Source organism: Dendrobates tinctorius, unplaced genomic scaffold (assembly GCF_039654945.1).
Source record: "Dendrobates tinctorius isolate UK_male_01 unplaced genomic scaffold, ASM3965494v1 ptg000127l, whole genome shotgun sequence".
Taxonomy (NCBI): Eukaryota; Metazoa; Chordata; class Amphibia; order Anura; family Dendrobatidae; genus Dendrobates; species Dendrobates tinctorius.
Window position 1 is genome coordinate 9,239,940 of NW_027361795.1, and position 144,179 is coordinate 9,384,118.

The 144,179-nt window shown below is 45.8% G+C and overlaps 1 long non-coding RNA gene across 1 annotated transcript; it reads left to right on the forward strand.

The window, feature by feature from the left end:
- Positions 1-42,441: 42,441 nt before the first annotated feature.
- Positions 42,442-115,717, forward strand: LOC141047485 (uncharacterized). Its single transcript, XR_012219815.1, has 2 exons — positions 42,442-42,525; positions 113,806-115,717. It is a non-coding gene; the product is annotated as an uncharacterized lncRNA (long non-coding RNA).
- Positions 115,718-144,179: the final 28,462 nt, after the last annotated feature.

Here is a 144,179-nt window from a genome sequence, read left to right on the forward strand (position 1 = left end):
TTATCACGGCCAAATTGAAGCTATCTACGTGTGTGACTCTGTAAGGAAAAGTCGAGGAGTTTGTCCGTTCTTACAGACCTACACCTTATAGTTTTGTCCGTTTTTCAAACAGTTTAGTATATTTGCTGTTTGATTACATTCAAAACTAGAGAGAGACAGCGTGTGTCAGTCCGTATACAAAAACACGGAGCTTGACAATTTTACATACACCGTACAGCGGTGTACGTGCACGCTCCTCTCTCAGTACCGTGAAACGGCTGTTATCACGGCCAAATTGAAGCTATCTACGTGTGTGACTCTGTAAGGAAAAGTCGAGGAGTTTGTCCATTCTTACAGACCTACACCTTATAGTTTTGTCCGTTTTTCAAACAGTTTAGCATATTTGCTGTTTGATTATATTCAAAACTAGAGAGAGACAGCGTGTGTTAGTCCGTATACAAAAACATGGAGCTTGACAATTTTACATACACCGTACAGCGGTGTACGTGCACGCTCCTCTCTCAGTACCGTGTAACAGCTGTTATCACGGCCAAATTGAAGCTAAGTGTGTGACTCTGTAAGGAAAAGACGAGGAGTTTGTCCGTTCTTACAGACCTACACTCTAGGGAGATTCCAAATCTGCCTAATTCTATATACACCTTGTAGTTTGTCATACACTAGGCAATTTCTGCCGGTCACATTGCGGTGTTATAGACACAGGGCCTGACAGAATCCAACTGTGTCCTGAAGTGTAGAGAGATTCCAATTCTCCACAGTCCTCTATCCACCTTTCTTACAACATCCAGAATCTACCTGTCACATTGCGGTGTAAAATAAACAGGGCCTGACAGAATCCAACTGTGTCCTGAAGTCTACAGAGATTCCAATTCTCCACAGTCCTCTATCCACCTTTATTACACCATCCAGAATCTGCCTGTCACATTGCGGTGTAAAATAAACAGGGCCTGACAGAATCCAACTGTGTCCTGAAGTCTACATAGATTCCAATTCTCCCCACTACTATATACACCTTGTACCTTGTTTTACAGTACCATATAGTTGGTGGTTTTTTGGGTACATTTTCCCCAAAAAAGAGGAAGTGTGGTGGAAGAGTCCGTGGAAGTGGGCAGGGGTTGGCAGCTGGTAATGATGGTGTTGGTGTTGGTGGTGGATCTGCTGGTAGTGGCAAAAGCAAAATAGCACCTAATGCAGGAGGTGTTGATCCTGCATCATTGTCTGGCTCCACAAGGCCTCGAAGGCTCCCTTTTCTGGGAGTATGTAAACCGCTTTTAAAGCCGGAGCTTCGAGAACAAGTTTTGGCTTAAATTGCTGACTCCAGCTCTATCGCCTCCTCTTCTGAAGTTTTAAAAAATAAAAGCACTGAGTCATCATTGGAGGCTCATGTTCATGAACCACACCTTTCCTTGTGTCCTTTACCCCAACCAAAATTGAAGGATGTGGCAGGCCACACTACAGATTACTCCATGGAGCTGTTTTCACATACCATGCCTGGGTTATCAAGTCAAATCGTGAATTACCCAGGCAAAGATGAATCTGACATGGAGTGTACTGATGCACAGCCACTGATAGATGATTCTGCTGGTACATTCACTCAGAGCACTACATTGTCCTCGCAGTGTACTGAGCCAGAATCTGACCCAGATGAAACTCAGGTGCCCCTTCCTGCATACTATACCACCATACACGGTGACACAGAGGAAGGTGCACATGACATTGAAGAGGAGGTGATGGATGACGCAGTTGTTGACCCAGATTGGCATCCATTGGGGGTAGAGGGTGCCGCTGCCAATAGCTCAGAAGAGGAGGAGCATCCTCAGTGGCCATCGACATCGCAACAGCTGTTACCTGGCAGGCCCGAAGCAGTCCAAAAACGGGTTACAAAAACCAAAAGAGTTGCAGGACAGCTTGGTCAGACGGTCAAAATAGCACAGCGTGCAAGGCCTCAAAATGTCTTCCATAGTAGGAAGAATGCAGTGTGACACTTTTCTGAACAAAATCCTAATCATCAGGCAAAGGTTATCTGTAAGAAGTGCGCAAAGACCTTTAGCCAAGGGAAAAATCTGAGAAATTTGAATACCAGTTGCATGCTAAGACATTTAACCACGATGCACTTGCAAGTGTGGATGGACAACCAAAACTCACGTACCACATGTGCTACTGCTCCCAAAGAAGGTAGTCAGCAAAGCTACATTGTTTCCCCCACTCTAAGTCCACCGGTTAGCACACCACCAGCAGCAAATGTTGAGCTGTCGTTGCAAAGGCAAATCAGTCAGGGAATCACACTGTTATTGCAACGAAAGACTGAATCTAGGCCATCAGAAAGAACACCAAATCCATCACCATCATCAACCCTCTCTCAGTCCGCCATGTCCACCGCTAGTTCCACAATATGCAGCTCTCAAGTCCAGCTCACCCTACCAGAGACTATGAGTAGGACAAGAAAGTACTCATCCTCTCATCCGCGTACACTTGGTTTGAATGCCCAAATTGCCAAACTAATCTCGTTAGAGATGATGCCCTATTGCTTGGTTGAAAGCGCAGCTTTCTGCCAACTCATGGCCTACGCAGTACCACGCTATGACCTACCCAGTCGCCACTTCTTTTCTCGCAAAGCCATCCCAGCCCTCCACCTTCATGTGAAAGACCGCATTGTCCATGCACTCAAGCAATCAGTGAGTGGAAAGGTGCACCTCACAACTGATGCATGGTCCAGTAGGCATAGCCAGGGCCTTTACGTGTCCATCACTGCGCACTGGGTTAATGTGGTGGATGCAGGGTCCACAGGGGACAGCTGTGATGGCACAGTGCTGCCTAGCCCACGGTATAGGAAATAGTTGGCTGTAGGCGTTCAACCCTCCTCCTCCTAGTCCAGAAGCGAAAGCTCGTCCACAGAGCGCAGTCACACGAGCACTGCACCCGCAGCTGACAGTGGTGCACACGATGTGTCCCACTATCGATCAGCTAGTGGAAAGCATCAGCAGGCTGTGTTGCAGATGATGTGTTTGGACGACAGACATACGGCGGAGGTACTGACCGACTACTTTCAGCGACAAACTGAGTCATGGCTGGGCAGTCTACATCTTGAGGCAGGCAAGGTAGTTAGTGATAACGGCCAGAATTTTGTGGCAGCCATAGCCCTTTCAAAACTCAGACACATACCTTGCTTGGCTCACACCTTGAACCAGGTGGTGCAGTGCTTCCTCACTAATTATTTGGAGTTAACAGGCCTGCTCCATAAGGTTCGAAGACTGTGCTCGCACATCCGCGGGTCGCCAGTACTCTCCAGTCGTATGCAGAAGCTGCAGTGATTTCTCCACCTTCCCAAGCACCGCCTAATTATCGACGTTGCAACAAGGTGGAACTCCACCCTGCACATGGTTGAGCGGCAGTGCGAACAGAGGCAGGCCGTAATGCATTTGTGGGAGGATACACGGGCAGGCACTTTGAGGGCAGACATGGAGTTGACAAGTGTGCAGTGGTAGAAGCTGAAAGACCTCTGTAAAGTCCTTAATGTTTTGAGGAATGCACACGGCTGGTAAACGCAGACGACGCCATCATAAGCATGAGCATCCCACTTATGTGTGTGCTCATGCAAACTTTGACGCACATCAAGGATCAGGCGTCTGCAGCCGAGGATGATGAGGAAGAGGAGGAGGGAAGCCTTGATGACAGTCAGCCATTGTCTGGTCAGGAAACTGTCGTGGATGAGGTGGAGGATGATGATAGGGATGATTATTTAGGGGAGGAGGATGCTTCTCGTGGGGCAAGAGAAAATGTTGGCGTGGCAAGCTCTGGTACTGGGTTTGTGTGTGACTGGAGGGATGTGGATTTGCTTGAAAGTGCTCCTCCACCCAGCACTCGCAGTGCATCATTGACACTGGGAACATTGGCCCACATGTGTGATTATGCCTTGCAGATCCTAAAAAGGGACCCCCGCATTGCCAAAATGATGAACGATGATGACTACTGGTTGGCCAGCATCCTGGATCCACGGTATAAAGGCAAATTCCAAAACATCATGCCACAGGAGAACCTTCACCTAATATTGGCTAACAAACAAGCAACTCTGGTAAACCGGTTGGTTGAGGCATTCCCAGCACACAGCAGCGGTGATGGTTGTCACACGAGCCGTAGGGGCCGAGGGCAACTTGGAAGAGGTGTTGGTGGTGCACACATCAGAAGTGGCGTTGGAGACAGGGGTTTCATGACCATGTTGTGGACTGATTTTTCAAGTCCCGCTCACACGACTGGTAATACTGCATCAATTGAAAGTGACAGGAGACAGCACTTGTCAACTATGGTTACAAACTACTTTTCCTCCCATATCGATGTTCTCCCTCACAGGTCATTCCCCTTTGACTCTTGGGCCTGTAAACTGGACACCTGGCCTGAATTGGCACAATATGCCTAACAGGAGCTCGCTTGCCCAGCTGCAAGTGTGCTATCGGAAAGAGTCTTCAGTGCTGCTGGATCAATCCTGACAGAAAAAAGGACCCGTCTGTCGACCCAAAATGTGGATGATCTAACCTTCATTAAAATGAACCATGCATGGGTTTCCAACGATTTTGTCACACCTTAGCCTGATGACACATAGGTTGACAGAAACATGGCTTTCTTTGGTCCGCCTCTTCCTGGGACTTGACCAATTTCGCCTTTAGCAGCAGGTGAATGTCCAACATCAACATATGCCATTTTGTAAACCTCCCTAACTGGGCTGCCTCCTCCCCCCATGGCCGGGGTCACCACCTAGCGCACGCAACCGTGCGAGTGCCGTTGCCCTGGACAGGTGGGTGGGCCGACTCTTGGGTGCGGGCACTGGCACAGGGTCCCTCATAGTGCAATCAAGTGTCTCTGACGGTGGGGGTGCACACCCGCCATCAGACACACCGCAGTACTATGAGGGGACCAGTGCCAGTACCGACACCCACAAGTGGGCCCCCCTTGCTTGGGCAGGGCCCCAGCATTTGCAATGTTTACCTCTCCCTGCTCCTCCGCTGTGTAGTCTGGGCTGTCAAATCCTTCACTGGGACTGCCACTACAAATTTGGTGAACTGATAGAAGATGATGGTTAAGACATAGCTATGCTCTGTCCTGCTGGCCGGAATCTAGCTTCACATGATCAATGGCTTCCATTTCTTATGGACGTCGACTCACAATGAGATGCAGTGGTGGCTTCTCATCAGCTTTCACAGGTTTCCTACCCACAGACGTGTGACATTCCAGCGCACATTTTTAAATATGCCCTCTCATGCCAATCCAAATGAATCGCCTACGGCCTGTGGCTTCTGTCTTTTGCACTCCAAAGTTACGTGACAGCGCATGATAGGCAGTGAGCACCATGTTTACATCTCTCCCTGTGATCAAAATTATATGGATATGAGTAATGGCGATGGGATCAACGGTACTGCGATACAGCAACACTTTCTTCGCAAAGAAAGATTTTCGCTGTCTCCACACACTAATTAATTGAGGGTCTGCATCGCCTCTGAGAATTGTGACGGAAGTTTATCCCGTGAATAGGAATTCCTAGATTTCTGCAATCACTAGAATTTATGTCAGTAATTGTATGCATCTCATTTCCTATTGCGGAGAGTCTGGACTGTCTTACTAAGACAGAAATATATATGAAGATTTAAAAATACCACCAAAAGTGTATACTGTGTACGCTTCAAATACATTTCCTTTTTTCTACTTTTTAGATTGTTGTCTAATCCATACTGAGAACATGGAGATTTTAAATATTTAAACTATGCTATATATACCTGCTATCCAGTGATAATGTACCCTTTCTCAACTTTGTACATGCTGGTCAAATCCATACTGGGCCTGAGACCGTCTGAGCCTGCCTCCTGATCTATAGACATAGGTTTTTAATGTGTAAACTATGCTATACATACCTGTAATCTGGTGATACGCTACCCTTTCTCACCTTTGTCCAATCACGTCTAATCCATACAGGGCCTGAGACGGTCTGAGCCTGCCTCCTGTTATTTAGACATAGGTTTTTAATGTGTAAACTATGCTATACATACCTGTTATCCAGTGATACGGTACCATTTCTCACCTTTGTCCAATCACGTGTAATCCATATTGGGCCTGAGACCGTCTGAGCCTGCCTCCTGTTATATAGACCTACGTTTTTAATGTGTAAACTATGCTATACATACCTGTTATCCAGTGATACGGTACCCTTTCTCACCTTTGTCCAATCATGTCTAATCCATACTGGGCCTGAGACCGTCTGAGCCTGTCTCATGATATATAGACATGGGCTTTTAATGTGTAAACTATGCTACATATATACGTGTTAGGCTAGTTTCACACTAGCGTTTATTCCACGCAGCACACGGCGCCGCTAAGCCCCGCCCCCTGCCGGCTCCCTGCCCGCCCCATCCGGTCATCGCCGCCTACTATCGCACATGGACGCTTGCGATCTGCGCACCCTATCTTTAGCATAGGGTCCGCAGTTCGTGCTCTGGCCGTGCGCTAGTAGGATTTTGGCGTGCGCTGCCCACTTTTGAAGGTGCGCCGAGCGCGCCGAAATGCAACAGGCTTCTCCTAACACTGGTCCTGGATGCTGATAGATTTTAGCTAGTTAGCTAGGCATTTTTTTCTAAGTCAGATAGTTTAGGTAGCTAGTGTCCTGTGTGGCTGGGATATCAACTTTCCAGCAGATTTTTTTGTGCCATTATTGAGGTCCACAGACAAAGACATCCAGTTGAAATGGTGAGTGCTGCATTTTTTCTTCTTTGACTATACATTGGATGATTCATGTTTGTTCATGCAAGCACCTCCGTTTTTTGACTGAACTGCATACCGCAATACTTCAGATAAATAGCTCCGTCTGTTAATGTGGTGATTTGCGTGCCCTAGTTTGCTGTTCATCTGTTTGCTTTTCTGATGGGACCCCAGGCAAAGACAGCAGGGTACATTTCATAGAAGTGTGTTGTGCACTGCTTCTATTGTGCTCCATGCACGAGACCTTTCAAAATTAATCAATTTCAGATGCTAAACGTGAGTCAACAAGGGATATGTCACCTTGTCATTTAGTGCTGCAGAGTTTAATATGTGTGCAGAGGTATTGCACAGTAAAAAAAAAAAAATTTTCAGTTGCTAGTAGAGATGAGCGACTTTGCCTTTTTTTGGGTCGAGTCGGGTTTCACGAAACCTGACTTTTGCAAAAGTCAGGTCGAACGAAATCGGCCGACTATTGTGAAAAGTTGAAGTCCGACTGAAACACGAAACCCAATGTAAGTCAATGGGGAAGAAAAGTTGGCAGTGAGTGGAGGACAGGAAACACACCTAGAATGCCCATTTTAATGCCAAAAACATCAATTCTTATTCCTTAAGCTTGTCTACCTTAATTTACTTTATAATAATAGTTAGGCATTGAAAACTGGGGGTTATTTGGCTAAAGTTGTGGGGGGGGAGTAGTGCTGGCTCCAGATTTTCGTGGGCCCAGGGCCAAAGAGTGTCACTGGGCTCCTTTTACATATGCCACAATTCATGATCCTCTGATACGGCAGAGAAATAGCGGTATAGTACAATGAAAAATACTTCACTTCTTACATCACATGACTGATATCCATTTTAAATTCTCCAATAGCTCCAAAAACAGACAGTATATTCCTCCATACAGTATTATGGCCACCACATAGTGCGCCATACAGAGTAATGAGACCCATATATTTCTCCATACAGAATCATTGGTCCCATATAATGTTCCATACAGTATATGATGAGCTCCACATAATGCTACAGTAAATGTTGTTCACCATGGATGAAGCTCCAGTGTTTTATGGGCCCAAATAATGCTCCATATATAATGGGCCCCTTTTCTAATGCTCCAGTATATGATGGGCCCTGTAAATGCTGCTCCAGTGACTGATGTCCACCTTTGGAATGCTCCAGTGTATGGTGGGCCTCAGATATCATTCTCCAGAGTATCATGCTCCCCAAAAATTGCTCCCAACCTTTAAAACAATTAAATAAGTCTCCTCGCTAGGGAATCCCTGTACTCTGGACTCCTCGTTGTCCCCATCTTCCATCTCTCTGCACTTGGACTGTTTAGACAGAGGGCGTACAGACGTAATGTCATCGCGCTCTTTGACCAGAATGTCACTGTCAGGAAAAGTGTTTGGTTTCCAGGGGCAGTATGGTTGCAAAGCTGAACCTTAAAGGAATGTCCAGAAGGGCACCACCAGGAGTGGAGCCTGCGGCTTAATTGGACTCAACACGGGCAACCTCAACCATGCCATCCACAAAAAAGCTGCACAGATTGCAAGCTTAATTCCGTTAACAAACGAGACTCAGGCATGCCCCCGCGTCCAGCTTACTAGAGGGACACGCGAGGCTCTGGCACGCGAGATCGGCCAATAACAGGTCTGTCATGCCCTTACATGTCCGGGGCTGCACACGTGCTACAATGAAAGGACCAGCGTGTGTCAAAATATATCCATAGGTCTATAATAAATAATGCCCCCCAAGGAAGCTAAAGAGCGAAACGTGCGTTGGGGTCCCGGTTTCCACTAATAGTAAGTCTGGGTCTTGGCTTATTGTAATTTTTTGTTTAACAATTTTTTGCACTTTTTTTTTTTTTGACTTTAGTATATCTGGCAGCGTTATCTATCACCATTGACATGTGATTAAACCCTCTATTTCCTTATGTATAAATGGCAGATCCGTTTTTTAGGATTGCTTTAACATTACTTATTATAGACCTATGGATATATTTTGACATAAGCACCTGTACACTTTAATATCTAATTGGTGACATAAACTGCCTTGTTTTTCATATATACATATTTGAAAAAACTTGCAGCTATGCATTATACTATATATATCTACTATATGAAACCAATTTTTGTGCATTCTATTTTTACTTGCCTATTTAGACACCCTTTCTAATCTATATGTGGATACTAAGTGTCGCTGATTCCTTTATATATTGTGATTCTTGATTGACTCATTACTTGTATTCTATTACTCCTTTTTTGGAAGAAAATAATAAAAATATACATTTTTTACTTTATTGCTCTTTAATCCATTTTTTCTTTGGGTATCACAAATGCATTACAGCCTGCCTCTGTTCGCACAGCCTCTCAACCATGTGCAGGGTGGAGTTCCACCTTGTTGCAACGTTGATAATTAGTTGGTGCTTGGGAAGTTGGAGCTATCTCTGCAGCTTCTGCATGCGACTGGAGTGTACGGGCGACCGGCGGATGTGCGAGCACAGTCTTCGGAACTTCTGGGGCAGGCCTGTTAACTCCGGATAATTATTGAGGAAGCACTGCACCACCAGGTTCAAGGTATGTGTCGGAGTTTTGAAAGGGCTATGGCTGCCAGAAAATTCCAGCCGTTATCACTAACTACCTTGCCTGCCTCAAGATGTAGACTGCCCAGCCATGACTCAGTTTGTCGCTGCAAGTAGTCGGTCAGTACCTCCGCGGTGTGTTTGTTGTCGCCCAAACACATCATCTTCAACACAGCCTGCTGACGCTTACCACTAGCTGTTCGATAGTGGGACACCTCATGTGCAACACTGGCAGCTGCGGATGGAGTGCTCGTGCGACTGCGCTCTGTGGACGAGCTTTCGCTTCTGGAGGAGGAGGAGGAGGCGAGTCGAACGCCTACAGCCAACTGTTTCCTATACCGTGGGCTAGGCAGCACTGTCCCACTGCCGCTGTCCCCTGTGAATCCTGCATCCACCACATTAACCCAGTGCGCAGTGATGGACACGTAACGGCCCTGGCCATGCCTACAGGACCATGCATCTGTTCTGAGGTGCACCTTTCCACTCACTGATTGCTTGAGTGTATGGACAATGCGGTCTTTCACATGAAGGTGGAGGGCTGGGATGGCTTTGCGAGAAAAGAAGTGCTGACTGGGTAGGTCATAGCGTGGTACTGCGTAGGCCATAAGTTCGCGGAAAACTTTGCTTTCAACCAACCGGTAGGGCATCATCTCTAACGAGATTAGTTTGGCAATGTGGGCGTTCAAACCCAGTGTACGCGGATGAGAGGATGAGTACTTTCTTGTCCTACTCATAGTCTCTGGTAGGGTGAGCTGGACTTGAGAGCTGCATATGGTGGAACTAGCGGTGGACATGGCGGACTGAGAGAGGGTTGATGATGGTGATGGAGTTGGTGTTCTTTCTGATGGCCTAGATTCAGTCTTTCGTAGCAATAACATTGTGACTCCCTGACTGCTTTGGCCTTGCAACGACACCTCAATATTTGCTGCTGGTGGTGTGCTAACCGGTGGGCTTACAGTGGGGGAAACAATGTAGCGTTGCTGACTACCTTCATTGGGAGCAGTTGCACATGTGGTACGTGAGGTTTGGTAGTCCGTCCATGCTTGCAAGTGCATGGTGGCTAAATGTCTTCGCATGCAACTGGTATTCAAATTTCTCAGATTTTTCCCTCGGCTAAAGGTCTTTGCGCACTTCTTACAGATAACCTTTGCCTGATCATTAGGATTTTGTTCAAAAACGTGCCACACTGCACTCTTCCTACTAAGAAAGACATTTTGAGGACTTGCACGCTGTGCTAATTTGACCATCTGGCCTAGCTGTCCTGCAACTCTTTTGGTTTTTGTAACCCGTTTTTGGACTGCTCTGGGCCTGCCAGATACCAGCTGTTGCGATGTCAATGCCTGCTGCGGATGCTCCTCCTCCTCCTCTTCTGAGCTATTGGCAGCGGCACCCTCTTCCCCCAATGGATGCCAATCTGGGTCAACAACTGGGTCATCCATCATCTCCTCTTCAATGTCATGTGCACCTTCTTCTGTGTCACCATGTAAGGTGTTATAGTATGCGGGAAGGGGCACCTGAGTTTCATCAGATTCTGGCTCAGTACACTGCGAGGACAATGTAGTGCTCTGAGTGAATGTACCAGCAGATAAATCTAGCAGTGGCTGTGCATCAGTGCTCTCCATGTCAGATTCTTCTTGGACTGGGTAATTCACGATTTGACTTGATAACCCAGGCATGGTATGTGAAAAGAGCTCCATGGAGTAATCTGAAGTGTGGCCTGCCACATCCTTTACTTTTGTTAGGGGTGAAGGACACAAGGAAAGGAGTGGTTCCTGACCATGAACCTCCAATGACGACTCAGTGCTTTTATTTTTTGAAATTTCAGAAGAGGAGACAATTGAACTGGAGGCTGTGTCAGCAATGTAAGCCAAAACTTGTTCCTGAAGCTCCGGCTTTAAAAGCGGTTTACCTACTCCCAGAAAAGAGAGCCTTCGAGGCCTTGTGGAGCCAGACGATGATGCAGGCTCAACGCCTCCTGCATTAGGTGCTATTTTGCTTTTGCCACTACCAGCAGATCCCCCACCAACATCATCATTACCAGCTGGCAACCCCCGCCCACTTCCACGGCCTCTTCCAACACACTTCCCCATTTTTGGGAAAATGTACCCAAAATACCACCAGCAATATGGTACTGTAAAACAAGGTACAAGGTGTACATAGTATTCATGAGAATTTGAATCGAGCTACAGACTTGAGGACACTGAACTATTATCTCAGGCCCAGTGTAGATTGCACCTCAATATAACAGGCTGAAATTGGATGGTGTATAAAATGTCTATATAGGACTGGGGAGAATTTGAATCTCGCTACAGACTTGAGGATGCTGAACTAATATCTCAGGCCCAGTGTAGATTACACCTCAATATAATGTGGCGCCCCCAGGCGTATGGCCGCCACAGTGGCTTTGCCTTCCTCCAGGGAGGGTAATGCCAGGCTTGGAGGCAGTGAGGGGTCTCTCTCGCAGTTAACCTATACATGCAACACAGTTCCACTCCAGGCCAGCAGGGGGGACTCTGAACTGGATTTGAAGGGAGGAGTGATCTCTGAGGGCCAAGAGGAAGGAGTGGTCAGTTAGTGTGAGCAGGTCCACGTGTGCAGATGTGTGGAGAGAAACTTGTGGTTGAGCTGAGGAAAGAGCTCCCTCCCAGTGAGAGCGCATGAACTGGAGCCTGGTCTCCACGGTTGTACGGATACTAATGGTCCTGCAACAGACACCAGAGGAGTAGGAGGCTGTAAATGCCCTACTCCCATCTAAGACTTGGAGGCACAACAGCATGGAGTGAGCCAACAGAGGAATAGCGGCTGCAGCTGTCTGCCATACGAGGAGTGCTAGTAGAAGAGAATTAGGAGGAACTTCAGTGTAACTCAGTACTAGGAGTACTTCACTCAAACAAGTGCTAAGAAGGAGACTGCACAGCCCATCTGCTGAGAGAGAACCCTGAGCTGCTTCCAGGCTAGCCTGCTCCGGTATCATCTGTAATCAGGACCCTGGACTGCATTTATCAAGTAAAGGTACAAAACTTGCACCCTGCTGTGTCTTTGTCTGCTTCCTACCCTTCCGGCACTGCTACATCCCCGTGCCAACCCCATCTACACTGCCCTGGGACTACAGCTTCACCTGTGGGGAGCTTTTACATCTTTGCTGCACCATACCATCAGTCCCAGTGGATCTGAATGCAGCGTCGGCTTAACATCTCACTTGCCGAACACCACAGGCCGCGTCACAAACTATTCCATTAACTACATTCCACCATTCAAACTTCCCCTATTAATTGGACGCCCAGGGCCATGGACCGGGTCACCGCTGCTGTGACACATCCCGCTGACACCAGCCTGGTACCGAGTACCCCACAGCCCTGGGAGGGCGACCCAATAACAGGCTGAAATTGGATGGTGTATAAAATGTCTATATAGGACTGTGGAGAATTTGAATCTCCCTACAGACTTGAGGACACTTAACTAATATCTCAGGCCCAGTGTAGATTACACCTCAATATAACAGGCTGAAATTGGATGGTGTATAAAATGTCTATATAGGACTGGGGAGAATTTGAATCTCCCTACAGATTTGAGGACACTGAACTAATATCTCAGGCCCAGTGTAGATTACACCTCAATGTAACAGGCTGAAATTGGATGGTGTATAAAATGTCTATATAGGACTGGGGAGAATTTGAATCTCCCTACAGACTTGAGGACACTGAACTAATATCTCAGGCCCAGTGTAGATTACACCTCAATATATTGTGGTGCCCCCAGGCGTATGGCCGCCACAGTGGCTTTGCCTTCCTCCAGGGAGGGTAATGCCAGGCTTGGAGGCAGTGAGGGTCTCTCTCGCAGTTAACCTATACATGCAACACAGTTCCACTCCAGGCCAGCAGGGGGGACTCTGAACTGGATTTGAAGGGAGGAGTGCTCTCTGAGGGCCAAGAGGAAGGAGTGGTCAGTTAGTGTGAGGAGGTCCACGTGTGCAGACGTGTGGAGAGAAACTGGTGGTTGAGCTGAGGAAAGAGAGCTCCTTCCCAGTGAGAGCGCATGAACTGGAGCCTGGTCTCCACGGTTGTACGGATACTAATGGTCCTGCAACAGACACCAGAGGAGTAGGAGGCTGTAAATGCCCTACTCCCATCTAAGACTTGGAGGCACAACAGCACGGAGTGAGCCAAGAGAGGAATAGCGGCTACAGCTGTCTGCCATACGAGGAGTGCTAGTAGAAGAGAATTAGGAGGAACTTCAGTGTAACACAGTACTAGGAGTACTTCACTCAAACAATTGCTAAGAAGGAGACTGCACAGCCCATCTGCTGAGAGAGAACCCTGAGCTGCTTCCAGGCTAGCCTGCTCCGGTATCATCTGTAATCGGGACCCTGGACTGCATTTATCAAGTAAAGGTACAAAAATTGCACCCTGCTGTGTCTTTGTCTGCTTCCTACCCTTCCGGCACTGCTACATCCCCGTGCCAATCCCATCTACACTGCCCTGGGACTACAGCTTCACCTGTGGGGAGCTTTTACATCTTTGCTGCACCATACCATCAGTCCCAGTGGATCTGCATGCAGCGTCGGCTTAACATCTCACTTGCCGAACACCACAGGCCGCGTCACGAACTATTCCATTAACTACATTCCACCATTCAAACTTCCCCTATTAAATGAGTGCCCAGGGCCACGGACCTGGTCACCGCTGCTGTGACACATCCCGCTGACACCGGCCCGGTACCGAGTACCCCACAGCCCTGGGAGGGCGACCCAATAACAGGCTGAAATTGGATGGTGTATAAAATGTCTATATAGGACTAGGGAGAATTTGAATCTCCCTACAGACTTGAGGACACTTAACTAATATCTCAGGCCCAGTGTAGATTACACCTCAATATAACAGGCTGAAATTGGATGGTGTATAAAATGTCTATATAGGACTGGGGAGAATTTGAATCTCCCTAGAGATTTTAGCAAACTGACAATGATGTTCTCAGTCCAAGTATGGACACAGGCAGCCTAATAAGCAGGACTGCTGCACACAAAAGGGTGGAAAAATGAACGCTTGGTAACTTGGCAAAAAATCGGATGAAAAGTATTTTTGCTTTTAAAAAAGCAGCTTGCACAGCAGTGTGAAAACAGCAATGCAGCTATCAGGGAGCCTTATAAGGCAGCCTAATAACCAACAGAGCTGATGCACCAAAATATAGCCTCCCCTTGCACTGCACACTAACTGGTGTGTTGTACAGGCAAAATCGCTAGCAGCAGAAGCAGTTTTTTGTATCTTCTTCCCTGCCTAACGCTCTCCCTACAGAATCAGCAGCAGCAGCTCTCCCTATTCTGAGATCAGCAGAAGTAAAATGGCGGTCGTCGTGCACGCCCTTTTATAACCCCTGTGACGCCACACAAAGCAAGCCAATCATTTGCATGCCCTTCTCAAAGATGGTGGTGACCGCTGCCTATGTCATCACGTTGCCCACAGTGTGCGTCCTCGATCATTGGCTGAAAAAGGGCGCTGAAGCATCATTTGAAACGCGACTTTGGCACCATGGTCGCCGACCTCGTGGCTGACCTCACGCTATGGTTGGGTTTCGTTTCATTGACCGACCCATTTTGCTCAACTCTAGTTACTAGCATGATGCAGCACACCATATCCCAACTTCTCATTTTGTAGCAAGTGAAATTCATCTGTGTGCACAGCTGTTGAAGAGTAAAACAAAACTATTTTTTTCAGTTGCTAACGTAATTCAGCAAGCCATATCTCACCTTACCATTTAGTGGCAGTGAAATTCATGTTTGTGCAGAGCTGTTGCATAGTAAAAAAAACTCTATTTTTTTCTTTTACAAACATGATACAGCTCGCCATATCCAACCCCATTTTGTCGTGGTGAAAGAGCTGTTGCAGAGTAAAAAAACAATTTTTTCCAGCTTCAACTCTTAGTCCAGCAGCCAAATTGAATGTATCATTAACAGCAATTTTTGATGCTGTATGTTTCTGTGGTAATGGTACTTTTATTCCAAACTTCCATGCTCTTCTGGACTCTCTGCCTTGCTCTGGTCTAATCAGTTCATAGGGTTAACTCAATTTCTGCTTTCATTGCTTTCTCACTGCATCCTTGTCTTTCCAGGAACTTGTTCCTGCACGTTCTCATATTTATTTTGTTGCTGACTTCTGATCCTGACCTCTGATTGCATTTTTGAACTTGTCTTCAATACCCGTTAGAGGCTATCTTAAAGGGCTTGTCCACTACTAGGAAGACCCCTTCTCACACTGAATATTTGCCAACGTTAAAATTAGCGTTGGTGCCTCTTCACAACTTTCAAACGTCAAAGAAATCAAGAGGAAGTGAGCAACCAGACGCAGCTCTGCTCTCACATTCTTTTGATTGCTTATAGTTCCGAAGGCAGGGAAAGTAACACTGATTGGGCACAGGGCTCACATGACATAACACCTCCCCAGTAGAGATAGACAAGAAAAGGATACTGCGGCTTTGGACAGAAGCAAAGTGCACCAGTAGCACAGAACAGCGCTTATTGTAAAAGTGTATGCTGTTCACACTACCTTAAAATTCATGTTCTTAAATTTTTCCCCCTGCTCTTCCTCACACCAGAGTTTGACTTCCCTCTTGCTTTTATCACATGCTTGTTCATAACAAAGAGCATGAAGGAGACTGTCAGCAGCCACTGCCTCCTAATAGATGTCCATACATAGAAAAAGGTGGCACTCACTGTTTCTTTTTAAAAAAAAGTTCCTTTTATTGGTTCATCTTGTAAAAACATACCAACAGGAAGGTAGTCATGTGAAACACACTAGATGATGACTGTTTTGCGCCTCCTTCGGGTCCTGTATGCTGCCTCCCAATAGAAGTGCCATTTGATTCAGGCTGGGTTTAGATAACCATATATATCTAATATATAAAGCTCAATGTGGGTGTGTATGTATGTATGTATGTGTGTGTGTATGTCCGGGATAGGCATCCGCACCGTCGCAGTCACAAAATTTGGCACAGTCACACGTCTGGACCCCGAGAGTGTCCTAAGCTATGTTGTAAGGTGAAATTTTAACCCCGCACATTCCAATTCACCAAACAATTTTGCCCCTATCTACATAATGGGGAAAAAGTGTGTGTGCATCAAGCCCCGCCCCTCATTTTGATGTCATAATGGTTGCCATGGCGACGCTGATGTCATCATAGGTTGCAAGCCCCGCCGCTCACTATGATGTCATAATGGTTGACTATGGGATGGAGGATGTGTGATGGGTATATGGGAACTGGACTATGGGATGGAGGATATGTATGATGGGTATTTGGGCACGGGACTATGGGATGGAGGATGTGTGATAAGTATATGGGCACTGGACTATGGGATGGAGGATATGTATGACGGGTATATGGGCACGGGACTATGGGATGGAGGATATGTATGATGGGTATATGGGCATGGGACTATGAGATGAAGGATGTGTGATGGGTATAAGGGCACTCGACTATGGGATGACGAATATGTATGACTAGATGGTGGCCCAATTCTATCGCATCGGGTATTCTAGAGTCTCTGTTAAAATAAAAAATAGTTATATACTCACCTTCCGACGGCCCCCGGACTCTTTCTCTCCTCTCCACACTCCCGGCATCTTCCGGTTCCAGTAATGATTTGCGCGAAACACCGCTGATGACGTCGCGCTCTCGCAAGAGTGACGTCATCATCAGCCCTTCTCGCTAAGCGTTACTGGAACCGGAAGAAGCCGGGCACATGGTGAGAGGAGAGACAGAGTCCGGGGGCCGTCGGAAGGTGAGTATATAACTATTTTTTATTTTAACAGAGACTCTAAAATACCCGATGCGATAGAATCGGGCCTCCATCTAGTGTATTATACTCCTGTTACACCCAGAGCTGCTGTCACTGTTCTGCTGTTACCTAATGTATTGTACTCCAGTTACAGCCAGAGCTGCTGTCACTGTTCTGCTGTTATCTAATGTATTGTACTCCAGTTACTCCCAGAGCTGCAGTCACTGTTCTGCTTTTACCTAATGTATTGTAGTCCAGGTACACCCAGAGCTGCAGTCACCATTTTTCTCTTACCTAATGTATATACTCCTGTTACAGCCAGAGCTGCAGTCACTGTTCAGATCTTACCAAATGTATTGTACTCAAGTTACACCCAGAGCTGCAGTCACTGTTTGGCTGTTACCTATTGTATTGTAGTCCAGTTACACCCAGATCTGCAGTCACTGTTCTCCTGTTACCTAATGTACTCCAGTTACACCCAGATCTGCAGTCACTGTTCTGCTGTTACCTAATGTACTCCTGTTACACCCAGAGCTGCAGTCTCTGTTCTTCTGTTACCTAATGTAGTGTACTCCAGCTACACCCAGATATGCAGTCACTGTTCTGCTGTTACCTAATATACTCCTGTTACACCCAGAGCTGCAGTCACTGTTCTGCTCTTACCTAATGTATTGTACTCCATTTACACCAAGAGCTGCAGTCACTGTTCTGCTGTTACCTAATATACTCCTGTTACACCCAGAGCTGCAGTCACTGTTCTGCTCTTACCTAATGTATTGTATATGTATAGGACTGTGCCTGTGTAATGAGCGACGCAGCAGTGATGCCTTTAACGGCTGTAATGTGCCTGTACAATAAGCGATGCGGCCGTGTTGCCGCGATGACTAAGCGACTGTCACTGATTGGTCACGGCCTAACTACCGCGACCAATCAGCGATGCAGGATTTCGGTTACAGACAGACATGATAAGACAATTATATATATAGATGGGTATATGGGCATGGGATGGAGAATATGTGTGATGGGTATATGGGCACTCGACTATGGGATGGAGGATATGTATGATGGGTATATGGGCACGGGCCTATGGGATGGTGGATATGTACGATAGGTATATGGGCACAGGACTATGGGATGGAGGATAATTATAATTTGTTATAACTAAACACAGTTAGTTACTATGCCTGGGCAGCGCCGGGCTCTTCAGCTAGTTTATCCATAAAAATCAGATGTCTTTTATCCATATTGTCATCAATGTGCCATTTGTATGACCGGTTGTTAGGCGTCGGGTTCCTGTCGCTGAACAGCAGGAATCCCAAGCCTTGCCTTCGGCGGTCTCCCATTCCTCTTCGGCAGCAGAGGAGGCTCCTCAGCAGACTCGTTGATCCCGGCGCTCTGCTCAGACTAGCACTTTGGCTTTGGCTGCTGCTGCCACCTAAGGTCCAGCTATAGCAACGCATGCGGGGCAGCAGCGAGCTATTCCAGGGACTAAGTCCTCTTTTCGGTCTACTGAGCATGCCTGTAGGACGATCTCTCATTGGAGATCAGAGGTCACATGCTCAAGTCCTTCTCCAGCTCAGACTGGACCATCAGGAAGGTCCCGGAAGGACACTGCTATAAAAGGCTTCCATGGCCGCTCGGCCATGCGCTAGTATAGACAGTATTTTGTAGTTGTGTGTGTGAAGATGGATGTATGTGTTCTGGTCACTGACTCATTAAGACTCCTTCCCTCTGGTTGTGCATGTGTATAGGGCAGTGATTTTCAACCTTTTTTGAGCCGCGGCACACTTTTTATACGCAAAAAATCCCGGGGCACACCACCAACCAAAATGGCACAAAATGACACTAAAACAGTACAATTCAATACAATTCAAGCAGGACATGACTGCTGAAGACCGGCAAAATATCATTTATTATTCCACACATACAGCTCTCACGGAGTTCACTCTTGGGGGTTTTAAATCAGCTTCTTATCACCACAAGAGCTGCTTTTTAAGCCCTCAAGAGTGAAATATGCCTGGCAGAGGTCCTTTCAATAAATTATTTATTTTAAAAAAGTTAAATAAAAAAGGATAACCCCCTCATATATACAATCCCATGTAACCTCATACATACAGTCCCATGTATTCCCATATATATATACAGTCCCATGTAAAGTCATACATACAGTCCCACGTATATGAGCCACATAATTATCAGCATATACCATATATATATATATAGTATATGAGCTGGCGCTTGTACTCCAGCCTCATGGCCATAGTATTTCTCATTGTACCCCTTTATATTGCAGTATATGAGCCACATAATTATCCCTTTCTTTTAGTAATATGCCCCATCATTATCCCCTTCTTTTAGTAATATGCCCCATCATTATCACCTTCTTGTAGTAATATACCCCATCATAATCCCCTTCATGTAGAAATTGCCCATTCCACTACCTCCATCATTTCCTTCTCCCCACCACCCCATTATTGCCCTTTTGACAACCCCATCATTGCCCTCACCCCACCACCGCCTTCTTATCACCCCCATCACCGCCTTCTCCATTGCCCTCTCCCCATCACCGCCTTCTCCATGACTCCCATCATTGCTTCTCATCACATCCATCAACTCACCTACACACGCACACAAACACACACCTCTCACCTAGACACACACACACACACACACCCCTCACCTCTCCTCACCGGCAGCTTCCTCTCACTGGCACAGCAGCCGCGGGGCTGAATGATGATGTCATCCAGCCGCGCCGCTGACTGCTGTGTCAGGAAGGAAGCGACACAGGAACACGGGACTGCTGCCTCTCCGACCCGCCGCCCTGCTTGCCTCCACATGGCTGATTTGCATCGCATGTAAATTAGCCATGCGGACACGCGGCACACCCGACCATGTGTCGCGGCACACTAGTGTGCCGCGGAACACTGGTTGAAAACCACTGGTATAGGGTATTGGAGCTAAGTCAGCGCCTACAGGTGGCATTGCCTATGTGCCACGGTGCATCCAGTCCTCTGCACACACTTAGCGCCTAACTGTGCCATCCAGCACAAGGCACTACTATACTGCATCAAAGCAGCAACCGCCAGTGCGGCGCCGCGTGCAAACATTGTACATTCCAGCCATAAGGTTAGGCTGGTTAGTGGCGTCCGCCAGTGCAGCGCCGAACGCTAGTGGGTCTAGAGGGACTCTAACCCCGTGTCCTTGGGGCAGAGTCCTGTGACCACAATACTAGCGCTCACTCAGCGGTATCGTGGTCCTGTGAAGCAACAGGGTCCGCTTCCTATTAACCGGGTGAAGTTAACCTGTGCGTACTAGTTATACTGCCAGTTATTGTCCGCCATTACCGAGCAGCAGTTGTCATCTCTGCACGGTGGACCCCAGGCTGCGAACACACCTCTTACCATCTCTTTATTATTTGGTGCGTTCCGTCAGCCCTAACACCGGTTTTTACATACATGTGACATCCTGTAATAAATATGAAGGTATTATGGAATCTGATTGCGTGGGATAAATGAATCTGAGACCAAAATTGAGACAAACAAACTGTATTAACAAAGTAAAAGTAAGCATAAACTAACAGGAATTACTGAAATTACAACAAAGTGCAAAACAGCACAAAATGAAAATATTCAGAAGCTATGCTAGTGGACCACGACCGCTAATGCAGGCAAATCCAGAAATTTTTGCAGTAAGAGTGCGACCTGCACTTATATTGGTAGTCCAGAAATACGCAAACATTGATGCTGACACCTTTCTTGGAAGTCCAGTAATATGAAGACGGTGAACCACAAGGAGAAGGTTTTTCACTGTACTTCCTTTAGGGTGAAAAAGTCCCACTAAAGTCCAGCACCGCAGCCACATAGACACAGTCCAAGAGCTAAGTTCAGAACATAATAATATCAAAAAAAATCTTACAGACCACAGCAGTTGCAGAGATGTGTAACTCCACTCTTTAGAATATATCCAAAATATCAAGCCTACCAATAATGGCACTTTAAAGCATCAAGAAATATCCAAAGTGACAAGAAAAGCATTGTCATAAAAAGTATAATTTTTATTAAAGCATGATAGCTGGACAATAAAAGCACATAAAAAGAGATTCCAGTCCAAAAACCCAAACGGTCAGTATATATACGTGTGAGAACAATTCTAGCAAAGGGAGATACAAAATTTCCAATCTCTCAATTTCATGTCATAATGACTGCTGGAAAGCCTCCCACCATGGTTCACACTCTCCTCTCTGCACAAACTAGCGTGAATGTGACATTACTACATACATGTACTGCTGCAACTGCACCTATTCATTGTTGTGCACAGTGCTATATCTCCTGTGCACTAGCCATAACCCCTATAATAGTACCAATAAAAATATATAGCCAACATGCAATAGTATGTGGATACATTATACACATAGGGGGTGTGTACTGAGGTCACATTGTAGGGACTCACAGAGTTTGAGTACACCTATGGCAAAATGTAAAATATAGGTCCATAGTGCTATCAGCAGTGCCAGCAGCAACTAACATAGACGCTGCACAAAATCACATTCATCTATACATAGCTCAGTAGAGTGCTATAATACTATGAGTAACAAGCTAGGAACAAAAAAGTACAGAATAGAGTGCATGAGAGAAATATACAACCTTGTTGGTCACTATCTTTGACGCGCGTTTCGCCACAGCTTCATCCAAGGGGGTAAAGTATGTGGTTGTCATGAAATTGTGTCCTTAAATAGCCCCATACCTCTTTATCAATTACCTCACATATGCGCTGAGAGCCACCTATAGAACTGCCACCTAGTGCTATGAAAGGCCACATTAAATTCAACTAAACGCACAGTTACTTAAAGGAAATGTGAACCTAGTCTAAGACGCCACGTGGCGTGTTGAAATCGCCATGGCTGATACAGGGCTGTCAGCATTGTGAGTTTGGCGTGTGTCGTCATGGCCTGGCAAGCCCACCCGGCTCCGTCACTCCCCCGCCCGACACGTCAGGGCTGGGGGAGGAGCTGAAGACACCCGGGGTGACATTACCACACCACAGCCAACCGCACAGCGAGGTCACGCTGCCCGTCACATAGCCACGCCCCCACTCGGCGTGTCAGAGCAGGGGAGCCGCACATGATGACAGACGGACGTGTACACGCTGCGCGAGCCTCAGTGTGAACAGATTTCAACCATGTTACCCGAACCGGGGGGGGAGGGCTAAAAAAGGACACAAATATCGCGAGCCTGTGTAAACATGTACATCAAAAGAAACCCATATACTAAGCGTGACATAGTGTTACTTCAAAAGATCAGTTGATCTCCAAGGGACACCAAGATATGCATATGTATAGATATATACTGGCGTCGCTCAATACTATAGTGAGCCATTCGGTGAGATACACTAATGCCATCATCAGTTGCTCAGCCTATTATAAACAGATATTAATATCAAAGGGACACATATACTTGTATCACCACATGAACCCTAGTACTGTATCAGAGTTATTTCTACAATGTTGGAATATTTACATGTATGTGTGCATTATACTCATAACTACCAAACACACAGATGTTATAATATTTTCACTACATTGAGATGATTATATAAAACCACACATATTATGGCACCTCTTTAAGGTTTTTTAATTCCCTAAGTGCCTTCCTTTGGACAAAGGTGAGATTGCCATGTTCCACATGTCCCGCAATGTTCTCAAACTCCCTAGTGACCAAGTTTACAAAGAGCTCCACATTTGGATAGAGGTTCAATGGAGGAAATTTATTTGGCACTGGTGGCATAAACTTACCCCTATTACTAGGCACATCATTTTCCTCACTCAGTTCCTCCAGTGTCGCAATGGCTTCAAGTTCCTTTGTGCTCCATTCGTCCCGGTTAGGCCTCTTTCACACTTCAGTTTTTTGCATCAGTTCAAATCCGCCAAAAAGCCAGACAAGCGGATCCGTTCTGAACTGATGTGAATGGATGTCACAGGATCCGTTTTCAGACGGATCCTGAAAATGAGGAAATTTAAAGGAAACGCTGGCCGGGAAAAGAGAGAAAGAGAGAGAGAGAGAGAGAGAGAGAGAATTTTTTTTTTTGTCCAGCAGCCAGAAAGAATTTGGGGTTAAAACAGTGTCTGGAGGATCCGCCAGAAAAAAAAAACGTTGCAAGCTCCGTTTTGAAATCTTTGAGGATGGTAACGGACAGCAACTTTTGGCGGATCCGCAAAAAAAACGGATGCAACGGACGGCAATCCGTCACAATCCGCCCATAATGCAAGTCAATGGGGAAAAAAAACGGATCCTCAAAAAAAAATTGCGGATCCGTTTTTTTCAAAACCTGGCGGATTGTGACTGATTGTAAAAAACTGAAGTGTGAAAGAGGCCTTATCATGTTTATCGGGCAATTTTTTAAGAACAAGTTTTCATGTGAACAGATGTAAACCTTTTATCGCTGTAAAAGAGTCAAATGGAGCAGTGGGTGAGAACGAGAGCCCAAGACTGAGTACCTCCAATTGGGGTTGTGTCAGGACCACGTCTGATAGATTTATTACCTGTAATCTAGATGTTGTAGGGGTGTCAGTCCTCTTATCCTTTTTCCTGTAATATTCATTCCTCCTCCTATTTAGGTTTTTCCTGAGATTGTATATTCTATTGCCAGGGGTGCTGTCGTCTTCTCTGGACGACACAGAGGACACCGAGGAGGATCTACCCATGTCATGATGGTCCCTTCTCTCTGATTGCCATTTATATACCAGGCCACTCTTATAGTCATTTAGGTCTCTTTGAAATTTTTTTGATTTAGTGTCCTTCACCTCCTTTTCCCATATGTTAATCTGGGCCTCCATCTCTTTGTTAAAGGATTCTGCCTCAGATCCTGACAATTTCTCCAAAATTTGTGTTCTTGTCGATTCAATATCAGACTCCAACTTATCTAAGTTTTTTGTCCTCTACTGGATATGAGGGCATGATTCTGATTGTGAGACCTCTGGGAATAAGGCTTTTTCCTAAATAATTCTCCAAAGAGGCCTTTGTCCACCACATCATGGTTCTCCTTTTGATAAGTATTTTCATACTCTGTTTGAGATCTGCCTTTTGCCCACCGTCCATACCGGTATCTCCATTAAAAACAGTATCAATACTTGTGATCCAGCTTGAATTCCTGGCCCTAACATCCATAGTGGCTATAAACCTCTGTAACAAAGTACAGGAAAAAGTCAAAATATATCCAAAATATCAAGCCTACCAATAATGTATCCGCATACTATTGCATGTTGGTTATATATTTTTATTGGTACTATTATAGGGGTTATGGCTAGTGCACAGGAGATATAGCACTGTACACACAATGAATAGGTGCAGTTGCAGCAGTACATGTATGTAGTACTGTCACATTCACGCTAGTTTGTGCAGAGAGGAGAGTGTGAACCATGGTGGGAGGCTTTCCAGCAGTCATTATGACATGAAATTGAGAGATTGGAAATTTTGTATCTCCCTTTGGTGCAATTGTTCTCACATGTATATACTCACCCTGTTTGGTTTTTTGGACTGGAATCTTTTTTTATGTGCTTTTATTGTTCAGCTATCATGCTTTAAGAAAAATTATACTTTTTATGGAAATTAGAAGTCTAGTCAGTAGGTAAGCACAGCCAGGATCAGGAAGCAGCACAGGGGACTGAAGGTACCTGGAAATGATGAGGCAGAACACAGAGTAAACGAGCAACAGTAGGAACTCTAGAAGCAAGTCAGGAGGAAGCTCAGAAGCCACCAGCAACAAAATACTCAGGCAAGAAGTCTTTCCTGACCCGGACTTAAATAACAGGACTAATATAGAGGAAAAAATCTGGCACACCCAAATGCAGAAAAATAGAAGATTATTTTTATTCACAGCTTAGTAATCCTCATGATGTACATTCAATATATGCGTAACGTTACGGTCACTATAATGGACCTTCTTCAGACTGAATGTAATACAACAGAAAGAAAAAATAAAATAAAAATTATATAAACATCAACTGAAAATATGACATATAATGTAATGCATAACCGGTTCCAAAATGACCTATAAAGAACAGGTATAGGCAATGAAGACCAGAGCTGCATAGAAAGACAGGTTCTACATGAATGAATCCTATGTACATCAGATTATATAGTAGGTACAAAAAATAGCAAATGCAAAACATATCATCATCATATAGACAATTTAAAGATATAAAGTGTCCCTAGTGGAATAGTGAAAAGACGTCATATAAATCGGTATAAGGGGATACAAATATAAATGGAACAACCAATGCACGGGTTGGTAAAGAGATACTTAAATGTAGCTATTATATAGTCATTTAGTTAATCTCAAAAAAGACAGGAGATTAGATAAACCAAGGATTGACATCAGAGATCTATAATAAAAAATATCGGAACAAAATACAGGAAAAAAGGAACAAAGAGGGGGGAAGGTATGAAAATGCTCAAAATCCAATTACTTGTTGAGGTATTTTCAAAGGAGGGGAAGAAAAAAATAGAAAAAATTTAAATAAATGAAAAAATAAAATAAAAATAGAGTTGCATAATAAAGCAGCATAATAAAGCAAAAAGAGTTGATGAAATTTCAATAACTGTTTTTGCTTTATTATGCAGCTTTATTATGCAACTCTATTTTTATTATTTTATTTTTTTAGTTTTTTATTTATTTAAATTTTTTCTATTCAATAAAAGTTATTGTGCAATTTGTCTTGAGTACGCTGATACCCCAAATGTGGGGGTAAACCACTATATGGGCGCGTGGCAGAACTCGGAAGGGAAGAAGCGCCATTTGACTTTTTTGGCTGGAATTGGGAATGGACGCCATGCCGCATTTGGAAAGCCCCTGATGTGCCTAAACAGTGGAAACCCCCACAAATTACACCATTTTGGAAACTAGACCCCCAAGGAACTTATCTAGATGTATGGTGAGCACTTGGAACCCCCAAGGGCTTCACAGAAGTTTATAACGCTAGGGCGTGAAAATAAAAAAATCATACTTTTTCCACAAACAAGATCTTTTAGTACCCAATTTTTTGATTTTCCTAAGGGTAACAGGAGAAATTGGGCGACAAAAGTTGTTGTCCAATTTATCCTGAGTATGCTGATACCCCATATGTGGGAGAAAACTATTGTATGGGCACACATCGGGGCTGGGAAGGGAAGTAGTGACGTTTTGAAATGCAGACTTTGATGGAATGGTCTGCGGGTGTCATGTTGCCTTTGGAGAGCCCCTGATGCACCTAAACAGTGGAAACCCCCACAAGTGACCCCATTTTGTAAACTAGACCCCCTCAGGAACTTATCTAGATGTGTGGTGAGAACTTTGAACCCCCCAGTGCTTCACAGAAGTTTATAACGCCCGGACGTGAAAATAAAAAAATCATATTTTTTCCACAAACATGTTCTTTTAGTCCCCAATTTTTTTATTTTATCAGGGCTAACAGGAGAAATTGGACCCCAAAAGTTGTTGCCCAATTTGTCCTGAGTTCGCTGATACCCCATATGTGGGAGAAAATTACTGTATGTGGACACGTCGTGGCTTGGAAGGGAAGTAGTGACGTTTTGAAATGCAGACTTTGATGGAATGGTCTGCGCCTGCGGGTGTCATGTCGCATTTGGAGAGCCTCTGATGTGCATAAACTGTTGAAACTCCCCACAAGTGACCCCATTTTGGAAAGTAGACCCCCCACGGAACTTATCTAGATGTGTGGTGAGCACTTTGAATCCCCAAGTGCTTCACAAAAATATTACTTTTGTCCCCAATTTTTTATTTTCCTAAGGGTAACAAGAGAAATTGGACCCCAAAAGTTGTTTTGCAATTTGTCCTGAGTAGGCTGATACCCCATATGTGGGGGTAAAACACTGTTTGGGCGCATGGCAGAGTTTGGAAGGGAAAGAGCACTGTTTGACTTTTTCAACGCAGAATTGGCAGGAACAGACGCCATGTCACGTTTAGAGAGCACCTGATGTGCCCACACAGTGGAACCCCCCCAATTCTAACTCCAACCCTAACCCTAGCACACCCCTAACCCTAATCTCAGTCCTAACCCTAGCCCTAGCCCTAACCCTAACCCTAGCCCTAACTCTAGCCCTAGCTCTAACCCTAACCCTAATGGGAAAATGGAAATAAGTACATTTTTTTATTTTATTATTTTTCCCTAACTAAGTGGGTGATAAAGGGGGGTTTGATTTACTATTTATGGTGGGTTTTTATGTTTGTCAGCTGTCATATGCTAAGACGCTTTTCATTGTAAAAATAGTTTTTGCATCACCAGATTTTGAGAGCTATAATTTTTCCATATTTTGACCCACCGAGTCATGTGAGGTCTTATTTTTTGCAGGATGAATTGACGTTTTTATTGGTACCATTTTCGGGCATTTGACATTTTTTGATCGCTTTTTATTTTGATTTTTGGGACGCAATATGAACAAAAACCAGCATTTCAAGAATTTCCTTTGGGGGGTGCGTTTACACCGTTCCGCGTGCGGTAAAATTGACAATTCGGTTTGATTCTTCAGGTCAGTATGATTACAGTGATACCTCATTTATGTCTTTTTTTATGTTTTGGCACTTTTATGCAATGAAAACAATTTTATATAAAAAATTATTTTTGCATCACTTTATTCTGCGAGCTATAACTTTTTCATTTTTTCGCTGATGATGCTGTGTGGTGGCTCGTTTTTTGCGGGACAAGATGATGTTTTCAGCGGTACTATGGTTATTTATATTCGTCTTTTTGATCACGCGTTATTGCACTTTTTGTTCGGTGGTATGATAATAAAGCATTATTTTTTGCTTTGTTTATTTTCATTTTTTAAGGGGTTTGCTAAAGGGGTTAACTAATGGGACAGTTTTATAGGGCGGGTCATTATGGACGCGGCGATACTAAATATGTGTACTTTTATTGTTTGTTTTTTTTATTTCCAAAAAATGAATTTATTAGGGAATATTTTTTTTTTTAATTTAGTTAGCGATTTTTTTATAAATTATTTTTACTCTTTTTTTACTTTATTACACTGTCCCGGGGGGGACATCATGGTCATGTGTGAGATCGCTGATCTGACACATCACAGATCGCTGTAACAGATCAGCGATCTGACACAGGCACTGCAGAAGGCTTCCTCATGCCTGCGCTTTGCAGGCACTGAGGAAGCCGGCTCCCTGCAGGTCCCCGAAAGTCCCCACCGCTATATTGGATCCGGGGACCTGCAGGGAAGGAGGCCCCTGCAGCAGCGCTGCACATCGTGCTGCTGCAGGGGTCTCAGGGAAGCACGGAGGGAGCCCCCTTCCTGCCGATGCTTCCCTTAACCCCCTGTACACTGCGATTGTGTTTGATCGCAGTGTGCCAGGGGTTAATGTGCCGGGGGAGGTCCGTGACCACCCCTGACACATCGTGCCGGGTGTCAGCTGTGATAATCAGCTGACACCCGGCCGCCATTAGTGGCGCTCACCCCGTGAGCACCGCTGATCGCTATGACGTACTATCCCGTCCATGAGCATAGGGGCCCGGGTCCTATGGACGGGATAGTACGTTAGATGTCAGAAAGGGGTTAATATTCTTCCACAAGTCCTTATTCTGCATAACTCCGACAAAGCTGGCATCTGACAAAATGGTCTTGGACGGGATCCCAGGTACAGAATCCGTGTCATAGATTCGGGACAAGACTTCCGCTTTCCGATTACATGAACCTGTGCAGTACAAAATGACAAAATTAAATTGATTCAAAAATAAACTCCAACAAGCCTGATGTAGAGAAAGACATGTAGCAAATTTAAGAAATTCCAGATTGCGATGATCCGTGAGTAGAATGACTTGACTTGTTGTGCTGCCCCCTGCAGATGGTGCCTCCATTCCTTAATCCCTTTACCCCCAAAAGGTGGTTTGCATGTTAAAGACCAGGCCAATTTTTACAATTCTTTCCACTGTCCATTTTTGAGGTAATAACTCTGGAACGCTTCCATGGATCACTGTGATTCTGACATATTGTACTTCATGATAGTGGTAAAATTTCTTTGCTATGACTTGCATTTATTTGTTAAAAAATGGACATTTGGCGAAATTTTTAATATTCCGCAATTTTCCAACATTGAATTTTTATGCCCTTACATTACAGAGATATGCCACACAAAATACTTAATAACTAACATTTCCCACATGTTTACTTTACATCAGCACAATCAATACCATTTTTTGGAGAGACCACATCACATTTGAAGTCACTTTGAAGGGTCTATATGATAGAAAAAACCCAAATTTGACACCATTTTAAAAACTGCACTCCTGAAGGTGCTCAAACCCACATTCAAGAAGTTTATTAACCCTTCAGGTGCTTCACAGGAATCTTTGGAATGTTTAAAAAAAATCAACATTTAACTTTTTTTCACAAAAAATTTACTTTAGATCCAATTTTTGTTATTTTACCAAAGGTAACTAGAGAAATTGGAACCCAAAACTTGTTGTACAATTTGTCCTGAGTACGATGATACCCAATATATGCAGGTAAACGACTGTTTGGGCACATGGCAGAGCTTGGAAGGGAAGGAGCGCTGTTTGACTTTTCAATGCAAAATTGGCTGGAATTGAGATTGGACGCCATGACGCGTTTGGAGAGTCCCTGATGTGCCTAAAGAGTGGAAATCCCCCACTATTGACACCATTATGGAAACTAGACCCCCTAAGATACTTATCTAGATGTGTGTTGAGCACTTTGAACCCCCAAGTGCTTCACAGAAGTTCATAATGTTCAGCTGATCTTTTCGCCCCCAATTTTTTACTTTCAAAAGGGTAAAAGGTGAAATTGGACCCCAAAAGTTGTTGTGCAATTTGTCATGAGTATGCTGATGCCCCGTATGTGGGGAGTAAACCACTGCTTGTGTGCATGGCAGAGCTCGGAAGGGAAGGAACACTGTTTTACTTTTTCAATGCAAAATTGGCTGGAATTGAGATCGGACGCCATGTCGCGTTTCGAGATCCCCTGATGTGCCTAAACGGTGGAAACCCCCACAAGTGACACCATTTTGGAAACTAGACCTCACAAGTAACTTATCTAGATGTGTGGTGAGAACTTTGAATCCCCAGGTGTTTCACTAAAGTTTATAACGCCGGGGTGTGAAAATAAAAAATCATAATTTTTCCACAAACATGATCTTTCAGTCCTCAATTTTTTATTTTCCCAAAAGTTGTTGTTCAATTTGTCTTGGACACACGGCAGAGCTTGGAAGGGAAGGAGCGTCGTTTGACTTTTTCAAAGCAAAATTGTCTGAAATTGAGATTGGACACCATGTTGCGTTTTGAGAGCCCTTGATGTGCCTAAATGGTGGAAACCCCCCACAAGTGACCCTGTTTTAGAAACTAGACCCCTTTCAACACAGAATTTGACTGGAATTAAGAACGGACACCATGTCACGTTTGGAGAGCTCCTGATGTGCCTAAACAGTGGCAACCCCCCAATTCTAACTCCAACCTTAACCCCAACACACCCCTAGCCCTAATCCCTGTAATAACCATAACCCTAACCACAAATCTAACCCTAACACAATCCTAACCCTAATCCCAACCCTAACCTTATTCCAAATCCTAAACCCAACTCCATCCCTAACCCTACCATTAGCCCCAACCCTAACCCTAACTTTAGCCGCAACCCTATCCCTAACCCTAACTTTAGCCCCATTTCTACCCCTAACTTTAGTCCCAACCCTAACCCTAACTTTAGCCCAACTCACTTTAGCCCAATTCTTACCCTAATGGAGAAATGAAATAAATACTTTTTTACTTTATAATTTTTCCCTAACTAAGGGGGTGATAAAGGGGGTTTGATTTACTTTTTTTTATTTTGATCACTGTGATAGGGTCTCTCATAGTGATCAAAATGAACCAATAGGAAAATTTTTATTGTTGCTGGGTGCCGGCTGGAAGATCTCGGCGGGCGCACTGCGCATGCACCCGCCATTTTCTCCTGGAAGAAGCTGGTGGCCTGCGGGACTTCAAGGGGGCCTGCAGGGACAACGGTGGTACTGGGGGTGATCTGGGAACCCTATTTCTCTCTCCTCTGATGTGCGATCAGAGAAATTATTTGGAAAATCAGACTTTTTTTTGCTGTCACCGTTATGCTGTTAATAACGGCAATCGTAACACTGGGGTCGGTAAAAAAATGACCTTAATCTTGTTCTCTGGGGTCTCAGCTACCCTGCAACTGAGACCCCGGAGTTATTCCAACGCTGGGGGGTGCTATAACCTTAAACATTAACGCCGTTAAAAAGCAGCGCTGTGGTTTAAGCACCCTTTACTTCCGCCGTTAAAAGGTATCAGCAGTCGCTAAGGGGTTAAATATAACTCTCATCATTCTTCCCTGCTCGCGCCGATTGCCGGCAGAGCAGGGGAGAATGACGAGAGCCGTGCTCACCACCCAGCACCGGGAACAGCGCTTACTGCAACACTTCTTCCCTGGCGCCCATCCATGTGGTACTGATGCGGCACACACATACCACACATGTGCCACAAGTATTACACACGGACACTGACATCTCCAGTACTGGAAATATCACGATGTGTGAAAGAGGTGTTATATCAGGTTTTTATGTTTGGTAGCTGGCACACACTAAGGCTGTGTGCCCACGATACGATTTTTAAGCGTTTTTGCCGAGAGTTTTGGCACGAAAATGCTGCAAAAACGTTTAAAAATCTTGTACAGAGCGCTCCCCATGCATTCCTATGGCATTCCGCACATGCTGTGCTAATGCTGCGCTTTTTTCCGCGGCGGAATCGCATCGCGGAAAAAATCGCAGCATGCTCATTCTTTTGTGCGGAATCGCAAACAATTGCCGCAATTCTGCACCCATAGGAATGCATGAGAATCACTTACTTCCCGCATGTGGCTATGCCCACCATGCGCGAAGTTAAGCATCTCATGTGCAGTTGGTACCCACGGTATGGAGGAGAGGAGATTGTCCTCCAGGCCCTGGGTACCATACCCCTGTAAAGAAAAGAATAAAAAATAAAAAATCAGGGTATATTTACCTTCCGACGTCCTGCGCTGCCATCCCGGGCTTCAACGTTCCCAGTAATGCCTTGCGGCAAGGTCCTGTGATGATGTAGTCCCGCGTGACTATAGCGGTCTTGTGAGATCGCTATAGCAACGCGAGACCAACGTCATCACAGGTCTCGCAAGGCATTACTGGGAATGCTGAGGCCCGGGATGGCAGCGCGGGACGTCAGAAGGTAAATATACCCCGATTTTTTATTTTTTTATCATTTTTTACATTCTTTCTTTTACTATTGAGGCCGCATAGGCGGCCTCAATAGTAAAAACCTGGTCACACTTGTCAAACACTATGTTTGACGAGTGTGACCAACCTGTCAATCACTTTCCAAGCGATGCTTCAAATCGCTTGGAAAGTGCTTGAATATCGCACGTGAAAATCGCGAACATAATCGCGGTAAAATTGCGCGGAAAAAAATGCGCGATTTCTGGGAAGGAGTCCGGTTTTCAGTGTCCGGATTTAAACGCTACGCGGGCACATAGATTAAAAGATGCTTTTTATTGCAAAAAATAGTTTTTGCATCAACACATTTTGAGAGCTATAATTTTTCCATACTTTGGCCCATAGAGTCATATGAGGTCTTGTTTTTTGGGGGAGGAGTTAACGTTTTCATTGGTACTATTTTCGGGCACATGACATTTTTGATTGCTTTTTATTATGATTTTTGGGAGGCAGAATGAACAGAAACCAGCAATTCATGAATTTCTTGTGGGGGGAAGTTTATACTGTTCCATAGGTGGTAAAATTGATAAAGTGGTTTTATTCTTCGAGTTAGTACGATTACAGTGATTCCTCATTTATATCTTTTTCATGTTTTGACGCTTTTATACAATAAAACTATTTTATACAACCCCTGGCAAAAATGATGAAATCACCAGCCTTGGATGATGTTCATTCAGTTGTTTAATTTTGTAGAAAAAAAGCAGATGACAGACATGGCACAAAACTAAAGTAATTTCAAATGGCAAATTTCTGGCTTTATGAAAGACTAACAGAAATCAAGAACAAAAATTGTGGTAGTCAGTGATGGTTATATTTTTAAACCAAGCATAGGGGAAAAATTATGGAGTCAATCAATTCTGAGGAAAACATTATGGAATCATGAAAAACAAACAAACAAAAAAATACTCCAACACATCACTACAGTAGTATTTTGTTGCACCACCTCTGGCTTTTATAACAGCTTGCAGTCTCTGAGGCATGGACTTTATGAGTGTCAAACAGTACTCTTCATCAGTCTGGCTCCACCTTTCTCTGATTGCTGTTGCCAGATCAGCTTTGCAGGTTGGAGCCTTGCATTGGACCATTTTCTTCAACTTCCACCAAATATTTTCAATTGGATTGAGATCCGGACTATTTGCAAGCCATGGCATTGACCACAGTTTTTGCTCTATGGCAGGATGCATTATCATCTTGAAAAATGATTTTATCATCCCCAAACATCCTTTCAATTGATGGGCTAAGAAAAGTGTGCAAAATATCAACATAAACTTGTGCATTTATTGAAGATGTAATGACAGCCATCTCCCCAGTGCCTTTACCTGGCAAGCAGCCCCATATCATCAATGACTGTGGAGATTTGCATGTTCTCTTCAGGCAGTCATCTTTATAAATCTCATTGGAACAGCAGCAAACAAAAGTTTCAGCATCATCACCTTGCCCTATTCAGATTCGCGATTCATCACTGAATATGACTTTCATCCAGTCATCCACAGTCCACGATTGCTTTTTCTTAGCCCATTGTAACCTTATTTTTTTCTGTTTAGGAGTTAATGATGGCTTTTGTTTAGCTTTTCTGTATTTAAATCCCATTTCCTTTAGGCGGTTTCTTACAGTTCGGTCACAGACGTGGACTTCAGTTTCCTCCCATTTGTTCCTCATTTGTTTTATTGTGCATTTCCTGTTTTGGAGACACATTGCTTTAAGTTGATGCCTTGATGTCTTCCTTGGTCTACCAGTATGTTTGCCTTAAACAACCTTCCCATGTTGTTTGTATTTGGCCCAGATTTTAGACCCAGACTGTGAACAGCCAACATCTTTTGCAAGATTGTGTGATGATTTACCCTCTTTTAAGAGTTTGATAATCCTCTCCTTTGTTTCAATTGACATCTCTCATGTTGGAACCATGATTCATGTCAGTCCACTTGGTGCAACAGCTCTCCAAGATGTGACCACTCCTTTTTAGATGCAGACTAACAAGCAGATCTAATTTGATGCAGGTGTTAGTTTTGGGAATAAAAATTTCCAGGTGATTCCATAATTTTTTCCCTCAGAATTGAGTGACTCCATTATTTTTTTACCTATGCGTGGTTTAAAAAGTAACCATTACTGACTACCACATTTTTTGTTCTTGATTTCTGTTAGTGTTTCTTAAAGTCAGAAAGTTGCCATTTGAAATGACTTTAGTTTTGTTCCATGTCTGTGATCTGCTTTTTTTCTAATTAAACAACTGAATGAACATCCTCCAAGGCCAGTGATTCCATAATTTTGCCAGGGGTTGTATAAAAAAATAATAATTTTTGCATCGCTTTATTCTGAGAGCTATAACTTTTTTATTTTTTTGTTGATGATGCTGTATGGCAGCTCGTTTTTTACTGGACAAGATAACGTTTTCAGCGGTACCATGTTTATTTATATCCGTGTTTTTGATCGTGTGTTATTCCACTTTTTGTTCGGCGGCATGATGATAAAGCATTGTTTTCTTGCCTTGTTTTTTCTTTTTATGGGGTTCATTAAAGGGGTTAACTAGTGGGACAGTTTTATAGGTTGGGTCGCTACAGATGCAGCAATACCAAATATGTGTACTTTTATTGTTTAGATTTTTTTAATTCAAACATTTATTTACTGATATAATAAATATTGATTTTTTAATTATTATTTTGTTTTTATATATTTGTATAATTATTTAAAAAAAAATAATTTCATTCTTACTTTTACACTTTGTTGCACTATGGGACACTCATTTTGTGCAGGCTGATCACTTCTATAGCATGCATTTGCATTCTACAGAAGCTGTCAGCGCTGCACTCTGTGCACACTGACCTGAGAGACTTCCTGACATGCACTGTGCATGACAGGAAGTTTCTCAGCTCTCGTAACCCGGATGTCATCATGATGACATTGGATTACGATAGCAGCAATTGGGACCCCGCGTCATGCCGCAGGGTCTCCGATCCAAGGCAGAAGAGCTGTTAGCTCCTCTGCCGGCATCTTAATGCTGCAATCTTGTTTGATCGCAGAGTTCCAGGGGTTAAAGTGCCGTGAGCGGTACATGACCGCTCCTGGCACTCAGTGCCGGGTGTCAGCTGTGAGAATTAGCTGACACCAGGCCGCGGTCGGCCACGCTCCCCCTGTGAGTGCGGCCGATTGCCATGATGTACTATCCCGTCCATGGTCTAGTATGTCAGATGGCAGAAAGAGGTTAAATGCAGCGATAATGGCTAGAAGCTCTTTATCTCCCACATAATAATTCTTCTCCATAGCAGAAAGTCTAAAAGAGAAAAAAGAACACGGATGTAACAGACCTTTCTCTCCTGCTCTCTGCAACAGGTTGGCCCCCAGAGCACAATCCGAAGCATCCACTTCCACGATGAAAAGATGTGCTGGATTAGGATGAATCAACACCGGTGCAGAAGTGAAATGGGACTTAAGACAATCAAAAGCCTCTTGAGCTTGTGAAGACCACAATAAAGTATTTTCCTTCTTAGCTGAGTAATAGGTCAAACTATCTCAGAGAAATTATGATTAAACAGTCTATAAAAGTTAGCGAATTTTATAAAGCGTTGCACCTCTTTGACATTCTTAGGTGCGGGCCAATCAAGAATAGCTTGGATCTTACTTGCCTCCATGTTAAGTCCCTGTGGTGAGATGACATAACCCAGTAAATTGAATATCTGTGTGAGGGTTTTCACATTTCTCAGGCTTGATATAGAGATGATTCTCTTTCAGGCATCTTAAAACAGTCTTAACATGCTCTTGATGTTCCTACAATTAATCGGAAAAAATCAAAACATCGTTAAGATAAATTACAACAAAATGATCTAACAGATCTTTAAAAATGTCATTAACCAAGTGTTGAAAGGTTGCCGGGGCATTGCAGAGACCAAAAAATGAATTACAAGGCACTCAAAGTGCCCAAAACAACATCTAAATGCCGTTTTCTATTCATCCCCAGAGCGGATCCAAATCAGGTTAGAAGCTCCTCGAAGATCCAACTTAGAGAAGATCTTAGCATTTTGTACTCTTTCAAGCAGTTCAAGAATTAATGGCAAAGGATGATGGTTCTGAATGGTTACCTTGTTGAGCTCCCAATAATCAATACAGGGTCTAAGAGTTCCATCCTTCTTTTTTACTAAAAAGATGGATGCTCCTGCCGGTGATGAGGACAGATGAATGAAACCCTTCACCAGATTCTCATCAATGCATTCCTTTAAGGCCTACAGCTCCAGAGCTGCTAGTGGGTAGACATTCTTGAATGGAATAGCCGCCCCCAGAAGTAGTTCAAAAGGACAATCATAATGTCTGTGAGGAGGAAGCTGATCTGCCATTTTCTTATCACAAATATCAGAAAATTCATTGTAAATAGATGGTAACATTCCTTAGTGGTACATATCCCGAGAACTTGCCTGACTTGTTACTGGTGTGTCCTTAGGTGGAAAAGTGATCTCCTTGGTCTCCCTGTTGATGATTGGATTTTGCCGATTGCAGACAGGGAATTCCTAGATTTAAAGGGAAATGTGGTGAAGAAATTAACAAAGGAAAGCACTTCCTGATGTTAGGGTTCTATGAAAATATCCAGAGGTACTGTCTCATGATCCACCGGTCCTGAAACTAGAGGGGAACCATCCACTGTTTCCATGGTTACTGGGGAGGCTCTCTGTTGAATCTGTATGCCATGTTCTTTGGCAAAGGTTAGGTCCATAAAGTTATCTCCCACCCCAGAGTCTACCATGGCTGCACAGGAGATCCATTTTCCCGACAACAAGATCTTAACGGGGAGGTGCAATGCATATCTTTATCCTTCCATAGTTTAGGAGGGGCAGTCACCAACAGCGAATGAAAGACAGCATTCAAAGAAGGACTGGGCCTAGAAACAACAGATTCAGCATCGTGATCCTCATACTCCTCTACCGCGGCTAGTACCTTGCAAGGCCACTTGGGACAGTTAATCAGGAAATGGTCTGATTGACTGCAGTAGAAACACAAACTCTCATGAAACCGATGCTCCCTGCGCTCATTACTCTAACGCTGCTGTAAAGCATCCCCTTGCATGGGAACCGGTTCCACTTCCCATGAGGATTTGCCTGCAGGTTCTTTAGGAGAAAGGGGAGAGTTAGTGACATGATTAGAGACTGCAAATTTCTCCTGTCTATGTTCAGTAATATGTATGTCAATGCGCACACAATGCTGTATGAATGCCTCTAACTCTTGAGCAGCCTCTGCATGGGCTAACTCGTCCTTAATAGTGATGAGCGAGTATACTCGTTACTTGGGTTTTTCCGAACATGCTCGGGTGTCCTCCGAGTATTTTAGCGTGCTCGGAGATTTAGTTTTCGTTGTCTTATCTGCATGATTTGCGACTTGTAGACAGGCTGAATACGTGTGTGTGTGTGTGTGTGTGTGTGTGTGTGTGTGGAATGCCTTTTGTTAGGGAATTCCCACATGTATTCAGCCTGTCTACAAGTCACAAATCTTGCAGATGAGACAACGAAAACTAAATCTCCAAGCATGCCAAAATACTCGGAGGACACACGAGCATGCTCGGAAAAACCTGAGCAACGAGTATACTCATTCATTACTAGTCCTTAACCATACTAGAAAGTCCTCTCCTAAAAATAGATTATTGAGCATAACAGTCCCAAACCGTATCCACACCAGCCATCTAAATTCCATAGTGTATTTGATAACAGAGCACTTACCCTGACATATCAATAACAATGAAGTTTCAGCAGTAGTGCGACGATTAGGATCATCAAACATCAAAGATATTGCAGCTAGAAAATCATCTAAGTTATTCAGACGAGGGTCACGAGTCTCGATAAGCAGATTAGCCCAAGCGAGTGCTTGTGAGGTAAGTAACATGATTATACATAGGACCTTGGACCGATCTGTACGAAAGTGGGCAACTTGCACATCAAAATACAAAATACATTGATTAATAAACCCACAAAATTTATAGCGGTCTCTACTGAATCTAAACGGCAGTAACTTGGGTGGGCTAGTTGGCAGTGGCTGCCTTGGAGTTATTGGCGCCGGTACAGTTATTTGAAACCTTAAGTCCTCAAGAGCCTGTCCGAAACGGGCCTCCCAGTTAGGATCCTTGCTTTGCAGAGCCTCCATGTCCTCTTGTAAAGAGTTAATCTTGGAGAACAACTGATCCAACTTTGCTTCGGTCATTATCCCAGCAGATTCCTGACATGACCTGAGTATCCTGTAATATATAGTATATGAAGGTACTATGGAATCTGATTGTGTGGGATAAATGAATTTGAGACCAAAGTTGAGACAAACAAACTGTATTAACAAAGCAAAAGTAAACATAAACTAACAGAGGAATTACTGAAATTACAGTGACGTGCAAAACAGCACAAAACGGAAATATTCAGCAGCATTGCTAGTGGAGCGTGACCGCTAATGTAAGCAAGTTCAAAAATTATGTGCAGTAAGAGTGCGACTTGCACTTATACTTGGTAGTCCAGACATACGCAAACATTGAAGCCGACACCTTTCATGGAAGTCCAGTAATATGAAGGCAGTGAACCACAAGGAGAAGGTTTTTCAGTCTACTTCCTTTAGGGTTGAAAAAGTCCCACTAAAGTCCAGCACTGCAACCGCACAGACACAGTCCAAGAGTTAATGTTCAGAACATAATAATATCAAAAAGTCTTACAGACCACAGCAGTTCCAGAGATGTGTAACTCCACTCTTTTGAAGTCTGGTCAGTAGGTTAGCACAGCCAGGATCAGGAAGCAGCACAGAGGACTGCAGGCAGCTGGAAATGATGAGGAAGAGCACAGAGTAAAGGAGCAGCAGTAGGAACTCCAGAAGCAAGTCAGGCGGAAGCTGAGACGCCACCAACAACAAAATACTCAGGCAAAGAGTCTTTCCAGACCTGAACTTAAATAACGGGACTGACAGGAAGTTCAAGGACAGGCGAAGTACCAGACTCCATCTTGGACGAGAGCAAAACAGGCTTCATGGAACTTTCGGAAAACTTACACATCCATATGGTAATAATATTGCATCTATATTTATACATCAAAAATTTTAAAGGTGCATGATCAAATACAGTTTCCTATGTTAACAATTGCAAGGTATTTGTAAAAATTGGATGCTATACAGATCTGTTTTTTTTTGCCACTTCTACGCTGTTAATTTTTTTCACATAGTCATGGGTAAACCCATGGAAGTTTGGGTCTAGAGGGCTCGGCCGAACATTTTAAAAAACAGTACCCTTATTCGAACTCCATTTGAGTGACAGCGCGAGAAACACCGGCTCTGATGGATGGTAAGTTCGTTACCGCCGTTCAGAGCGCTGTGGTTTCCACGCTGTCATACACATGTCACAGATGTCAGTCGAATAGACTACTAGCGTAGATTAAAGTACTAAAGTACAGGATGTGTCACACTCTAATGAAGGACATGTTCCGAATGTCCTTCGGATGTGCGCCGCACTTGGACCATGGACCACACAGGTACTCTTACCCATTGCCCTTATCTGCCTGTCTCTATTGCACATTGCTTCGTATGACCTGCCCTATTTGTATAATAAAGAAAACTTGGCACTCAACTTCTAGAATTTTTTTTGGATATTTTAATGCAGCCAGAAAATAATAGACATTTCGGCCTCACTGGCCTTCATCAGTAACTATAAGTGAAAAAAATATATCCAACATATAATTGACAATGAAAATATATCAATGAAAATTACAGCAAAAACATAAATAAAATGAAGTATATACAGGATTGGGTAATCTAGAATGACAAAGTAATATCTAGACATAAGGTCATGTCAGAATTGAACAGTCAGATTCGCTTAATGTGGCATGAAACTACCATTACATTGAACAAAAAATAAATAAAATACCAGACTGCAGTATAGTAGTTAATCGCATTCCGTGTGATAGTAGAAGTGACACCATAGTCTAAAGAGGTAAATAAGCGGAGGTAAGGACACCAGACTAAATATACATAAATTGGAGGGCATAGTGAAAAAGATAAAAAAGGAGGCCTACCACTTTAAATGTGCCTGGTCATGCACTAGGCGCTGGGCTTGGAGCCTTAATCAAATAGTGCCTAGTGAAGGAAATAACTAGCCATAAAAATTGGTCTAAAGCAATGAAAGTACAGATTTCGGTATGGAAGGGGTTACAGGCTCACCTGGGTGGGTGGGGGTGCCGTGCAGACATCAGCGACCCAGAATCCACTGTTGGTCAGCTGCGATTGAACATGTGGGGAGCTCTGCATAAGTGAGGAAGGGGCGGGACTAACAATTTGCTAGGACCAATGGCAGTCAGTAGGAAGTGAGGGCAGTGAAAGCTTGTGTTCCACATGCGTTCCAGCAGCCATATTGGAGCCCAATAATGAATAAGAGGAGGATTTCCTGTATTCAAAGTGAGGTCTGGGAGGCAGAATGTGTTCCAGCGGCTCGAATGTAACCCCCCCGTATGCAAATTGCTATATGGCCGATTTTGAGGCCACTATCATCTATAAGAATACTCTTTTTCTAGAGAATGTTCTTATCTAGAAAAGTTATATTGGTGATATTTTTTGCATATGAGGGGCTCAGCTGATTCCTTCAGGGATTTTCTCACCCTACTTAATCCCTCATGACCCAGTCTTAGTTTTACTGTCACATATGACCTCAATCAGATCATTTTTTGGATACATTGGTCATTAAGGATGACAATGGTCATCTTAGCACGGATCTATACACTTAAAAAAACGACCACAACAGTCTGCTCCACTACAATAGTCTACATCCACCTGCTATGAAAAATTCAGTCCCTAGATTACAATTCCAGAGGATCAAAAGGATTGTAACAGATGAAACTTTACAATCAACACGTCTCAGTGAAATGCGTATCAAATTCAGTGAGAGGGGCTATCCTGAGCATGTATTGATCAAATCCAACCAAGAAACCCCCAGAACCCACAATACTTCCAGTAAACATATAGCATTTGTACATACGTATCACCCCTTTGCATACAAACTACACCGTTCCATCCGTCAACATTGGCATTTATTCAAATATGCGCACCCAGATATTGCTGAATTTAACCAACCTTTTCTCCCTTGTTTTAAAAGGGCGGCCAACTTACGGGATAAATTGGTCAAAGCGAACATACACAGGAATTTGACTCCATCTACCCAACGGTTCTTACATAAACCAAAATCTGGTACCTTCCCATGCCTCAACGGCAACCAATGTAGTAGTGTTATTAAGGGTGACGTAATTCACCACCCACACTCAGGCAAAACCTTCAAAATCAGGGATTTCTCAACCTGCAATACCTCACAGGTTGTTTATTTGATCAAATGTCCATGTGGACTTGGTTATGTAGGTGAAACCACCCAACCTGTGAAAGATCGAATTTCTAAGCACAAGTCCACAATCAGATGCAGAAACTTGTTGTTACCCATTCCTTATCACTTCATTACCCATAATCACAAAATTTCCCAACTTCGTTTCTAGGTAATTGAACAGGTAGCACCACCTAGGAGAGGAGGTGACCGCATAAAAACCCTCACAATGCGTGAAGCGTATTGAATTCACACGTTGGGTACCTTAACACCACGCTGATTAATCCACGATTATGATTTACTAGCATTTGTCTAATGCATAATGTTAATTAATTACCTGTTTTCCATATATTTTCCTGATTTTGCATATTTTCCTGATTTTGCATATTTTCCTGATATTATTCTATTGCATGCCAATTACTAATTGTCTCTTATCATTTTTCAGAGCCGCCTATATTGACTATCTGTTCCGTTTGGATCCTTGTCCTCTGACTCTCCTCTTCATTTATCACCATTCTCCACACTGAATAGTAAATAGTAGCCACCACCTATCCTACTCTAATGGATCGCTGTAATGACCCTCAGAGTACTTCTGCACTTCTAAGATGGCCGCTGGAACACATTCTGCCTCCCAGACCTCACTTTGAATACAGGAAATCCTCCTCTTATTCATTATTGGGCTCCAATATGGCTGCTGGAATGCATGTGGAACACAAGCTTTCACTGCCCTCACTTCCTACTGACTGCCATTGGTCCTAGCAAATTGTTAGTCCCGCCCCTTTCTCACTTATACAGACCTCCCCACATGTTCACTCACAGCTGACCAACAGTGGATTCTGGGTCGCTGATGTCTGCACGGCACCCCCACCCACCCAGGTGAGCCTGTAACCCCTTCCATACCGAAATCTGTACTTTCATTGCTTTAGACCAATTTTTATGGCTAGTTATTTCCTTCACTAGGAACTATTTGATTCAGGCTCCATGCCCAGCGCCTAGTGCATGACCAGGCACATTTAAAGTGGTAGGCCTCCTTTTTCAATTTTTTCACTATGCCCACCAATTTATGTATATTTAGTCTGGTGTCCTTACCTCTGCTTATTTACCTTTTTAGACTATGGTGTCACTTCTACTATCACACTTAATGTGATTAACTACTATACTGCAGTCTGGTATGTCTTTTTTTTTTGTGCAATGTAATGGTAGTTTCATGCCACATTAAGCGAATCTGACTGTTCAATTCTGACATGACCTTATGTCTAGATATTACTTTGTCATTCTAGATTGCCCGATCCTGTATTTACTTCATTTTATTTATGTTTTTGCTGTAATTTTCATTGATATATTTTCATTGTAAATTATCTGCTGTGTATATTTTTTTCACTTATAGTTACTGATGAAGGCCAGTGAGGCCGAAACGTCTATTATTTTCTGGCTGCATTAAAAAATCCCAAAAAATATTCTAGAAGTTGCGTGCCACGTTTTATTTATTATTCATGTATGGTGTGGGGCCCTACTTGAGCACCTTCTGAAGTTGTGCATACGGTGTTTTTCCTCTGCCCTATTTGTACACTTGTCTGCACACATTGTGGCATATATAAACTCTTCCTGCTATCACTATCATTCTTTTGATGTATCAAAATGCTATAAATTTCTTTCTGGTTGGCACCTAATGCTACGATTAAAAACACTTTTCAGGTAGTTTGTGCAGTATATGGGAAATCCCACTTGTGGGATCATTAGCCCCCTTGCCACTTCAGGCAGTGGGGATACACTTTAAATAATTTGTACCTAGTGGCTTTCAGAGCTCATTGTGACTTCTATAATTATACCTATATGGTTATACTTGTTTAAGTTCTTCAGTGGTCCATTACAATTTCTTTATTGTATGCTTTTATCATCGAAATTATTATTGCCTTCTTTTCCAAGTGCGGGCACATTTTTTACATTTTTTTGTTTGTAGTGCTACCGTTTACTATTTTGCTTAATAAAAGTATTTTTATCTTTATACCTATTGTTCCTTATTTCCTTTTAGATCACAAGTTTGGATTTTTTCATTTGGTTTCTCTCAATTTTCCGAATGGTTTACCATTCATCCACCAAGCAACTATATGTAACTAAGGCTAGTTTCACACTAGCGTTTTGGAGCGCAGCGACGGCCTGCGCATGGCCGCCGCTAAGCCCCACCCCCTGCCGCGCCTCCACCGGTAGCTCCGCCTACCGGCGCATGACGCTGCATGCGCCCTGCGTCCCCTTTCTTTATCACTGGGGGCGCAGGCCGTGCGCAGTATGCGTTTGGCGGCGCATGCGTCCTTTTGACGGTGCGCCGACCAGCGCCAAACACAACCTGCTGCAGTTTGGTTGCGCCGGCGCACAGTCAAAAAGGCACATGCGCCGCCAAACGCATACTGCGCACGGCCTGCGCCCCCAGTGATAAAGATAGGGGACGCAGGGCGCATGCAGCGTCATGCGCCGGTAGGCGGAGCTACCGGCGGAGGCGCATCAGGGGGCGGGGCTTAGCGGCGGCCGTGCGCAGGCCGTCGCTGCGCTCCAAAACGCTAGTGTGAAACTAGCCTCATATATTACTTATTTCATATATTGGTTGATCTATTTACTTTTAATTGATGTCTTGTAATTGCTACGTTCCGTATGACTCTATCAGCTAGAGCCTGTGCAATAAATAAAAAAATAAAATAAAAAACTGTTGTGGGGTTCCCTCTATTTTTGCTAACCAGCGCAGGCCAAACTGACAGCTGTGATATCTTGGCTGATTTTCGAAAAAAGAGGGGTCCCCATGCATTTTTTTAACTATTTAAATAAATCATTTTAAAAACACTCGGTCCAATCTAAGTAGCCATGATTCTGGATCACATAATCCTCACCTTGATCTTCCTTCCTTCCCACCTTGCCGAGTACCCGGAGACAAGTGATTCCACACTTTGACACTCGGAAGAGCTGTTTGCATTTCCATTTATAGATTCTGGCCTCTCGCCCTGCCTGTTTCAAGTGGGACAAGAGGAGATCGCATGTAATGAATACTATATCCAAATATTTGAGCAGCCACACTCACAAGAAGGTGATGGTGGGAAAATGCAATTACTATTGCAAGAGCTGGATGATGATGAGACACAATTGCCAACAAGTGGTGTAATGTCAGGCGATGGAATCTGCAACATCACAACAGGCAGGAAGATGCAGTGGGGTGGCAATAAACACAAGGCAAGCAGCTGTTCCCCAGAGCACCAACATGGGTGAAGTTGCCAAGCCAAGGGTTAGGTGCTCCCAAGTCTGGAGCATTTTTAAAGACAGTACAGTTAACCCAAAAAAGGCCATATACAGTGTCTCATGCCAGGATCAGCAGGGGCAGCACAACTACCAGCCTGACCACCATGAGCATACTCAGGCATATGTAAGCAAAGCACCCAACTACTTGGGCCGAACGCTAGGGTTCAGAAACAGTGTGCGCGGGTGACTCCACTGCCTCTTCCCCTCTTTTATGTGCACGTCCATCCCTTATTCATGATGTATGTGAAGATGCTTACCACCCTGCACCTGTCATTACACACTATGCACCTGTTATTGCAACCACATCCACGCCCTTGTCCCAGCGCAGCATTCAGTTGACCCTACCCCAGTCCTTGGAAAGCCAATGTAATAATGCAGCATAAAGCTATAACAGTAAAAGGACACATTTGCAGACTTCATGCCCTTGAAATGTTGCCATTTAGGCTTGTGGAGATGGAACCTTTCCGTAACCTCATGGAGGCAGCTGTCCCTCGGTAATGAGTCCCCAGTTGCCACTGCTTCTCCTGATGTGCCGTCCCGCCTTATACAAGCACGTGTCTCATAACATCAGCCGTGCCCTGATCAATGTTGAGACTGGGAAGGTCCACTTCACCATGGACAGATGGACAAGTGCTTGTGACCAGAGATGCTACAGTTCACTGATGGCACACTGGGTGAACGTTGTGGAAGCCGGGACCCAGTTGGACCCTGGGACAAAACACATGCTACCGACACCAAGGATTGCAGGCCCTGGTTCAATCAGGGTGGCTCTGACCTTCCACAGCAGTTCCTGCACCACCTTTTCCTCCTCACCCTGTAACACAGAAATGTCAACATCAGTCATATGCTGAAACCACTGCAACACTGCCTTAGCCAAACGGCAACAAGCTCTGCTGAAGCTAATCTGCTCAGGTGACAAACCACACACCACCAGAGTTGTTGAAATGTCTAACAGACAAGAATGACCTGGGGCTTTCACCCCTGAAACTACAACCAGGCATGGTCGTGTGTGACAATGACTGTAACCTGGTGGCAGCTCTGAAGCTTTGCAACCTTGTACATGTGCCATGCCTGGCACACGTGCTTAACTTAGTGGTTCAGCAGTATTGCAAAACCTACCCCGATCTGCCTGAGCTACTCGTGAAAGTATGTCGTATGTGTGCCCAATTCCGCAAGTCATCTACAGCTACCGCCACCTTGGCCATGCAGCAGCATTTGCAACTTCCAGCTCACTGACTGGTGTACGATGTCACCACATATTGTAATTCAATGTTACATAAGATGGAAAGGCATTGTGAGCAGCAGAGGGCAGTAGTTGGATACCAGTTACACCAATCTCGTTGGTATTTTGGTCAGCCTCCATACATAAGAGCTATCTAATGTCTGACATCTGTACGGTTCTCCAAAACTTTCAGGACTCGATCAAAATGGTGAATGGCGATGACACCATAATAAGCATCACAATCCTGCTTCAAGATCTACTGAAAGGTTTGCTGCTCACAATGAAGAGGAGGTTTTGTAGGCAGAAAACTTGAGATAGAGCAAGAAACTATACTAGGTGATGCTACACAGCCCGGCATTATCTCATATTCTAAACGTGGATTGGGTAATAATGAGGAGGAGGTGGAGGAGCAGGAGCTGGTTGCATGCATTACAGATGTAGTACCCCCACCACCCTCATCCTGTCTGTTCAGCATGGATGGCATGAAGATGAAGAGGAGAGGGAGTAGGAGGAGGAGTACAACATGGACAGTTGCCCTCTTGATGGGGACAGAAAAGTCTTGACTGTGGGCAGTCTGGCAAACATGGCTGATTTATGTTACGCTGCCTTTCCCGTGACCCTCACGTTGTTTGCATTTTGGCCAACACTAATTATTAGTTTGGTCAACCTTCTAGACTCAAGCTACAAGAACTTTGCATCTCTCCTTCACGTGGCAGAGAGGTCTAATAAAATGTTGCAGTACTAGAAGGCCCTAGCTGAAGAATTATTAAACAAATTCCTATCTGATAACCCAGGATTGGAAACTACAGTATGGAGACACACACCAGATGCAGCAGAGAAGGGAAACATTTTCAAAGATCTTGGACAGTATTATCAGACCCTCCCAGCGCCCATGTCCTAATGTGCAGGGTACTCTGACAAGGAGGGAAAACTTTGGAAGATGCTGAAGGAGTACCTTGCCGACCATACCAATGTCCTACATGATTCCTCTGTGCCTTACAGGTATTGGGTATCCAAGATAGACACATTGCATGAACTGTCTCTCCACGCCTTGGAGGGCCTGGACTGCCCTGCCACTAGCATTTTGTCAGAGAGAGTAAAAAGTGCCGTTAGGGGTATTATAACTGATAGGCACATCTGCCTGTCAACTAAAAATGCTGACAGGCTGACTCTTCTCAAAATGAAAAAGGGCTGGATTGGGCTAGAGTTCTGTACACCACCAGATGACAGCAGCAGAACATTAACTCAAATGCAGTGTTTTTTTTGTTTTTTTTTCTTGTGTTTTCCCATGCACCAGTTCCCACACAACATCGGTGTATGCTTCAGGATTGTTACTTTTTTGTGTCATCCTCCTGCTCCACCACCATATCAACTGGGTGATCATGCTACCCTCGCTATAAATTTGTAAGGGTGTTTATGATGCCCGCATTGACAATTTTTAGACACCTACCTCGAACATTCTTTTATATATGTAAACCCCCCAGGGGTAAATGTTTTTAAGACGATGCACTTAGTGCATGGGCATTTCCAGTCTAGGATACCAACCCCTTAACCCCTTTCCAAGATGCATCCATATGTCCTTGTGACCTGGGTCTTATTGACCTCTGCCATATGGATATGTCTCTGTCAGCTGACCTGACAGCTGACACCCAGCATTAAGTGCCAGGAGAGGTCCTGCCCCAATCCCAGAACTTTAACCCTCTAAATGCTGCAATCGAACTTGATTGCAGCATTTTGGGAGCAGGCAGAGGGATGACAGCCCCTTTGCCCTTGGATCGGAGGCCCCACGGTCTCACTCGGGTCCCGATCGCTGCCATGGTGACCTGATTTCATCATGACGACATCTGGGTCACCAGAGCTGATCATGCTCAGTCCATAACCAGCAACTTTATCTGTCATGCTGCTACATCCCCATGCTATGCAAGTGTTCAGCCTGCAAAATATGATAGTCCCATAGTGGGACAAAGTAAAAAAAAAGTAAATAAAAATTTATAAACAATTAAAGTACACATATTTGCTATTGCCGCGTCCGCAACGACTTGACCTATAAATCTGTCCCACTAGATAACCTCTTTAGTGAACACCGTAAAAATAATAAAAAACAAGGCAAAAAATAATGCTTTATCATCATACCGCCGAACATAAGTAGAACAAAAAGCAATCAAAAAGACGTATATATATAAACATGGTACCGCTGAAAATATCATCTTGTCCCACAAAAAGCAAGCCACCATACAGCTCCATCAGCGGAAAAATAAAAATGTTATAGCTCTCAAAATAAAGCAATGCAAAAATATGATAGTCCCATAGTGGGACAAAGTAAAAAAAAAAAAGCTAAAAAAAGTAAATAAAAATTTATAAACAATTTAAGTACACATATTTGCTATTGCCGCGTCCGCAACGACTCGACCTATAAATCTGTCCCACTAGATAACCTCTTTAGTGAACACCGTAAAAAAAATAAAAAACAAGGCAAAAAACAATGCTTTATCATCATACTGCCGAACATAAGTAGAACAAAAAGACGTATATATAAACATGGTACCGCTGAAAATATCATCTTGTCCCGCAAAAAGCAAGCCACCATAAATGTTGTGAGTTCATTTTCCCCTTCGTCACTGAGGTCTGGTGAACTCCCTATTCTGGTGAGGGAAGGTAGTGAGCCTGATTATCAGGCACCTGAGCCTAAAGATGATGATTGGCTGAGTGGAGTCACTGATTGGATATAAGGCTGCCGACGCCCTTCTGCCCTGCGGGTGATTTCTCTGTGGACTTCTAGGACACCAGTCTGATTCCTGCTCCTCTAAAGCTGTTTGCTGACTTGCCTTTTTGCATTTGTGTTTTGCTTTTTGCCTTGCTTTGCTGTTTCTGCCATTCCCTGCTGGGGTGAGCTGAATATCCTCTTGCCTGTTGCTCTGTCTTCAGAATATTCCTGAGTACTGACATAGTCTTTTTGAAGCCTAGCGTCTTCAGGGCCTTTTTCACTGTCAGTCTGTTGGCTCTTATTTTCATAGGGTTTTTCACAGATTGCAGACAGCAGCCTTCCTGTACTTTCCTATCTAGTTAGCTTGGGCCCCGTCTTTGCTCAGTCTATCTTTCTGTCTGTGTTGTGTTCTTTCTTCTTGCTTCACCGTCATTATATGTGGGGGGCTGCCCTTTGCTTTGGGGTCTGCTCTGGGGCAGTTTAGATTTCCCTTTCTGTCTTTAGGCTATCTAGTTCTCTGGCTGTGATCGAGGGGTCTAGGGCATCGTAGGAACCCCCCACGGCTACTGCTAGTTGTGTTGATAGGTTCAGGGGTCTGCAATCCGATAGCTGCCAACCTCTCTGGTTTTCTGGACTTAGCTTGCATTTCTGTTTTTGCCTCCTGCCGTGACTCAATCATAACAGAATCACCCGCCATACCGCAGATCCTAGGGTACTCAATTGCAGGAAAGAATTGTGTTTTAAAAAAAAAAAAAAAGTGTGTAAATTCTTTCCTCTATATCTCTGAGGCCGCAGGGGGAATTTTTTTTTTTTCTCTCAGTGGAGATAAAGCAATTATCTGATCGTGTGGAGCAGCTCGCTGCGGAAGTGCGGGGAATTTCCGCCTATCTTGCTCGTTCGCATGCTGTTGAACCAAAGATCCCTATAACTGATGTATTTTTTGGGGATCGATCTAAATTTTTGAGTTTCAAAAATAATTGTAAATTATTTTTTACCTTGAAGCCTAACTCGTCAGGGAGCTCCGCGCAGCAGGTTAAAATTGTCATCTCTTTGCTGCGTGGCGATCCCCAGGATTGGGCGTTTTCTTTGAAAGCAGATGATCCTATTCTGACTAATGTGAACGCATTCTTTCAAGCCTTGGGGTTGTTGTATGACGAACTTAATGCTATTGATCAGGCTGAAAAGACCCTGTTGGCATTGAACCAGGGTCGAGATTCTGCAGAGTTGTACTGTCAAAAGTTCCAAAAGTGGGCGGTCCTTACTACCTGGAACGATAATGCCTTGGCTGCTCTCTTTTGGAAGGGTTTGTCAGAAGCTGTAAAAGATACTATGGTCGGATTTCCTGTTCCCACTGGTCTGGACGATTCTATGGCATTAGCCATCCAGGTTGATCGGCGTTTACGTGAACGCAGGATTGCACGAGAGGTGTTGCCACCGGTTGAACTGACGTCTGAACCTATGCAATGTGATAGAGTTTTGTCTGAGGAGCAACGTCAGGAGTTCAGAAGGTGTAATAAGCTGTGTTTTTTCTGTGGAGATGCCTCGCATATTATTTCTGCTTGTCCTAAACGAGAGAAACGCTTTGCACACACGTTTTCTGTTGGTGGTGTTCAACCTAAGTTTCTTCTGGCAATTACTCTGATCTGCTCCCTGTCCACATTTTCCGCCAAGGCTTTTGTGGATTCGGGAGCAGCGCTAAACCTAATGGACTTGGATTTTGCTAAACATTGTGGATTTCCGATGACGCCTCTGCAGATGCCTATCCCTTTGAGGGGGATTGATGCTACTCCTTTGGCGAAAAATAAACCTCAGTTTTGGACCCAGGTGGTCATGCGGGTCGCCCCAGACCATCAAGAAAATTGCAGATTTTTGGTGTTGCATGGTCTGCATGATGCCGTTGTTCTGGGGTTTCCCTGGTTGCAAATTCATAATCCAGTTTTGGATTGGAAATCTGTGTCTGTGGTGAGTTGGGGTTGTCGGTGTGCCTTTAGTGAGGCTCCGGTTTTTTCCACCTCTCCTCAGTCGCATGATGTTCCTGACTATTTGGCGGACTTTTATGATGTATTTAGTGAGAATGAGTCTGCGTCCTTGCCTCCTCATAGGAGTTATGACTGTGCAATTGAACTGAGCCCGGGGTATAAATTTCCCAAGGGTCGGCTCTTCAATTTATCTGTACCCGAGCACGAGGCTATGCGGTCCTATATTAAGGAGGCGTTGGAGAAGGGTCATATCAGACCATCCTCTTCACCCTTAGGTGCCAGGTTTTTTTTTGTGGCCAAAAAGGATGGTTCTTTAAGGCCTTGTATTGATTATCGTGCCCTCAACAAAATTACTATTAAATATCAGTATCCGTTACCCCTGATTTCGGATCTATTCTCTAGAGTTAGAGGTGCTTGCTGGTTTACCAAGCTTGACCTCAGGGGGGCGTATAATCTTATTTGCATTAAGCAGGGGGATGAATGGAAGACGGCGTTTAATACCCCGGAGGGACATTTTGAGTACCTGGTGATGCCTTTTGGGCTCACTAATGCCTTCGGTCTTCCAGTGCTTCATGAACGATATTTTTCGAGACTTTGTCGATAAATTTTTGATTATCTATCTGGATGATATTTTGATCTTCTCCAAGGATTGGGATTCTCATGTGGAACATATTCGGACTGTGTTCCGGATCTTGAGGGAGAATTCCCTGTATGTCAAAGGATCGAAATGCCTTTTTGGAGTACAGAGGATTTCATTTTTGGGATTTATTTTGTCTCCGTCAACTATTGAAATGGACCCGGCCAAAGTACAGGCCATTTATGATTGGGTTCAGCCCACTTCTTTGAAGGCCCTCCAGAAGTTTTTGGGTTTTGCTAATTTTTATCGGAAATTTATAGCAAAATTTTCTAGTATTGCCAAGCCATTGACTGATCTGACTAAGAAGGGTGCTGATGTGTTGAATTGGTCTCCGGAGGCTGTTTCTTCCTTTCAGGAGCTGAAGCGGAGATTTACCTCCGCCCCGGTTTTGCGGCAACCTGATGTCTCACTCCCATTCCAGGTAGAGGTGGATGCTTCTGAGATTGGTGCAGGAGCTGTTTTGTCCCAAAAGGATCCTGTAACATCTAAAATGAACCCCTGTGCTTTCTTTTCCTGAAAGTTCTCTCCATCTGAACGTAACTATGATGTGGGGAATCGGGAACTGTTGGCCATGAAATGGGCATTTGAGGAGTGGAGACATTGGTTGGAGGGAGCTAAACATCAAGTTGTGGTCCTCACTGACCACAAGAATTTGATTTACCTAGAGTCGGCTAAACGCTTGAACCCTAGACAGGCTAGGTGGGCCTTGTTTTTTACACGTTTTGATTTTGTGGTCTCTTTTCTTCCTGGAACTAAGAATGTCAAGGCAGATGCCCTCTCTAGGAGCTTCTTTGCTGATTCTCCTGTGGTGACCAAGCCTGCTACCATCTTAGGCGAAGGGGTAGTTCTTTCTGCCATCTCGCCCGATTTGAGACTTGCTCTGCAAGAGTTCCAGGAGGACAAACCTGAGCATTGTCCCAGTGGAAAGTTGTATGTTCCTGACCAGTGGAAGAAGAGTGATGTCTGAAGTTCATTGCTCTGCATTGGCTGGTCATCCAGGTATTTTTGGTACTAGAGATCTGGTGAGTCCCTCTTTTTGGTGGCCCACCTTGTCTCATGATGTCAGGAATTTTGTGCAGTCCTGTGGGACTTGCTCCCGGTCTAAATCTTGTTCTCGCTCTAGTGGGTTGTTGATGCCTTTGCCGGTCCCCAGGAGGCCATGGACCCATATTTCAATGGATTTCATCTCTGATATGCCGGTCTCTCAAAGAATGACTGTTATTTGGGTGATTTGTGATAGGTTCCCTAAGATGGTTCATCTTGTACCACTCCCTAAGTTACCATCTTCCTCTGAGTTGGTGCCCCTGTTTTTGCAACAGGTGGTTTGCTTGCATGGGATTCCTGAGAACATTGTATCTGACAGAGGAGTTCAGTTTGTGTCTAGATTTTGGAGGACTTTCTGTTCCAAGCTGGGAATTCAGTTGTCCTTCTCCTCTGCTTTTCACCCTCAGACCAATGGGCAGACAGAGAGAACAAACCAGACCTTGGAGTCGTATTTGAGATGTTTTATTTCCGCTGATCAGGATGATTGGGTTTCATTTTTGCCCTTGGCCGAATTTGCTTTAAATAATAGAGCTAGTTCTGCCACTTTGATGTCACCTTTTTTTTGTAACTTTGGGTTTCATCCTCGATTTTCTTCAGGGCAGGTGGAGCCTTCTGCCTGCCCAGGTGTTGACACTGTGGTGGAGAGAATGCACCAGATCTGGGACCAAGTGGTGGATAAGTTATCTCTCTCCCAGGAAAAGGCCCAGCGGTTTTCCAATCGACATAGGACCATTGGTCCCCAGTTTAAGATTGGTGATATGGTGTGGTTATCATCAAAAAATATTGCTACGAAGGTGGCTTCTCCTAAGTTTAAGCCTAGATTTATTGGACCTTACAAGATTTTGGAGATTATTAATCCGGTCTCTTTTCGTTTGGCTCTTCCTGTCACATTTAAAATCCATAATGTGTTCCATAAGTCCTTGTTGAAGAGGTTTGTTGAACCAGTTGTTCCTGGGGTGGCACCTCCGGACCCTGTATTGGTTGAAGGTAACATGGAATATGAGGTAGAGAATATACTGGATTCCCGTCTGGCTAGACGGAGACTCCAGTATTTGGTTAAGTGGAAGGGTTATGGTCAGGAGGACAATTCCTGGGTCTCTGCCTCTGATATTCATGCCAAAAGATTGGTGCGTGCCTTTCATCGGGCTCACCCTGATCGCCCTGGTGGCGTGGTTGAGGGTTCGGTGACCCCTCCTCAAGGGGGAGGTACTGTTGTGAGTTCATTTTCCCCTTCGTCACTGAGGTCTGGTGAACTCCCTATTCTGGTGAGGGAAGGTAGTGAGCCTGATTATCAGGCACCTGAGCCTAAAGATGATGATTGGCTGAGTGGAGTCACTGACTGGATATAAGGCTGCCGACGCCCTTCTGCCCTGCGGGTGATTTCTCTGTGGACTTCTAGGACACCAGTCTGATTCCTGCTCCTCTAAAGCTAAGTGTGCTGCCTTGCCTTTTTGCATTTGTGTTTTGCTTTTTGCCTTGCTTTGCTGTTTCTGCCATTCCCTGCTGGGGTGAGCTGAATCTCCTCTTGCCTGTTGCTCTGTCTTCAGAATATTCCTGAGTACTGACATAGTCTTTTTGAAGCCTAGCGTCTTCAGGGCCTTTTTCACTGTCAGTCTGTTGGCTCTTATTTTCATAGGGTTTTTCATGGATTGCAGACAGCAGCCTTCCTGTCCTTTCCTATCTAGTTAGCTTGGGCCCCGTCTTTGCTCAGTCTATCTTTCTGTCTGTTTTGTGTTCTTTCTTCTTGCTTCACCGTCATTATATGTGGGGGGGCTGCCCTTTGCTTTGGGGTCTGCTCTGGGGCAGTTTAGATTTCCCTTTCTGTCTTTAGGCTATCTAGTTCTCTGGCTGTGATCGAGGGGTCTAGGGCATCGTAGGAACCCCCCACGGCTACTGCTAGTTGTGTTGATAGGTTCAGGGGTCTGCAATCCGATAGCTGCCAACCTCTCTGGTTTTCTGGACTTAGCTTGCATTTCTGTTTTTGCCTCCTGCGGTGACTCAATCATAACACATAAAGCTCCATCAGCGGAAAAATAAAAATGTTATAGCTCTCAAAATAAAGCAATGCAAAAATAATTATTTTTTCTACAAAATAATTTTTATTGTGTAAAAGCGCCAAAACATAAAAAAAATAACTGTGGTATTGCTGTAATTGTACTGACCCAAAGAATAAAGCTGCCTTATCAATTTTACCACATGTGGACAGACATAAAACACAACCCCCCAAAAAATTTCCTGAATTGCTGTTTGTTGTTCATTCTGCCCCCAAAAATCAGAATAGAAAGCAATCAAAAAATGTCGTGTCTGAAAAAGGTACCAATAAAAAGTCAACTCATCCAGAAAAACAAGCCTTCACATTACTCTGTGGGCCAACATATGAAAAAATTATAGCTCTCAAAATATGATGATGCAAAATCTATTTTTTGCAATAAAAAACCTCTGTGTGTGACAGCAGCCAAACATAAAAACATGATATAAATCTCTGATATTGCTGTAATCGCACCAACCCGAAGAATATAAAGTGTAATCACTTATACCGCATACGCAACGGCGTAAAAAATTAAAACAGTCACTTGAGGGAGGATTCTGCTCTTCTAGCAATTAGGGGCTTTGTATATGCATTGCACTCAGGGAGGCAAATAGCGCTCTGTTCCTCCCGATTCTCTCCAGATAGAGTACTGTACAGCCACATATGGGGTATTGCCATGTTCAGTAGAAATTGTGGGACAAATTAAGGTGCGATTTTATCCACTTGTGAAAATATAAAATCTGGGGCTAAAACTAAATTTTGGTGGTAAAAATTGTATTTGTTTTTTTTCTTCACTGCCCGATGGTATAAAATTCTGTGACACACTCGTGGTGTCAATTTGGTCACTGCACCCTTAGATGATTTCATTGAGAGGTGTAGTTTATAAAATGGGGTCACGTATGGGACATTCTGCTATTCTGGCACCTCATGGGCTCTCCCAGTGGGCCTTGGCACCTGCAAACCAGAACAATAAAATCTGCACTATAGTATTGCACGCCTTACTTTCTGCACCTTGAATTGTGCCTCAAAATATTTCGCGATTACATGTAGGGACTTGGTGCACTCAGGAAAAAATGGACCTCAGTATGTTGTAAAAAAATCTTATTAGGCCTTTGAAAAATTAAAAATTTGGGGCTAAAACAACATTTCAGTGGTAAAAATGTAATTTATTCTTTCTTTACCACTCAATGGTATAAAATTCTATGAGGCACAAGTGATGTCAATATGTTCACTCCACCGCTAGATGAATTCATTGTGAGTGTAGTTTGTAAAATGAGTTCACATATGGGGGTTTCTGTTGTTCTGGCACCTCAGGGGCTCTGCCAATGTGACATGGCACTCTCAAAACATTTCAGCAAAATCTGAACTCCAATATGGCACCTCTTCGCCTTCTGAGCTTTGTACTGTTCAGTAGTATTCCCCCCACATATGGGGTATCGTCATACTCAGAAGAAATTGCACAAATTGTATGGTGCAATTTCTCCTGTTACACTTATGAAAGTACAAAATTTGGAGCCAAAATATCATTTTTGTGGGGAAAATGCGTTTTTTTTATTTTCACGGCTCAACGTTATAAACTTCTGTGAAGCACCTGGGAGTTCAAGGTGCTCACTGCAAATTTATATACATTCCTTGAGGGGTCACTTTTGAGGGGTTTCTACTGTTTAGGCACATCAGGGGCTCTCCCAACGGGACATGACGTCCACTAATTATTCCAGGAAATTTTACATTCAAAAAGTTAATTGACGTTCCTTCCCTTCTGAGCCCTGCCGTGAGCCCAAACAGTAGTTTTGTCCCTCATATAGGGTATCAGCGTACCCAGAAGAAATTGTACTACAAGTCGCATGGTGCAATTTCCTCTGTTACCCTTATTAAAATGCAAAGTTTGAAGCTTAAAAAACATTTTTAAGGGAAAAATGTGATTTTTTTTTTTTTTTTTTTTTTTTTTTTTTTTTTTCTCATAACTTTAATGTTATAAAGTTCTGTAAAGCACCTAGATGTTCAAGGTGCTCAATACACATTTAGATCAGTTCCCTGAGGGGAATAGTTTTCAAAATGTTGTCACTTGTGGAGGGTGTTCACTGTTTAGGCATATCAGAGGCTCTCAAAACACTACATGGCATCCGCTAATTGTTCTAGCAAATTTAGAATTCAAAAAGTCAAATGGCGCTACTTTACTTCCGAGCTCTGCCATGCGCCCAAACAGTAGTGGTTTTCTCCCTCATATGGGGCATCGGCATGCTCAGGATAAATTGCAGAACAAATTTTGGGGTCCTTTTTTTCCTGTAACCCTTGTAAAATAAAAAAAATTGGATCAGAAGTAAATTTTTTGTGAAAAAAAGATCATTTTTTTCCACACATTCCTGTGAAGCACCTGAAGAGTTAATAAACTTCTTGAATGTGGTTCAGAGCACCTTGAGAGGTGCTGTTTTAAGAATTCTGTCACTTTTGGATATTTTCTATCATATAGACCCCTCAAAGTCACTTTAAATGTGAGGTGATCCCTAAAAGAAATGGATTCATAAATTTTGTTTGACAAAGAACACTATGGTCAACTTTTAACCCTTATAACTTCCTAACAAAAATTATTTTATTTTCAGAAATTGTGCTGTTGTAATGTAGACATGTGGAAAATGTTACTTATTAACAATTTTGTGTGACACATCTCTCTGATTTAAGGGCATAAGAATTCAAATTTTGAAAATTGTAAAATTCTTAAAATTTTTGCAAAATTTCCATTTTTTCCATAAATAAATGCAAGTTTTTTTTAAGAAATCTTACCACTATCATAAAGTACAATATGTCACGAAAAAACTGTCTCCGAATCAGTGGGATCCATTGAAATGTTCCAGAGATATAACCTCATAAAGTGACACTGGTCAGAATTGTAAAAATTGGTCTGGTCATTAACGTGCAAACCACTTTGGGAGGCCCTCCAATTCATCTCTTCAAAGGGGTATTGGAGTGTCTCCTTCTAATATTTGGTATCTTTTGTGCATAGTGCATACGCTTTACCAGTGTAGGAGACCCACGCCTAAGGCTGGTTTCACATTTGCGTTTTTTTTCGCGGTAATTTAGCGCTAAATAGCGCATGCGTTTTTTTTTCCTATACTTTGCATGGGATGCGCTTATGTGCGCATACACATGCGTTTGTACGCGTTTTACCGCCCATGCGTTTTTTTGCGGTATGCGCTCGGGCGCACAAAATGCAACTTGTTGCATTTTTTGTGCGTCCGATTTGCCTCAAAAAAACGCATGCGCGCGCAATGCGTTTTTTTACAGCAAGACACCCATTATAAGTCTATGGTGAGCATATGTGCGCATTGGCATGCTTATGTATGCGTTTTTTTGCACATGCGTTTTTTTTTTTACCATTAGTTTAGACAATGGAATTTAGGGGTTTGGGTAAAGTTAGGGTTAGTTAAGGGGGTTTAGGGTTAGGGTTAGGGTCAGGGTTAGGGTTAAGTATGGTTTGGTTAAGGGTTAGGGTTAGGGTTAGGGTCAGGGTTAGGGTTAGGGTTAGGGTCAGGGTTAGGGTTAGGGTTAGGGTCAGGGTTAGGGTTAAGTATGGTTTGGTTAAGGGTTAGGGTTAGGGTTAGGGTCAGGGTTAGGGTTAAGTATGGTTTGGTTAAGGGTTAGGGTTAGGGTTAGGGTTAGGGTTAGGGTCAGGGTTAGGGTTAGGGTTAAGTATGGTTTGGTTAAGGGTTAGGGTTAGGGTTAGGGTCAGGGTTAGGGTTAAGTATGGTTTGGTTAAGGGTTAGGGTTAGGGTTAGGGTCAGGGTTAGGGTTAAGTATGGTTTGGTTAAGGGTTAGGGTTAGGGTTAGGGTTAGGGTCAGGGTTAGGGTCAGGGTTAGGGTTAAGTATGGTTTGGTTAAGGGTTAGGGTTAGGGTTAGGGTCAGGGTTAGGGTCAGGGTTAGGGTTAAGTATGGTTTGGTTAAGGGTTAGGGTTAGGGTTAGGGTCAGGGTCAGGGTTAGGGTCAGGGTTAGGGTTAGGGTTAGGGTAAGGGTCAGGGTTAGGGTTAAGTATGGTTTGGTTAAGGGTTAGGGTTAGGGTTAGGGTCAGGGTTAGGGTTAGGGTTAGGGTTAGGGTCAGGGTTAGGGTTAGTAAAGTCATGGTTTGGGTTAGTGTGAGTGGCCACCTAATGTTGGAAAAAAACGCAAACGCGGTAAAAACGCACTAAAAACGCATACAAACGCTTAAAAACGCTGCGTTTTTTTCATGCATGCTCATAAAAATGCTTGAAAAAAACGCAGCAGTTGTATGCTTTTGTATGCGTTTTTCAATGCGTTTTTTTGCGGGAAAAATGCGCTGCAAAAAAAAGCAAGTGTGAAACAGGCCTTAGTAATGGGAAAAATGCTTTTTTGAGGATGCACCTTCAAGTTGAGGAAAACATATTGTAAGCCAAAAGAGCTGATGGTTTCTATTAGTACATGATCCAGTGCATTGTTGTGAGCTGTCAAGTGGTCGTCACATACGTAGTTCTCACACTGTAAACATGTTTTCGCAGCCGGGACAGTAGAATTTGTACAGAAAATCCTGGTCTCCTCCATATCAGGCTGAGTAGATGCAAAATGCTCCACTATATTTCCCAGCAAGGGTCATGAAATAACAGTCCTTGATGCTGCTAAATTAAATTAATAACTTTTTTCAGGGCTAATTCAAATTTCTATTCTCTTAAAACAACACCGCTCTTACCTGCACTTCATCTAAGGTGAAATGTAGCAGCAAGGATAGCATATGACAAGCATCTAGTCAGGGATTATTACTAGTGTTGAGCATTCCGAAACTGAAAATATCGGTATCGGCCGATATTCGCGGTATTGGAATTTCGATACTGAGTTCCAATACTTTTAGCATATCGAATACCGGAATCGGAAGTTCCCATAATGCTATGAGCCAGTTTGATTTGATTCAGCCAATGAGGAATCCTAAGAAGTGTGGGCACATCCTGTTAGGCATGTAGGTATGCTAACTAATGGCATGGCTGTGATTGGCTGCTGAAATGATGTCATGATGCACTATAAAAGCCGCCACCACCATTTTGGTTCACTCTGCTGTGAATTCAGTTAGGGACAGGATGCTGCTCTTCTGACTCTGAGGGACAGTTAGAGATAGCGATTTGCAATATTGTGCTTTACCCAGGCTACATTAGCAACCCCTGTGTGAAGCTTTCTTTTGCCTTGCAGCACTGTTCACAGCTGTCTGCAAGGTCTATGTGTGTGTGAGTGCAGCTCACGGTGTAGTGTGTTCTGCAGACACCTCTGGGTTGTAGGCCGCTCAGCGTGCGTCACTGCCTCATACGTATATTTTTTTTTTTTTTATTGCTGCTCATTTTTACCGATTTCTCCTATTAGTGTGCATCCATCCGTATCCATCTACATTGGTTGCAAACACTATATAGGAGTAGATGGCGGAGCCTTTCTGCAGCCTTTCAGTGCTAGTGCACAGTTCTCTCCACTGTTCACGGCTGTCTGTGAGGTCTCTGTGTGTGAGTGCAGCTCACGATGTAGTGTGTTCTGCAGCCACCTCTGGTTGTAGTCCGCTCAGCGTGCGTCACTGCCTCATGCATTGTCCTTTTTTGCTGTAGTGCTGCTTATTTTTCCTGAATTTCTCCTATTAGTGTGCTTCCATCCGTATCCAGCTAGATTGGTTGCAAACACTATATAGGAGTAGATAGAGGAGCCTTTTTGCTGGCTTGTGCCCTGCAGCCCCAGCCAGATTAGTATTAGCCTATTTTTTGGAGCCTCATCTATTGCATTGTAGGTTACCTTCCTGCATTGTAATAGCTCCAAAAAGTTTGTGATACTATCGCTTTTACATCTTTGGTCACATCCTTTTTGTTTTTTTGAAAAAAACACGTAAATAAAGTTCACCAAACACTCCACTTTACAGTTGTGTAGGCCACATTAGCTCATATTAAAGTGTAGTCCACACACTTTATAAAATTAGTGTTTCTTATATCTGTTAGCAGCTGTTCAGGAATAAGCACACTAAGCCCTTAGAGTACTTTTCTGCCTATCTTTATCAGTCTACCAAGATGAAGAAGGCAGGGAGTAAGGCACATGGTCATGGGCGTGGAGTTTCAGCAGGGAGAGGACGTGGGGATTCTGTGCCTGCTGCGGGCACCAGTGACTCAGCATCCCCCAGTTTTACCAGGGAACAGTCCTTTATGCGCAGCTTTGTAGGAGCTCAACATACCCCACTGCTGCGGGAGGAACAAATTGAAGCCATTGTCGGATGGATGGCAGCTAAAGCATCGACTTCAATTACTTCCACATCCTCTCAGGTCCAGAGCACTGAAGAGCAACCATCTGTCTCTTCACCACCTGCCAAATTGCCCAGGCAGTCAGAGAGCCCTGGACAGGAGCCGTCTCATTCTTTACTTCTGTTCTCTGAATCTGTTGGCTTGGAAAGAGGGGGCCAGCCAAGCAGCATTCTAGAATGTGAAGAAGATGGAGTATGCAGTGATGCGCAACAGCTTTGTCTCTCTGAATCTGAAGAGGGGGATGGGCCAGTGCCTATGGTCAGCACACCTCAGTACGCATCTGATGATAAGACTCAGGTGCCACTTTCTGGTGCGTACTGTGCTGGCGAGACTACCCAGGAGAAGCAGGTGTTTGAAGAGGGTAGTGTAGATGATGAGGTCCTTGACCCATCATGGCATGAGGAACAGGAAGGTGGTGGGAGCAGCTCTGAGGAAGAGATTCCCCGAACGGCCAAGACAGGAGGGAGAGGGAGGGGGCAGACTTGGTTGCCTCTAGCCTCCACTTGGGCACCCATTAGGAGCATTCCTCTTCCAAAACCCAAAACGGGCGCTCCCAGAACTTGCAGTGCGTGGTCCTTTTTTGACACAGTTGCAGATGACATTTGCTTTGTCAAATGCAAGCTGTGTCATCAGAAAGTCAAAAGAGGGAAAAGTGTCAGAAACCTCAATACCACAAATATGTGGAAACATGTGCGGACCAAGCACGTGGTGGAGTTACAAAGACACACTGAAGACGTAGGCCAACCTACAGCACCACCTACCACCTCTTCAGCTCATGTTGTAGCCTCTTCCTCCAGCTCACACACAGCTGGTTCGGCTTCCTCACAGGATCGCCATGGAAGAACCTCTGGCACTGTTGTACAGAGACCCAGTGTAATTCCACCCACAGCACCACGTTCCCTGTCATCCTCACACTCCCAGGCCACTCTACAGCCATCGGTAGCACAGGCATGGGAGAAAATGCGGCCATACTTGGCAAACCATCCCCGAGAACAGGCTCTGAATGCTGGCATTGCAAAACTATTGGCCCTTGAAATGCTCTCATTCAGGCTGGTGGAGACTGACACCTTCCGTAACTTCATGGCATTGGCAGTCCCACAATACAATGTGCCCAGCCGCTTTCATTTCAGCAGGCAAGCCGTCCCTGCCCTGCAAAAGCATGTGGAGGGAAAAATTAAACATGCGCTACTAAACGCCGTCAGTAGCAATGTCCACCTGACCACCGATGCGTGGACCAGTAACCATGGACAGGGACGATACCTTTCCCTCACTGAGCATTGGGTCAATGTTGTGGAGCCATACAGATCTTGAGAGTGGCGCTGTACGTGTTCTGCCAACTCCAAGGATTGCAGGAATCCAGTCTTTACACATTGACTCCTCCTCATACTCCTGTTCCTCAGAATCAGCGCTGCAGGAGCCGTCACGGTCTACCTCCACATGAACCCATGAACGCTTACCTGTTACGACCGATATGAGCACAGTCGTGGCCAAACGTCAACAGGCCACACAGCGCAGGAGCTCTTGAATGCCATCAAGCAGGAGAGCGACGTGTGATTTGTGGCAGCGAATCTCCAGCCAGGCTTGGTAGTGTGTGACAATGGCCGAAATCTGGTGGCAGCTCTGGGCCTAGGCAACCTCTCTCACATCCCATGTCTGGCACATGTGCTCAACTTGGTCATGCGACTGCCGCATCGCCCACATTCTCAACACGGCTGATTATTGGGTGTACACCCTCCTAGATTCTCGCTACCGGGACAACTTACAAAGCCTCATAACACCGTTGAACCGGGAGTGTAAAATGCGGGAGTACCAAGACACACTGGTGCATTCCATCATGTTCTCCATTCCACCCAAGAGCAGTGCTGGTAGTGCTTTACAAAGCAGCTCTGTGCATTGAGGCAGTGGAGGAAGCTCTGCACAAAGAGGGAGCAGAGGCAGCGCCTCAGCACAAGGCAAGACCAGTATGGCCCAAATGTGGCAAAGTTTTGTGTGCCCGCCACAAATGTCTACACCATCACAGATGGCTCCAGTCAGCAGGAGGCAACGTTTCCGTCAGATGGTGACAGACTACATGTCTTGCCCTCTCAGTGTACTCCAAGACGGCTCTTCCTCCTTCAAGTTTTGGGTCTCTAAGCTGGATACATGGTCAGAGCTTAGCCAGTATGCATTGGAGGTGCTGGCTTGCCCTGCTGCTAGTGTATTATCGGAACGCGTCTTTAGTGCCGCAGGTGGTGTACTAACAGACCATCGCACGCGACTATCCTCCGATAATGTTGACCGGCTTACTTTTCTGAAAATGAACAAGGCCTGGATCTTGCCGGAATATGCCAGTCCTCTTCCAGAATAAATAATTGGTTGGCAACAGTGTCCAGGTCTCCTGTTGTGTTCATATTTCTACCACCTGAACTGTAATCCCTGGGCTCCAACACCACCAGTTGATGCTCAGAAGTGCCGTCTGCACAGAGAAAAACACTAGCTCCTGTGTTAGTGGGGTTCAGTAACGCCAGCTGCTCCCCTGCTGTGTGTCCGGCAATATCTCCTGCTCCCTCCACATTCATCCCAACATCAGATATTAAACTTGCTCCAATTAGGCCTTAGCCTACTCCATGAATGACCCTGGGCTCCAACACCGCCAGTTGTGGCTCAGAAGTGCCGTCTGCACAGAGAAAAACACTAGCTCCTGTGTTAGAGGGGGTTCAGTAATGCCAGCTGATCCCCTGCTGTGTGTCTGGCAATACAGTATCTCCTGCTCCCTCCACATTCACACTACAACTGATTTTAAACTTGCTCCAATTAGGCCTCAGCCTACTCCATGAATGACCCTGGGCTCCAACACCGCCAGTTGCTGCTCATAAGTGCTGTCTGCACAGAGAAAAACACATGCTCCAGTGTTAGTGGGGTTCAGTAACGTCAGCTGATCCCCTGCTGTTTGTCCGGCAATTTCGCCTGCAAGGTCCACATTCGCACTACTCCAGATTTTAAACTTGCTCCAATTAGGCCTCTGGCTACACTCTGTTTCTACTGTAATCCCTGGGCTCCAACACAGCCAGTTGCTGCTCAGAAGTGTCTTTGGCACAGGTACTCCCTCCTGCCCAGAGTGGTTCCAGCGCGCCAGCTGTTTCCGGGTAGTGTCAACGTCACTTTGGCACCAATACATTGTCCTGTCGTGTTGCGGTCGGGTTAGCTGACTCTATGGTGCCTGCAGTTTAGGTGCTTCCTATGTGGGCTGCGGGATCTGGCAATAAAGGCTGGTTCCGTAGTGCCAATAAGACAAACACCCCCTGTAGGACTGTGGGTTTTGGTAACTGCGGCCGTCTCGCGGCCTTGCAACGTTGTTTTTCAGGGCTACTTTCTGCTACCTCTCCGGGTTCCAGTAATGTCAGCTGGTTCTCGGCAGTGTCTTTGGCACAGGTACTCCCTCCTGCCCAGCCGGGTTCCAGCATGCCAGCTGTTTCCGGGTAGTGTCAACGTCACTTTGGCACCAATACATTGTCCTGTCGTGTTGCGGTCGGGTTATCCGACTCTATGGTGCCTGCAGTTTAGGTGCTTCCTATGTGGGCTGCGGGATCTGCTTAGTAACCGGGTTCCAGCACCATCAGCTGGTCCTCGGTAGTGCCATTGGCTCTTGTTCGTTCTGCTGCCCCTCCGGGTTCCAGCACCGTCAGCTGGTTCTCGGCAGTGCCTTTGGCTTAGGTGCCTCCATCTTGGTATCCAAGTTCCAGCAACGTCTGCTGGTCCTTGGTAGTGCTTTCTAGCACAGGTATTGTGACGAACAGCCCACGGCCGTTCGTCCACTTACGGGCGACTGACGGGGGTCCCGCTGCCACCAAAACGCGACGGACAGCGGACCCTGTGTCACCACTATGTCACAGTCCCACCACTGACACGGGTGTATCAGCGGACGGAGGGACGAGACACACTGCCGGCACACGGCTATCACAGGCACAGTTGGGCTTATCTTAGTTATCCCACCACTGGCACCATGTGACCAAAATATCCAGCAAGCTACTCTCGCTCTACAATTTGCCGCAGGGGGAGTTTAATTTGGATGCCCCACCACTGCTATCAATCTTCCAAGTACTGCGGGGATTTATGTATATCCCACTTTCTCAGTTCCACTTTGGAACTCGCAGCTCTCCGGCGCCCCCCTTACCCTCAGGTCAGTCAGGGAACTGCACCTAGGATAATTAGTCGCCGGACGGGCTGCCTGTTGTGAACCGGCAATCAGGCTTCTGCAGTAAGGGAATTATCAATGCTGTGGCTGCAGCCCCTCATTCAGCAATATAAGACCCTTCTAAACTGCCAGCAAGCCGCAATAGCCGTACACAACGCGCTGCCACCAGTCACGGTTACTTAATTCACAGTGTTAAATTAAGAGGGTCCGTGGCAAACCCCTTGAATTAGTAGCGATTATCTATCAAAGGCGTATAGTTCGATTCTTAGAGCATGGAGACAGATCTAAATAATTATATCATTTTCCGAAAGATGACAGTGATTACAGATAAAAGTTGCTATAAAATTGAGACATAAAATAGGTACAGTACAGGTATAAAATAAAAGTGGAGAAAACAAAGAGATTACACTCACAGTTCCATATTGTTCCTTAGGCAGACCATGCGGCTTTAAGGGGGGAGGAGCCACACGTCTCCACTCATCTGGAGTTCTTGTCAGCACGGACTCTGCAGCTGTTCTAAGCTGGTTTGCCCAGGAAATGCCTTATAGACTTTCCTATGTGACATCACGGAGAGGTGCATTCTGGGTTGATCCCACCTCTCTTATCCAAGTTATGTTTTGGCTACAAAACTTAGATTAGCTATAACTTTATGGGAGAAGCTGGTATGGACTCATCAGTGGTATCATGTTTCCCAGCGTAATGAGCCCATCAAGAAAACATCAAACATCTATGCGATATGACCGTCCATTTGGGCGCAAATCCTATCTCATGTTCTGGACAGGGTAGAACTTCGAAAGATACGCGGTATCGAAGCTGGGACCGCTCAGGTTACAAAAATATGATTTTCCTATCTCTACTTGGTACGGTTTTCGCAGGGCAGGCTCTTAAAGGTTTACTACTAACCTTTATTTCAAACAAAGACCTTTTTCCCGCTGAGAGAAGGAAACAAATGGTTGTAACAGCAGGGGGGTCTCCTATTACTAGTGCGAACACAGGCTGTAGAGGAGGGGGGTGGCACTGCTCTGTGTGTGTGTGTGAAGGGAGGAGGGGTGAAGCTGCAGAGCTAGCAGCCTGGATTGTCATATGTGCCGGATCTTTCTGGAAAGTTACAACAGAAAACATCATATTTTGTAGACAAAACCCCATACCTCACAGACATTGTACATCACAGGTATCTCCTGCTTAGTAACTGGGTTCCAGTACCATCAGCTGGTCCTCGGTAGTGCCATTGGCTCTTGTTCCTTCTGCTATCCATCCGAGTTCCAGTACCGTCAGCTGGTTCTCGGCAGTTCCTCAGCCTTCTTGTACTTTCTGCTACATTTCCAAGTTCAAGTTTTTTAAATGGTTTTTGGTAATCACTCTGGATCTCCCTGACCACGACCCTGAAGACGACGACTCTGAAGACCACCCCGAAGAAGACGACGACCCCAAAGATGACGACCCTGAAGACCACCCCAAAGAAGACCAAAAAGATGACCCTGAAGAAGATGACCAAGAGGACAAAGAACATGAAGACAACCACCAAGATGCAGAACAACAAGAGACAGAAGACCAAGAAGTAGAAGAACAAAAAGCAGAACATTAAGCATAAGACTAAAAATCAGAGCAAAAGATATTATCTAAATTATAAGCAGAAGAAGACTAAGCAGTGTATGGGGGTGAGTCCGTTCCTCCTCGTGGTGCCCCTGGAAAACGCCTGCTACTACAGGCCAAACTGAACGCGGACAAATCCTGTTGTAAATCTTTTGCGACAGGCAGAACGGAAGGTGTAATCTTCAAACTTTTATAGATAACAACTACAGGAATGCCTATCACAAATAAGAATATGATGAAGAAGAATAGGAAGAAGTTGAAGAAGTAGAATATGAAGAAGAAGAATAATAGTTGAATAAGAAGAATATGAAGAATGTAAAAAAAAAAGAATAATAGGAAGAAGGTGAAGAAGAAGAAGAAGATGAATAAGGTGAAGAAGAAGTTGATGAAAAAGATGCTGCTGCTGAGGATCATGAAGGAGAAAGTGTGGGAGATGTAAAAAAGAAGGTGAAGAGCATGGAAGTAGTGAAACATACATACAGTCATATGTAGAGTTGAGCGATACCAGCCGATACTTGAAAATATCGGATCGGAATGGATCGGCCGATCTTAAAAAAAAAAGTATCGGTATCGCCGATTCCAATACCGGGAACCAATGCAAGTCAATGGGGCCAAAATATCGGAATTAAAAAAAACCCTTTCTTTCCTTGTAGGTTAATTCTACATGAAGAAAAACAACTAAGAATAATGTAGAATGTATTGTGGGAGGTGGAGGAGACATTAAAGCCATAGAGGTTTAGCCCAATCAAATGGAATAGCAGGAAATAAACTTTTTTTTTTTAAAGACGTTAGGAGTTACAAAGATATTGACTATGTTAGCCTCATTTATATTTTGCCAGACATGTATGTCTTCTTCTTCTTTCTTCTTTCTTCTTCTTTCTTATTCTTCTTCCTTTTTTAACCTTCTTCTTCTTATTCCTTTTTTTACATTCTTCTTCTTCTTCTTCTTCCTTTTTTTACATTCTTCTACATCCTTTTTTTTACATTCTTCTTCTTATTCCTTTTTTTACATTCTTCTTCTTCCTTTTTTTAAATTCTTCTACTTCCTTTTTTTACATTCTTCTTCCTTTTCTTACATTCTTCATATTCTTCTTATTCAACAATTATTATTCTACATATTCAACTTCTTCATCTTCTTCCTATTCTTCTTCATCATATTCTTGTTTGTGTCAGGCATTCCTGTAGTTGTTATCTAGAAAAGTTAGAAGTTTACACCTTCCGTTCTGCCTGTCACAAAAGATTTACAACAGGATTTGTCCGCGTTCAGTTTGGCCTGCAGCAGCAGGCCTTTTCCAGGGGCACCACGAGGAGGAACGGACTCACCCCCATACACTGCTTAGTCTTCTTCTGCTGATAAATAAGATAATATCATTTGCTCAGAGTATTAGTCTTATGCTTAATGTTCTTCTGCTTTGTTTTTTTATGCTTCTTTGTCTTCTCTCTCTTGTTGTTCTGCATCTTGGTGGTTGTCTTCCTGTTCTTTGTCCTCTTGAACCAGCTGACGGTACTGGCACCCGGAGGGGCAGCAGAAGGAACAAGAGCCAATGGCACTACCGAGGACCAGCTGACGGTGCTGGAACCCGGTTACTAAGCAGGAGGTACCTGTGCTACAAAGCACTACCAAGGACCAGCAGACGTTGCCGGAACTTGGATACCGAGATGGAGGCACCTAGGCCAAAGGCTCTGACGAGAACCAGCTGACGGTGCTGGAACCCGGAGGGGTAGCAGAAGCTGCAAGAGCAAATGGAAATAGCGAGGACCAGCTGACAGTGCTGGCACCCGGAGGGGCAGCAGAAGGAATAAGAGCCAATGGCACAACCGAGGACCAGCTGACGGTGCTGGAACCCGGTTACTAAGCAGGAGGTACCTGTGCTACAAAGCACTACCAAGGACCAGCAGACGTTGCCGGAACTCGGATACCGAGATGGAGGCACCTAGGCCAAAGGCTCTGATGAGAACCAGCTGACGGTGCTGGAACCCGGAGGGGTAGCAGAAGTTACCCCTGAAAAGCAAAGTTGGCATGCCGCAAGCTGGCCGCAGTTACCGAATCACACAGTCCTACAGGGGCTGCTTGTCCTACTGGCACTACGGAACAAGCCTTTCTTACCAGAACCCGCAGTCCACATAGGAAGCACCTAAACTTCTGGCACCCTAGCCTCGGCTAACCCAACCGCAACACGACATGGCAACTTGGGGTGGCAAACTGACATTGACACTTCCCGGAAACAGCAGGCAGGGCTGGAACCAAGCTGGGCAGGAGGGAGTACCCATGCCAAAGTCAGTTATGAACAGCAACTGGCGATGTTGGAGCCCAGGGACAAGCACTTAGCAGGCTGAGGCCTGATGTGCTGTCAATTGGGAGGCAGCAGGACAGATTGCCATCAAAACAGCAGGGGAACAGCTGACGTTACTGAACCCCACAAACACAGGAGCTAGTGTTTTACTCTGTGAAGACGGCACTTCCGAGCAACAACTGGCTGTGTTCAAGCCCAGGGACAAGCACGGAGCAGGCTGAGGCTGCATTGAAGAAATTTTAAGATCGGTTGTAGACTTCTACTAATTTTAACCAAGCTCCACTTAGGCCTGTGGCTTCACTGATTTTCGTATTTCCCCTGTCCTCCAACCCCGCCAGTTACAGCTCCGAAGTGGCGTCTGCACAATCCACACTTGTTCCTGTGTAACAGGTGTTCAGTCCGGTCAGTTAATCCCCTGATTTGTGTCCGGCAATGTCGCCTGCTCTGTCCACATTCCCATAACTAGTTATGGGAATGTGGACAGAGCAGGCGACATTGCCGGACACACATCAGGGGATTAACTGACCGGACTGAACACCTGTAACACAGGAACAAGTGTGGATTGTGCAGACGCCACTTCGGAGCTGTAACTGGCAGGGTTGGAGGACAGGGGAAATACGAGAGACAGTGGAGCCACAGGCCTAATTGGAGCACGGTTAAAAATCAGAAGTGGTACGACTGTGTAGGCAGCAGGAGACTTTGCCATCCACACAGCAGGGGATCAGCTGACGTTACTGAACCCCACTGAGACACGGGAGCAAGTGTCTCTTTCCGTGTGGACGGCACTTCCGAGCTACAACTGGCTGTGTTGAAGCCCAGGAAATAGGAGGGTGTAGGCAGAGGCCTACTGTCTTTGGAATGTGGTGACAGCAGGAGAGACTGCCATCCACACAGCAGGGGATCAGCTGACGTTACTGAACCCCACTGAGACACGGGAGCAAGTGTCTCTTTCCGTGTGGATGGCACTTCCGAGCTACAACTGGCTGTGTTGAAGCCCAGGAAATAGGAGGGTGTAGGCAGAGGCCTACTGTATTTGGAATGTGGTGACAGCAGGAGAGACTGCCATCCACACAGCAGGGGATCAGCTGACGTTACTGAACCCCACTGAGACACGGGAGCAAGTATCTCTTTCCGTGTGGACGGCACTTCCGAGCTACAACTGGCTGTGTTGAAGCCCAGGAAATAGGAGGGTGTAGGCAGAGGCCTACTGTCTTTGGAATGCAGAGACAGCAGGAGAGACTGCCATCCACACAGCAGGGGATCAGCTAGCGTTACTGAACCCCACTGAGACACGGGAGCAAGTGTCTCTTTCCGTGTGGACGGCACTTCCGAGCTACAACTGGCTGTGTTGAAGCCCAGGAAATAGGAGGGTGTAGGCTGAGGCCTACTGTCTTTGGAATGCAGAGACAGCAGGAGAGACTGCCATCCACACAGCAGGGGATCAGCTAGCGTTACTGAACCCCACTGAGACACGGGAGCAAGTGTCTCTTTCCGTGTGGACGGCACTTCCGAGCTACAACTGGCTGTGTTGAAGCCCAGGAAATAGGAGGGTGTAGGCTGAGGCCTACTGTCTTTGGAATGTGGTGACAGCAGGAGAGACTGCCATCCACACAGCAGGGGATCAGCTGATGTTACTGAACCCCACTGAGACACGGGAGCAAGTGTCTCTTTCCGTGTGGACGGCACTTCCGAGCTACAACTGGCTGTGTTGAAGCCCAGGAAATAGGAGGGTGTAGGCAGAGGCCTACTGTATTTGGAATGTGGTGACAGCAGGAGAGACTGCCATCCACACAGCAGGGGATCAGCTGACGTTACTGAACCCCACTGAGACACGGGAGCAAGTGTCTCTTTCCGTGTGGACGGCACTTCCGAGCTACAACTGGCTGTGTTGAAGCCCAGGAAATAGGAGGGTGTAGGCAGAGGCCTACTGTCTTTGGAATGTGGTGACAGCAGGAGAGACTGCCATCCACACAGCAGGGGATCAGCTGACGTTACTGAACCCCACTGAGACACGGGAGCAAGTATCTCTTTACGTGTGGACGGCACTTCCGAGCTACAACTGGCTGTGTTGAAGCCCAGGAAATAGGAGGGTGTAGGCTGAGGCCTACTGTCTTTGGAATGCAGAGACAGCAGGAGAGACTGCCATCCACACAGCAGGGGATCAGCTAGCGTTACTGAACGCCACTGAGACACGGGAGCAAGTGTCTCTTTCCGTGTGGACGGCACTTCCGAGCTACAACTGGCTGTGTTGAAGCCCAGGAAATAGGAGGGTGTAGGCTGAGGCCTACTGTCTTTGGAATGCAGAGACAGCAGGAGAGACTGCCATCCACACAGCATGGGATCAGTTAGCGTTACTGAACCCCACTGAGACACGGGAGCAAGTGTCTCTTTCCGTGTGGACGGCACTTCCGAGCTACAACTGGCTGTGTTGAAGCCCAGGAAATAGGAGGGTGTAGGCTGAGGCCTACTGTCTTTGGAATGCAGAGACAGCAGGAGAGACTGCTATCCACACAGCAGGGGATCAGCTAGCGTTACTGAACCCCACTGAGACACGGGAGCAAGTGTCTCTTTCCGTGTGGACGGCACTTCCGAGCTACAACTGGCTGTGTTGAAGCCCAGGAAATAGGAGGGTGTAGGCTGAGGCCTACTGTCTTTGGAATGCAGAGACAGCAGGAGAGACTGCCATCCACACAGCAGGGGAACAGCTAGCGTTACTGAACGCCACTGAGACACGGGAGCAAGTGTCTCTTTCCGTGTGGACGGCACTTCCGAGCTACAACTGGCTGTGTTGAAGCCCAGGAAATAGGAGGGTGTAGGCTGAGGCCTACTGTCTTTGGAATGCAGAGACAGCAGGAGAGACTGCCATCCACACAGCAGGGGATCAGCTAGCGTTACTGAACGCCACTGAGACACGGGAGCAAGTGTCTCTTTCCGTGTGGACGGCACTTCCGAGCTACAACTGGCTGTGTTGAAGCCCAGGAAATAGGAGGGTGTAGGCTGAGGCCTACTGTCTTTGGAATGCAGAGACAGCAGGAGAGACTGCCATCCACACAGCAGGGGATCAGCTAGCGTTACTGAACCCCACTGAGACACGGGAGCAAGTGTCTCTTTCCGTGTGGACGGCACTTCCGAGCTACAACTGGCTGTGTTGAAGCCCAGGAAATAGGAGGGTGTAGGCTGAGGCCTACTGTCTTTGGAATGCGGAGACAGCAGGAGAGACTGCCATCCACACAGCAGGGGAACAGCTGACGTTACTGAACCCCACTGAGACACGGGAGCAAGTGTCTCTTTCCGTGTGGACAGCACTTCCGAGCTACAACTGGCTGTGTTGAAGCCCAGGGACAAGCACGGAGCAGGCTGAGGCTGCATTGAAGAAATTTTAAGATCGGTTGTAGAATTCTACTAATTTTAACCGTGCTCCACTTAGGCCTGTGGCTTCACTGATTTTCATATTTCCCCTGTCCTCCAACCCCGCCAGTTATAGCTCCGAAGTGGCGTCTGCACAATCCACACTTGTTCCTGTGTTCCAGGTGTTCAGTCCGGTCAGTTAATCCCCTGATGTGTGTCCGGCAATGTCGCCTGCTCTGTCCACATTCCCATAACTAGTTATGGGAATGTGGACAGAGCAGGCGGCATTGCCGGACACACATCAGGGGATTAACTGACCGGACTGAACACCTGGAACACAGGAACAAGTGTGGATTGTGCAGACGCCACTTCGGAGCTGTAACTGGCGGGGTTGGAGGACAGGGGAAATACGAAAATCAGTGAAGTCACAGGCCTAAGTGGAGCACGGTTAAAAATCAGTAGTAGTAGGACTGTGTAGGCAGCAGGAGACTTGCCATCTCCACAGCAGGGGAACAGCTGGCAGTGCTGAACCCCACTAACACTTGAACGAATGTGTTTGGCTCTGTGGAGACGACACTTCTGAACACCAACTGACGCTGTTGGAGCCCAGGATCAGGCGTGGAGCAGGCTGGGGCCTACTGGATTTTGGCTGGTGTAGGCAGCAGGAGACTTGCCATCTCCACAGCAGGGGAACAGCTGGCAGTGCTGAACCCCACTAACACTTGAACGAATGTGTTTGGCTCTGTGGAGACGACACTTCTGAACACCAACTGATGCTGTTGGAGCCCAGGATTAGGCGTGGAGCAGGCTGGGGCCTGTTGCTTTTGTCAGGTGAAGGCAGCAGGAGACTTGCCATCTCCACAGCAGGGGAACAGCTGGCAGTGCTGAACCCCACTAACACTTGAACGAATGTGTTTGGCTCTGTGGAGACGACACTTCTGAACACCAACTGACGCTGTTGGAGCCCAGGATTAGGCGAGGACCAGGCTGGGGCCTGTTGCTTTTGGCAGGTGAAGGCAGCAGTAGACTTGCCATCTCCACAGCAGGGGAACAGCTGGCAGTGCTGAACCCCACTAACACTTGAACGAATGTGTTTGGCTCTGTGGAGACGACACTTCTGAACACCAACTGACGCTGTTGGAGCCCAGGATCAGGCGTGGAGCAGGCTGGGGCCTACTGGATTTTGGCTGGTGTAGGCAGCAGGAGACTTGCCATCTCCACAGCAGGGGAACAGCTGGCAGTGCTGAACCCCACTAACACTTGAACGAATGTGTTTGGCTCTGTGGAGACGACACTTCTGAACACCAACTGATGCTGTTGGAGCCCAGGATTAGGCGTGGAGCAGGCTGGGGCCTGTTGCTTTTGTCAGGTGAAGGCAGCAGGAGACTTGCCATCTCCACAGCAGGGGAACAGCTGGCAGTGCTGAACCCCACTAACACTTGAACGAATGTGTTTGGCTCTGTGGAGACGACACTTCTGAACACCAACTGACGCTGTTGGAGCCCAGGATTAGGCGAGGACCAGGCTGGGGCCTGTTGCTTTTGGCAGGTGAAGGCAGCAGTAGACTTGCCATCTCCACAGCAGGGGAACAGCTGGCAGTGCTGAACCCCACTAACACTTGAACGAATGTGTTTGGCTCTGTGGAGACGACACTTCTGAACACCAACTGACGCTGTTGGAGCCCAGGATCAGGCGTGGAGCAGGCTGGGGCCTACTGGATTTTGGCTGGTGTAGGCAGCAGGAGACTTGCCATCTCCACAGCAGGGGAACAGCTGGCAGTGCTGAACCCCACTAACACTTGAACGAATGTGTTTGGCTCTGTGGAGACGACACTTCTGAACACCAACTGACGCTGTTGGAGCCCAGGATTAGGCGTGGAGCAGGCTGGGGCCTGTTGCTTTTGGCAGGTGAAGGCAGCAGGAGACTTGCCATCTCCACAGCAGGGGAACAGCTGGCAGTGCTGAACCCCACTAACACTTGAACGAATGTGTTTGGCTCTGTGGAGACGACACTTCTGAACACCAACTGACGCTGTTGGAGCCCAGGATTAGGCGAGGAGCAGGCTGGGGCCTGTTGCTTTTGGCAGGTGAAGGCAGCAGTAAACTTGCCATCTCCACAGCAGGGGAACAGCTGGCAGTGCTGAACCCCACTAACACTTGAACGAATGTGTTTGGCTCTGTGGAGACGACACTTCTGAACACCAACTGACGCTGTTGGAGCCCAGGATTAGGCGAGGAGCAGGCTGGGGCCTGTTGCTTTTGGCAGGTGAAGGCAGCAGTAGACTTGCCATCTCCACAGCAGGGGAACAGCTGGCAGTGCTGAACCCCACTAACACTTGAACGAATGTGTTTGGCTCTGTGGAGATGACACTTCTGAACACCAACTGACGCTGTTGGAGCCCAGGATTACGCATGCCGCATGCAGAGGCCAATGGGCAGCGGTTTTTATGGAGGTTGTTGACTACTACTGATTCTAACCATGCTCCACTTAGGCCTCTGGCTCCACTGTCTCTACTATTTACCCTGGCCTCCAACCCCGCCAGCTACATCTCTGAAGTGGCGTCAGCACAATCGACACTTGTTCCTGTGTTACTGGTGCTCAGTCCCGTCAGTTGATCCCCTGATGTTTGTCCGGCAAGTTCGCCAGCTCTGTCCTCATTCCCACTACTGGTTATGGGAATGTGGACAGAGCAGGAGACCTTGCTGGACACACATCAGGGGATAAACTGATGGGACTGAGCCACAGGAACACAGGAACAAGTGTAGATTGTGCTGACGCCACTTCAGAGATGTAGATGGCGGGGTTGGAGGCCAGGGGAAATAGTAGAGACAGTGGAGCCAGAGACCTAAGTTGGGCACGGTTAAAAATCAGTAGTGGTTTGAATGTTGATGGAGCTGGTGACTTTGCCGTTCCCACAGCAGGGGAACAGCTGGCGTTACTGAACCCCACTAACACAGGAGCTAGTGTGTTTCTCTGTGCAGACGACACATCTGAGCGACAACTGGCTGTGTTGAAGCACAGGGATTATAGTTCAGGTGGTAGAAAAATGAACACACCAGCAGACCTGGATACAGTTGCCAACCACTAATTTAGTCTGTAAGAGGAATGGCAAAGTCTTTGGAGATCCAGGCCTTGTTCATTTTCAGAAAAGTCAGCCGGTCAACATTATCGGAAGTTAGTCGCGTGCGACGGTCTGTTAGTACACCACCTGCGGCACTAAAGACGCGTTCCGATAATACACTGGCAGCAGGGCAAGCCAGCACCTCCAATGCATACTGGCTAAGCTCTGGCCATGTATCCAGCTTAGAGACCCAAAACTTGAAGGGGGAAGAGCCATCTGGGAGTACAGTGACAGGGCAAGACATGTAGTCTGACACCATCTGACGGAAGCGTTGCCTCCTGCTGACTCGAGGCGTCGCTGATGGTGTAGACAATTGTGGTGGACACACAAAACTTTGCCACATTTGGGCCATAGTGGTCTTGCCTTGTGCTGCGGTGCTGCCTCTGCTCCCTCTTTGTACAGAGTTTGCTCCACTGCCTCGACGCACAGAGCTGCTTTGTAAAGCACTAGCAACAATGCTGTCGGGTGGAATGGAAAACATTATGGACTGCACCAGTGACTCTTCGTACTCCCGCAGTTTACGCTCCCGATTCAACGTTGGTATGAGCCTTTGTACGCTGTCCCGGTAGCGAGGATCTAGGAGGGTGTACACCCAATAATCAGCCGAGACGAGAATGTGGGCGATGCGGCGGTCGTTTCTCAGGCACTGCAGCATGAAATCAACCATGTGCTGCAGACTCCCAACTGCCAAAGAACCGCTGTCCCCTGTTTGAGGCGTGACCTTGGCCTGCTCTGCATCACCCCACCCTCGCTGTACATACTGAGTAGAGGTTTGTGTACCTCCCTCCTCTGGAGAGATGTCTTCCTCCTCCATCGACTCCTCCTCTTCCTCCTCACAAAGTGTCCCCTGCCTAGGCCTTTGTGAGGAAACACATAGCGCAGACTGTCCAGAAGCAGATGGCATTTGGGACTCCTCATCCTCCACCTCTTCCGAAACCTCATCCCTTAGTGCTTGCAGTGTTTGTTGAAGCAGGCAGATAAGGGGGACAGTCATGCTGACTAGTGCATCATCTGCACTCGCCATCCGCGTGGATTCATCGAAGGCACGCAAAACGAGGCAGATGTCCTTCATAGAGGCCCACTCAATGGTGCTGAAGTGTGAACGGCGCACAGTGCAACTTGTTTGCGCCTGATGCAGCTGGTACTCCATGACTGCTGCCTGCTGCTCACACAACCGCTCCAACATATGTAACTTTGAATTCCACCGGGTGGGTAGGTCACATATGATGCGATGTTCCGGAAGGCCAAATCGTCGCTGCAGAGCAGCGAGGCGCGATCTTGCCGTGCTGGAACGCCGCAAGTGAGCGCACTCTATGCGGACCTTGTGCAACAGTGCATCAAGATCCGGATAGTCCCTCAGAAAGCTCTGCACGACCAAGTTAAGCACATGTGCCAGACATGGGATGTGTGTGAGGTTGCCTAGGCCAAGAGCTGCCACCAGATTTCGGCCATTGTCACACACTACCAAGCCCGGCTGGACATTCGCTGGCCCAAACCACACATCGCTCTCCAGCTTGATAGCATTCCAGAGCTCCTGCGCTGTGTGGCTTCGATTCCCCAAAGAAATTAATTTGAGTACAGCCTATTGACGTTTGGCCACGGCTGTGCTCATATCGGTCGTAACAGGCTCCTGCTCTGCTGTTTCTGAGGAACTTGAGTAGGAGGAGGAGTCTATGTGTACAGACTGGAGTCCTGCAATCCGTGGCGTTGGAAGAACACGTACAGCGCCACTCTCCAGATCTGTACCCGGCTCCACAACATTGACCCAGTGGGCAGTGAGGGAAAGGTATCGTCCCTGTCCATGGTTACTGGTCCACGCATCGGTGGTCAGGTGGACCTTGCTACTAACGGCGTTTAGTAGCGCATGTTTTATTTTGCCCTCAACATGTTTCTGCAGGGCAGGGACGGCTCGCCTGCTGAAATAAAAGCGGCTGGGCACGTTGTATTGGGGGACTGCCAATGCCATTAAGTCCCGGAAGGTGTCAGTGTCCACCAGCCTGAATGACAGCATTTCAACTGCCAGAAGTTTGGCAATGCCAGCATTCAGAGACTGTGCTCGGGGATGGTTTGCCGAGTAAGGGCGCCTTTTATCCCATGCCTGTGCTACCGATGGCTGTGATGGATGGGAACGTGCTGTTATGGGTGGAATCTGACAGGGTCTCCGGACAACAGTGGCAGAGGTTCTTCCTTGGCGATCCTGTGAGGAAGCCGAACCAGCAGTGTGTGAGCTGGAGGAAGAGGCCCCAACACGAACTGAAGAGGTGGTAGGTGGTGCTGTACGTTGGCCTACGTCTTCAGGGTGTCTCTGCAACTCCAACTCATGCTTGGTGCGCACATGTTTCCACATATTTGTGGTATTGAGGTTGCTGACATTTCTCCCTCTTTTTTGACTATCTGATGACACAGCTTGCATTTGACAAAGCAAATGTCATCTGCAACTGTGTCAAAAAAGGACCACGCACTGCAACTCTTGGGAGCGCCCGTTTTGCCTTTGGAATGAGGAATGCTCCTAACGGGTGCCGAAGTGGAGGGTACAGGCAACCAAGTCTTCCCCCTCCCTCTGCCTCCTGTTTTGGCCGGTAGGGGAATCTCTTCCTCCGAGCTGCTCCCACCACCTTCCTGTTCCTCACGCCATGATGGGTCAAGGACCTCATCATCTTCCCTCCCCTCTTCAAACAGCTGCTTCTCCGGGGTTGTCTCGCCAGCACCGTACGCACCAGAAAGTGGCAACTGAGTCTCGTCATCATCTGATGCGTACTGAGGTGTGCTGACCATAGGCACTGGCCCACTCGCCTCTTCAGATTCAGAGGGACAAAGAAGTTGGGCATCACTGCATACTCCCTCTTCTTCACATTCAGGAATGCTGCTTGGCTGGCCCCCTCTTTCCAAGCCAACAGATTCCGAGAACAGAAGTAGAGACTCTGATGGCTCCTGTCCATGTCTCTCTGACGGCCTGGGCACTTTGGCAGGTGGTGAAGAGACAGATGGTTGCTCTTCGGTGCTCTGGTCCTGAGAGGCTGTGGAAGTAATTGAAGTCGATGCGTTAGCTGCCATCCATCCGACAACGGCTTCAATTTGTTCCTCCCGCAGCAGTGGGGTACGTTGAGGTCCTACAAAGCTGCGCATAAAGGACTGTTGCCTGCTAAAACTGGGGGATGCTGATCCACTGTTGCCCGCAGCAGGCCCAGAATCCCCACGTCCTCTACCTGCAGAATCCCCACGTCCTCTCCCTGCAGAATCCCCACGTCCTCTCCCTGCTGAAACTCCACGCCCACGCCCACGCGCCTTACTCCCTGCCTTCTTCATCTTGCCAGACTGCTTAAGATAGGCAGAAAAGTAGAAAGGGGGGCCTTAGTGTGCTTATTCCTGAACAGCTGGTTACAGGTACAAGAAACACTAATTTTATGAAGTGTGTGTGTGTGTGTGTGTGTGGACTACACTTTAATAGGAGCTGATGTGGCCTACACAAGTTCCAAATGTAGTGTTTGGTGAACTTTTTTTGTGGTTTCTTTGTTGGAAACAAACTCAAAGTATGTGAACAAAGAATTGAAACTGATAGTATCACCAACTTTTTGGAGCTATTACAATGCAGGCAGGTAACCTACAATGCAAAAGATGAGGCTCCAAAAAAATTGGGTAATACTAATCTGGCTGCGCCGGCAGGGCACAAGCCAGAAAAAAAGGCTCCTCTATCTACTCCTATATAGTGTTTGCAACCAACCAATGTTGATGGATACGGATGGATGCACACTAATAGGAGAAGAAAAAATGAGCTGCACTCAAAGACAAATATGTGTGAGGCAGTGACGCACGTTGAGCGTCCTACAACCAGACGTAGCTGCAGGACACTCTACTCTGCGTGAGCTGCACTCACACACAGTCAGAGACCTCTCAGACAGCCGTGAACAGTGCAGCTAAGTGGGCACTGGCACTGACAGGCTGCAGAAAGGCTCCGCTGTCTACTACTAGTGTTTGCAACCAACGTATATGGATACGGATGGAAGCACACTAGATTGAAATTATGTAAAAAATGCAGCTCAAAAATTAAAAGATGTATGAGGCAGCAGTGATCACACTGGGTGGCCTACAGCCTGACGTGGCTGCAGGACCCACTCCACAGCGTGAGCTGCACTCACACAGCCCTTGCAGACAGCTATTAAAACAGCGCTGCTGGGCTAAAAAAATGCTACTGTGGTGGATTATGTAGCCTGGGTAGAGCAATAGATATGTTTGATGATCGCTATTTCTAACTGTCCCTCACAGTCTTCAACAGCAGCCTGTCCCTAACTGAATTCACAGCAGAGTGAACCAGAAATGGCGGCTGCAGCGCTTTTTATAGTGCATCATGACATCATTTCGGCAGCCAATCACAGCCATGCCAATAGTTAACATGCCTACATGCCTAACAGGATGTGCCCACACTTCGGAGGATTCCCATTGGCTTAATCAAAGCAAGCAGGCTCATAGCATGATGGGAACTTCCGATTCCGATTCCGGAATCCGATATGACAAAAGTATCGGAAGTCAGTATCGGAATTCCGATACCGCTAATATCGGCCGATACCCGATACTTGCGGTATCGGAATGCTCAACACTAGTCATATGTTAAAGTTTGGGCACCCCTATTAATGTTAACCTTTTTTCTTTATAACAATTTTGTTTTTTGCAACAGCTATTTCAGTTTCATATATCTAATAACTGATTGACTCAGTTATATTTCTGGATTTAAATGAGGTTTATTGTACTAACAGAAAATGTGCAATCTGCATTTAAACAAAATTTGACCGGTGCAAAAGTATGGGCACCTCAACATAAAAGTGACATTAATATTTCGTAGATCCTCCTTTTGCAAAAATAACAGCGTCTAGTCGCTTCCTGTAGCTATTAATGAGTTCCTGGATCCTGGATGAAGGTATTTGTGACCATTCCTGTTTACAAAACAATTCCAGTTCAGTTAAGTTTGATGGTCGCCGAGCATGGACAGCCCGCTTCAAATCATCCCACAGATGTTCAATGATATTCAGGTCTGGGGACAGGGATGGCCATTCCAGAACATTGTAATTGTTCCTCTGCATGAATGCCTGAGTAGATTTGGAGCGGTGTTTTGGATCATTGTCTTACTGAAATATCCATCCCCTGCGTAACTTCAACTTCATCACTGATTCTTGCACATTATTGTCAAGAATCTGCTGATACTGAGTTGAATCCATGCGACCCTCAACTTTAACAAGATTCCCGGTGCCGGCATTGGCCACACAGCCCCAAAGCATGATGGAACCTCCACCAAATTTTACTGTGGGTAGCAAGTGTTTTTCTTGGAATGCTGTGTTTTTTAGCCTCCATGCATAACGCCTTTTTGTATGACCAAACAACTCAATCTTTGTTTCATCAGTCCACAGAATCTTCTTCCAAAATGTAACTGGCTTGTCCAAATGTGCTTTTGCATACCTCAGGCGACTCTGTTTGTGGCATGCTTGCAGAAACGGCTTCTTTCGCATCACTCTCCCATACAGCTTCTCCTTGTGCAAAGTGCGCTGTATTGTTGACCGATGCACAGTGACACCATCTGCAGCAAGATGATGCTGCAGGTCTTGGAGGTGGTCTGTGGATTGTCCTTGACTGTTCTCACCATTCTTTTTCTCTGCCTTTCTGATTTTTTTTTTGGCCTGCCACTTCTGGGCTTAACAAGAACTGTACCTGTGTTCTTCCATTTCCTTACTATGTTCCTCACAGTGGAAACTGACAGGTTAAATCTCTGAGACAACTTTTTGTATCCTTCCCCTGAAAAGCTATGTTGAATAATCTTTGTTTTCAGATCATTTGAGAGTTGTTTTGAGGAGCCCATGATGCCACTCTTCATAGGAGAATCAAATAGGAGAACTACTTGCAAGTGGCCACCTTAAATACCTTTTCTCATGATTTGATACACTTGGCTATGAAGTTCAAAGCTCAATGAGGTTACAAAACCAATTTAGTGCTTCAGGAAGTCAGTAAAAAGTAGTTAGGAGTGTTCAAATCAAGAAAATGATAAGAGTGCCCATACTTTTGCACAGGTCAAATTTTGTTTAAATGCAGATTGCACATTTTCTGTTAGTACAATAAACCTCATTTGAATCCAGAAATATAACTGAGTCCATCAGTTATTAGATATATGAAACTGAAATAGCTGTTGCAAATAACAAAATTGGTATAAAGAAAAAAGGTTAACATTAATAGGGGTGCCCAAACTTTAACATATGACTGTATCTGACAAAATGTAAAAAAGGTTAACATAGTCAATATCTTTGTAACTCCGAACGTCTTAAAAAATTTTTTATTCCTGCTATTCCATTTGATTGGGCTAATCCTTTATGCCTTAGGCTGTGTGCACACGCTGCGGATTTTGCTGCGGTTCCGCAGCGGTTTTGGCCGCTGCGGACCCGCAGCAGTTTTTGCTGCGGTGTACAGTAGCATGATTCCCTATGGGAATCAAAAACCGCAGTGCAGACGGTGCGGAATTTTCCGCGCGGATTATCTGCGGTTTTCAATCCGCAGAAAGAATTGACATGTCAATTCTTTCTGCGGATTCCCCTGCGGTTTGCCATCTCCTCCATTGAGGAGATGAAAAACCGCAGGGCAAAACCGCAGAGCAATCCGCAGGTAAAACCGCAGGTATTTTGACCTGCGGTTTCACCTGCGGATTTTACAAAATCCGCGCGGATGAATCCGCACCTTTTCCGCAGCGTGTGCACACAGCCTCAATGTCTCCTCCACCTCCCTCAATACATTCTACATTTTTCTTAGTTGTTTTTCTTCATGAAGAATTAACCTACAAGGAAAGAAAGGTTTTATTTTAATTCTGATATTTCTGTCCCATTGACTTGCATTGGTTTCCTGTATTGGAATCGGCGATATCCGATACTTTTTGGGTATTGATCCGATCCAATCCGATCCGATATTTCACGATATCGGAAGGTATCACTCAACACTAATTATTACCTTATAAATTCTAAGCCTTGCTTTTGCTTTTTTACTTGGACTCATTGACCCACTCACGCTTTTTACGGTGATCTGTACGCGGAATTTCATCAAAGCTAGTCATGTTACTTGCTTTCCTCCAGAGTTTGTTGCTGCTGCATCCTTGAAAAATCTTTTAAGGGCAAGTTCAAATCCCTTCTACATTCTGCAATAATACCTTTATTATCTGCAATTCATCTATGGTGAGGTGTTGCAGTAAGTATATCATGTAACAAGCATCTAGTCAAGGGTATTGCCTTATAAATTCAAAGGTAGGTATAGTGTATGACAGGCATCTAGTGAGTGATTATTCACTTATAAATTCTAAGCCTTGCTGTTGCTTTTTTCCATGGACTCATTGACCGATTCATGTTTTTTACGGTATCTGTACTGAGAAATTCATAAAAGCTGCCAGTGTTACTTGCATTCCTACGAACTTTGTTGCTGCCACGTGCAAGAAAAAATATTTTCATGGCCGGTTCAAATGCCTTCTACAGTGCCTTTCAAAAGTATTCGGCCCCCTGGAACTTTTCAACCTTTTCCCACATATGCTTCAAACATAAAGATACCAAATGTAAATTTTTGGTGAAGAATCAACAACAAGTGAAACACAATTGTGAAGTTGAACGAAATGTATTGGTTATTTTAAATTTTTGTGGAAAGTCAAAAACTGAAAAGTGGGGCATGCAATATTATTCAGCCCCTTTAACTTAATACTTTGTTGAGGCACCTTTGGCTGCGATTACAGTTGCAAGTCGCTTGGGTTATGTCTCTATCAGTTTTGTACACCGAGAGACTGAAATTCTTGCCCATTCTTCCTTGGCAAACAGCTCGAGCTCAGTGAGGTTTGATGGCGATCATTTGTGAACAGCAGTTTTCAGCTATTTCCACAGATTCTCGATTGGATTTAGGTCTGGACTTTGACTTGGCCATTCTAACACCTGAATATGTTTATTTGTGAACCATTCCATTGTAGATTTTGCTTTATGTTTGGGATCATTGTCTTGTTGGAAGACAAATCTCTGTCCCAGTCTCAGGTCTTTCACAGACTCCAACAGGTTTTCTTCAAGAATGGTCCTGTATTTGGCTGCATCCATCTTCCCATCAATTTTAACCATCTTCCCTGTCCATGCTGAAGAAAAACATCCCCAAACCATGATGCTGCCACCACCTTGTTTGACAGTGGGGATGGTGTGTTCAGGGTGCTGAGCTGTGTTGCCTTTATGCCAAACATATCGTTTGACGTTGTTGCCAAAAAGTTTGATTTTGTTTTCATCTGACCAGAGTACCTTCTTCCACATGTTTGGTGTGTCTCCCAGGTGGCTTTATGCAAACTTTAAATGACACTTGGATATCTTTGAGAAATGGTTTTCTTCTTGCCACTCTTCCATAAAGGCCAGATTTGTGCAGTGTACAACTGATTGTTGTTATATGGACAGACTGTCCCACCTCAGCTGTAGATCTCTGCAGTTCATCCAGAGTGATCATGGGCCTCTTGGCTGCATCTCTGATCAGTCTTCTCCTTCTCTGCAGTGCAAACCACAGTGAGAGCTGTAATACACATTCTGGAGAAAACATGGAGCAGCTGTGAACCTTCTCAGTAGTGGCCAGCAGACCAAAATTATCTCAAAAGCGCAGCAATGACACAGTTAAAAGGTCACAAAAGACCCCACAACAACATACAAAGAACTGTAGGCCTCACTTCCCTCAGTTAAGGTCAGTGTTCATAACGCCACCACAAGAAAGAGGCTTGGCAAAAATTGCCTGCAACACAGAGCTCCAAGACGAAAACCACTGCTGATCAATAAGAACATAAAGGTTCATCTCAGCTTTGCCAGAAAATATCTTGATGATACCCAAGACTTTTTTTGGAGAATATTTTGTGGATTGACGAGACAAAAGTTGAACTTTTTGGAAGGTATATGCTCCATTAAATCTGGTGTAGAAGTAACACAGCATTTCAGAAAAGGCACATCATACTAACAGTAAAATATGGTAGTGGTAGTGTGATGGTCTAGGCCTGTTCTGCTGCTTCAGTACCTGGAAGACTTTGCTGTTGTAAAAGGAACCATAAATTCTGCTGTCTACAAAAAAAATCCTGAAGGTGAATGTCCGGCCATCTGTTTGTGACTTCAAGCTGAAGCGCACTTGGGTAATGCAGTAGGACAATGACCCAAAACACATCAGCACGTCCTCCTCTGAATGGCTTAAGAAAAGCAAAATTGAGACTTTGGAGTGGCTAGTCAAAGTCCTGACCTTAATCCAATTGAGATGCTGTGGCATGACCTTAAAAAGGCGGTTCATGCTCGGAAACTCTCCAATGTGGCTGAATTACAATTCTGCAAAGATGAGTGGGCCAAATTTCCTCCAGAGTGTTGTAAAAGACTCATTGCCAGTTATTGCAAATGTTTGATTGCAGCTATTGCTGCTACGGGTGGCCCAACCAGAAATTAGGTTTAGGGGACAATCACTTTTTCAGACAGGCCCTGTAGGTTTGGATTTTGTTTTTCCCTTAATAACAAAATCCTTCATTTAAAAACTGCATTTTGTATTTACTTGCATTATCTTTGTCTAATATTTAAATTTGTTTGGTCCTCTGAAACGTTTAAAGAGAAGGTGCCATCAAAAAAAAATTTTCTCCTTCGTCTCATTGGGGGACACAGAGACTGTGGGTGTGTGCTTCTGCCGTCTGGAGGCCGACACTAAGTGTACAAAAAAAGAGTTAGCTCCTCCTCCGCCGCATACACCCTCGCCCCTAGGCCGGGCGTAACTCAGTTTTTGCTTAGTGTCTGATGGAGGCACACGCAGTCTGGAGTTCCAGACTAGATTTTTTTTTTTTTTTTTTTTTTTCTTTTTTCCCTTCCTTTTTTTCTATGAAGATAAGATAGGGGCGACGGATCCTATAGAGAGGATCCGATCTCCCCAAATCACCAACGGGCGACCACGTGTGAGTAACCCTCCACGTGTCCTCTCCCGCACCGAGGGACACATCTGGGACTTTTTTCCAGACATCTATTTTTTTAATGAAAGAGGGGCAACGCGTCCTGATTAGAGGACTCGGTTTCCCCACAACTTCATCAGGCGCGTGTGAGCAGCCAGTGGTCAGCCTCCACGTTGTTCCTCTCCTACAGCAGCAGTGTATGGAGGCCCCGTCCACCCCTTGGTTGTGAGTCCAGGGGGTTGAATCGGAGGCGCAGGTGAGAGCGGAGCGGGGGTTCCGGTACAGGGGAAGAGGCCGCGAGTAAAACCGACAGAGCCAGACACCCCCCCCCCCCTGCACGGCGAGTGGTCCTGCTCACCTATTTAATATATGGGTCCGCTCCGGGAGCGCACCGCAAATTGGCGCTGGTGAGTAGCGGTAGCCAGGGCGTTGCACCCGGGCTCCGCACGCCGCGTGTATCGGAGCGGGCCGCGGCCCCGCTGCAAGAGGAGCGCGAGTATCGCGCGAGGCCGCGCGCCGACTTCCGGTGGTAGCCGGAAGTCCCGCCCGCTGACTTCCGGTGGTAGCCGGAAGTCCCGCCCGCTGACGCGGCGGTGGCGGCGGTATGAGGCCCCTCCTTTAATGCGGAGACGTGCGATATAGGGCAGGAGGTCAGAGAAACGGCGGGCGCACAGATCCCGGAGAGACTTCCGCCCTAACACCTGGCATCCACGCAGGGGTACTGCAGACAGGAGCCGGTGGGTGAGTGTAACTCCGTGTGGAGAACCACGCTGCTTGTCAAGGAAGAGGTTACCCTCCTCCTCCTTCTACTCTGCCTTCAGCCTGTGCAAGTATGTCTGCCAAAGGGAAAGCTCACTCTTTCCTTTACGCGGTTTGCGTCTCCTGTGGGGTCAGGCTGCCAAAGGCACAGGCGGGTAAATATTGTGAAGCCTGTGAGTCGGAGCGCGCCCAGGAGCCCCCCACTGTTTCTGAACCCAGGGGTCAGGACCCCCCGGAATGGGCGGTGTCCTTATCGCAGTCTATGCTGTCCCTTACAAGGGCAATTGAATCCCTTCAGGGCCCGGGCAGGAACAGGGAGGGGGGTCTGCCAGCGGAAGAGAGCTCGTCCTCGTCTCAGGACCCTCCAACCATTAGAGGTCGCTCCAGTACCAGGCAAGCTCATATCAAGAGGGTTCGTTCCCCGTCGGCCGGACCCTCCGGGGCTTCGGCGGCGGGTATTAGGTGCATGCACGGGGCATAACGGTGTTACCTTACCTGGACGACCTTTTGGTAAAGGGGCCGTCGTTTCAGGAGTGCCAGGACAATGTCAGTATTACTCTGGATACCCTGGCCCGTCTGGGCTGGCTGATCAATTGGAGCAAGTCGTCCTTGGTTCCAGCCCAAAAAATTGTGTTCCTAGGCATGATTTTCGACACCTCCCGGGGGCTGGTGATCCTCCCTCAGGACAAGGCGCAAAAAATCAAGCAAGGGATACGGAACCTTCTACAGCCGGGCTCCAGGTCCATCCGGTATGGCATGAGTGTTTTGGGCAGAATGGTGGCGGCGATAGAAGCAATCCCGTTTGCCCAGTTCCATCTCCGTCCGCTTCAGCATGCGCTCTTGACAGCATGGGACCGGAGGCTGCTGTCTCTCAGTCATCGGTGCAAGTTGTCTCCGCTGGTACGGAGTTCTCTCCGGTGGTGGTCTCGCGACTCGTCTCTGGTCCAGGGGAAACCCTTTCCCCCGGAACAATGGTTGGTGGTGACGACCGATGCAAGCCTGCAAGGTTGGGGAGCAGTTTTCCAGAGTCACATAGCCCAGGGGCGGTGGTCCGTTCAGGAGATAGTTCTCCCGATCAACATTCTGGAGATACGGGCAATACGATTGGCCCTACAACATTTCCAGTGTTTCCTGAGACACCAGCCGGTGCGCATCCAGACGGACAATGCTACAGCAGTAGCATATGTCAACCATCAAGGGGGCACGCGCAGCCAGGCAGCCATGCGCGAGGTCGGACTGGTACTACGTTGGGCGGAGAAGAACCGCGTGGTAATTTCAGCGGTGCACATCCCAGGAGTCGAAAACTGGGCGGCAGATTTTCTCAGCCGACAGGGGGTCGCGGCAGGGGAATGGTCCCTGCACCCCGAGGTCTTTCAGCAGATCTGCCAACGGTGGGGGACACCAGACGTGGACCTTATGGCATCCAGAGAGAATGCCAAAGTACTAAGGTTTGTTGCTCGATCCCTCGATCCGCAGGCAATCGCAGCAGACGCGCTGGTGCTCCCGTGGAGCCAGTTTCGTCTCCCGTACTTGTTCCCCCCGCTGCCGCTGCTTCCAAGAGTTATCAGGAAAATAAGGAGAGAGAAGGTTCCAGCAATTCTGCTGGCCCCGGACTGGCCCCGGCGGGCCTGGTACGCAGATCTGGTCCAACTAGTGGTGGACGTACCCTGGCGTCTTCCAGATCGGCCGGACTTACTGTCCCAAGGGCCGATCTGCCATCCGAACTTAGGGGCCCTGTGTTTGACGGCGTGGCCATTGAATCTTGGCTGTTAACACAGGCAGGATTCAGACGCGATGTGGCGGCCACGATGGTGAGTGCCCGAAAGCCTTCCTCGGCGAGGGTGTATCATCGAACTTGGGAAGTTTTCTTCCGTTGGTGTAGGGATCGTGAAGTGGCTCCTCTGGTTTTTTCGATCCCCAACGTACTGGCTTTTCTACAGGCAGGGCTGGACGCAGGGTTGGCCCCGAGTTCCCTCAGAACGCAAATCTCGGCCCTGTCGGTACTTTTCCAAAGAAAAGTCGCTTCCGTCTGGCAGGTTAGGACGTTTATGCAAGGGGTCGCACATTTAGTACCCCCCTATAAGGCGCCGACGGAATCATGGGACCTGAACTTGGTGCTCAGAGCCCTTCAGGAGGCCCCTTTCGAACCATTGCAAGAGGTATCCTTGCCTTACCTGTCCAGAAAGGTCGTTTTTCTAGTAGCCATAACGTCTATTAGGCGGGTTTCGGAATTGGCGGCCTTATCTTGTAAACCACCGTTCCTAACCTTTTATAAGGATAAGGTAGTTTTAAGGCCAGCTCCCCCCTTCTTGCCGAAGGTTGTGTCTGCATTTCATATCAACGAGGACATCGTCTTACCTTCATTTTGCCCGGCACCGGTGCACAGGGTAGAGAAGGCTTTGCACACCCTGGATCTGGTAAGAGCTCTTAGGAGGTATGTGACAAGGACGGCGCCATTCCGCCAGACAGATTCTCTATTCGTGGTTCCAGAGGGACGGCGGAAGGGGCTCGCTGCGTCCAGAGCGACTTTGGCCAGATGGGTTCGCCTGACGGTCCAAGAAGCTTATCAAATCAGTGGCACGCCGGTTCCGGCAGGGATCAAGGCTCACTCGGCACGGGCAGTGGGTGCCTCATGGGCACTACGACACCAGGCTTCAGCGGAGCAGGTATGCAAAGCAGCTACCTGGTCCAGTTTACATACGTTTGTCAAACATTATAACGTACATACCCAGGCATCCTCGGATGCAAGCCTGGGAAGAAAGATTCTCCAGGCAGCAGTTGCGCACCTCTAATCAGGGGCGCAAATTAGCATGGATTGGGTGAGCTAAGATCCCGCCCAGAGGACTGCTTTAGGACGTCCCACAGTCTCTGTGTCCCCCAATGAGACGAAGGAGAAACATGGATTTTTGTGAGTACTCACCGTAAAATCCTTTTCTCCGAGACGCTCATTGGGGGACACAGCACCCACCCTATCAGCCAGTTGGCATTTACTTATTTTGAGTTTTACAATTCCTTGTACAAGGTTTAGGGTGGCCCCCTTTTTCAGACATATAGTTTCTTGCCTGAGTTTAAGGCGCGTTCTCCTACTGCTTATGCACTAAACTGAGTTACGCCCGGCCTAGGGGCGAGGGTGTATGCGGCGGAGGAGGAGCTAACTCTTTTTTTGTACACTTAGTGTCGGCCTCCAGACGGCAGAAGCACACACCCACAGTCTGTGTCCCCCAATGAGCGTCTCGGAGAAAAGGATTTTACGGTGAGTACTCACAAAAATCCATGTTTTTCAGCAATTGAAAAAAATGTAAAGAATTAATGTTTAAATTTTCTTTAAAAATATTATCATTTGTTTATAATTTAGTGAAATATGAAAATTAACTTTAAAAGGTTTGGTATTTCCACTTTTAAATACTAGGGGGAGCAGCTGCTGAAATTTGTCAAAAACCTAGTGTACAACCAGCTTACATTACTGCCCTGCAGTAAATATGGGCTGAGTCTTCTGACATGTGTGTGATGTCATTCCTCTCCTCCCCTTCTGGGTGTTTGCTAAGGGATAAGAGAGGATGACATTTAGGAACACAGTTAGCCATTTTGTTGGTGACTGCCAACTTACACTGACAAGTAGACAGTCACTGAGGATGGCAGGCAGCAAGGATTCTGGGAGATATATGGTGGAGGCAGCAGGCAAACATACAAAAGAATAGGAAATCAGAAAGGGGGCAAACACTTTTTCACACAACTGTATATACAATTCACATACATCTAAAACTATAAATAGCAAATACACTAGACGAAAATAATCGAAAAATTACAAGAAATTTTATTACAGATGGATCCATCAAATTTTTAAAAACTAAATTTTATATATTTATGTCCAACTGGACAGCTATGAATTGTATTTTAGACTACTATGGTTATAAGGTTCCATAATATTTTCCTCTGATTTGTTTATGAAGCCTCTCTTTTGCTATATTTTGTTAAGTCTGTATGTATTTTGTTTTTTGGCTGTCCTGTCATTACCTACCGTACTTTATTGTTGCTGTCTCTTTCATTCCTCTTTATGTCTTTTTTTATTTTCTGTCCCCCTCCCCACTTCTCTTTCCCTACGTTTTCTTCCCTTTCTATTTTTTGTGCTCCCCCTGCAGCTTTTCCCAACTGCCAGTGGATGACATTTCCTTTCATGTTTGGGCTGTGCAGAGGCTTTGAATGGGGGTTTGATTCCTTTAAGATAATAGCTGGTTCCCTGTCAGATGCAGACTGATCAGTTAAAACCTTAATCACTGGCTGTCTGCTTGCATGGCACTTATTTTTAAGAGATTAATCCCCTAAGCTCTGCACCAGCATACATTCAGAGGGGAGAAAAAAGGGCAGCATTTTCTTTTTCTTATTGTTTCCTCTTCTCTTTCCTTTGTTCAAACCACTTTCCTCATTTGCCTGACCTGGGGAGTACCATTTACAATCTTATTTTCCCTACATTTGTCAAGCAACTTGAGAAGTACAAATATGTAGCTATCTGTAAATGGAAAATTACACATGTAGGTTTTATATTCTCCTGCCAGCTATGACATAACTCCATTCTTTTTTCACAACTACTGGGATGCTATCTAGTGTGATGATTATACATAAATTGCATATCTAAACCCCTATAACTCCACCACTTTTCCAGTTTAGAAAGACGTCCATGCTCTAAATACCATAATAGTTTAATTCATGCTTTTACACTATCTTTTGAGGAATATTAACTTGAAACATAAAAACGTTTTTGAATTATTTTCTGACTGAATGAAACCAGTTGTAATGGTCAACGTGTGACTGGACACACCGCCTCCAGCAGGGCGAATTTATATGACACACACGACACGACCCTGGATACACCGCCTCCAGTAGGGCGAATTTAAATAATACGTGCAGCCGGATACACCGCCTCCAGCAGGCGAAATTCAGAAATACACGTGAAACTGGATACACCGCCTCCAGCAGGGTGAATTTAAATAATAAGGGGAAACACCAGGGAAACAATTACAATGGTGGGCCCTGCGATATGGAACGGGGACGTGGAGACCTCCTGCACTCCCCTGAGTCAGTGTCTCTACACTCCTACCGATCCCAAGGCCGGTTCCGCACCGGGCGACGATCAGGATACCTTTAAACCCTAGCTCGCCCTGCACCTACCCCTTTCTAGTGAAATGGCCGGTGCAGAGACTAATCCCACCACTGCACTGAAACACACATAAAGGAAAGGCACAAACAGGGAAACACCACTTAGCTTTGATCTGTTGCTCTTGCTCCCAGCAACAGAGTCCACCACCAGAATGCAGCTTTCCTCCTCAATAGCTGCCATCAAGCTCTGACAGAGCTGCAAGGAAATCCCCTCTGACTCCTTCCACACCAGGACTCTGACTGTGCTGCAAGGAACTCTCTCTAGCTCCTTTCTCCACCAAGGATGGTTGGAAATGAAAACTGTCATGAACTCATTTTCTGCTCCACCAGTTGAGAGTTCCCCTTCCATTCTCCCTCTGTTGGTGACAGGAGGTAGTGCGGTTGGTTTAAGTGGTAGTGATCTGCCACCTGATGAGGAAGATAATGATTGGATCTCTGGAGTATCAGACTGGATATAAGACAGCCGACGCCCTATCCAGGTGCTGGTGATTCAGTCTGCTTCTCAGGTCCTGGACTTCAGCTCTCTTACAGTCTTCTCAAGTTAAGTTTGTTTTTTGCTAATGTTCACACTTGCGCTTGTTGGTCAATTCAGTTTGTTGTGTAATCAGCCTGCCCCTGCTGGGGCTATGCTGAAATTCCACTCCTATTAATCAGTATTTGCCAATCTGCTTTTGTCCCTTATTAGATTAGCCTCTTTTTCGCTCTGTCTCAGAATATTTCAGAGTGCTGATATAGGTTTAGAAGTCTAGACCTCAGGGTTAATTTTGCTATCAGAAGTGTTGGACAATATTTTTGTAGGTTGCTTTTGTCAGATTGCAGACAGTGTCTTTCCTTTTCTGTCCTTTTTAGTTAGCCGGGCCCCATCGTTTGCTCAGCCTACAGTATATTTCCTGCCTTTGTTTGTATTTTCATCTTGTTTCACTGTCAATACATGTGGGTGGGGGGCTGTCTTTCCTTTGGGGTCTGCTCTGGGGCAGTTAGTTTTCCTCTTTTTCTGCTTTAGGCTTATGTAGTTCTCCGGTTGTGACGAGGCGTCTAGGACCAAAGAAGGAACGCTCCACGACTGCCGCTAGTTGTGCGGTTAAGATCAGGGATCTGCAATCTGCATAGTTACCAACTTCTCTGGATTTCTGAGACTTAGCTTGTTGTCTTGTTTTTCTCCTTGGTTTCCCATTCATAACAGAACACTATCACCAACACCAGTGAGAGCACATGGCACACCTTTATAGTTAAGCCAGAGGAATCACCTGTTAGTGATTCCCGTGTAATAACGCTAACCACCACTGGGGGCAAACTAGAACAAAAGACACCACTGTGTAATAATCCTAATGGCCACTGGGGCAAAACCAACTTAAGCACACAGCTAAAGAAAAAAAAAGGTTACATGTGCTTTTAACTGTCATCATCCAACCTGGATCATGACACCAGTATTTTACAAAAGTTATTAAGAGATCTGATCCACAAATACTAATCAATAGCAATTAACTTGGTTCTCATTGAATACATTGGGGAAAAATGCATTATATTTTGTTTTTGCTAGTTATTTTGTTGTTTGAGTGTCCCACATTTTGGCACATTTTTGTACATTTTGGTACATCTCACGCACTCCTCTTGGTATCTGTTGATTTATGTGATTATTGTTATTCTGTAATGTCTTTTATTGCCTGTACAAGTCCCCTCTAAAATGTAGAGTGCTGCAGAATATGTTGGCGCTATAGAAATAAAATTATGATTATTACATATTTTTGCAGAAAAATGTGCAATGTTTTACTATCTAACGCCACATTCGTCACTTTGGAAAAGTTGGTATCCAAGTCAGTGTGGTTAACTCTGTAAGTAAACTGTGATAAAGATTTAATTAATTGTGACTTTTTTTAAAATGTCGACAAACAGCCACAATTTCTCTCCAGTGGGGGAAGGTGTGGAGTAACAAATTAAGAAACAGATTTAGGCAGTAGTTTTATATGTAGATAAGCGCCAAACTTATGTGCAGCACCTTAATGAAAATAGCATAAATAATGGCAATGCAATTGTAGGGTTCAGCAGGTTCGCAGGATGCAGTGACGAGACACGAGACTGAGTGTGGTTTGTGGAATAAACTTTTATAAACTGTAGCCGCTGGGGCTATATTGAGCAAACCAAAAGTGTTAACAACAAACTAGTCCACGCAGGGACTCAACAATCCTAACAACACTTCCTTATTGTAATGCGATTAACCCGGTTTGCCCGGGTGCTATAGGCCACGTATGACCAAACTACGAGTCCTTATCTCCTAATATTACACTTATCCTTCCAGGGGGTCTGTTAGGATCACAAGCGTGGCCGCGTAGGGGGTCGCTGATGCGGCTGCCTTGACGCCTCGATATCCCGGGACAGAACTGGGCTCGACAGGCCCTGAAGAGACGATACCGGTGGGGCGCAACAGGCCCTGAAGAAACAATGCCGGTGGGGCGCAACAGGCGTCTCCTTGCGGCTCTCGTCCCACCGCGGAGTTATGACGCAGTCTCTAAATATAACCGTTCACCAACCTCTGCTCGGGGCCCCTTAGCAAACCGGACGGGGGCATCTCCTGCTGCCTGTAGCGAGGTGACGCCTCCTGGGCCCGGTGATGACAGGGCCGCAGCTGAGGGAGAAGGCAGAGGGGCAGTGTCCTGACCACTGTAAAGGAATGGTCTGTTGTCGCAGCGGTCAGTAGAGGTCGTGGACTTGCCACAACAGGGCGGGAAACAGAGGGGGCAGCTGTATGCGACCGTATGAGGGGAGCGGCCACCGGTGACGTGTCAGTGAGTCCGCAGATTTCCTTTCACAGGCCCCTGTCGGTCTCTCCACAACACACCGTCCGCTCCCTCGGTTCTCTCTGTCTCACACGGCTCCCTGTCTGTTGTCCGGCTCTCTGTCAACTGCCACTCAAGCGCGCCCCCTGCTCTCTTTAAACGTGCCCCGCCCCCTGTTTCCCTGACAACTTCAGTCAAGTCTTTCCTTTTACTGTCCTCCCAGTATCGTTCCCTCAGGAACCCTGATGGCGGTCCCCTGGGTACCTGCCCATTCACTGTCTGGGAGTCCTCCTCCCCACACTCCCCCACCCAGTAAGCTCGCCAGTCCTCGGGCGAGGGCCTTAGTCTATTGAGCTCGGTCTGTAGGGGTTTCAATGTTTGTTGCCATAAGAATTGATCTTGCTCATATCGTTCTGGAGGTTTGCTGGCTGTTGACTGCTCGGAGCGTCTGGGGTAGAGTCGTCTGGGGTGGTGGACATCGGTGGGCTGGTTGGTGTGGGCGGGCTAATTGTGGTGTTATGGAAATATATATGTATATGTATTTCTTTTAGATCTCACTTGCCTGCTATAGGCTATATACTGCTATATACACATATACTCATATATATACAGTGGGGCAAAAAAGTATTTAGTCAGTCAGCAATAGTGCAAGTTCCACCACTTAAAAAGATGAGAGGCGTCTGTAATTTACATCATAGGTAGACCTCAACTATGGGAGACAAACTGAGAAAAAAAAATCCAGAAAATCACATTGTCTGTTTTTTTTTCATTTTATTTGCATATTATGGTGGAAAATAAGTATTTGGTCAGAAACAAAATTTCATCTCAATACTTTGTGATATATCCTTTGTTGGCAATGACAGAGGTCAAACGTTTTCTGTAAGTCTTCACAAGGTTGCCACACACTGTTGTTGGTATGTTGGCCCATTCCTCCATGCAGATCTCCTCTAGAGCAGTGATGTTTTTGGCTTTTCGCTTGGCAACACGGACTTTCAACTCCCTCCAAAGGTTTTCTATAGGGTTGAGATCTGGAGACTGGCTAGGCCACTCCAGGACCTTGAAATGCTTCTTACGAAGCCACTCCTTCGTTGCCCTGGCTGTGTGCTTTGGATCATTGTCATGTTGAAAGACCCAGCCACGTTTCATCATCAATGCCCTTGCTGATGGAAGGAGGTTTGCACTCAAAATCTCACGATACATGGCCCCATTCATTCTTTCATGTACCCGGATCAGTCGTCCTGGCCCCTTTGCAGAGAAACAGCCCCAAAGCATGATGTTTCCACCACCATGCTTTACAGTAGGTATGGTGTTTGATGGATGCAACTCAGTATTCTTTTTCCTCCAAACACGACAAGTTGTGTTTCTACCAAACAGTTCCAGTTTGGTTTCATCAGACCATAGGACATTGTCCCAAAACTCCTCTGGATCATCCAAATGCTCTCTAGCAAACTTCAGACGGGCCCGGACATGTACAGGCTTAAGCAGTGGGACACGTCTGGCACTGCAGGATCCGAGTCCATGGTGGCGTAGTGTGTTACTTATGGTAGGCCTTGTTACATTGGTCCCAGCTCTCTGCAGTTCATTCACTAGGTCCCCCCGCGTGGTTCTGGGATTTTTGCTCACCGTTCTTGTGATCATTCTGACCTCACGGGGTGGGATTTTGCGTGGAGCACCAGATCGAGGGAGATTATCAGTGGTCTTGTATGTCTTCCATTTTCTAATTATTGCTCCCACAGTTGATTTCTTCACTCCAAGCTGGTTGGCTATTGCAGATTCAGTCTTCCCAGCCTGGTGCAGGGCTACAATTTTGTTTCTGGTGTCCTTTGACAGCTCTTTGGTCTTCACCATAGTGGAGTTTGGAGTCAGACTGTTTGAGGGTGTGCACAGGTGTCTTTTTATACTGATATCAAGTTTAAAAAGGTGCCCTTACTACAGGTAATGAGTGGAGGAAAGAGGAGACTCTTAAAGAAGAAGTTACAGGTCTGTGAGAGCCAGAAATCTTGATTGCTTGTTTCTGACCAAATACTTATTTTCCACCATAATATGCAAATAAAATGAAAAAAAACAGACAATGTGATTTTCTGGATTTTTTTTTCTCAGTTTGTCTCCCATAGTTGAGGTCTACCTATGATGTAAATTACAGACGCCTCTCATCTTTTTAAGTGGTGGAACTTGCACTATTGCTGACTGACTAAATACTTTTTTGCCCCACTGTATGCACACAGATGCATAAGTACAGTTTTGAACCTTATAACTAGTTGGTGGAAATTGACCTGCTACCCAGTCATCTCATGATAGCATTGTCTTGTGACATTTGTCTCAGACACACAGAAGAGGAAGTTTAGGCCAGATGGTCCAAGCCGATACTGGAGTCTTGCTGACATTGGAATACAAGGGGCAGTATATCATCTGATTCTTACGTCACCTTAGGTCGTACGCCCATATATGTTCATGCATTTAAACTGACCAATTAGATAAGAAGTAAAGCCTTTATGTTAATGAATAACCACTCCTTTCTGTACGAACTGATAAAAAACCATGAATGTGACTAAAGCTTCTAGAGTTCTGCTGGAATGAGTTGTTGCTAACCAAGTGTAGCTTCCTCTTTTCCTTTGAATGCTCAATAAGACTCTGTCTAATTAGGACAGGCCTCAGCACACACAGAGATATATATCTATATCAATCAAAAATCCACAACAGTGTCAGATGATTCATTACTGCGTGGAGGGCCTCCGGGTCCTGGGAGACAATCTTCGTCGTCATCTAGGTCCCAACATACGGAAGACGGTTCGGACGTCGACGGGGTAGGCTCCGGTTGCTTCGGGTTGGAGGAAGTACATGGGCGTAACATATTACGATGCACAGCACGAGTGGGCAGTGTTTCATCCTCCTCAGGTCGTATTTCGTACACCAGTCCGTCTGGATGGAGACGGCGTAAGACCCGATAAGGACTTTCTTCCCAACGCGGCTCCAGTTTGTTTTGGGGGCGTTGATCTAGCACAAGCACCCGGTCCCCGCTTTGGAGGTGAGGAGGCGGGGTTGTATTCTTCCCTGGGAGCTCCCAGTCTCGGAGCTTGGTGTGTACAATTCGGTGAAGAGTTTGCAGCCGATGACGATGATTTCGGACCCAAGACAACACCCCAGTCCAGGGCTGAGGTTCTTCGGAGTATAACTCCACCTCCGTGATCCCTTTATCTTCTCTCCCAAACAACAGGGAATAGGGGGTATAGCCAGTCACTCGATGTACCCTATTGTTATAGACCCAAACTAATTCGGAAACATATTCAGGCCAACGTGCCTTCTTGTCACTCTCCAGAGTGCGCAACATCTGAATCAATGTCCGATTAAACCATTCACAAACCCCATTCCCTTGCAGGTGATACGGTGTGGTCCTGGATTTGTCAATTCCATAGAGGTGATGTAGTTCTAACATGACTTTTCCCAAAAAACATGCTCCCTGATCAAAATGTATCCGTTGAGGACAGCCGTATACTTGTATAAAGTTTCTACAAATTGCGAAGGCAGCTGACTCTGCGGTCTGATCCCGAGTGGGGGTGACCACAGTGAGCTTAGTGAAATGATCTGCCATAACGAGACAATGTTCGTATCCCTGAAATGCAGGCCCAATGGTCAAATAATCCACTGTCAGGAGCTCAAGGGGCGCTGAGGTCACAATAGTCTGTGTTGCAGCTCGCTGAGCGGGTAGTTTGGCTAATTCACACAACCGGCAGGTCCGGCAAATTTTGTCCACAACAGCCGGCAAGCGTGGGTGGTAAGCTTTCTGTTGCAGCCATTGCAAAGTTTTCTTTGTTCCAAAATGGGCCCCTTTTTCGTGAGCCTCCCGAGCAACTACGTGAAGTTGGGCTCCTGGTGTAACCACCTGCCAAACCGTCATCGAGGTTGTTTGTGTTGTCATTTTACGATACAATAATCCCTTTCGGATAACCAACCTCTCCCATTGTTGCAGCATAAGCAACAGGTCTTGAGGTAAATTTTGCCGTTGAGAGTCAGTGGGTAATTGCCCAGTGGCGACCCATGTCCTGAGAAGGCCAACCTCTTCGTCTTCTTGATGCTGCTGTATCTACTTATCCCGGGATTGTTCCAGTATGCCCTTTGAGGTCTCAGATGAAGATATCTTTTTATTGCCAGTTGTGAGCACGGTAGCAGTCAGAGCGAACGGGATTTCCTCCCCTTCCAATTCTTCATCTCGATTCTGCCCTGGAGTTGTATGTTGAATCCTGGAGAGGGCGTCTGCATGGACATTCTCAGCCCCTCTTTTGTAGATAATCTTATAATTGTACTTCGCCATCCGGGCCACCCATCGTTGTTACAGAGCCCCCAATTTGGCATTTTCCATATGAGCCAGCGGGTTGTTGTCAGCTCGCACTACCACCTCGGAGCCCGCTAGGTACTCTGCGAATCTCTCCGTCATAGCCCACACCACTGCGAGGAGCTCGAGCTTAAAAGAGCTGTAATTTTCTGGGTTACGCTCGGAGTCATGAAGTGAGCGACTTCCATATGCGATCACCCTCTCCTGGCCATCGTGAACCTATGACAACACAGCCCCCAGCCCTTGAAGACTCCAGTCAGTGTGCAAGATGAACGGCTGAGAGAAATCCGCATAAGCCAACACTGGGGCATCCAAGAGTGCAGCCTTGAGGTCTTGGAAAGGCTCTTCCTGAGGGTGTTGCCACTGGATTTTTCGCCCATTGGCCCCAGCGGGAGCCCCCTTCAGTAGGTCATGCAGGGCTCGAGCTCGACATGCAAAATTCTTTACGAAGCGACGGTAATATCCGGCTAACCCCAGAAAAGCCCGCACATCTTTCACCGTCTCGGGGGGTAGGCCATTCAAGGATAGCAGCAACCTTCTCCCGGGATGGCCTCGCACCCTCTGCCTTAATGACATGACCCAGATACTCAATGTGAGAGTGAAATAGGTGGCATTTCTGCGGCTTCACCTTCAACCTGTACTTTTGCAATCGGCTGAGCACCTGTCCCAACCGCTTCAGGTGGTCCTTGAAGGTGGCGACATAGACAATCATGTCGTCCAGGTAGATCAACGTGGCCTCAAAATTGAGATCTCCCAGACATCGCTCCATCAATCGCTGAAAGGTCCCAGGGGCGTTGGCCAGCCCAAACGGCATCCGATTGAACTCAATCAGTCTCATGGGCAATATGAATGACGTCTTGGCCCTATCTTCTGACATGGGCACCTGCCAGTACCCATTGGCCAAGTCCAGGGTCGAAAAATATGTTGCCTTCCCCAAGGCGGACAGGGATTCTTCTATGCGGGGCAGCGGGTATGAGTCCTTAATAGTGCAAGCATTCAGTTTACGATCATCCACACAGAATCGTAGTGTACCATCTTTCTTCTGGACCAACACGATTGGGGCCGCCCAGGGGCTTTGACTTACCCATATCACCCCTTTTCGCAGCATTTGGGCCAGCAAAGTTTTCATCTCTTAATAGAGTTGTGGCGGAATCTGTCAATATCGTTCCCGGATAGGGGCCGCTCCTGCTGTGGGGATTTCATGAGTGATGGCGGTGGTACACCCAAAATCGTCCTCATGACTAGCAAATACTTCATGGTACTGTCCCAGCATTGTTTTTATCTGTGAGAGTTGGGCCGCAGTTAATCCAGGAAGCTTGCATCTGCTCCAAAATATTTCAGCCCTTCTCTTGTGCCGAGACTTCATGGGCCTGTAAGGTTCGTATTGTTACTTCCCAAGGATCCTCAGGGTGTACTCGTAATTGAACTGCCGGAGCTGGCAGCACTTCTTCTAAAGGCCTTACTAGTTTGGCCAGTACAATCTGTGCTTTCAGAACGGTGTCTCGGTCTTCAAGGTTAATACAGCGTACCAGGACGGCTCTTTTTTGCATGGTAGCCAGGGAACGGGCCACCAGTATGCCAGGAGGTAAGCGCTCCGAGTGACACGGCTCCACCTGCACCTCCACGCCCTCCAAGGGTATCGGGGCTTGAATGGGCAGGGCCACCACAGTCTGTCCAGGAGGTAACACAAGCAGGGGAGTCGCTGGCGTGATGACCTTACCCAGAGCCTTGCCTTCCTGGCGGTCCTGATGTACCTGTGCTCCCCGCACCAGCTGCTGGAACACCTGTCCCTGGGCTGTGCGAGAACCCCACTGCTTCAGTATCCTCTGTGTAGGGTCATTGAGCAGTAGGTTGCCGGACTCTCGTAGAACATTCATGCCTAGGGTGACGGGTTGTTGCTTACCAGCTTCTCCTTGAGTCAGTACCACCCCTCTGCGACCAAGGGATTTACCGCACAGCGTCACTTGCACCCACACCACTCCGGCAACTGGGACCGGCAGTTGGTTGGCAGCTACTAGTCTGATTACGGGCCCCCACTGAGGCCTTGCTGCTTCCGGGAAATTCTGTTGAAAGTACGTTGCGGGCATAGTGGTTACTTGTGACCCCTTGTCCACCAGGTCCCGGACGGCCCGGCCCTCCACTTCTGCCCAAACCACCGGACATTTTGCTACCAAATCTTCGGGACTTCCACCACCCCTAGTTGTGGTTTTCGGCTCCAAGCGGCGTCCCCCCAGCCCAGAGCCCTTTAGTTTAATGGCCGCCGGGGTGGGTATCTCCCACTCTGCGGACACACTCGGGCAAAGAGGCCTGGTTCTCCACACTCAAAACACCGGTCCTGTGTAGGCTGAACACCCCACGGGGAGCGTGATCCCCAAGAGTCGGGGTTAAAGCTAGGTCGTCCAGTCCCGGTCTCGGTTCTTCTCTTTACTTTGGCCAACTCACCCTTAATACTTTTCAGCTCTTGCTTCATCTCTTCCACCCACTGAGGCTCCTCGACTACACTCGCAGAGGCCTCCACACCTCAGACTTTCCCCACAGGGACCGCCATCCCCTGCTCCTGCTCTCGAGGACGTGCCTGACTCCCCACCTCTGAAAAATCTATTCGGGGATTCATTCTGATCTGTTCCCGCAGTGCCTGTTTGACTAATGGATCTCGCAAACCAGTCACCAGTAGGTCACGTAGGGTAATGTCAACAGGTCCTGCCCCTACCCCGTCCTTTCTTTCTATAGCCGTATGCAATTCTTGAAGGACATTCATATACTCTGTGATCTTCTCCCCCTCTATTTGCATCCAACTAAACAAATGGGTTCTTAACTCGCCCACATTAGTAGGGTCCCCATGGGTCTGTTCTACTCTCTGTAACACTTTTTCAAAAGTGTTGCTGTGCCCCGGAGGTTTCAACATCACTGACCTCCGCGCCTCCCCGTCCAATGCCATGAGTGCCACCTCGGCCTCCAGATCAGGGGTCATTGGGTGCATCCGAAAGAGCCCCCGCATCCGCTCTATCCAGCTCCATAACATAGTATTGGAGCCAGAAAATCTAGGCAGGTTGTTCAGCATGGCCCCCAATGATATGCTGGTACAGGGACCCTCATCATTTGTAGAGTTTACAGGTCTACCCTGATCTGGGGCACCACTGTCTGCGCTCGGAGACTGCATCCTGCCGACTACGCCATGTGTAGGGTTCAGCAGGTTCGCAGGATGCAGTGATGAGACACGAGACTGAGTGTGGTTTGTGGAATAAACTTTTATAAACTGTAGCCGCTGGGGCTATATTGAGCAAACCAAAAGTGTTAACAACAAACTAGTCCACGCAGGGACTCAACAATCCTAACAACACTTCCTTATTGTAATGCGATTAACCCGGTTTGCCCGGGTGCTATAGACCACGTATGACCAAACTACGGGTCCTTATCTCCTATATTAAACTTATCCTTCCAGGGGGTCTGTTAGGATCACAAGCGTGGCCGCGTAGGGGGTCGCTGATGCGGCTGCCTTGACGCCTCGATATTCTGGGATGGAACTGGGCTCGACAGGCCCTGAAGAGATGATACCGGTGGGGCCCAACAAGCCCTGAAGTAACAATGCCGGTGGGGTGCAACAGGCCCTGAAGGAATGGTGCCGGTGGGGTGCAACAGGCTCTGAAGAAACAATGCCGGTGGGGTGCAACAGGCTCTGAAGAAACAATGCCGGTGGGGCACAACAGGCCCTGAAGAAATGATGCCGGTGGGGCGCAGCAGGCCCTGAAGAAACGATGCCGGTGGGGCGCAACAGACCCTGAAGAAACGATGCTGGTGGGGCGCAACAGGCCCTGAAGAAACGATGCCGGTGGGGCGCAACAGGCCCTGAAGAAACGATGCCGGTGGGGCGCAACAGGCCCTGAAGAAACAATGCCGGTAGGGCGCAACAGGCCCTGAAGAAGCGATGCCGGTGGGGCGCAACAGGCCCTGAAGAAACGATGCCGGTGGGGCGCAACAGGCCCTGAAGAAACGATGCCGGTGGGGCGCAACAGGCCCTGAAGAAACGATGCCGGTGGGGCGCAACAGGCCCTGAAGAAACGATGCTGGTGGGGCGCAACAGGCCGTGAAGAAACGATGCCGGTGGGGCGCAACAGGCATCTCCTTGCGGCTCTCGTCCCACCGCGGAGTTATGACGCAGTCTCTAAATATAACCGTTCACCAACCTCTGCTCGGGGCCCCTTAGCAAATCGGATGGGGGAATCTCCTGCCGCCTGTAGCGAGGTGGCGCCTCCTGGGCCCGGTGATGACAGGGCTGCAGCTGAGGGAGAAGGCAGGGTGGGCAGTGTCCTGACCGCTGAAAAGGAATGGTCTGTCGTCGCAGCGGTCAGTAGAGGTCGTGGACTTGCCACAACAGGGCGGGAAACAGCGGGGGCGGCTGTATGCGACCGTATGAGGGGAGCGGCCGCCAGTGACTGGCTCTCAAGTCTCACATGTCGGTGAGTCCGCATCTTTCCTTTCACAGGCCCCTGTTGGTCCCTCCACAACACACCGTCCGCTCCCTTGGTTCTCTCTGTCTCACACGGCTCCCTGTCTGTTGTCCGGCTCTCTGTCAACTGCCACGCCAGCGCGCCCCCTGCTCTCTTTAAACTTGCCCCGCCCCCTGTTTCCCTGACAACTTCAGTCATGTCTTTCCTTTTACTGTCCTCCCAGTATCGTTCCCTCAGGAACCCTGATGGCGGTCCCCTGGGTACCTGCCCATTCACTGTCTGGGAGTCCTCCTCCCCACACTATCAAAAGAAAATGCGTCTTTAAAAAGTCTCCTCTTCGTAACGTTCTACCATTTCCACTGTTTTCAGTTAGTATGGATCTATGAGATGTATGTGAAATTTATGAGTAATTATAGGCAACCTTATGTTGCCACAAATTTTCAACAAAGCCTGCTCACCTTCCGGCTGCAATTGATCACAGGCAAAGACAACTTTCAGCCTCCATGTAGAAAATAACTTTCAAACTACAGTATATTAATTCCTTTCAAATCCATCAACAAAGACAATCCATTATCACTTCCATATCATGTTGGCTACATCAGTTCCAAACTTGATAAGAAGCAACAGATACATATTTAGACAAAGTACAATAAGAAAGTGATGGATTTAACTTGGTCAATGCCCTGGACTTTTAGACATGAGGTTCTCCTCATGAACCCAGTAGTAATGTAACACTGATACATTATTAGCATTTATATCTAATAGTCTACTGAGGAAAAGTCACAGTAAAGAGATATCACTTGATTAAGTGGCCTATGAGCCCTGAAATGAGTTATGTTTCTGAGAATACCCAATAAAGAAGGTTCTTATTCACCTTGACCCAGGATCTGTCTGTAAGGTTTTTCTACCTCGATCCACTGACATGATATTTCTTGGATCATCACCTCCTGGCTCCATCTGACAACACCCGGCTGTGGGACAAGGACAGTGGCTGCGTCATGTTTTTAACTTTAAAGCACTCCCTGGAGTTGAGCTCACTTGGCACAATCTGAAAAGGTGAGCATCTCTACTATTTATCCACTGACCTCACGATTGTCATTACTTGCTATGTTTACACATTGCATTTTTGCTGCGCTTTGTTCTGCAGGCAAAACCTACACTCTTGCCAGTAAAGAAGCAGCTAAAAAAAGCAGGTTTTGACTCATTTTTCACCACAATTTTGCTGCATTTTTTTTGCTACATTTTTCAGGTACATTTGTCTCTTCTGCATGGTGATACAGTTTTGTGCCTGTTTTTCCTGTGTTTTCTGCACCAAAAATGCAGCTATACATGATTCCTCCAATTTTGCTGCATTTTTGCACTTACTCATTGCTTTCTAAGGGTGTAAAAACTTTGCAAAAACACTGAAATAAGTGACATGCTGCAGTCTTCATAAACACAGCAGTTTTTAATTCAGTCTGGAAATAAACCAATGTGTGTGCATGAGATATATGAAATCTCATCGCTTTTGCTGGTGCTGTCAAATGCAGCTTTTAATTGAATTTGAATTTTAAAATGCAGCAAAAACGCAACATGTGGAGATAGCCTTATTCAGTTTTTTGGGTTTTTTTTCAAAAACCATCACCTATTTATTGCTTAGTAATTAATCATTAGACAGGCTGGTTAATAGTAATTTACCCAGAGTAGGTAACTTTCCGGTAATACTCTTAAAATTCATACTTAGCAGCTTAAAAAGAGCCATCTCTTAATATAAAACTGTATTTTATCACTAAGGGGGCACTTTTTTTTGGAATCAGAATTCTACTGGGTAAATCTCTCACATTTAAATATACAATTTTTTTGACATGTTTGACTTTCTTTGTTGTTATCCTGCTCCAGGCATATTTTGTTCTTTTTAAAAGATGTCCCATGTCCCAACAAACTTACTATAATTTAATAAAAAAAATTATAACTCAAATCTTCTCCAGCTCACACACATATAGGCAGAGGCTTGCGTCTCATTTTAACTTGTTGCATTTTGCTCCATTGCATTTTTCACTCAGTCCAATGTAGAAATAAAATAAATTTGGGCATTGTTGCCTGGTATAGTCGCTACATACAGAACCCCCTTATTATTTGAGTGGGTAAGATGATGTAGCGACCATACTAGACTTAATTTCATATTATAATGCTAAATCTGTGGTTCTCCAATTTATTTTTTATTGTGACACCCATGAGATTGTCTTCCTGGACTTAACTCTGAGCGTATTTTATGTAAGACTACAGCAAAAAGCTCTATTCTCCATGCTACATCTTGCAACCCAAGTTATGCCTTAAAATGCATTCCAGTTTGGTAAGTTTACATCACTATTATGAATGGGTCACCGAGGAAGAGAGCGCAATAGGCTATGCCACCAGAACACCAGAGAGGTTGGTCGCTCAGCGGATTGCAGACCCCTGATCTTAACAACACAACTAGCAGTAGCCGTGGAGCATTCCTACGTTGCCCTAGATGCCTCGTCAAAGCCGGAGGACTAACTAAGCCTAAAGACAGAAAGGTGAAATCTACACTGCCCCGGAGCAGATCCCCAAAGGAATAGACAGCCCCCAAACATATATTGTCGGTGAGACAAGATGAAGCACCAACACAGACAGAAAATAGACTGAGCAAATGATGGGGCCCCACACTGTCTAGACAGGACAGGACAGAAAAGGCACTGTCTGCAATCACGCAAAAACCCTAACAATTCCAAGACGACTGATGTACAAAAATACTGAGGTTTACACAAACCTCGCCCCCACTATATCAGCACTCAGGTGTGAACTGGCGGCTACCAACAGGCTAATACAGCAGGGGACTGAGCAAACAAACACAAGATACAAAAATACAGGGCAGGAACCAGCAGCCCCTGGGGGAGCAAGCTGACCCCTGACAGCAAGGCAAAATCAGATGCAAAGGGTTTAGCAAGTAACACTTAGCTGAAAAATGCAGGATCAGGCAGGAGACAGAAATCCTCAATAAGCAAAGAAAGGAGTATCACTGGCAGCCACTGAGAGAAGTCTGCTCGCTTATGTAGTCCCAGTCACTACCCCCACTCCTCCAATTATCTTCTGCAGCTGTTCGGTTAACATCATGTTGACCAGCTCCACTACCAGCAGTATCCACCAGAGGGAGCCTTGCCTCAAAAGTCGGATTAAGAGAGTTCACAACACATCCCTTTAACGTGTACAATGGAAATTATAAATTAAAAATATCATGCCCTGTAGAAAGATATAACAGTGATAACTCTTTTTCAAAGTGAAATAGATCAGTTTGTAATGACTCTTTATGATATATGAATTTCACTTTTTGTATTGAAGAACTGAAATAAATTAACTTTTTGATGATATTCTAATTTTGTGAGAAGCACTTGTTTATTCGTAAACATGCAGCCCTATACTTCAACAAACCTTTGCAACTGTTCTTAATTAAGTCATTATCTCTTATTTCTCTATTTGATGTACTCCAGGATTCTCCTGTTTGTCCATCTGCCCTAAAAATAGTAAATGGAACACATAACGCTCATGGAGTGAAGGTTAGAAGTTATCATAACAGTAATTTAAATTCACTGTACAGAAAAATCACCTATAACTCAAACAACTGGACAATACAGGACACACTACAAACCTCAACAAGAAAAAAAAACCCACCAGAAAAAGCAGTAAGTAGTCCAAAAAGTAGCAAAAAACAGGGCTTAAAAGTGCCAGACCACACCAACACTCACATACAGGGCAGATGGAGAAACATTAGAATCCTGGAGCACATCAAATAATGTGTCCATGACATATATAGAAATTGCAATACCATGAACTCATTCAACAGTGTGATTAAATACATACATACTGTTACTCATATACAAAGAGATTGAGTACATAGGAATAATGATAGGTAAAATAGTATCACTAAATCCTAAATAGGCATCATTAAGTCACGTAGTAGCAAAATTTAGCAATCATGGATACAGAGTGATGTAATAGACATTCCAGGTAAGTAGAATAAAGACCCACGTGGTCCCCTGCCAACGTCGACACGCGTTTCGGAACATTTCTTCCTCATCTTCAAGTAACACTGGTATTGAAATGTTAACAACAAAGAGAAATAAGAGATAATGAATTAATTAAGAACAGTTGAAAAGGTTTGTTGAAGTATCGGGCTGCATGTTTACGAATATACAAGTGCTTCTCACAAAATTAGAATATCATCAAAAAGTTAATTTATTTCAGTTCTTCAATACAAAAAGTGAAATTCATATATCATAAAGAGTCATTACAAACTGATCTATTTCAAGTGTTTATTTCTGTTAATGTTGATGATTATGGCTTACAGCCAATGAAAACCCAAACGTCATTATCTCAGTATATTAGAATACAGTACTTTATAACACCAGCTTGAAAAATTATTTTAAAATCTGAAATGTTGGCCTACCGAAATGTATGTTCAGTAAATGCACTCAATACTTGGTTGGGGCTCCTTTTGCATCAATTACTGCATCAATGTGGTGTGGCATGGAGGCGATCAGCCTGTGATACTGCTGAGGTGTTATGGAAGCCCAGGTTGCTTTGATAGCAGCCTTCAACACATCTGCATAGTTGGGTCTGATGTCTCTCATCTTCCTCTCAACAATACCCCATAGATTCTCTATGGGGCTAAGGTCAGGCGAGTTTTCTGGCCAATCAAGCACAGTGATACTGTTGTTTTTAAACCAGGTATTGGTACTTTTGGCAGTGTGGACAGGTGTCAAGTTCTGCTGGAGAATGACATTTCCATCTCCAAAAAGCTTGACAGAAGAGGGAAGCATGAAGAGCTCTAAAATTTCCTGGTAGACAGCTGCGCTAACTTTGGTCTTGATAAAACACAGTGGACCTAAACCAGCAGATGACATGGCTTCCCAAACCATCACTGATTATGGAAACTTCACACTAGACCTCAAGCAGTTTGGATTGCGTGCCTCTCCACTCTTCCTACAGACTCTAGGACCTTGATTTCCAAATGAAAGGCAAAATTTACTTTGATCTGAAAATAACACCTTGGACCACTGAGCAATAGTTCAGTTCATTTTCTCCTTGTCCCAGATAAGATGCTTCTGGCGTTGTCTATTGGTCATGATTGGCCTGACACAAGGAATGCGACACTTGTAGCCCATGTCCTGGATATGTCTATGTGTGGTGCAGGGACGGACTGGCCTTTGGCAATTCTGGCAAATGCCAGAATGGTCTGTCTGTTTGTGGGCTGCCTTGTCTGCTTTGTTGTTAGCAGAATCGGTGTTCTCAAGACCCATACTGTTAAGAGTTGTGACGGAGTACAAAGTTGCTGAGTCCATCACTTACCCCAGCAGGCCACAGGTATCATTAGAAATATTGGTCTTGTAGTAAAGCTTGCTTTCCTCTATCCAGGGTAATATTCAAAATAATATATCTCATTTGGTGCTTGGGGACGGCAACAGCATGGGCCTGTGTGATTTCAAATGCCAGGGCTGAATTTCAGCCTCAGTCTGTACCTGGTGTGGTGGCTCTTGAAGCAATGACTCCAGCAGCAGTCCATTCCTTGTGAACCTCCCCCAAATTTTTGAATGGCCTTTTCTTAACAATGCTTTCAAGGCTGCGGTTATCCAGTTGATTGTACACCTTTTTCTACTACACTTTTTCCTTCCACTCAACCTTCCATTAATATGCTTGGATACAGCACTCTGAACAGCCAGCTTCTTTATCAATGACCTTTTGTGGCTTACCCTCCTGGTGAAGTTTGTCAATGACTGCCTTCTGGACATCTGTCAAGTCAGCAGACTTCCTCATGATTGTGGAGCCTACTGAAACTGTCACCCACAGTGTAGGACAGACTAAGTGCAACACAAAGGGATAAAGGGAAGGGGGGCCCAACACTAGGGAAGCGGGGAATGGTGACCCCTAGGCAGATTTAACGTCAGTTGAACCACCATAAAGAAAACCCAAGGCCATTTAAAAAAAAAAAAAAAAAATTTCTGATACCTGTATGTAATATGCCATGCCTAGTCTAGAAGCTCTCCCTCAAGCAATAAAGAATAGAATGATGCTTTTGGGACTGGATTCAGATAAGTAACCTATTATGGTCTTTTCTGGGCATGCTTTTTACTTTTTTCTTGTGGTCTTGGGATTGATTGTACTAAAGACCAAAACTATGATATAGGATTCCTGTATTTGATGGGGACTATAAATTACTAAGCATGTTCAGATAGTTACTAGCTGAGCAGCCATAGCATGTTTGTACATCAAGCTTATGTACAGGGGAAGAGTTCTGAGGAGAGAATTTGCACATTCCCAGTGCCTTCTGGGATAAGTGAAGTGTCTCCATGAGCTAAAAGAACACTGGATTTTGGCTGTTGCACCTTAAAAGAGGACATCGCTAAACCGTGCACCGCTAGGCGTGCAAATTTTGGCACATTTTTCACCGCTTTGATATCTCTTTAACAAGAAGAACATGGAAGAGGCTAGGAGCCATTTGGTGAGCTGTATTTCTTGCTACATGTTCAGAGACTTACCAGTGGAAAAGCCAAACTTCACATGCCAGAAAAGCAAGCTTGTGTCCCTATTGGAGGAAAAGTTTCAAAATCTAGATGAGAGGTTACCTACATTGAAAATAATTAACCCCTTCACCCCCAAGGGTGGTTTGCATGTTCTTGACCGGGCCAATTTTTACAATTCTGACCACTGTCCCTTTATGAGGTAATAACTCTGAAACGCTTCCATGGATCCTGGTGATTCTGACATTGTTTTTCTCGAGACATATTGTACTTCATGATAGTGGTAAAATTTCATTCATATAACTTACGTTTATTTGTGAAAAAAACAGAAATTTGGCAAAAATTTTGAAAATTTCACAATTGTCCAACTTTGAATTTTTATGCCCTTAAATCACAGACATACGGCACACAAAAAACTTAATAAGTAACATTTCCCACATGTTTACTTTACATCAGCACAATTTTGAAACCAAAATTTTTTTTTGTTAGGAAGTTATAAGGGTTAAAAGTTGACCAGCGATTTCTCATTTTTACAACACCATTTTTTTAGGGACCACATCACATTTGAAGACACTTTGAGGGGTCTATATGATAGAAAATACCCAAAAGTGACACCATTCTAAAAACTGCACCCCTCAAGGTGCTCAAAACCACATTCAAGAAGTTTATTAACCCTTTAGGTGCTTCACAGGAATTTTTTGAATATTTAAAAAAAATGAACATTTAACTTTTTTTTCACAAAAAAATAATTCAGGTTCATTTTTTTTTATTTTACCAAGGGTAAAAGGAGAAATTGGATTGCAAAAGTTATTGTGCAATTTGTCCTGAGTACGCTGATACCTGATATGTGGGGGGGAACCACTGTTTCGGCGCATGGCAGAGCTCAGAAGGGAAGGAGCGCCGTTTGACTTTTTCAATGCAAAATTGGCTGCAATTCTGATCGGACGCCATGCCACGTTTGGAGAGCCCCTGATGTACCTAAATAGTGGAAACCGCCCACAAGTGACCCCATTTTGGAAACTAGACCCCTCAAGGAACTTATCTAGATATGTGGTGAGAACTTTGAACCCACAAGGGCTTCACAGAAGTTTATAACGTACAGTTTTTATTTTCCCAAGGGTAACAGGACCCTAAAAGTTATTGTGCAATTTGTCCTGAGTATGCTGGTACCCCATATGTGGGTGTAAACGACTATTTGGGCGCATGGCAGAGCTCGGAAGGGAGCAGCGCCATTTGACTTTTTTGGCTGGAATTGAGATTGGACACCATGTCGCGTTTGGAAAGCCCCTGATGTACCAAAACAGTGGCAACCCCCCACAAATTACACCATTTTGGAAACTAGACCCCCCATTTGGGAGTACAAATTTATGACGAACTTTGACACTCTCAGTGCTGGAATGAATGTGTCGCATGGATTTATGTCTTTTTACATCAATTAAGGAATTTCCTTTTAAAACCTTGCAGGGCAACACAGAACTAGACCCCAATCAGAGGACCATAAAACATCCAGACTCCTTATCTATGAACTGGTCCAATGTTTATATTTATGTTTCTCCCTCTCCCATATTGATAGTTCTGCTTCACGTCACTTGTCTTATCTATTGCATTTTTTCTAGGCTGTATTGTGCATAAATATGTGACTTCAGATTTTGTATTAGTCTAGCCTGATGAAGAGACCTGAGTAGTCTCGAAAGCTTGCAATGTATTACCATCTTTTCAGTTAGCCATTAAAAGGTATCAACTACTGAGGACTCTCAATCCTGAATATTTTTCTATCTACTGGCTAACACGGTACAAAGATATACATCTTTCCTAGACCCCCCAAGTAACTTATCTAGATGTTTGATGAGAACTTTGAACCCCCAAGGGCTTCACAGAAGTTTATAACGTACAGCCGTACAATTATAAAATGATATTTTTTCCACAAAAATTATCTTTTCACCCTCAATTCTTACTTTCCCAAGGGTAACAGGACCCTAAAATTTATTGTGCAATTTGTCCTGAGTACGCTAATACCCCATATGTGGAGGTAAACCACTATTTGGGCGCATGACAGAGCTAGGAAGGAAAGCAGCGCCATTTGACTTTTTTGGCTGGAATTGAGATCGAACACCATGTCGCGTTTGGAAAGCCCCTGATGTACCTAAACAGTGGAATCCCCCCCACAAGTGACCCCATTTTGGAAAGTAGACCCCCTAAGGAACTTATCTAGATGTGTAGTGAGCACTTTGAACTCCCTCAGTGCTTCACAGAAGTTTATAACGCCCGGGCGCGAAAATAAAAAAATCGTATTTTTTCCACAAACATGGTCATTTAGTCCCCATTTTTTTATTTTCTCAAGGGTACCAGGAGAAAATGGACCCAAAAAATTTGTTGTCCAATTTGTCCTGAGTACACTGATACCCCATATGTGGGAGAAAACTACTGTATGGGCACACGTGGGGGCTCGGAAGGGAAGTAGTGACGTTTTGGAATGCAGACTTTGATGGAATGGTCTGCGGGTGTCATGTTGCCTTTGGAGAGCCCCTGATGTACTTAAACAGTGGAAACCCCCCACAAATGACACCATTTTGGAAACGTGACCCCCTAAGGAACTTATCTAGATGTGTGGTGAGCACTTTGAACCCCTAAGGTCTTCACAGAAGTTTATAATGCCCGGGCATGAAAATAAAAAAATCATATTTTTTTCCCACAAAAATGATATTTTTGCCCCCAATTTTTTATTTTCCTAAGGGTAACAGGAGAAATAGGACCCCAAAAGTTGTTTTGCAATTTGTCCTGAGTAGGCTGATACCCCATATGTGGGGGTAAAACACTGTTTGGGTGCATGGCAGAGCTTGGAAGGGAAGGAGCACCATTTAACTTTTTCAGCGCAGAATTGGCTGGAATTGAGATCAGACGCCATGTTGCATTTGGAGAGCACCTGATGTGCCCAAACAGTGGAAACCCCCCAATTCTAACTCCAACCCTAACCCCAACACACCCCTAACCCTAATCTCAGCCCTAGCTGTAACCCTAGCCGTAACCCTAGCCCTAGCTCTAATGGGAAAATGGAAATAAATACATTTTTTTTTAATTTTACTATTTTTCCCTAACTAAGGGGGTGATAGCGGGGGGTTTGATTTACTATTTATGGCGGTTTTTATTTTTGGCAGCTGTCATGCGCTAAAAGATGCTTTTTATTGTAAAAATAGTTTTTGCATCACCACATATTGAGAGCTATAATTTTTCCGTATTTTGACCCACTGAGTCATGTGAGGTCTTATTTTTGCGGGATGAGCTGATGTTTTTATTGGCATCATGTTCGGGCACGTGACTTTTTTGATCGCTTTTTATGCCGATTTTTGGGACGCAGAATGAACAAAAACCAGCGTTTCATGAATTTCTTTTGGGGGGTGCGTTTACACTGTTCTGCATGTGGTAAAATTGATAAAGCGGTTTTATTCTTCGGGTCAGTACGGTTACAGCGATACCTCATTTATGTTATTTTTTTATGTTTTGACGCTTTTATGCAGTAAAATCAATTTTATATAAAAAATAATTATTTTTGCATCGCTTTATTCTGCGAGCTATAACTTTTTTATTTTTTATCTGATGATGCTGTGTTGCAGCTCATTTTTTGTGAGACAAGATGACGTTTTCAGCGGTACCATGGATATTTATATGCGTCTTTTTGATCGCGCGTTATTGCACATTTTGCTCCGCGGTATGATAATAAATCATTATTTTTTGCTTCGTTTTTTATTTTTTAAGGGGTTCGCTAAAGGGGTTAACTAATGGGACAGTTTTAAAGGGCAGGTCATTATGGACGCGTCGATAGCAAATATGTGTACTTTTATTGTTTTTTTTTTTTATTTCCAAAAAATGAATTTATTAAGGAATATTTTTTTTTATTTATTTTGCGATTTTTTTTAAAAAATTATTTTTACTCTTTTTTTTTTTAAACTTTATTAGCTTGCCCCTGGGGGGACATCACTGTCCTGTGACAGATCACTGATCTGTCACATTACAGATCACTGTGACAGATCAGCGATCTGTCGCAGGCATTGAAGAAGGCTTCCTCGTGCCTGCGCTTTGCAGGCACTAAGGAAGCCAGCTCCCTGCAGGCCCCTGAAGGTCCCCGTCGCCATCTTGGATCCGGGGACCTGCAGGGAAAGAGCCCCCCGCAGCAGCACCGCACATTGCGCTGCTGTGGGGGCTCAGGGAAGCACGGAGGGAGCCCCATCCCTGCCGTTGCTTCCCTTTAACCACTGGTACAATGCGATCGTGTTTGATCATGGTGTTCAAGGGGTTAACGTATCGGGGGCGGTCCGTGACCGCCACTGACACATGGTGCCGGGTGTCAGCTGTGATAATCAGCTGACACCCGGCCGCGATCAGCGGCGCTCACCATGTGGGTGCCGCTGATCGCTCTAGACGTACTATCCCGTCCATGGGCATAGGTGCCCGGGTCCCACGGACGGGATAGTATGTCTGATGTCAGAAAGGGGTTAAGAAAGGTGAAGAGTTCTTAGACAGAGCATAATTATCTCTTCATGTTACAGAACGAGAAGAAATTCAAAGTGCACCTGAAGAAACAGGAATTGAAGCATGTGACCCAGAGAAGCAGAAGGATCAAGAAGCAGTCAGCAACCATACTGCTCAGGAACCTGTACCAGGCTCTTACACAGGAGAACGATGAAGAAATACAGAAGGATAAGACTTTGCCCACAAACAACAACTTGGTACGCCTTCAGAGTCCTCCTGGATGGAGAAAGAAAAGTGTTGTGAAGAAGAACCAGAGAGTTGTCGTTGTTCTGCCCATTCTGTGCAGCAAGACATTTCTTAAGTGCTGTTCCAGCTATGGCCATTAGATGTCATAGTTGCCCTCCTATTTCCTATTCATGTGTTTGGAATCTTTTCCCCTAAATGGTTATTCTGTTCAGAACTGCCCCTTCTTCCTTCCCTGGTCAACAACATGTAACCATTTCTGCTGGATCTCTAAGGAGCTCACATGTGCTCAGCTCCCTGCAAAACCACTGCTTATATCAAGAGGATTCCGGTAAGGTTTAATGCAGTTATGTGCTATGCATCTGTTAGCAGCTATAATGCAGCCCCCTTGATATTTGTAATGCATGTTCAGCTCCTATAATGCTATTACAATGCATGTTAGTTATATGCATCCTCTGTTCAGTGAATGCAAGGCTGGCAGCCATAAGTTGTTTTCTTTCTCTTTTACTGCTGTGTATGTTGTATTGCTCAGCCTCTGTGTAATGCATGCTACCAATATAACAGCGCTCTGTATCATTGCTACTGTTGTGATAGTACCCTGTATTGCTGTGATATTGTCTGCCAGCACTGACATACTGTATTATCTGTTTCTTATAGTTTTTTCTGAATCATCCATAACTGTTGTGAATTCACTTTCTGGCCTACCTCTGGTTGCTAGTGAAGGTAGTGGAGATGGTTGTATTGACAGAGGGGTCGCGAGTTCTCTTTCCGGGCTCCCTCTGGTGGTTACAGGAGGTAATGGAGCTGATCTAATTAACAGAGGCCTGCCACCTGATAATGAGGAGGACGATTGGACATCTGGAGTTTTTGACTGGATTTAAGACAGCCGACTCCCTCTATCCCTGCTGGTGATTTTCTCCTGTCTCCTGAGGTCTTAGTTTCCAGCTCAGTCCCTGCATGTTCAAGCTAAGTGTTCTTTACTATTGTTCACATTTGATTTGGTTTTGTCTATTCAGTTTTGTGTGGTCAGCCAGCCCCGGCTGGGGCTGTGCTGAATTTCCATACTTATGTTACTGCTTGTGCCAGTTTGTTTTTGTCCCTTATTAGATTGGCCTCTTTTTTGCTCTGCATTCAGAATATGCCAGAGTACTGATATAGTGGGCGAAGTCTAGTGACTTCAGTATTTTTCTATCTGACGTGTTGGACATTTTTTGCAGGGTTTTTTGCGTGATTGCAGACAGTGTGTTTCCTTTCCTGTCCTGTCTAGTTAGTGTGGGCCCCATCATTTGCTCAGCCTATTTTCCTACCTGCGTTTGTGTTTTCATCTTGTCTCACCGACAATATATGTTTGAGGGCTATCTATTCTTTTGGGGTCTGCTCTGGGGCAGTTTATATTTCCCCTTTCTTGCTTTAGGCTTATTTAGTTCTCCAGCTGTGTCGAGGCATCTAGAATCATCGTAGGTACGTTCCACGGCTACTGCTAGTTGTGTGGATGGGATCAGGGGTCTGCAATCGACTTAGTTACCAACCTCTCTGCTTTTCTGTGGCTTAGCTTGGTCTTGTTTTCCTCCTCGGTGACCCAATCATAACGCATAACTGTGTACAACAATCTCTGACATCATCCACAACTTTGCACAACAACCCCTGATCTCATCTACTGCTGTGTCCACCAGTTTCATCTACTATACCATCTGTTATCTCCCATTGTTGTACATATCATCCCAATAAACATAGACATTAAGCACCTATACAGTCTTGTTACTGGATGTGGATGAAAGGTTTAGCCGTATGCTGGAATCCACACAGCGTCATACGTGGAAGAAGGCAGAACAGTAAAAACGGAACCGCTGGTTGCACGCGGTGATTACACAGGCTGTAAGGTACCGCTATCACCCAAACCGCTCCGCAAATGGGTACTACAGCAGCCACCATACAGCCGCAGGGGACAAGAGTCCAGGGCCCAGTAAGAACAGATTAGCTGCCTTTTGTGAAACTGTCAGCCGGTCACAGGCTGCAATTGATCAGACTGTATGGGACCGCTAACACCCACACTGCTCTGCATATGGGTATCACAGCAGCTGCCATACAGCCTCAGAATGTTATTGCAGCCTGCCAAGAAGTGCTATATTATTCTGCCACGCGGAATCCCACCATACATAGACTCAGTTTCCCGCTAATACACTCAGCAGTACGCAGCTAAGCACACAATATCTCGAAACAGCACATCCTCACTCAAACCAAGGTCACAAGCAAGTTCTAGCAAGTCATCAATAGCAGAGCTCACTGCTGTCGCTCATGCTGAAGCCGAAGCGGCCAAAGCAAGATCCTCCTTCGCCGAACAAGTGATGCAGTCAAGCTGAGACAAGCAGATCAAGAGGTGGAAATTGCATGCCTGCATGCCGAAACCATACATTTGCAGGCAGAGAGATAAGCAAAAGCTGCACGTTTGCAGGCAGAGCAAGATGCGGAGAGTACGCCCCTGCGAGTGTCTCTAGAAAGACTTGCGGCAGACAAAGAGACTGCTTTAGCTATTGCAGCTGCTGAGTATTTGAAGCTATGAAAGTTCTTGATTATGAGAGACGCAGCAACATTCTCGGACCAGATCTAGAGCAGCAAGTTCCAGCGCAAAGCATTGCAGAATACATCCATCAACATTCCAGAGTAGATGACAGCCGTGGAACATCATATCGATCAGCCTGTGCCGATTACCAGCAATCCAACCCCAAGCTTCACTACCATAGGTGAGGAGACGTCCAGCACAGAGATGTTGACCACAGCTACCGTTCCACTGAAATGAAGGTACAGCTCCCATCCCACCTTAAAGAGCCACCTTCTTCACCGAGAAGGTACTGCTCAGACTATCCAGAGTCAGAAGCGTCTTACAGGTATGGTGATACACAACACACTAGACATGACTATAACACACCGGCTCATGCCAGCACTGATCGAGCCACCATGGACTTTGCAAAGTTCTTTGCCCGTCGAGAACTGGTTACAAAGGGACTTGTAAAGTTCACTGATAAACCTAAGAACTATCGGTCATGGCGAGCCTTGTTCCGGAACGCCATTCATGGTCTGGACTAGAGATGAGCGACTTTGCCTTTTTTCGGGTCGAGTCAGGTTTCATGAAACCCGACTTTCGCAAAAGTCGGGTCGAACGAAATCGGCCGACTATAGGGAAAAGTCGGAGGCCTACTGAAACCCGAAACCCAATGCAAGTCAATGGGGAAGCAAAGTCGGCAGGGAGTGGAACACAGTAAACACACATACAGTGCCCATTTCAATGCTAAAAACATCAATTCTTATAACTGAAACTTGTCAACCTTAATTTACTTCCTAATAATAGTTACGCATTGAAAACTGGGGGTTATTTGGCTAAAGTTGTGGGGGGTTGGGCTGGCTCTAGGTTTTCGTGTGCCCTGTGCCAAAGAGTGTCAGTGCGCCCCTTTAACACATACCACAATTCATGATGCTCCGATACGCCACAGAAATATAGGTATAGTACAATGACACATATTTCACTGCTTACATGACTGAGAGTCCTCAGTAGTTGATACCTTTTAATGGCTAACTGAAAAGATGGTAATACATTGCAAGCTTTCGAGACTACTCAGGTCTCTTCATCAGGCTAGACTAATACAAAATCTGAAGTCACATATTTATGCACAATACAGCCTAGAAAAAATGCAATAGATAAGACAAGTGACGTGAAGCAGAACTATCAATATGGGAGAGGGAGAAACATAAATATAAACATTGGACCAGTTCATAGATAAGGAGTCTGGATGTTTTATGGTCCTCTGATTGGGGTCTAGTTCTGTGTTGCCCCGTAAGGTTTTAAAAGGAAATTCCTTAATTGATGTAAAAAGACATAAATCCATGCGACACATTCATTCCAGCACTGAGAGTGTCAAAGTTCGTCATAAATTTGTACTCCCAAACTCGTCTCTCTCTCTGAGATGTGAAGTTACCTTTCAATACCAGTAATTTCATATCCATGCTGCTGTGATCAGGGATACAGAAATGTTTTGCCACAGGTAGATCCATTCTTTTTTCTCTTATTGTGTGGCGATGAGCATTCATCCTTGTTCTAAGCTTTTGCCCTGTCTCCCCCACATACAGACCCCCAGTTGGACATTTAGTACAAATAATTAAGTACACCACATTAGATGTAATGCAGGTGAAAGTACCTGGGATCTTGTAGTCCTGATGTGAGTTGGGGATCTTTATCTTGTCCGTGGTCATTATAAATGGACAGGTTTTACATTTTTTCTGGTTGCAAGGAAAGGTTCCTGCAGCTGTTGGAGAGGACAGGGAGCTTCTGACAATGATGCTTCTTAAATTTGGGGGCTGCCTAAAACACAGCAGTGGGGGGTCTGGAAAAATGGATTTTAATCGGGCATCTTTTTGTAGTAAAGGTTGTAATTTCCATGCAGCTCCCCTTAGCACCTCCAGATTTGGGTTGTAGGTGACGACTAGAGGCACTCGGTTATTTTCTTCTTTAGCTTTGTAATGTAGCAGGTGATTCCTTGACAATCTGGTGGCTCTTGTAATTTGGTTTTCAATTGTTCTTGGATGGTAACCCTGATTCAAAAAGGTCTTTTTGAGGCGAACAAGGTGTTTGTCTCTATCCATGGGGTTGGAACATATACGATTGTATCTGATGGCTTGGCTATAGATAATAGAGTTCTTTATGTGTTTTGGATGGAAACTGTCCCATTTAAGGTATGTTGGACGGTCGATTGGCTTCTGATACAGGGATGTCTCTATTTCATTGTTTTTTAGCTTAATGATGGTGTCCAAAAATTTAATCTCGGTACTGGAGTAGTTGAGTGTTAAATTGATGGTGGGATGAAATTGATTAAACTGTTCGTGGAACGTCTTTAGCTGTTGCTCAGACTCCGTCCAGATGATTAAAATATCATCAATGAAGCGGTAGTAGGCCAGGGGCCTGATGGGGCATGAGGACAAAAAATCGCTTTCAAGCTTGGCCATGAAAAGATTTGCATACTGTGGAGCCATTTTACTTCCCATAGCTGTGCCAGTCTCCTGTAGATAGATCCTGTTGTCAAATTCAAAGTACTTGTGGGTGAGGATGAATTTTATAAGTTTCACCACAGCATCAGCATCAGTCCCTGTGTTTTCCATGAAGAATTTGCAGGCATGTAAACCATCTTGGTGTGGGATATTAGAGTACAAAGATTCCACATCCATGGTGGCCAGGATGGTTCCTTCTGGTAGAGGACCTATTGCTGCTAGTTTATTCAATAGGTCAGTTGTGTCCTGAATGTAGCTGGATGTATCCTTCACCAGTGGTTTAAGAATACCCTCTACCCATCCAGATACCTGCTCAGTGAGGGTGCCTACACATGAAATAATTGGTCTTCCTGGATTTCCAGATTTGTGGATTTTGGGAAGCATGTAGAATGTCCCTATTCTTGGAGTCTCTGGTATCAGGTCATCGCCAGCTCTTATGGACTGGTCAGGCAGACAAGAAACCAACTTGTTTAGTTCCTTGTAATAGTCCTGTGTAGGATCCGACTCCAATTTTCTATAGTAGCGTGTGTCCATAAGTTGCCTGATTGCTTCCTTCATGTAGTCTGACTAGAGTTGAGCGATACCGTCCGATACTTCAAAGTATCGGATCGGAATGGATCGGCCGATCTTAAAAAAAAGTATCGGTATCGCCGATTCCGATACCGGAAGTCCCATTCAAGTCTATGGGACTTCCGGTATCGGAATAAGAAAAACCCTGTTTTTGCCTTGTACAGCCTCTCTGGGGTCTGTACGGGCCTTTCGGGGGGCTGTGCCGGCCTGCCAGGGGGTCTGTGCAGGCTCCGGTGGTCTGTGCCGGCCTGCCGGGGGGCTGTGCCGGCCTGCTGGTGGTCTGTGCAGGCTCCGGTGGGCTGTGCCGGCCTGCCGGTGGTCTGTGCAGGCTCCGGTGGGCTGTGCCGGCCTGCCGGGGGGCTGTGCCGGCCTGCCGGTGGTCTGTGCAGGCTCCGGTGGGCTGTGCCGGCCTGCCGGGGGGCTGTGCCGGCCTGCCGGGGGGCTGTGCAGGCTTCGGGGGTCTGTGCAGGCATCGTCCGATGGGACTACAAGTCCCATCGGGCGATGCCTGCTACCATGACAGTGATTGACACATTAGCCAATGATGGGACAGTAGTAGTCCCATCATCCGGCTAATGTGTTGAATGTAAAAAAAAAAAAAAAAATTACATGCTACATACATGCTACATTCATACTACATACATGCTACATATATACTACATGCAACATATATACTACATGCATGCAACATGCATACTACATATATACTACATGCATGCAACATGCATACTACATATATACTACATGCTACATACATACTACATATATGCTACATATATACTACATGCATGCTACATACATACTGCATGCTACATACATACTGCATATATACTACATGCATGCTACATACATACTACATATATACTACATACATACTACATGCATGCTACATACATACTACATGCATGCTACATACATACCACATACATACTACATACATACTACATACATACTACATGCTACATACATACTACATATATACTACATGCATGCTCTGGTATCAGAGACCTATTGAATAAACTGGCAGCAATAGGTCCTCTACCAGAAGGAACCATCCTGGCCACCATGGATGTGGAATCTTTGTACTCTAATATCCCACACCAAGATGGTTTACATGCCTGCAAATTCTTCATGGAAAACACAGGGACTGATGCTGATGCTGTGGTGAAACTTATAAAATTCATCCTCACCCACAATTACTTGGGACAGTTTCCATCCAAAACACATAAAGAACTCTATTATCTATAGCCAAGCCATCAGATACAATCGTATATGTTCCAACCCCATGGATAGAGACAAACACCTTGGTCGCCTCAAAAAGACCTTTTTGAATCAGGGTTACCATCCAAGAACAATTGAAAACCAAATTACAAGAGCCACCAGATTGTCAAGGAATCACCTGCTACATTACAAAGCTAAAGAAGAAAATAACCGAGTGCCTCTAGTCGTCACCTACAACCCAAATCTGGAGGTGCTAAGGGGAGCTGCACGGAAATTACAACCTTTACTACAAAAAGATGCCCGATTAAAATCCATTTTTCCAGACCCCCCACTGCTGTGTTTTAGGCAGCCCCCAAATTTAAGAAGCATCATTGTCAGAAGCTCCCTGTCCTCTCCAACAGCTGCAGGAACCTTTCCTTGCAACCAGAAAAAATGTAAAATCTATCCATTTATAATGACCACGGACAAGATAAAGATCCCCAACTCACATCAGGACTACAAGATCCCAGGTACTTTCACCTGCATTACATCTAATGTGGTGTACTTAATTATTTGTACTAAATGTCCAACTGGGGGTCTGTATGTGGGGGAGACAGGGCAAAAGCTTAGAACAAGGATGAATGCTCATCGTCACACAATAAGAGAAAAAAGAATGGATCTACCTGTGGCAAAACATTTCTGTATCCCTGATCACAGCAGCATGGATATGAAATTACTGGTATTGAAAGGTAACTTCACATCTCAGAGAGAGAGACGAGTTTGGGAGTACAAATTTATGACGAACTTTGACACTCTCAGTGCTGGAATGAATGTGTTGCATGGATTTATGTCTTTTTACATCAATTAAGGAATTTCCTTTTAAAACCTTACGGGGCAACACAGAACTAGACCCCAATCAGAGGACCATAAAACATCCAGACTCCTTATCTATGAACTGGTCCAATGTTTATATTTATGTTTCTCCCTCTCCCATATTGATAGTTCTGCTTCACGTCACTTGTCTTATCTATTGCATTTTTTCTAGGCTGTATTGTGCATAAATATGTGACTTCAGATTTTGTATTAGTCTAGCCTGATGAAGAGACCTGAGTAGTCTCGAAAGCTTGCAATGTGTTACCATCTTTTCAGTTAGCCATTAAAAGGTATCAACTACTGAGGACTCTCAATCCTGAATATTTTTCTATCCACTGGCTAACACGGTACAAAGATATACATCTTTCCTGCTTACATGACATGACTGATCTATTTTAAATTGTACAATAGCTCAAAAACAGGACAGTATATTACTCCATACAGTGTTATGGCCACCACTTTGTGCGCCATACAGAATAATGAGCCCCATATATTTCTCCATACCAAATAATTAGTCACATACAGTATCTGATGAGCTCCACACAATGCTCCATATATAATGGGCCCCATTTGTAATGCTCCAGTGTATAATGTGCCCCTTAGATGCTGCTCCAGTGTCTGATCTGCCCCATTTACATTGCTTCAGTACATGATGGGCCTCAAGGATGATGCTCCATTGTATGATGGGCTCCAATAATGCTCCATATATAATGGGCCCCATTTGTAATGCTCCGATGTATAATGTGCCCCTTAGATGCTGCCCCTGAGTCTGATCTGCCCCATTTACAATGCTCCAGTACATGATGGGCCTCATGGAAGATGCTCCAGTGTATGATGGGACCTAATAATGATCCATATATAATGGGCCCCATTTGTAATGCTCCAGTGTATAATGGGCCCCTTAGATGTTGCTCCAGCGTCTGATCTGCCCCATTTACATTGCTCCAGTACATGATGGGCCCTATTTTTAATTAACCCAGGCATGGTATGTTAAAAGAGCTCCATGGAGTAATCTGAGGTGTGTGCTTCCACATCCTTCACTTTTGGTGTGGGTGAAGGACACAAGGAAAGGGGTTGCTGCTGACCAGAAGCCTGCAGTTACGACTCAGTGCTTGCATTTTTTACAACTTCAGAAGAGGAGGCGATAGAGCTGGAGGCTGTTTCAGCAATGTAAGCCACAAACAGTTCCTGATACTCTGGCATTAAAAGCAGTCTACATACTCCCAGAAAAGGGAGCCTTACAGGCCTTCCAGAGCTACACCATGACGCTGGCTCAACACCTCCTGCCTTAGCTGCTATTGTGTTTTTGGCACTACCAGCAGATGCACCACCGCCGCCATCAGTACCAGGTGGCCCTCCATGCCCACATCCACATCCTCTTCCACCATACTTCCTCATGGTTTTGAAAATGTACCTAAAATACCAGCAGATATATGGTACAGTATCAGAAGCGTACAGCTCTATACAGTCTATGGATAACAGTAAATCTCCGTATATATTTCATGAGGCATACACAGACACTCACAGGCTCAGTATGGATTACCCAATAAAATAACAAGTTGAAAAAGGGTACAGTATCACCAGATACAAGGTATATATAGCATAGTGTAAACATTCTGATTCTCCGTATACATTTCAGGAGGCAGACACAAACGCTCTCAGGCCCAGTATGGATTACACAAGAATATGAAAAGCTGTAAATGGGCTATGTAACACAAGCGTACAGCTGTATACAGTGTTGGGGTAATCTTAAAGTTTCAAATATATTGCCGGAGTAACAGACAGACGTTTACAGGCTCATTATGGATTACACCAGAATCTAAATAGCTAAAAAGGTTACTGTATCAGAAGCATTCTGCTGTATACAGTGTTGGCCAAATTGAAAATATCGGTATATATTTACGTAGTCACACTCAGATACTCACTCTGTTTGGTTTTGATCATAATAAAATGTTGTAAAAAAGGTCATGGATAACAAGATAGCAAGTATATATTTTTTAGGGTACAATTGAAATCTCTGTATAAAAATAGTCCCGTAGTCACTCTCAAGATGCTTACACAGTATGGATTTGACTGTAATGCTAAATGTCGAACAAAGTTACTGTATAACAAGATACAAGCTGTATCGAGTATAGTGTAAAAATTTGTTTCTCCGATTCACCGTATATATAGAAGGTGTAACCCACACATGCTCACTCACTATGGATGATGTACGGAAGGTGGACTGACAGACAAACCAGCCTGTAGTGAGAAGCAGAGGTGTAGCGCAGTGTAGGTATGAAACCGCTAAGATAAAGCGAAAGGGTGCAGTGTTTTAGCTTGCCCATTGGAGGGGAGCGGAGAGTGTAGGAGTGGGACTGAATAACTGCCATTGGTCAGAGAAACTGTTAGGTGATGGGTGGCGTTACCAGAACTGGAAGTATAAATGGCTGAGGGAAGGTTATGGAAGAGTCAGTCAGCGAAGGGAGCCCAGTAAAGAGGAAGTTCTGCTGAGCAAATAGAGACAGTGGAAAGGCTCCATAGAGGACTGACAGTTGAGGCGGTCACGGGGGGTGGCCCAGAGGACGGTAGCCGCAGACGAAGACGGCCTGGTGCTATCATACGGATGGTGTGCTCAGACTGGTACAGCGCTGTAGTGGTTGGGCCTAGGCCAGCCACAGTGGAAGAGCCACAGAGGACGCCACGATTATAGTTACAAAGGAAGTGAAGGTACCGGGGCCTGTGTACAGAGAAATGTGAAACGGCTGTGGTGAATTGCTGTTGTCGACAGAAGGATGGGCACTAAAAACGGAACTGTTCAATACAAACTCTGTCTCAGTCTCGTGTTTGTCTGCGGTAAGAAGAGGGCCCCCCCACAGCTGGATATCCTACAGATGATACCTTAATACAAATTTTTGAAACAAGGTACTGTATCAGCACATACCAGGTGTGTCCAGTCTAGGGTTAAATTTCCATCTATACTTCCGGAGTCAGACACAGACACTCACAGGCTCATTATGTATTACACCAGAATTACAAAAGTAGAAAAAGGGAAAGGTATTCATAGCGCACACCAGTATACATTGTTGTGGTACTTTTTAATCTTCGTATATATTTGAATCTCAGTAAGCCAGTCACAAATCTCCGCTACTGGAAACTACATGGATACAAATATAGACGCAAAGTCGAGTGTTAGCAGAAATTTTGGAATTACTCATCACGGGAAAACCTCCCGATAGATGTTGCAGAGGCGATGCAGACACTCAATTACTGTGTCTGTGGAGAAAGCGAAAAAGGTTCTTTGTGAAGAAAGGATTGCTTTATAGCAGTAGCGTGGATCACATCACCGTTACTCGTCTCCATCAAATTCTGATCACAGGGAGAGATGTACCCATGGTCCTCACTGCCTATCATGATGTGTTTGGTCATTTTGAAGTGCAAAAGACAGAAGCCACAGGCCGTAGGCAATTCTATTGGATTGGCATGAGAGGAGACATTGAAAAATGGTGGCAGGAATGTCACACGTCTGTGACTATCACAACTGTGAAAGGTGATCATAAACCACCACTGCATCCGCTTGTAAGTTGGCGTCCATTTCAAATGTTAGCCATTTATCATCTGAAGGTAGAGGCCAGTAGGACAGGCAATAGCTACATCTTAACCATCATTGATCAATACACCAATTTCTAGTGGCCGTCCCTGTGATTTAACTGCACAGACTACACAGCGGTGGAGCAGGGAGAGGTAAGTATTGCAACTTGCAAGTGCTGTGGCCATGACCAAGCACGGGGAGCACAATCGTGGTCGACGGTACTGGCACAGGGCCTCTCATAGTCTGCTGGTGTGTCTGACGGCGAGTGGGTCCTCCCACCGTCTGAGACATTGTATTGTACTATGAGGGGCCCTGTGCCATTGCCGTCGGCCATCAGTGGGCCCATCCACCTGTTCAGAGCAACGGCACTTGCCCGGGTGCACCAGGTCTTGACCCCAGCCGTTGGGGGAGGGGTGGGCAGCCCAGTTAGGGAGGTTTAAAAATTGGCATATGTAGATGTGTTGACTGGACTTTCAGCTGCTGCAAAGGGCGTAATTGGGCAAGTCCGAGGAAGAGGAGGAAAAAGCAGAGGCACTTTTCTGGTAACCTATGTGTCATCAAGGGAAGGTGGGACAAAATCCTTTGAAACCCATGCATGGTTCATTTTAATGAAGGTTAGATCATCAACACTTTGGGTTGACAGAAGGGTCCTTTTTTTTCTGTCAGGATTGATCCAGCAGCACTGAAGACTCTTTCAGATAACACACTAGCAGCAGGGCAAGCGAGCTCCTGTAAGGCATATTGTGCCAATTCAGGCCAGGCGTCCAGTTTAGAGGCCCAATAGTCAAAGAGGAATGACCTGTGAGGGAGAACATCGATATGGGAGGAAAAGTAGTTTGTAACCATAGTTGACAACTGCTGCCTCCTGTCACTTTTAATCGATGCAGTATTAGCAGTCGTGTGAGCAGTACTTGAGAAATCATTCCACAACATGGTCATTAAACCCCTGTCTCCAACGCCACTTCTGCTGTGTGCACCACGAACACCTCTTCCATTGTGCCCACTACGGCTCGTGGGAGAACCAGCACCGCTGCTGTGTGCTGGGAAAGCCTCAAACAAACGGTTTACCAGAGTTGCTTGTTTGTTTGCCTATATTATCTCTAGGTTCTCCTGTGGCATGATGTTGTATAATTTGCCTTTGTAGCGTGGATCGAGGATGCTGGCCAGCCAGTAGTTATTATCCCTCATCATTTTGGCAATGCAGGGGTCCCATTTTAGGATCCGCAAGGCATAATCGCACATGTGGGCCAATGTTCCAGGTGTCAATGATGCACTGTCCATGGTGGGTGGAGGAGCAGTTTCTGGCAAATCCACATCCCTACAGTCACGCACAAACACTGTCCCTGTCCTTGGAACGCCAACATTTTCTCTTGCCCCCTGGGAAACATCCTCCTGCCCAAAATAATCATCTCCCTCATCCTTATCCTCCTTCTCTTCCTCTTCTTCTTCCACCTCGTCCAGGACAGTTCCCTGACCAGACAATGGCTGACTGTCATCAAGGCTTCCCTCCTCCTCCTCCGCTACAGACACCTGATCCTTAATGTGCGTCAAACTTTGCATGAGCAGACGCATAAGTGGGATGCTCATGCTTATGATGGCGTCGTCTGCGCTTACCAGCCGTGTGCATTCCTCAAAACACTGAAGGACATTACAGAGGACTTTCAGCTTTTACCACTGCACACCCGACAATTCCATGTCTTCCCTCAAACTGCCTGCACGTGTATCCTCCCACAAATGCATTACAACCTGCCTCTGTTCGCACAGACTCTCAACCATGTGCAGGGTGGAGTTACACCTTGTTGCAACGTCTATGACTAGGCGGTGCTTGGGGAGGTGGAGCAATCACTGCAGCTTCTGCATACGACTGGAGTGTACGGCCGAGCGACAGATGTGCGAGCACAGTCTTCGCACCTTATGGAGCAGGGATGTTAACTCTGGATAATTATTAAGGAAACACTGAACCACCAGGTTCAAAGTGTGAGCCAGGCAAGGTATGTGTGTGAGTTTTGCACGTCCTATGGCTGCCACAAAATTACGGCCGTTATCACTAACTACCTAGCCTGCCTCAAGATGTAGACTGCCCAGCCCTGACTCTGTTTGTCGCTGCAAGTAGTCGTCCAGTACCTCCACGGTGTGTCTGTTGTCGCCCAAAGACATCATCTTTAACACAGCCTGCTGACGCTTACCACTAGCTGTTTGATAGTTGGACACCTCATGTGCAACACTGCCAGCTGCGGATGTAGTGCTCATGCGACTGCGCTCTGTGGATGAGCTTTCGCTGATAGATGAGGAGGAGCGAAAGCCTACAGCCAACTGTTTCCTATACCCTGGGCTAGGCAGCACTATTCCACCGCTGCTGTCCCCAGTGGAGCCTGCATCCACCACATTAACCCAGTGCGTAGTGATGGACATGTAACGGCCCTGGCCATGCCTACTGGTCCATGCATTTGTTGTGAGGTGCACCTTTCCACTCACTGACTGTTTTAGGGCATGGACAATGCGGTCTTTCACATGCCAGTGGAGGGCAGGGATGGCTTTTCGAGAAAAGAAGTGCCGACTGGGTAGGTTATAGCGTGGGAAGGGGCACCTGGGTTTCATCAGGGTCAGATTCTGGCTCAATAGACTGCGAGGGCGATGTAGTGCTGTGGGTCAATGTACCAGCAGAATCATCTAGCAGTGGCTGTGCATCAGTGCACTCTATGTAAGATTCATCTTGGACTGGGGAATTCAGGATTTGACTGGATAACCCAGGCATGGTATGTGAAAAGAGCTCCATAGAGTAATCTGAAATGTGGGCTGCCGCATCCTTAACTTTTGGTGGGGGTGAAGGACACAAGGAAATGGGTTTTTTATGACCAGAACCCTGCACTGACGACTCCGTGCTTGCAGGTTTCGACCGTTCAGAAGAGGAGGCAATAGAGCTGGTGGCTATTTCGGCAATGTACACCAAAACCTGTTCCTGATGCTCCGGCTTTAAAAGCGGTTTTCCTACTCCAAGAAAAGGCAACCTTACAGGCCTTCTTGGGCCAGAGGATGACGCAGGCTCAACACCTCCTGCCTTAGCTGCTATTGTGCTTTTGCCAGAACCAGCCGATGCACCACCACCATCAGTACCAGCCGCTCCCCCCTGCCCACGTCTGCGGTCTCTTCCACCATACTTCCTCATGTTTGGGAAAATGTACCAAAAATACCAGCAGAGAGATTGTACTGTATGAGGAGCATCCAGCTGTGTAAGGTGTATTAAACAAATTAAATCAACGAATATATTATGTTAGTCAGAGACGCTCTCATAGTATGTATTGGACCATTATCCAACAAGCAGATAGACGGAACTGTATCAGAAGTGTACAGCTGTATACGATTTTTGTGCAACTAACAATCTCCGTATATGTATTTACGGAGTGTCACACACACACGCTGACTAGGCATAAAAGTGACTGCAATGTGAACGGCAGATATACAATACTGTTGGAGAATCGGACAGCTCTATACGATGTGTGTAAGGAAAATTGTCAAGCTCCGTGTATTTGTATACGGACTGAGACACGCTGTCTCTGTCTAGTTTAGACCGTTATCAAACAGCAGATATACGAAACTGTTTGAAAAACGGACACGACTCTAAGGTGTAAGTCTGGTAAAACAGAAAAACTCCTCGTTTTTTTTTCCAGAGTCCCACACAGGTAACTTCTATTTGTCTGTACTAGAAGGCGGTACACGGTAGTGTGTGAGGAGCGCACGCCACTGTACGGTGTGTGTATGTAAAATTGTCAAGCTCCATGTATTTGTATACGGACTGACACACACTGTCTCTGTCTAGTTTAGACCGTTATCAAACAGCAGATATACGAAACTGTTTGAAAAACGGACACAACTCTAAGGTGTAGGTCTGGAAAAACGGACAAACTCCTCGGCTTTTTCTTCCAGAGTCACACCTAGATAGCTTCTATTTGTCTGTGATACCAGCCGGGACATGGTAGTGTGTGAGGACCGTACACCGCTAGACGTTGTCTGTATGGAAAATTGTCAAGCTCCGTGTATTTGTATACGGACTGACACGCTGTCTCTGTCTAGTTTATACTGTTATCAAACAGCAGATATACGAAACTGTTTGAAAAACGGACACGACTCTAAGGTGTAGGTCTGAAAAAATGGAAAAACTCCTTGGTTTTTTTTTCAGAGTCACTCACAGGTAGCTTCTATTTGTCCGTGCTAGAAGGCGGTACACGGTAGTGTGTGAGGAGCGTACACCGCTGTAAGGTGTGTGTATGTAAAATTGTCAAGCTCCGTGTATTTGTATACGGACTGACACACGCTGTCTCTGTCTAGTTTGGACCGTGATCAAACAGCAGATATACAAAACTGTTTGAAAAACGGACACGACTAAGGTGTAGGTCTGGAAAAAGGGAAAAACTCCTGTTTTTTTTTTTCCAGAGTCACACACAGGTAGCTTCTATTTGTCCGTGCTAGAAGGCGGTACACGGTAGTGTGTGAAGCGCATACACCACTGTACGGTGTGTGTATGTAAAATTGTCAAGCTCCGTGTTTTTGTATACGGACTGACACACGCTGTCTCTGTCTAGTTTTGACTGTAATCAAACAGCAAATATACGAAACTGTTTGAAAAACGGACACGACTCTAAGGTGTAGGTCTGGAAAAACGGACAAACTCCTCAGCTTTTTCTTCCAGAGTCACACCCAGATAGCTTCTATTTGTCCATGATACCAGCCGGGACACGGTAGTGTGTGAGGAGCGTACACCGCTAGACGGTGTCTGTATGGAAAATTGTCAAGCTCCGTGTATTTGTATACGGACTGACACACGCTGTCTCTGTCTAGTTTTGACTGTAATCAAACAGCAGATATACGAAACTGTTTGAGAAGCGGACACAACTCTAAGGTGTAGGTCTGGAAAAACGGACAAACTCCTCGGCTTTTTCTTCCAGAGTCACACCCAGATAGCTTCTATTTGTCCGTGATACCAGCCGATACACGGTTGTGTGTGATGAGCGTACACCGCTAGACCGTGTGTGAAAAAATGAACGCTCAATAACTCACCAGGACAAAATAATAAAATTTGGAGTGCTTTGAAAAAAGCAGTTTGAACAGCAGTGTGCACACAGCAATGCAGCTAGCAGGTAGCCTTAAAAGGCAGCCTAATCCCCACCAGCACTGCTGCACACAACAAAAATCCTCCCCTTTCACTGCATACTAAATGTACAGTGAAAAGCGCTATCAGCAGAAGCAGTTTTTTTTCTTCTTCCCTGCCTAACGCTCTCCCTGTTCAGAATCAGCAGCAGCACCTCTCCCAATTGTAAGATTGGCAGAAGTAAGATGGCGGTCGGCGTTCACAGCCTTTTATACCCACTGTGACGCCACACAAAACCAGCCAATAGAGTTGAGCGAAACGGGTCGAAAAAATTCAAAAGTCGCCGACTTTTGGCAAAGTCGGGTTTCATGAAACGAAACCCGACCCTAGGATGAGATCGGCAACGAGGTCGGCGACTTACGCGCCAAAGTCGCGTTTCAAAAGTTTGTTTTGCGCTCTTGTTCAGCCAATCAGGATCCACGGACACTGTGGGCAACGTGATGACATAGGCACGGGTCACCACCATCTTTCAGAAGGGCATGCAAGTGATTGGCTTGCTTTGGTGGGCGTCACAGGGGGTATAAAAGGGCGTGCACGCCGACCGCCATCTTACTTCTGCCGATCTTAGTATAGGGAGAGGTTGCTGCTGATTCTGTAGGGAGAGCGTTAGGCAGGGAAGAAGACAAAAAAACTGCTTCTGCTGCTAGCGATTTGGCCTGCACAACACACAAGTCACTGTGTGTGCAGTGCAAGGGGAGGCTATATTGTGGTGTATCAGTGGTGTTGGTTGTTGGGCTGCCTTTTAAGGCTTCCTGACACGCTGGCATTGCTGTTTACCCACTGCTCCGCAAACTGCTTTTTTAAAAGCAATCCAATCTCCCTTATCCTCTCGTCACTTTGGTCACAGGCAGCTGTGCCATCGAGCGTGTCACATAGCGCTCAGATATCAGTGGGCCGCACACAATCCACAAGTGTCCACTGTCCACAAGTGTACGCAGAGATTCAAAATCTCCATTATCCTCTCGTCACTTTGGTCACAGGCAGCTGTGCCATCGAGCGTGTCACATAGCGCTCAGATATCAGTGGGCCGCACACAATCCACAAGTGTCCAGTGTCCAAAAGTGTACGCAGAGATTCAAAATCTCCATTATCCTCTCGTCACTTTGGTCACAGGCAGCTGTGCCATCGAGCGTGTCACATAGCGCTCAGATATCAGTGGGCCGCACACAATCCACAAGTGTCCAGTGTCCACAAGTGTACGCAGAGATTCAAAATCTCCATTATCCTCTCGTCACTTTGGTCACAGGCAGCTGTGTCATCGAGCGTGTCACATAGCGCTCAGATATCAGTGGGCCGCACACAATCCACAAGTGTCCAGTGTCCAAAAGTGTACGCAGAGATTCAAAATCTCCATTATCCTCTCGTCACTTTGGTCACAGGCAGCTGTGCCATCGAGCGTGTCACATAGCGCTCAGATATCAGTGGGCCGCACACAATCCACAAGTGTCCACTGTCCACAAGTGTACGCAGAGATTCAAAATCTCCATTATCCTCTCGTCACTTCGGTCACAGGCAGCTGTGCCATCGAGCGTGTCACATAGCGCTCAGATATCAGTGGGCCGCACACAATCCACAAGTGTCCAGTGTCCAAAAGTGTACGCAGAGATTCAAAATCTCCATTATCCTCTCGTCACTTTGGTCACAGGCAGCTGTGCCATCGAGCGTGTCACATAGCGCTCAGATATCAGTGGGCCGCACACAATCCACAAGTGTCCACTGTCCACAAGTGTACGCAGAGATTCAAAATCTCCATTATCCTCTCGTCACTTTGGTCACAGGCAGCTGTGCCATCGAGCGTGTCACATAGCGCTCAGATATCAGTGGGCCGCACACAATCCACAAGTGTCCAGTGTCCAAAAGTGTACGCAGAGATTCAAAATCTCCATTATCCTCTCGTCACTTTGGTCACAGGCAGCTGTGCCATCGAGCGTGTCACATAGCGCTCAGATATCAGTGGGCCGCACACAATCCACAAGTGTCCAGTGTCCACAAGTGTACGCAGAGATTCAAAATCTCCATTATCCTCTCGTCACTTTGGTCACAGGCAGCTGTGCCATCGAGCGTGTCACATAGCGCTCAGATATCAGTGGGCCGCACACAATCCACAAGTGTCCAGTGTCCAAAAGTGTACGCAGAGATTCAAAATCTCCATTATCCTCTCGTCACTTTGGTCACAGGCAGCTGAGCCATCGAGCGTGTCACATAGCGCTCAGATATCAGTGGGCCGCACACAATCCACAAGTGTCCAGTGTCCAAAAGTGTACGCAGAGATTCAAAATCTCCATTATCCTCTCGTCACTTTGGTCACAGGCAGCTGTGCCATCGAGCGTGTCACATAGCGCTCAGATATCAGTGGGCCGCACACAATCCACAAGTGTCCAGTGTCCAAAAGTGTACGCAGAGATTCAAAATCTCCATTATCCTCTCATCACTTTGGTCACAGGCAGCTGTGCCATCGAGCGTGTCACATAGCGCTCAGATATCAGTGGGCCGCACACAATCCACAAGTGTCCAGTGTCCAAAAGTGTACGCAGAGATTCAAAATCTCCATTATCCTCTCGTCACTTTGGTCACAGGCAGCTGTGCCATCGAGCGTGTCACATAGCGCTCAGATATCAGTGGGCCGCACACAATCCACAAGTGTCCACTGTCCACAAGTGTACGCAGAGATTCAAAATCTCCATTATCCTCTCGTCACTTTGGTCACAGGCAGCTGTGCCATCGAGCGTGTCACATAGCGCTCAGATATCAGTGGGCCGCACACAATCCACAAGTGTCCAGTGTCCAAAAGTGTACGCAGAGATTCAAAATCTCCATTATCCTCTCGTCACTTTGGTCACAGGCAGCTGTGCCATCGAGCGTGTCACATAGCGCTCAGATATCAGTGGGCCGCACACAATCCACAAGTGTCCACTGTCCACAAGTGTGTGCAGAAATTCTAAAACTCCCCTGTCCTATAGACACCTTGTACCTTGTTTTACATTACTATATAGTTTGTTGGATTTTGTCTACATTTCTACCAAAAATGAGGAAGGCTGGTGGAAGAGGCCGTGGAATTGGGCGGGGGTTGGCAGCTGGTAATGATGGTGTTGGTGGTGGATCTGATGGTAGTGGCAAGAGCAAAATAGGACCGAATGCAGGAGGTGCTGACCCTGCGTCATCGTCTGGCTACATAAGGCCTCGAACGCTTAGTTTTCTAGGAGTTGGCAAACCGCTTTTAAAGGCAGAGCATCAGGAAAAAGTTTTGTCTTACATTGCTGACTCAGCCTCCAGCTCTATCGCCTCCTCTTCTTCAGTTGTAAAAAGTAAAAGCACTGAGTCGTCATTGGAGGCTCATGTTCATGAACCACACATTTCCTTGTGTCCTTCACCCCAACCAAGATTGAAGGATGACGCACGCCATACTACTGATTACTCCATGGAGCTGTTTTCACATACCATGCCTGGATTATCAAGTCAAATGGTGAATTACCCAGGCCAAGATGAATCTGACATGGAGTGCACTGATGCACAGCCGCTGATGGATGATTCTGCTGGTACATTCACTCAGAGCACTACATTGTCCTCGCAGTGTACAGAGCCAGATTTTGACCCTGATGAGACTCAGGTGCCCCTTCCCGCACACTATACCACCATACACGGTGACACAGAGAAAGGTGCACATGACATAGAAGAGGAGGTGATGGATGACCCAGTTGTTGACCCAGATTGGCATCCATTGGGGGAAGAGGGTGCTGCTTCCAATAGCTCAGATGAGGAGCATCCACAGCAGACATCGACATCGCAACAGCTGTTATCTGGCAGGCCCGGAGCACTCCAAAGACAAGTTCCAAACATCAAAAGAGTTGCTGGACAGCTTATCCAGAGGGTCAAAAGATCACAGCGTGCTAGGCCGCAAAATGTCTGCCAAAGTAGGAAGAGTGCAGTGTGGCACTTTTTTGAACAAAATCCTCATGATCAGGCCAAGGTTATCTGTAAGAAGTGCGCAAAGACCTTTAGCCGAGGGAAAAATCTGAAAAATTTGAATACCAGTTGCATGCTTAGACATTTAACCAGCATGCACTTGCAAGCGTGGACACAACACCAAACCTCAAGTGCCACATGTGCAACTGATCACAACGAAGGTAGTCAGCAACGCTACATTGTTTCCCCCACTGTAAGCCCACCGGTTAGCACAGCAGCAAATGTTGAGGTGTCGTTGCAAGGCCACAGCAGTCAGGGAATCCCACTGTTATATCAACGAAAGACTGATTCTAGGCCATCAGAAAGAACACCAACTCCATCACCATCATCAACCCTCTCTCAGTCCGCCCTGTCCACCGCTACTTCCACCATATGCAGCTCTCAAGTCCAGCTCACCCTCCCAGACACTATGAGTAGGTCAAGAAAGTACTCAGTCTCTCATCCGCGTACACTGGGTTTGAACGCCCACATTGCCAAACTAATCTCGTTTGAGATGATGCCCTTTCGGTTGGTGGAAAGCACAGCTTTCCGCGAACTCATGGCCTATGCAGTACCACGCTATGACCTACCCAGTCGCCACTTCTTCTCTCGCAAAGCCATCCCAGCCCTCCACCATCATGTGAAAGACCGCATTGTCCATGCACTCAAGCAGTCAGTGAGCGGAAAGGTGCACCTCACAACTGATGCATGGTCCAGTCGGCATGGCCAGGGCCGTTACGTGTCCATCACTGCGCACTGGGTTAATGTGGTGGATGCAGGGTCCACAGGGGACAGCGGTGGTGGGACAGTGCTGCCTAGCCCACGGTATAGGAAACAGTTGGCTGTAGGCGTTCGACCCTCCTCCTCCTCCAGAAGCGACAGCTCGTCCACAGAGCGCAGTCGTACGAGCACTCCATCTGCAGCTGCCACTGTTGCACACGATGTGTCCCCCTATCGAGCAGCTAGTGGAAAGCGTCAGCAGGCTCTGTTGCAGATGATCTGTTTGGGCGACAGACACACCGCCGAGGTGCTGGCCGAGTACTTGAAGCGACAAACTGAGTCATGGCTGGGCAGTGTACATCTTGAGGCAGGCAAGGTAGTTAGCGATAACGGCCGTAATTTTGTGGCAGCCATAGCCCTTTCAAAACTCAGCCACATACCTTGCTTGGCTCACACCTTGAACCTGGTGGTGCAGTGCTTCCTCAAAAATTATCCGGAGTTAACAGCCCTGCTCCAGAAGGTGCGAAGACTGTGCGCGCACATCCGCCGGTCGCCTGTACACTCCGTTCGTATGCAGAAGCTGCAGCGATTGCTCCACCTTCCCAACCACCGCCTCATTATCGACATTGCAACAATGTGGAACTCCACCCTGCACATGGTGGAGCGGCTGTGCGAGCAGAGGCAGGCCATAATGCATTTGTGGGAGGATACACGGCCAGGCACTTTGAGAGCAGACATGGAGTTGACAGGCGTGCAGTGGTCGAAGCTGAAAGACCTTTGTAAAGTCCTTCAGTGTTTTGAGGAATGCACACGGCTGGTAAGCGCAGACGACGCCATCCTAAGCATGAACATCCCACTTATGCGTCTGCTCATGCAAACTTTGACGCACCTTAAGGAGCAGGCGTCTGCAGCCAATGTTGATGAGGAGGAAGAGGAGGAGGGAATCCTTGATGACATTCAACCATTGTCTGCTCAGGGACCTCTCCTGGACGAGGTGGAGGAAGAAGAGGAGGAGGAGGAGGAGGATGATGGGGATGATTACTTAGGGGAGGAGGATGCATCTCGTGGGGCAAGTGAAAATGTTGGCGTGGCAAGGTCTGGTACAGGGTTTGTGCGTGACTGGAGGGATGTGGATTTGCCAGAAAGTGCTCCTCCACCCAGCACTCGCAGTGCATCATTGACACCGGGAACATTGGCCCACATGTCAGATTATGCCTTGCGGATCCTAAAATGGGACCCCCGCATTGCCAAAATGATGAACGATGACGACTACTGGTTGGCCAGCATCCTGGATCCACGCTATAAAGGCAAATTACAAAACATCATGCCACAGGAGAACCTTGACCTAATATTGGCTAATAAACAAGCAACTCTGGTAAATCGGTTGCTTGAGGCATTCCCAGCACACAGCAGCGGTGATGGTTCTCACACGAGCCGTACGGGCCGGGGGCAGCTTGGCAGAGGTGTTCGTGGTGCACACAGCAGAAGTGGCGTTGGAGACAGGGGTTTCATGACAATGTTGTGGACTGATTTTTCAAATACCGCTCACACAACTGGTAATACTGCATCGATGGAAAGTGACAGGAGACAGCAGTTGTCAACTATGGTTACAAACTACTTTTCCTCCCATATCGATGTTCTCCCACACAGGTCATTCCCCTTTGACTATTGGGCCGCTAAACTGGACACCTGGCCTGAATTGGCCCAATATGCCTTACAGGAGCTCGCTTGCCCAGCTGCAAGTGTGCTATCGGAAAGAGTCTTCAGTGCAGCTGGATCAATCCTGACAGAAAAAAGGACCCGTCTGTCAACCCAAAATGTGGATGATCTAACCTTCATTAAAATGAACCACGCATGGGTTTCCAAGGATTTTGTCCCACCTTCCCCTGATGACACATAGGGTGACAGAAAAATGGCTTGCTTTGGTCCACCTCTTCCTGGTACTTCACCTATTTCGCCTTTTGCATCAGTTGAATGTCCAACATCAACATATGCCACTTTCTAAAACTCCCTAACTGTGCTGCCTCCCCCCCATGGCCGGGGTCACCACCTAGCGCACGACACCGTGCGAGTGCCGTTGCCCTGGACAGGTGGGTAGGCCGACTCTTGGGCGCGGGCACTGGCACAGGGTCCCTCATAGTGCAATCAAGTGTCTCTGACGGTGGTGGTGCACACCCGCCGTCAGACACACCGCTGTACTATGAGGGGCCCAGTGCCAGTACCGACGCCCACGAGTGGGCCCCCCTTGCTTGGCCAGGGCCCCAGCATTTGCAATCTTTACCTCTCCCTGCTCCTCCGCTGTGTAATCTGGGCCGTCAAATCCATACTGTGCCTGACACCGTCTGAGCCTGCCTCCTGAGACATATATTTTGAATGTGTACGCTATCCATACATGTTATCCGGGGATACGGTACCCTTTCTAACCTTTGTGCAATGACGTGCAATCCATACTGGGCCTAACACCGTCTGAGCCTGCCTCATGCTGTATAGACATATATTTTGAATGTGTACGCTATCCATACATGTTATCCGGGGATACGGTACCCCTTCTAACCTTTGTGCAATGACGTGCAATCCATACTGGGCCTAACACCGTCTGAGCCTGCCTCATGCTGTATAGACATATATTTTGAATGTGTACGCTATCCATACATGTTATCCGGGGATACGGTACCCCTTCTAACCTTTGTGCAATGACGTGCAATCCATACTGGGCCTAACACAGTCTGAGCCTGCCTCATGCTGTATAGACATATATTTTGAATGTGTACACTATCCATACATGTTATCCGGGGATACGGTACCCCTTCTAACCTTTGTGCAATGACGTGCAATCCATACTGGGCCTAACACCGTCTGAGCCTGCCTCATGCTGTATAGACATATATTTTGAATGTGTACGCTATCCATACATGTTATCCGGGGATACGGTACCCCTTCTAACCTTTGTGCAATGACGTGCAATCCATACTGGGCCTAACACCGTCTGAGCCTGCCTCATGCTGTATAGACATATATTTTGAATGTGTACGCTATCCATACATGTTATCCGGGGATACGGTACCCCTTCTAACCTTTGTGCAATGACGTGCAATCCATACTGGGCCTAACACCGTCTGAGCCTGCCTCATGCTGTATAGACATATATTTTGAATGTGTACGCTATCCATACATGTTATCCGGGGATACGGTACCCCTTCTAACCTTTGTGCAATGACGTGCAATCCATACTGGGCCTAACACCGTCTGAGCCTGCCTCATGCTGTATAGACATATATTTTGAATGTGTACGCTATCCATACATGTTATCCGGGGATACGGTACCCCTTCTAACCTTTGTGCAATGACGTGCAATCCATACTGGGCCTAACACCGTCTGAGCCTGCCTCATGCTGTATAGACATATATTTTGAATGTGTACGCTATCCATACATGTTATCCGGGGATACGGTACCCCTTCTAACCTTTGTGCAATGACGTGCAATCCATACTGGGCCTAACACCGTCTGAGCCTGCCTCATGCTGTATAGACATATATTTTGAATGTGTACGCTATCCATACATGTTATCCGGGGATACGGTACCCCTTCTAACCTTTGTGCAATGACGTGCAATCCATACTGGGCCTAACACCGTCTGAGCCTGCCTCATGCTGTATAGACATATATTTTGAATGTGTACGCTATCCATACATGTTATCCAGGGATACGGTACCCTTTCTAACCTTTGTGCAATGACGTGCAATCCATACTGTGCCTAACACCATCTGAGCCTGCCTCATGCTGTATAGACATATATTTTGAATGTGTACGCTATCCATACATGTTATCCGGGGATACGGTACCCCTTCTAACCTTTGTGCAATGACGTGCAATCCATACTGGGCCTAACACCGTCTGAGCCTGCCTCATGCTGTATAGACATATATTTTGAATGTGTACACTATCCATACATGTTATCCGGGGATACGGTACCCCTTCTAACCTTTGTGCAATGACGTGCAATCCATACTGGGCCTAACACCGTCTGAGCCTGCCTCATGCTGTATAGACATATATTTTGAATGTGTACGCTATCCATACATGTTATCCGGGGATACGGTACCCCTTCTAACCTTTGTGCAATGACGTGCAATCCATACTGGGCCTAACACCGTCTGAGCCTGCCTCATGCTGTATAGACATATATTTTGAATGTGTACACTATCCAAACATGTTATCCGGGGATACGGTACCCCTTCTAACCTTTGTGCAATGACGTGCAATCCATACTGGGCCTAACACCGTCTGAGCCTGCCTCATGCTGTATAGACATATATTTTGAATGTGTACGCTATCCATACATGTTATCCGGGGATACGGTACCCCTTCTAACCTTTGTGCAATGACGTGCAATCCATACTGGGCGTAACACCGTCTGAGCCTTCCTCATGCTGTATAGACATATATTTTGAATGTGTACGCTATCCATACATGTTATCCGGGGATACGGTACCCCTTCTAACCTTTGTGCAATGACGTGCAATCCATACTGGGCCTAACACCATCTGAGCCTGCCTCATGCTGTATAGACATATATTTTGAATGTGTACGCTATCCATACATGTTATCCGGGGATACGGTACCCCTTCTAACCTTTGTGCAATGACGTGCAATCCATACTGGGCCTAACACCGTCTGAGCCTGCCTCATGCTGTATAGACATATATTTTGAATGTGTACGCTATCCATACATGTTATCCGGGGATACGGTACCCCTTCTAACCTTTGTGCAATGACGTGCAATCCATACTGGGCCTAACACCGTCTGAGCCTGCCTCATGCTGTATAGACATATATTTTGAATGTGTACGCTATCCATACATGTTATCCGGGGATACGGTACCCCTTCTAACCTTTGTGCAATGACGTGCAATCCATACTGGGCCTAACACCGTCTGAGCCTGCCTCATGCTGTATAGACATATATTTTGAATGTGTACGCTATCCATACATGTTATCCGGGGATACGGTACCCCTTCTAACCTTTGTGCAATGACGTACAATCCATACTGGGCCTAACACCGTCTGAGCCTGCCTCATGCTGTATAGACATATATTTTGAATGTGTACGCTATCCATACATGTTATCCAGGGATACGGTACCCTTTCTAACCTTTGTGCAATCACGTGCAATCCATGCTGGGCGTGAGAACGGCTGGCGAGCTGTTAAGCAAGCTACAGCACCTGTCCAGACAAGTACAGGGATTCCCTAGCGAGGAGACTTATTTGATTGTTTTCTATGTTGGGACAGCAATTTTTGGGGAGCACTATACTCTGGAGAATGATAGATGGGGCCCACCATACACTGGAACATTCCAAAGGTGGACATCAGACACTGGAGCAGCATTTACAGGGCCCATTATACACTAGAGCAGTAGAAATGGGGCCCATTATGTTTGGAGCATTATTTGGGCCCATAAGACAGTGGAGCTTCATCCATGGGGACCAACATATACTGTAGCATTATGTGGAGCTCATCATATACTGTTTCAAACATTATATGGGACCAATGATTTTGTATGGAGAAATAGATGGGTCTCGTCATGAGATGTAAAAAGTGAGGTATTTTTCATTGTACTATACCGCTATTTCTCTGCCGTATCGGAGCATGATGAGTTGTGGTATGTGTTAAAGGGGCGCTCTTTCGCCCAGGGCACATGAAAACCTGCAGCCAGCCCTCCCCCCCCACAAATTTAGCCAAATAACCCCCATTTTTCAGTGCGTAACTTGTATTATGAAGTTAATTAAGGTTGACAAGCTTAAGTAAGAAGAATTGATGCTTTTGGCATTCAAATGGGCACTGTAGGTGTGTTTCCTGTCCTCCTCTCACTGCCGACTTTTATTCCCCATTGACTTACATTGGGTTTCGTGTTTCGGGACGACCCCGACTTTTCCCTATAATCGGACGATCTTGCTCGACCCGACTTTTGGAAAAGTCGGGTTTCACGAAACGAAACGCGACCCTAAAAAAGCAAAAGTCGCTCAACTCTAATTGTAACCTCAATGAGGAGCTATGGAGGTTCTCCATTTCCCCTGAGGAAGCCACGCTAGAGGTGGCGATACGCGTGGGGTAATACCCTCCTCCAGCTCTTTACATCTTGCTAGCATTTGACTATTTCTAGACCTTTATCTCTTCCCTATGGGTCTGCAGCTTTCCGGCACTCAGTGCATTGGTATTTCTCTTGTTTTAGAGATTTCATAGCTCCTCATTGAGGTTACAATGCTTCATTGTGTGATGTATTTTTTCATGTTTTACATGATTATGCATATCAGGGGATTTTTCTTATTTCCTTAGTGATAATACATGTTCATGTACCATCAACATGGCATATTCTGGGAATAATATACATTGGGATTTCCCGTCATGCTCTAAGCATTTATTTATATATTTTTTCTTCTATTGCATCTTCTCCTCAAGCATTTTCTGGATAGTTTATCTTTGGGAATTGTTATTTATATACTGTGTTCATATTTTTTGAGCAGTCATGTACCATGGTCATCTTTGATTATTATTTGCTTTTTTCTACAATACATTTACCGTGTCTTTTGCACCACATGTTCCAAAAAAAAATAATTTTTTTTTGCAGGTAGACCACTAAGAAATTGTGTTCACATCTTTTTCATGGTGACACTTTTTGGTTATTTGTGGATTCATTTACCAAACCATTTGTTACATAAATCGTATTTTATATGTGGCTCAAATATTTTCTAGATATATTATACTGGAAACTGTAAACCATGTATTGGGTTCACACCTCTAGCAATTTTATAATTAGGATCCCTTATATTCATGGTCATCATTTTTGACCTTTGGATCACCTGATACTAGGGTCATTTTGGCATATTTTGCGTGCGATTGGTGTTTTTAATGCCCTTCATTAAATTCATTAAGGTTGATACAGGTCTTTTATTTCATGTTCACATGCACTTATGTATGCAATATAATATTATAAGTCTTTGCCCAATGTACTGGAGGGGGTAAATATCAGGTTCCTATTTAAGAACCTGTTTTCTTGGAGTGTTACTTATGGCCAAATTGTTCTTGGCCTTTTTTAATTGTTTTTAATTATTTTTTGTCACTTGTGTGTTTCTTCTATTTTGCTAACAATAAAAACTGATAATTCATTATAGTAAATATTGTGTATTGATTTTGGGTTGATCGCGTCCATTTTGCACACTTCTCTTTTCATTTTTGCACTCTTTTTCCAAGTGTGTGGACTGCAGTCCCCTATAGATCATTTGTAGTGCCCTCAAAACTCTATTTTTTCATCAGGTCATGAGATCACACTGCTGAAGTCATTCGCCGGCTCTGTAGATTTGAAGACGACAGGACACAGCGTTGGTGCTCCAGCCTCTAATGGAGCTGAAGACACTGAGGATAATGGTGGAGATTTGAGAACATAGTTTGTGGAGTTAGGAATGGATCGGTAGTGATGTAATATGGGGAGTCACAGTGGGAGAAATTTGAGTACACAATATGAGTAGCGAGTGTGAGATGGGGGTATATATGAGAAAACAGTATTAGTGGGGGATGAATACAAACACATGCATGGGGAGCAGAGGGAAGAAAATTTGAGGACAGGATTAGTAGCAAGAGGGCTGTATTGGTGTAGACACATGTATGGAGAGCGAGGGGAAGAAATTTGAGGTCAGTATGAGGAGAAATTTGTGGTCAGTATAGGGGGAGAAACTTGAGGGCAGTTAAGGGGCTAGATGGGTACCTACACAGTATGAGGAGTGAGGAGGCAGGATGGATGCCTACAAAGTATAAGGAGCTAGGAGGCGCAATGACTGCGGACACAGTATGAGCAGCAAGGGATGGGTAGTGTATGTGGAGTATGGGGAGCGAGAGTGATGGAATGGGAAAGGACAGAGTATGGGGAGTCAGGGAGATGTGTGAGGAGGCAATATGGAGGAAGAGGGTAAATATATGAGAAGACAGTATGGTTAGCAAGGGATATGTGAGAGAAGACAGCATGAGAAGGGAGGAGAAAATGCATGAGGAGACTAATGAGGGGGATAATGTGAGACAGAATCGGGGGAGAAAAGTGTGAGTGTTCACAGATTAGAGACTGAGTAGTCTGGAGGGAAAGTATAAGAACACAACTATGGATGTGAAAAGTCGTCATGGAATCAGGACAAGATGAAGAAAAGAAAGAGAATGATTTCAATAAGACAATGTCATCTAACAGGTACCTGAATGCAAATGTTTTTTTGTGATACTGACTAATTGTTATCAGTACATGTATAGCCCTCAGCCAGATGTTGACTGATACCAAAAACTCGCAGTATCTCCTTACTAGAGTTGAGCGAAACAGGTCGGTCAGATTCAAAAATCGCCGATTTTCGCCAAAGTCGGGTTTCGACTATCGAAACCTGACCCTAGCGTGAGGTCGGCCATAAGGTCGCCGATCAGCGCGCCAAAGTCGCGTTTCAAATGATGCTTTCAGTGCCTTTTCTCCCCCAATGATGAAGGACGCACACTGTGGGCAACGCGATGACATGCGCAGCGGCCAGCACTATCTTAGAGAAGGGCATTGAAGTGATTGGCTGGTAGAGTTGAGCGACTTTTGCTTTTTTAGGGTCGCGTTTCGTTTCGTGAAACCCGACTTTTCCAAAAGTCGGGTCGAGCAAGATCGTCCGATTATAGGGAAAAGTCGGGGTCGTCCCGAAACACGAAACCCAATGTAAGTCAATGGGGAATAAAAGTCGGCAGTGAGAGGAGGACAGGAAACACACCTACAGTGCCCATTTGAATGCCAAAAGCATCAATTCTTCTTACTTAAGCTTGTCAACCTTAATTAACTTCATAATACAAGTTACGCACTGAAAAATGGGGGTTATTTGGCTAAATTTGTGGGGGGGGAGGGCTGGCTGCAGGTTTTCATGTGCCCTGGGCGAAAGAGCGCCCCTTTAACACATACCACAACTCATCATGCTCCGATACGGCAGAGAAATAGCGGTATAGTACAATGAAAAATACCTCACTTTTTACATCTCATGACGAGGCCCATCTATTTCTCCATACAAAATCATTGGTCCCATATAATGTTTGAAACAGTATATGATGAGCTCCACATAATGCTACAGTATATGTTGGTCCCCATG